The sequence below is a fragment of the Narcine bancroftii genome, chromosome 2, assembly GCF_036971445.1.
Source record: "Narcine bancroftii isolate sNarBan1 chromosome 2, sNarBan1.hap1, whole genome shotgun sequence".
Taxonomy (NCBI): Eukaryota; Metazoa; Chordata; class Chondrichthyes; order Torpediniformes; family Narcinidae; genus Narcine; species Narcine bancroftii.
The window spans coordinates 297,734,200-297,878,378 of record NC_091470.1 but is presented as its reverse complement, the minus strand read 5'-3'; the positions used below and the strand labels follow the sequence as shown (position 1 = coordinate 297,878,378).

The 144,179-nt window shown below is 41.5% G+C and overlaps 1 pseudogene; it reads right to left on the bottom strand.

The window, feature by feature from the left end:
* Positions 1-43,490: 43,490 nt before the first annotated feature.
* LOC138753112 (actin-like protein 7B) lies at positions 43,491-92,551 on the bottom strand (annotated as a pseudogene).
* Between the last annotated feature and the right edge of the window lie 51,628 nt (positions 92,552-144,179).

Here is a 144,179-nt window from a genome sequence, read left to right as displayed (position 1 = left end):
TATTTCACTGTACTCTTCCTCTTCTTCTTCCTCTGGGTTGGCCATCTGTTGTTTCTTTGTTGCCCTTTTCTTCTCTTCTTTCTTGTTTTCATTGTCTTCTGTGGTCTCTTCTTGCTGCAGGTGTTCTGCAGCTGTCGTTGCCGGCTGTGGAGATCGACTCCCCAGCTGGTCCCCCCTCCCGTCGGTGTGTTTTTTTTCATGCGTGTTTGCGCACTTTTACTCGGCTCTGCGAGCCATTTTTGTAGTCCTATTTCTACTGACCTGAGGAAGCGGGCTTTTCTCTCCACAGCGGGCCTCTTCGGACAGGTAAGGCCTTCTCCTTCTTCCTCCGTTGTCTTCTCTTCCTCTCTTCTTACCGTTGATTTTGATTTTTCTTTTTTTGTCGCCATCTTCTTTCCACCTTTATACTCACTTTTCTTTAACTTTTATTTCTGTGCCTTTGTATTTTCTCTTGTTTTTCCCGACTTTTCTGGAGAGGGCTGGAGTTCACTGTCCGGCCACTACTCCATCACGTGACTCCTCTCGAGTGGCACATTTTCAAGGTTCTAATTATGTTGTCTGGTCTTGCTGACCACCCTCCTAAAATTGGGATCAATTGGGGTTGTATATTGTAACTGGGGAGGCTTAGATTTGGTAATGCAGCAACGAATCCGAGATTAATCTTTGCTTAGGGACCACTTGTGTTGGATTCAGGATAGGTTTGTCTCACTAGAACAGGGAAAAGATGGTAGCATACATTAGATATAGGAAGCAAGAGCCAGGAAGGGATAATGAGAAGTATATGGTAGCCAGAAAAGACTTAGGAGAGCTCAAAGGGGACATGAGAAAGCCTTAGCATGTAGGATTAAGGAGAACACCAAGGAGTTCTTTGTGTATATGAAGTGCAGAAGGATGATGAAAATGAAGATGGGACCACTAAAGGATAAAGGAGAAGGAGGAGGTTGGGGAGGCCCTAAATAAATACTTTGGTTCAGCATTCACAAGAGCAAAGGACCTTGATCATGGTGGGGTTGTAATAGCACAGGCTTTTGAGCTGGTCAGTGTGGAGATTAATGAAGAGGGAGTGTTGGAACTTCTTAAAAACATCAAGATTGATAGGTTCCTGGGCTGGATGCAATATACCCCAGGTTGCTGTGGGAAGTGAGGAAAGAGATAGCTGGGGCAGTAGCTATGATCTTTGAGTCCTCTTTGGCCACAGGGAAGGTGCTGGAGGATTGGAGAATGGCAATTAACTTAATAAAGTTAATAGGGAGAATGTTGGGAATTATGGACTGGCGAGTCTTACGTCAGTGGTGCGCAAACTATTGGAGAAGATTGTTAAGGGTAGGATCTATGAGCATTTGGAGAAGTCCCATCTACTCAAGGATAGTCTGCATGGCTTTGTGAAGGGAAGGTTGTGCCTCATGAGCCTAATTGAGTTTTTTGAGGAGGTAACAAAATAAATTGATGACGGAAGGGTGGTAGATGTAGTTTACATGGACTTTAGCAAGGCATTTGATAAGGTACCCAATGAGAGACTCATCCAGAAAGTCATGAGTGACAGGATCAGTGGAAAATTAGCTGTATGGATAAAAAATTGGTAGGAAGAAAACAGTAAGAGTTGAAGGAAAGTAGATGGGTGACTAGTGAAGTGCCACAGGATCTGTTCTGGGACCCCTGCTCTTTGTGATTTTTATAAATGACCTGGATAAAGAGCCAGAAGGATGGGTCAGTAAGTTTGTGAATGATGCCAAGGTAGGAGGAGTTGTGAATTGGGCTGAAAGTTGTCTAAGCTTACAAGAGGATATAGACAGGATACAATGTTCAGCAGAGAAGTGGCAGATGGAGTTCAATCTGGATGGATGAGGTGATGCATTTTGGAAGGACAAACCAGAAGGCTAGTACAGGGTTAATGGTCAGTTACTTAATAGTGTGGATGATCAGAGGGACCTTGGGGTCCAAATCCATACATCCCTCAAGGTTGATAGGATAGTTAAGAAGGCCTATGGAATGTTGGACTTCATTAATAGGGTGATTGAGTTCAAGAGTAGAGAGGAAATGTTGCAATGCTACAAATCTCTGGTGAGATGTAGAGTACCTAGAGTATTGTGTTAATTTTGGTCATTTCATTATGGAAAGATATGGAAGCTGTGGAGAGGGTGCAGAGGAGATTTCCCAGGATGTTGCCTGGATTGGAAAGTAAGTCTTATGAGGCAAGGTTAGCAGAGTCTGGACTTTTCTCTTTGGAGGTAGAAGGATGAGAGTAGACTTAATAGAGGTCTATAAGATTATGAGAGGCATAGATAGGATGGACAGCCAGGGCAGGAATAGCAAACACCAGAGGTCATGTGTACAAAATGAAGGGGGGGAGGAGTTTAGAGGAGACATCAGGGGTAGATTTTTTACAGAGAGTTGTGGGTGCCTGCAATCCCTTGCCAGGGATGGTGGTGGAGGCTGAAACATTAGGAGCATTTAAGAGAGTCTTAAACAGACACATGGATGGAAGAAAAAATAGAGGGTTATGGGGTAGGGAGGGTTTAGTAGTTTTTTTAGGAATATACAGGTCAACACAATATTGAGGGTCAAAGAGTCTGAACTGTGCTGTTCTATTAACAAAATTTCACATGGTTAAAAGTTCTTCACATTGCAATTTATTCTCATGTTTCACTTCTTTGAATTTCCTATTTTTAGCCACATATCAGTGTCATTTTTTAATCCAAGTCACTAATATTATTAATGATAAACTGAGATGTCTGTGCAGAACTCACTGTCCATTAAAATGTTGTTTTCTGCTACTAAGCCAATTTTTAATCTAACTGGTCACTCCCACGGATTCCATATTCCCTTAATTAACCTGCCATATGAAATATTGCCAAGGATCTTGCAAACAATCATGCACACCATGGCAAAAGTTATAATTTCATTAGTTCTCCTTATTACCTCTGCGGAGAGTTGCAAAATAAAATAGGCATCACAGACGAAGAAAATCTAGACTCAGATTACAGTTTCCTATCTTCATTTCACTAGAAACTAAGTTTGTGTTTTTCCTCTATTTTGCTTCCTTTAGCTATCGTGGCTCTGCATCTATATAAAAATCTACTTCTGCTTATTTGAGGCAGCAAATTTGTAATAGTTTGATTTGATTTCAGATTAGGCATTTTAATATTCATTTTCACTTTTCCTTAAACAGTCATGTTTTAAACCCTGAACTGATATTTTTTTGTATATAAATGAACAAATTGATTGCTCTGAGAATGTGTACTGACTTAAATACTCATGGATCAGAACACCACCCTTTAAAATATTAAGAATTCTGTGTATTAAGTGTAAATCATTTAAAGCTTGATCTTTCATCACCATCATACTCCTGCTGATTTTGAAAACCATGGTCGATTTGAAAAGCATCTAGAATATCTCTTGCTGCCTTTATCTAATGAATAATGCACAGGTAGAGCAGAGATTAGACAAGTGATCTAAGACTCCTACTGGCTGTAGAGAAAAGTAACTTTAATGAGCTTGAATGTACCAGTATGCAAATGTCAGAGTGTGATAATGTACCATGCAAAGACTCAAGCTAAAGTGGAACATGACAAGCCGTTTCCTAACTGTCTAAAACAAATTTCAAATTCATAAGGCATTTGCTGCTTTTCATTCGCTTGACATTAAAAGTCAGTAAATAGATTTGTCAAAGGGGCACCAGTTTAATGAGGAAATCGTTAGCAAACTTATTTTATGTGTAAACCATATAATATTATGCAGAACCATTGAAATGTGATGTACATTCTGATTAGTGAAACCCAAAAAGAAGCAGAGTTGCTCAGGTTTAGTGGACTTGGTTGGTAAGGGTTAGCAACAGCATTTTAATCACAGGCATTTTGATGTTGAGATTTAAGTTAGTACCAAACTTGCTGAATCTCCCTCCCTCCCTGGACATTAATGGAAATATTCGCATAAAGAGACTGATTTTGTAACAGTGAAGAATATCCAAAAAAAATCTCCCAAAAATAATGTGAATAAATAACATTGAGCTTTGTCCAATGGCCCATTGTCAGGAGAGCCATTTTGGCTTGAAATTATGCCATTAATTATGCTGTTTCAGTTTCTGCACAGAATGTGGCTTCTAATTAGTCTGCTTTAGCTGATTAAATTCCAATGTTCTAATTGTTCCAATTTAATTTGTATGGGATGGGGCTCGATGGAGTGGTGTTGGGAAATGTCCACAATTGCAATATGAAGTTAACTCATCGCATTTGGAAACAATTCAGGACTAGCGAATAATTAGTACTCTGGGGTGAAGCACAAAAGTCTGCAGATTGTAGTAAAAGCACAGAAATCTGAAGGAACTTAGTAGGTCTTGTAGCATATACATAAAGATATATAATTGACATTTCTAGCCGGAGCCCTTCTTCAAGGTAATTGACCTTGTTGCATGATTTCAATGACCAGCTAACATTCACTATGCAGTTTATTTCCTTTTGGATAACTGCAGGGCTCATTTTTTTTGAGTGATTTGCATCCATTCAAACTATTTCTGATTGAATCCACACTAAACTTCTTAAAAAGGATATGATTTATGGATGAAACTGGTGATAGAAGCCACTAGACATGTTAGTAGCTGGCTGAAGAGATGGTCAACCAGGGAGAGGGAGGTTGCCCTGGTTTAAACTACAGCTCTAGAAGTTTGAGTGGCTAAGACTACATGGAAGAAGGAAGTGCTCTAACCACTGAAGTGTAAGAAGACTTCCAGGAACACAAAGCAGTAGCAGTGGAGAAGAGAGCAGTCAAGGTCCATTTAAGGAATCAAACTCCAAGTCCATGACATAAAGCTACAAGGAGTTTAATAAACTCATACATTACAAATGCTTAAATTCCAACTCCTACTAACTACATTACTGGCTCCAAAAATACTATACATTGCCATCATTCACCAAACATTCTAATACTCTACCACATCATCACACACAATCATCATGTCAGACTTCACACCACATATCTCTGTATGGATACACTATCAGCCATTTAACTCATTCATCCACACTTCCTTCCTGTAGGTTGTGGAGGATTGGTATTGATACCTCGTCTAGGTTCTGGGGTTGAGATCTTAATCAGCAATCTACTCTCCTAAGGAATGAAAGACCCTTACTTGTTTTATTCAACCAATTCTCTTGATTTGATACACAAGCTTGTGGGACGTCCATCACATTCAGAGATAATGGAAGAGCTCCCTGAACATACAAATGCATGATTGTACATTCTCCAAAGATATCTGATGTTAACCAATCACAAAAGTCTCTTCCTATGTGGCAAACATTATCCAACTGCATTAAGCTACAGAATATCCATTTATATGTTGCATCATCCCCCTCAATTGGCAGCTTAAAAAAATAAAAGTTATTTAGTTTTAAATCAGGTGACACCAATTCCTATGTCAACAGGTAAGGTATTTGACAGGTAAGATAGATTCAATATTCTATTTGACAGAAATCTGAAGATACAGGTATAATTGATGAATTTTGTGGCTGTCATGTAAGCTGAAATGCATTAAAAACACACCAACATGCTGGAGAAACTCAGACAGTCTTCTCAGTGTCCATAGGAGACAAAGATAAATTGCAGATGTTTCAAACCTGAGCCTTTCTTCAAGGAAAGAGCAGAATGTGGCAGAAGCAGGAAATTCCTGAAAGTCTCTGAATTCAGACAATGCTGGCTGGGGGAGGAATCCAGACCAACCAAAGGTGTTAATTGGAAATGATAAGGGACAAGATAAGAGTATATCATATTTGTGCAAAAGGAGTTGGAAAGGAGAGACAGAGCTGGGAGAAGATGATGGGGAAGGAAGTGGTGGGGGGGGGCGAGATTTAATGAAAGCCAGAGAAGTTGATATTAATGCCATCCAGTTGGAGGGTGCCCACTTGGAAGTTGAGGTGTGGTTCCTCCAACTTGTGGGCGGTTTCAGTCTGCCATTGCTCAAATGTATCCACAATACTATCTTATAATAAACTCTTAAGTAGTAAAGTACCTAATTGTAAATAATACTTGCCCTCTTCATCCATATCATGCATAAATCTGTCTGATTACATTAAGATGGATAACTAGAAGATATACTTTAGACTGCAGATGCTGGAACCTGGAGCATTAAACAAACTGCTGGAGGAACTCAGTTGATCAAGCAGCATCAATAGGAAATAAAAGAATGGTCGAAAAATTGGGTCAGAACTCTCATCGAGACTGAATGCACAGAGTGGAGGTAGCCAGAATTATGAGAACAGTGAGAAGGACTATTAGGATTGATGAACCAGACTGGGGTGAAGGATGACAGGCAGATGGGAACTAGAATATGAAGCTATCTCCAAAAATCTGACATCCTCTAAGTCAAGGGAAGGGAGAAAAATGGACAGGAAATGGTCTGCAAAAGGGAGCTCAAACAGACCAATCCATTCTGATAGTTGTTGGTTCTGTTCTAATTTTGGAAAATTATTTCTTTCTCAAAGTAAAATAGTGGTACAATTGTGCATTCTAACACATTCAGAGATAACTGTGTTGTTTTGTTTCTGGCTCTAGGATTTTCTGTGGCAAGAAATGAGAGCCAAAAATTCAGTACAAAAATAATAAGAAAACATTGCATATAAATTAGACCCTGTTGTAAAAACAGATTGCTGGAAGAATATTGCTTCAGATTCCAGAATCTGCAGTCTTTTGTGTTTCCATTCACTCTTATGGTGTCTATTTTACAAATATAAAATCCATTCATGTCTAGCGAGCAGCACTGTGCACCAAAGAGCACAGAGAAGGCAACCCAAATGAAAATGAACTGGATAGTTCTTCAAATGACCCATAACTCTCCAAGGCAACTTAAGTAGATTGAGCAAATGGGCAATAATATGGCAAAAGCAATATAACTATGTGAATGTTTAATCCTGTTGATATATTTCAAGTTTCCTATTGTACTTTATAATAGCCTTTACCATTTCCACCATTTGGGAGATTAGGTTAAAATTCTATGGTATCTTTATTTGCAATCTCCCTCTCTTTATAATGAGTGGCTTGAATCCACTACCTTCCAATCCTCAGGAACCATTTCATAATCTATGGAGTTCTGGAAAATGATAATCAATGCATCCATGACTTGCTCCTCTTTTAGCACTCTGCCATATACTGAAAGCCTTCTCCAGGAGTTTTTTTTTTACTGATAATAATTTTTCTTTCCTTCCTCATCTTCTTTACATTCTTGAATATTTCTGGAAGGCTACTTGTGACCATTGTACAGATAGACTCAAGTGCTTTTTACTTGGTCTGCTTTTTCCATTGGCGACAAAAGCTAATACCGGAGACATTTGTTAAAGGTGAGAGGTGAAAAGTTTTGGGGAGATGTCAGAGGTAAGTTTTTTTTATACAGAGAGTAATTGGTGGAGGTTGGTACTAAAAGGGTAATTTAAATGACTCTTAGATGTACATAGATGTAAAAAAAGAGGGTTATGGATGTGAGGGAGGGAAGGATCAGATTGTTGTGGAGGCGGTTTACGTAGGTATATTGTGGGTCAAAGTGCCTGTACTGTGATATAATGTTCTATTTCCTTGATCTCATTATGAAACCTACCCCATTTGGGACAGCCTAATTGTGACCTTATTATTCATATTTAATTATTTTTAGATGCATGTAAAATCTTTTACAGCCCATTTTTTTCTTGCAAGCTTACTATCTCACTCTATTTTATTTTCTAAATCAATTGTTTTGACCTCGTTTGCTCTATTGTAAACTGCTCTTAAACCTTAGATTTTCTTATTTGTTTGGCAACCTTATATAAACATCTTAAGTTCTGATCCTTCCCTTATGTTTGCCATGAAATGGTCATTTTCCCCTTTCATTTTATATGTTAGACAAGAATGTATAACTATCACAATTACTGCCTTTGTTTCTTAAATGTTTGGAACTGACTTTATATCATCTTGCATTAAGTTGCCAACCTAATCCTCATAGTTTGTTTAGATTTGGATATAATTACTTCCCTTTCCCTCTTTTTTTTAATTTTTTTAAATTTTTTATTTTTCACACCATAAATCACATTAGCCATGATACACACTTTTTCTTTTTCACACATATAGTGACTTTTTCTCCCCCCCACCTCCCTCCTCCCAAGCCACCCCCCCACCCCCCCCTCCCATCCATTTTAGGTATACAATCTAGGTTACATTAAACCAGTCAGACAATGTTGTCATTCAACAAAAATACACCAGAAATTCTACTGAGTCCATTCTTTTCTTTCCTTCACCATCCATCAACTTAGGTAATGTTTGTCCCCGGTAGGTTTTCGCTATTGTATTTAATGTAAGGCTCCCATATTTGTTCGAATATTTCAATATTATTTCTTAAACTATATGTTATTTTTTCTAATGGAATACATTTATTCCCTTTCCCTCTTAATGTGAAATGCAATCACATAATTTATTTTAAAGTTTTCCTTGTATCTTGCATGATGCCATGTTCGATAGATCATCTGATCATTTTTTTGTTAAAATTTCTAAGACAATGAGTCATATTTGTAGACTGCTCAAATGATATCTTTCTAAGTAGCCTCCACAGGCTTACAGACATGGTTGCATGGAAACAATGACATGGTCGCATGGAAACAATCAGGAGGCCACGAGAAGAGATTTTGATTCATCTTGTCCTCTTATGTTGCACAGTGGCAAGATAAATAGGAATGTATTTCCAATAAAATCACACATTTTAAAAAGAGAGACTTATAGTGTTAAATCCTGATCTGGATGATACCAGATAGCACAAAAACAGGATACCATAGGAGACTGAATCTTGCTGCCTTATATTCTGTTAGTCACTGGTGAGATGATGTGAACATTGGTTAGAAAATTACAAACTGTCAGCTTGATTACTTTATATTCACTCTGAATTAATTGCTTGTCAGTAGTTAGAAAAAATTATTGTATTTGTAAGTCAAAATAATTGTTAAAACATCCATTTTTTCATTGTCCCTTCCACAACACATTTATTCTACTCATCTCATTCATTTCAGAGACCAATAAAAATGAGGCCAGGTTCTTATGAGGAGAAAATTCTCCACTTTCATTTCCTGTCATGATATTTTAAAACTATGTGGTTCATAATCAGTACTGTCTTTTCATTTGATGACATTGATCAGGATAAAGGATAACAAAGAATGGAGTTTGGTGATGTTATCTGGCCTCTCATGCAGCCCGAAGGTGTTGCTAATATGCCATAGATTACATTCACTGAACTGCGGCAATGATTATAGAGTGCTGCCTTTGTAAGTTTGAGGTCAGAAGGAGAGTAGTTTCATCCTTCACTGAAGCTCACTATTCATCTGGCAGTATTGGTGATTACAGAATGTAACCTTCGAGCCTGAAGGCATTATAATATGAATTGAAAACAAATGGATTTGGAGATCGTTGCACACATATTTTCTTTAAATTTAGACGTGCAGTTTCCCCCAGAAACCAGACTCCATTGGTTCTTGAGTTTCCATTTGAGCTTTAGCTGAGCTAAAATGATCAGTACTAAAATTTTGGAAAAACATGTCTTATTAAATGTACCGGATCTCAAAATATCAGTAAAGGCTGCATTAGTGTTCCTGGTATAAAGGGAACCCACGGCAACATTCTATACTAACCACAAGACCTCCAACCTTCGTATCATCTGCAAACTAACTGACCCACCCCTCCACTTAGTTGTCCAAGTCATTGATAAAAATCACATGGTTTCCTTTTTTTTCTGTTGAATTTTACATTTTGAAAGTACACAATATGAAGGAACTGCTCCTTTGCTTGTGTATGAGACAAGTGGACCTTTATTTTCAAGTTGTAGAGTATTGTACATAGCAAGAAGAGTAGCAAAACATCCATTTCAACTTAATGAACCTAGACCCTTTGAGAAACATTTCTGAGAGACGCAAGCTTGAAGGAGGAGGAGAAGAGGCTCTTGCTACTGAAAACTCTGGCTCTGGGTAGCTGAAAACAGTTTGTCAAAAACAAATCTCAGATTAATTTTTACTTTTCTAGATGAACTGATATGTGAAAACTGTTCTGTGGTTTGTGCTGGTTACTTACTGTCCAACAGGTAATTTCAGTTAAATCTTTCTACAGATGTGCTGTATATTTTTATATATCAATATCTATATTGAATGTAAATACTAAGCATAATGAAACCAAATATCAATTTTATATTTACGGATTCAATATTTTCTAGAAACTATCACAGCAATAGGAAATGTTCAATATAATAGGGACAATATACTTTAAAATAATTTTTATTGTTTCATATTTCCTTTCCTTCTCAATAAATATAAAATAAATGAAAGAATTTTTATTATTCTCTAAAATGTTCAGTTAAATGAAATAAAATATTGGAGCTCCTACTTCTTTCCTTTTTCATTTAAAGGTAATGTTATTGTTATTTGCCGTTTATGCACAATTTTGAAATACAAGGTCATTCCATTGATTGGAATAAAAAAGCTAAAGGGCTAAAATAATTTTAAGCTACTGTTCTCGGCAATTATTTGCAATTGGAATTAATGTTATTTTTACAAAGCAGCATTAATTATAAGACGTTTTATTCCCTTTATATACAGATTACGTTTTGTTCATCAAGTGGAAAGAAAGGTATATTTCACTCAGTAATTTTCTGGCCTTATCTCTTTCCCTTGTTTTTCTTTATTTGTCAAAGTGTGTAAAATATTTCTGTTTCCCTGAAGAGGCAAGATTTTATGTGATTTGTATTGAGACTGGAGTGAAATATCTTGCTTTCCTATGACCATCTTATTGACTGTCTATATTATCTATGTGGCTTAAAATTTTATAAACTCCTGTTAAATCTTGCCTCTGCTTCTGATGGTCCAGAGAAATCAAGCCAAGTCCGTCCAGTTTCTACTCATAACTCATACTCTCTAATCCAGGCAACATCCTGGTAAATCTCTTCTGTACCCATCCCAAGCTCTCTGCCTCCTTTCTGTAATGGGGTGATCTGAACTGCACACAGTACTCTAGTGCAGCCAGTACTCAATGTTGCACCCAATAAAGGCAAGCTTTCTTTACCACTCTATCTATTTGTGGGGCTATTTTCAGGGAGTAATTTTTTCAAGTTTCAGTCAATGATCAGCTCTTGAAGCTTGATGACAATGAAGGAGAGGTTGTTGTCCTTGCACCAAGCCACTAGTCCATCAGTCTCCCTTCTATATTATTCTACCTAAAACAGTGGTATTGTCCATGAACTTATAGATGGAGTTGGAGTGATGTTCAGTTGTGGGCATACAGGGAGTATAGTAGGAGACCGCACATTGTGGGCCCCCAATGCTGAGGAAGATCATGGAGTTGACACCAATCCTCACTGATTGTAGCCTGTGGGACAGAAAGTCTCAGATCGAATTACAGAAGGGGGAGGGGTGTTGAGGATAAAGTTACACAATTTGGAGAAGAGGTTAGTTGGCATGATTGTGTTGAAGGAAGTGCCACAGTCAATGAATAGTAGTCTAATGTAGGTGTCATGTTGTCTGGGTGATATAGGGATTAGTGTTTAGCCAGAGAGATGGCACTGGAAGCAAATTGGAGGGTGTCAAGGTGGGCTGGTAGACTAGAGTTAATGTGCCCATGACCAGCTCCTTGGAGCATTTCATGGTGAATGTCAGAGCTACTGGCCAGTAGTCATTTAGAACCATCACTTTGGCACCAGGATGATAGTGGCTTTCTTGTGTACTTTAGCCTGCAGAAGAGAGGATGAAGATATTTGTGAATAATGTCACGATCTGACCTGCGCAGGTTTTGAGGATCCATTTAGGCTGGTTGCTTTCTGAAGGTTCACTCTCTTGGAGGATGATCTGATATCTGTGGCATTGACCACATATGCAGGCCTCCTGCTTGAAAAGAATGTAGAATGCATTGAGCTTATTGGGGAGGAATGCATTAATGCTTGCTATTCTTTTCAATTTTTAGTTGATAGCCTGTGATGGCATGTGCATCCTGACACAAGCACTTGGTGTCTGAGAGGTTCATCTGGGGCTCATCTGAAGAGGTACTGCCTCTTAGCATGACTGCTGGCCTTTTGGAGTCTTGCCTGGATTTTGTGCACAGGACAAGATTGCCTGACTTGAACTCCTTAGTCCTGGCCTTCAGTACTGAATGGACCATTCATAGTTTCCAGATGGGGAAACACAGTTTGTTCTTTTTGGCACCCAGTCCACAAACTTGCTGATGAGGTCAGTGACAGTGGATGTATTCATTAAGGTTGGTGCTGAGCTTTTTTTTAGAAGACACAATAACATCAAAAATAATTGACCACTAAATATCTAATGAATGTGTATAAGCAAATAACATGATTTTTGTTTTACATTTTGTATTCTAATGACAATAAGGTAAAAAAAAATTTGGCAAGTCCCCCAGTCTGGATTATCTCTACTGCTTCCTATTCGTCTTGGTCAGACATGCTAGGGCCCACTCTTCACCTCTCTCTGAGGTTAGATGCTAAAAGGACCCCCCTCTTCTCTGAGTTCATTGCAAGGAACACCAGCCCAGAAGTTGTACATTGTTGAGTATCCTCTCTCTATTCACTCCCTTCCCCATCAATGCTTTCTTCCCCTCATACCTGAGGTTTAATATTGACATGGAAGTAAAAGATAAACTTATTTAAGCCTGACTTACTGACATCCAAGACAATAGGAAATAACCTCATCTTCAACTGCTATGAGAATCATTGGGATAGCAGTGGAGACAGAAAAGGGAAAAATGAGGACAGAAAAGTGGTGGGACAGGATAAGAGATGAAGTGAGAGAGAGGTGGAGCAGAGAGAGAGAGATGGAGCAAGAGGGGAAAGAGACAGGAATGAGAAAAAGAGAAGGGAGATAGAAAAAGGTGCTATATATGTTGCCAAAATAGAGACTATTATTAAAAATCAATATACCATTTTATACTTGTACCATTATTATTCACCAGTGCACTCTTATTTGAACTGAATCTAAATTCACTGTAGCAAACTGCAAGACTGTGATGGAAATGGAATTAATATAGATTAGTACCTAATGTCCAGCAAGATAAAGTGAGTCAAAAGGATGTTTTTCTGTTCTAAAATTTTTATTAAATTTAGACATACAACATGGTGACAAGCCCTTCCGGCCCTCAAACCCATGCTACCAAAATATCTCCATGCATTTTAAAGGGTGGGAGGAAACCGGAGTGCCTTGAGACACGGGGAGAATGTACAAACTCCTTGCAGACAGCACCGGATTCGAACCCAGGTCACTGGCGCTGTAATAGAATTGTGCTAACTGCTCTCCTAGCCGTGCCACCCTTGCTTCCATGCTGCATGAATCTCTTACCCTCTGCAGTATTTTTTCATCACACTGTTGACTTTGCTTCCAAATATTTCATTATTTTTAAACTCTAGAACTGTCTGAAGAATATTTTAATTCAATAATTCCCTTCCTATATGTGGATATATTTTTTTCTTATTTCCTAATCAATGTTGCAATAATTTTTTTTGAAATGCAATTTTTTTCAAAAATCATATAGTCATACAATTCCATTTTTATCTAGACATTGAAACGTTGAGCAAAGGCAAGGTTTGAATTGAAGTTCAGAGCATTTGCAAGGCAAATCTAGCAATTCATGATCCTTTGAAGATTAAAATAGTTTCACAAAATATCGATATTGGATCAGGAACACATTTTCTAATTCTAAATAGCCATTAAGAGCCCAGATTTCTCAAAGTGCACACCAAAATAAAAATTCAATTTGGATTAGAATAGAATCACCATTGCTTGTTTAATATAATTTGTAAATACAGAGCTCTCTGCTTTTATCTTTCAGGTTCTGCCTATCTAACAATTGCATGATATAATTACATTATCTATTTACATATTTGTGATAGTACAAATCTATCACCAATGTACATAGTGTATATAGTTACTGTATCTAGACTGTGCTTACAGCGATTGGCTGAGAGCTAAGCTACGCCTATTTTCTGGGCCTTAAAGGGTTGTGTCCCTAGCCAGGTTGGATCATTCCGGACTGGTCGGCCACCTGTGAAGAGCTCCTGTCTTTTGCTAATAAAAGCCTTGGTTTGGATCAACAAGTCTTTGATTCTTTCGACGAGCTCTACAATATTGTATGAAAATAGTTTCATTTATTGTTTATATATTTAAAATAAAAATTTAATTAAAATTCTTCAATTTAAATAACTATCAGATTAAACATGAAAAGTTCACACAAATCAGTTCACCACAAATAGCTGAAATTAGCTGTATGAAAGCAAACTGAACCTTTCCACTGCAGCTTGGTTTCATGATCCTCCCCTGGGATTAATCAGCATTTTCAGTACTCCTGGGTTGTAATCTCTATTAAAAGAGGTCATTGTCATTTTGAAAAAAATAGTTTGTCATAACAGTCAGAACATCCTCAGGTTAGATGGAAGATCTCTAAAGTGAATATTTTGTTAGAACCAAATCAAATTAACTGAACTCCAAATCAAAGTTTAAAACATGGAATCTTTGCTTTGTCTGCAACAGTGGAATTCCTTGCAATTCATCTTGCTCAATAGAAATATCAACAGGGACCATTGGAGAACATTTTCACTTGCTCATAATTCATAATTACTCTGTTAATGGATCAGTGTGCAGCATGAAGCGAATGCTGACCAACATGTAATGAGTTTTAATAAATGATGCCATCTAAATATGATGAATATTTAAACAGCTGGAGTCCAGTCGTATGATCAAACTGACAAACAAGGGATTCTCACTTAATATCAAATATGAAGTACAGAACTGCCCATAATCCAAAATAATTTATGGCATCTTGTTAACTTCCAGTTAAGGCAATTTATAAGAGATGTAATTGAACCAATGTATTTTGATTCAGGAAAAGGTAAGGCTAATAAATTCTATCTATCTGGATCACTCTCATGATGCAGGAAGGATGTAAAGCAATGGTTTTCAATGTTTTTCTTTCCACTCACATCTCACTTTAAGTAATCCCTATGCCATCGGCACTCTATGAGGGATTGGGATTGCCTTAGTAAGGGATTGCTTAAGGTGGTGTGTGAGTGGAAAGGGAAGGTTGAGAATCACTGCTCTAGACCCAATTGTTACTGAAATATTTTGCTTGAGAAAAATTGTCATTGGTCCACTTCCTTTAGTTATGAAACCATGCACATAATGAGTCAATTAGGTACGATTAAAATACTGGTTTTCAAACTTTTTCTTTCCACCCACGTACCACCTTAAGCAATCCCTTACTAATCACAGTGCACCTGTGGCATAGGGAATAGTTAAAGTGGTATGTGAGTGGAAAGAAAAAATTGAGAACCACTGATGTAAAGCATATTTTTGCTTTAACTATGTGCAATCTCTCAGAAGACCAACTTCACTCTCAACGTAGATTTAAAGCCACTGGCAATGAAGGCCTCCAGGTCCAAGGTAGTAGCAGTATATATTTAGTTTAATAATGAAAGTCAGAGCTTCATAACAACACTCACATCTCAGATGGCTTCTACTTGTGAAGCAATGGAAGTGGAAACACCAGGCATCAGATGGTGGGTCTATAAATGCAAGCATGGCAACTACTTCCACGATGAAGAATGGGCTCAGGGCTCCAGGCAAAGCAACATTAGACTCCATTTTCCGAGGTTGCTGCTTTGTACACTCTCTCTTTCTCCAAGAAACCAGCACATAACCTCCCTTCTTCCTCTTAGTTGATTTCATTCCAGCATACTTGATCCATCAGGTTCAGATCCTTCCATATTAATGCATGGATAGCGCTGAAACCTAAACTGGGGATGGATGTGAAGGTGGGAGGGAGTGACACAATGGGTTTTTCTGCCTGACTCTGAAGGTTCAAAACCTGTGGCTTGTGCCACTAATAGGTTTTAGTAAAGGGAAAGGGTGAAATCACCTGCACTTTACATAGCCAAAGAGGTTGCACAATGAGGTAGAAGTTGGATGCATACCATCATCTTCAGTAAGCTATTTCTCACAATCCACAATGTCAGGGGGTACCAATAGAATGATGGCTAATTCATGGTGACTTCATGAGGCCCCATTAAACTACCTCCTACTTTTCCACCACTCACCCACCTCCAACTGCCTACTGCTGTGTTCCACACCTCCACCTTATCTACTTTGAAGAGGAGAATATACAATAGAACTAAAAACACAAAGCGCTGGAGAAACTCAGCTGGCCAAACAGTGTACTTTATGTAGCAAAGGTAAAAATACTTAGCCTACATTTCGAGCTTGAGCCTTTCATCGAGCCATGAAAGAGCGTCAGCAGGCGACCGAACAATAGGATGAGGGGGGGTAGGGGAAGTGGGTGGTTGACAAAGGCAGGAGATGATAGGTGGAGAAGTGAGGGAAGGAACAGCAGCGATCAGGGGAAGGAGGGGTGATTAGGTGGGTGGAGGTGGAAGAGAGAGGAGAACTGGAAAAACTGGAAAGGGGGAGAGGAAAAATAAGGCCAGCTGGTTAGCAGAGAAGTCAATGTTAACGCTATGTGGCTGGAGAGTGCCCAGATGGATAATAAGGTGTTCTTCCTCCAATCTACAGATGGTCAGGGTGGGACAGATATGTGAGTGCAGGAGTGTGGCTCAGAATTGAAACGGTTGGCTACTGGGAGGTCTTTGTTGTGGTGGAGGGAGTGGAGGCGCTCAGTGAAGTGATCTGCCAATCTGTGACCAGTCTCTCCAATGTAGAGAAGGACACAAAGGGTAAATCAGTCCTGTGTATATACAAGTGAAGCGCTGCTTCACTTGAAAAGCATTTTTGGGGCCCCGGACTGTGGTGAGGAAGGAGGTCTGGGCACAAGTGTTGCACGTCCTGCGGCCACAGGAAATCACTTATCATAATTTAGAAGACTGATGCATATCCTACTGAACAATGATGTTGCTGTTGAATAGGATTGGGTGAATAACCTAGATAAATCTCTGATGTATGTTTATAAAATTGTTTTTCATAACAATCTTGAACTAAATGAGAATCAGAGTTCTCCCTGTGAGATTTTATACTGCTTTCCTTTATTATGCTTCAGAGTGATTGATTAACTCTAATTACATGCAACACGTTTACTCTGATACATATCCGCAACAAAACTGAGCACTGAGATGAAGCAACATATTTTTGCAGCCCAAACAGATTTTATGAACAGTTAAATCGTGGTAAATAGAAAATAACTTCCCCCAAATAGGTGTATGCTGCAAAGTAGTGGTTTATGACAATGTGGCATAATGTAATCATTTTTTCCTTTGGTGTGATTCCTTTCATTTACTCACTATGTAGAAGGAATTAAAAACTCCCAGACTACTGCAGCCTAAATTGTCATGAGAACTGAATAGCAACAAGCTACAGATGCTGGAAGTGAAAGGAGGGAATGTTGGGATCTTGTACCAGATTATGTTGCATCCATAGACAGAAAACCAAGGTGAATGTTACAGGTCAATGACATTTTACTGAAAAAGGTGTTTCATAGAGAGAGAAGGGGTGAAAAGGTCCAAGAGTGGAGTTCAAGGTTGCCCTGGTGACGTCCAATTTTTAAAAATTGCCCTCTGATAGAAGGATCAATCTGGAGGAGAAGCTTGAGAAAAAGAAATTAAAACCGAACATGGAACTGAAATTCCTTTCTCTGCATCTGCATCGGGTCTAAATCCTGGAGTTTCCTCCCCCAACAATATATTTACCTGCAGTGGTTACAGAAGGCTGCTCACCCACTGCATTCTCAAGGGTAACTATGGATGAGTAACGATTTTTGTCCGTGCAGATGAATAATTAATACAATTCTGAATTCCTGTTTGTTTTCCAGGTTCATTAATAGATGCATGAGTCTATTTTAACACTTTTTCCTCTTCTTGCGCACACTTGCCTTGTGGGCCACATTGAGATTTTCAGTCTTAATTTGTGCATCAGGGATAGTTTCTCAGAGGTATGAATGAGGCCATCTGAACAATTTTTTAAAATTTTGTCCTCCCTCTGTGTGAAATTATAAATGATAGCAATCTCTTCACTCGCCACATTCAACCTGCATTTAAAATTACAAAGAACAGGATCAATTTATATCACTCAATCAGTAAGCAGGATCAATTCGTACCACTCTCAATAAATGACCCAGAGCTCACTTCATTTAAATTATGATATCACCATGCTTTCTTTTGTCTGAAATACAAGACCTCGATTTTGTGTGAAATATTATGTAATGCTGTTACTAAAGGCTTTGGTATTGGCTGCTTTTCAAAATAGAGAATATTGTAACAATTTTCTGGGATTTTTTTTTCTTTTTGCCGAGCCTTATAACTGTCAGTAATACGTTCTCTTGCCATTTGCAGTCAAAAAGATGGAACAGAATAAATGGCTGGTTGTAGATTGATGTGCAGGCTAAAGAAACATAAAGTAGAAAGTCGTATTTGGCACTGGGGGATTGATCTTTGGGAAGCAGTTGCCACAATGCGTAGGTATCTAATTGTTGGTGTGAATTTGCAAAGGTTTAGATCTGAGTTTGCTCTTCTGATACCGCTTATTCAAGAAACAGTCTTTTTTTCTGTTTCACATTCATTTTCATAATTTCACTTCATTGTTTCTTCCCACAGGGAGCCTTACATCAAACTGTTCATTGACTACAGCTTGATATTCAACATCATCATACCAGCAAAACCTATGACCAAACTAAATGTCCATCCCTCTGCAACTGGATCCTCAACTTCCTCATCGTTAGATTCCAATCAGTGTGAATCACAACATCACATCCTCCACATTGACCAACAGCACAGGGCCACCCAAAAGCTGTGTGCTTAGTCCCTCACCCTATTCCCTGTATGCTCATTACTGCAGAGCCAAGTTTCCAACTCAATCTATAAATTCCACTGTTATTAGCTGAATAACTGGAGTCAGAATACAGGATGGAGATTGAGAATCTGAGTGGGTGATGCTATAACAACAACCTTGCTCTCAACATCAACAAGAACATTATGCTTACGATCAATTTCAGGACAGGGAGGCTGAGGGAGCACGCACCTGTCTGCATTGATGGGCTGGAGGTGAAGAGGGTTAAAGCCTTCCAGTTCCCTGGAATTCACATTTTATAAGAGCTCTTTTGGAGCCAGTTCATAGAGGCAACCATGAAGAAGGCACACTGACACCCCTACTTTCTAAAGAGTCAAAGGAGATTTGATATGTGGTCGGGTACTCTATCAAACTTCTCCAGATGCACTGTGGAAAGTATACTGACTGGTTGCATTACTGCCCGGTTTGCGAAGTCAAATGCCCAAGAATGCAGAAATCTACAGAAAATAGCAAACATAGCCAGATTCATCACAAGCTCTGACCTCCCATCCATTGAAGACTTCTATGTGAGAAGTCAAGAAGGCAGGCAACATCATAAAGAACCCCTTCACCCTGTTCACAGCCACTTCTCACTGTTACCTTTGGTCAGAAGGTACAGGTGCCTTCAGTCCATCATCTCTGGATTCAAGAAAAGTTTCTTTCCAAAAGCTATCAGGCTCTTAAATCTCCCCTTGTGACGTTATTGTTGGTCTTCTCTGAAACCACAAAAGGACTGCATACACTATTGCAAAGTCTTTTTTTTTGCATATGGATAGCTGTGAATATTTATTATTTATGTGTCTTTTGTATTTAATGTCTCTTTTTAATTCAATTGAGTAAACTATTGTTGTTTTAATGCAAAGTAGCTGTTTGGCGACACCAAGTAAGAATGTTGGTGTATATGTACATTGTATAATTGATAAGGCAGTAAACACATTATCATTATTCTTCTGTTCTAGCGATGTCCATTTTTGAGAAATGACTCCAAGGGACAGTTCTTTTTCTTTCTTTGGCTTGGCTTCGTGGACGAAGATTTATGGAGGGGGTAAATGTCCACGTCAGCTGCAGGCTCGTTTGTGGCTGACAAGTCCGATGCGGGACAGGCAAACACGGTTGCAGCGGTTGCAGGGGAAAATTGGTTGGTTGGGGTTGGGTGTTGGGTTTTTCCTCCTTTGCCTTTTGTCAGTGAGGTGGGCTCTGCGAGTCTGTTGTCTATCTCGTTGTCGATCCTTGCATCTGATGAAATGGTGCAGCCGAGATAGGTAAACTGGTTGACCGTTTTGAGTTTTGTGTGCCCGATGGAGATGTAGGGGGGCTGGTAGTCATGGTGGGGAGCTGGCTGATGGAGGACCTCAGTTTTCTTCAGGCTGACTTCCAGGCCAAACATTTTGGCAGTTTCCGCAAAGCAGGACGTCAAGCGCTGAAGAGCTGGCTCTGAATGGGCAACTAAAGCGGCATCATCTGCAAAGAGTAGTTCACGGACAAGTTTTTCTTGTGTCTTGGTGTGAGCTTGTAGGCGCCTCAGATTGAAGAGACTGCCATCCGTGCGGTACCGGATGTAAACAGCGTCTTCATTGTTGAGGTCTTTCATGGCTTGGTTCAGCACACCCAGCCCATTTGACATCAATGTATTCAGGCAGTGAATGCTCGATTCTTCTATTGTGCAAATATAGTACATGACAATCCACTGCAGATTTTCACAGGTTTTTATCCAAACACACTTTCACATCAGATAGTCTGTCAGTGTCTAAACAAAGACATCACAGGAAGAAGTTTAGCTCTTGAAACATGTAACCAGAAATTGCAGTACAAATTTCAGGACCTGACACTTGATTTCATTCTTAGAAGCCATTCACCATCTGTAATGCTGAAGTTATTTTATCTTTCTTGATGTTTGCAAAATTAGATTGTCGATCCTCAACATTCCACTTTAAAAGATATGCAAAGCTGTTTAATTTGAATGGAGTAAATCATGTATTATTTCAAATATTAGAGTATTACAGTATAGAAACAGACCCTTTGGCCTAACTGCCTATGCTAACACTAGTGCACCCATACTAGTTCCACCTGCCTGCCTTTGGCCAATAACCTTAATTATGAGCTCATGTTTTGGTAAAATGGGATTATCACAGTAAGGGATAGTATAGACAGGAGGGACTGAATGGTTGCAGTTAATATTTAACATTTCATGCATGCTCAACACAAGTAACCGCCCAGTGACAATTCGATACATTGGAAGAACTGAGAGAAGGTTTGTCACAGAATTCAATACATTTGCAAAGACATTGTGATTTTGCAAGAGAGAACCATGCTGACTACTGGAGATAAAACAGCTTTTTGAAAGCAGCTCTTGTGGCCAGCCATATTGTGGAATTCAGAGCAAAGCATGCACTGTGAATGACTGGGCCTTTTCAGTGGATTGACCTGTGCCAGGAGGGTCTTTTTGGGAAGCAAAGTGCTTCATTTTGATTGTGACTAACAGTGGAGGTCACTTGGAGACACTGCTTAATTTTAAGTGTGACTAGCAGTGAATTTACTTGGAGAGACCAGTGCTAGGGTCTTGGAAGCTTTGTGGAGGCCTACCATTTTGAGTCTTGCCTGTAAAAGGACCAGGAGTGTTATGAGCACAGCTTGTGTGGATGGACATTTCTACAAAGGCTATGCAAGGAGAATTTGTGAGTCTAGCAGCCATAACTCCAGTCTTCCAATCAGTACAACATTAATTCAGGACATAAAATTTCAAAGGCCTACTCTTCAACGCAGAATTTGAAAGACTGAACTGGCCCGGACTTTATAGATTTTGGTTTGGCGCACACACACACACACACACACACACACACACACACACACACACACACACACACACACACACACACACACACACACACACACACACACACACACACACACACACACACACACACACACTAGACACCTGCGCATAGCTGGAATTAGATTTAGTGTTGAGGAGAGTGTTATAAGCCCAGAGGACCCCAAAATCCAGCAGCAATAAATATTCACCAAGTCAAATGGTTACTTCAACAGAAGTTGCTTTTAATTATTTTAAACATAAAAACAGAATCACACTTTAACATCACTATTGACTTAACTAACCTAATTAACCCCGTTCTCATTCTAAGCAGATGTGTATGTAATGTATGTAAGTTTAGAAAAGTTATTTGACTCACAATCCAATCTCATTTCTTATTCTTCCAAGTTCACTGGTTCCAGGCAATTCTTATACTGTGCACAGAATCTAACATTTATAAAGTTCACCAGGCTTTGGTGCTTGAAGAGTAAATGGTTACTGCTCAGGAAGGTTCTTGTCAGTTTTCAGAGAGAGATTTGTTATTCCCTGAACAGCCACAACCAATTCATTTTTAATCAGCCACTTCAGTGTCTTGCCAACAAAACTTGCCCCTTCAGGGTTCTCCAGGTGATAACCTCTTTCTTTCAGATCATCACAGAGTTCCTTTTTGTTTCCCTTATTTGAAGTGAAACATTACACAGCCAGTCCTCTCCTCTTGCATGAACCTCTAGGGTTTTGACCAAGCTGAACTAAGCACTCACAACCCATCTTCCAAATGGGCTTTTCCCACAAGCTTGCCAGCTTGTCCTGATTCAGTCCCAGCTGTTGCTGCTGATTGTAAAACTGCAGAACTGAATTCCCCCCCTCTCTCTCTCAGAGCGAAACCCTGTTTGACTCTCTCTGCTTGCAAAACCACATGACACACCTATACCAGAACAAAGTGTGTGCTGGATGGTGAGGGTCTTTGATGATTGCTGCTACTCTCCGACAGCAGCATTCCCTGTAGCAAGTTCCATGCCAGACAGTCTGCAGCTCCGACAAGTTCTTTCATCTGTTGTCTTTTGTAAACAACAATCCATCAGTGAAGTCTCTTGGGCACTCTCCAAAGCTTTTGCAAAGGCTCTTGGCGCTGACAGGTCTAGCATTTGCAAAGCTCCAGTATTTTAAATAAGATCTGTTTTAAAGTGACCTACACTTAAAAAAAACCTGCCCCAATTTATCTCCCAAAAACATATACAAAAACAATACAAACACAACATAATCTGTCACAAGAGTTTAAGAGTTAAGACTATAGTTTAAGAGTAAGAAATAAAATTAGTGTTTAAAAATCAAACACTGTCTGCTTTATTGTCTATTATTATTACTCTTTATGTGTGGTTCATAACACCTTCTCAACTTATATTGTTATGTATCCATCTAACTGTTTTTTAAACATTGCTTGGGTTCCTGCCTCAACTACTCCACTCACAGCTTGTTCTATGCACCCATCATACTCTGTAAAACAAGTTACCTTCAGTGTTTGATGACTCTGGGCCTATACTCATTGGAGTTTAGAAGGATGAGAGGGATTTCCTCAAAACATTCCAAATATTGAAAAGGCTATATAGAGTGGAGAAGATGTTTCCAACAGTGGGAGAGCCTAGAACCAAAAGTTACAGATTCAAAATAAAAGGATATCTCTTTAGAACAGAGATGAGGAGAAGTTTCTACAGTCAGAGGGTGATGAATCAGTGGAATTCACCAAAGGTTAAGGGGAGAAGGCAAGAGAATCCTCCGGATGCTCCAGTTCCCTCCCACCATTCAAAGCATACCAGGGTTGTAGGTCAATTGGATGGCACGGGTTAGTGGGCTGAAGGAGCCTGTAACTGTGCTCATGTTTAAATTTAAAATAATGAAAGGAAAAAAAAACATCTGTTATGATGTTAATGGTGGAGCAGAGTCGATGGATAGCTTGATTCTTCTCCTAGGTCTTATGGTTTCTTTTCAGCTCTATCCACCATTGGACAGCCTTGATGGGATTAGTAATTGTAAATCAGTGATGAAAATGGCCAAAACAGGAAGCTTGAAAACCAGGGCCTCTAAGGTAAATCTAGAGCACTTCAGCCTCAGACCTATCACCTTTATTCATCTTTAATGTGATGTCTCACTGACACCATTATGAAAACATTTACCTTTTAACATCTATGTTCTCAGGGAAAAAAATTATATTTTATGCATAGTAAGGTCACAACATGTTGAGAGCTGAGTATAATTAATCCATCTTCTACAACATCACTTATATTGCTTTTTTTGGAAAGGTTGTAGTGATAGAAAAATTATCATATTGATCAATTTCCCTTAACAATCATCTCAGAATAAATCTTTGCTTCATTGTATGATTATTTATTGGCGGAAAGTTGAATGTGAAGTAAATTGGTTGCCATGGTTAGTGTAGTGGTTAGCACAATGTTATTATAGTATCGGTAAACTGGGTTTGAATCTGGTGCTGTCTGTAAGGAGTTTGTATGTTCTTCCTGTGTTCTGCATGGGTTTTCTCTGGGTGCTCCAGTTTCCTCCCACATTCAATTGTGTATAATTGGGCAGCAAGAGCTCATGGGCTGAAAGGGCCTGTTACCGTGCTGTATGCTTAAATTTAAAATTTAATTAAAAGAATCCCATTGCTAAAGCAGGTCAGAGGCTGGTGATCTGGGGTGAGTGACTTATAGCTTGAGTCATGAAAGCCTCTTACAGCTTTGACTCAATAGAGCGATGAGATGTTTTCCACCTGCCTGAAGGAATGTTGCTGTAGCAATATTAAAACCATACAACACATTTGGAGCAAAGCTGTCCACTTGATCAGGAGCTTGCCATTAATGCTAAACATTCACCCCCTCTACCACATAGCTTGTGACGATGCCCTCTCCACTGCAACAATCAAAAGAAGACATTTTCAAAAAAATCTCCTAAATGAGTGATCTCAACTGCCAAAGGTGTATGGAAAAAAAAAAATCACTTCAAAATTCATATCCTGACCTGGCCACAAATTATTGCTTTGTCACCATTCTCATACTTCCTAGCCAATAGAAACAAATGTGTAGCTTGATGTACAATGGGATTTGAAGGTCCAGGTCCATAGATCCCTAAAAGTGACCACACAAGTAAATAAGGTCATAAAGAATGTGCATAGTACATTTGCTTTTATTGGGTTCAGCATTGAGTATTAGAGTAAGGAAGGCAATCTTGCTATATAAAACTTTAGTTAGGGTTATGCGAGATTGGACAAGTAGGCTGTTTCCTCAGACATGTCAGAAGTTGTGGAGAGGCCAAATAGAAGTTTATAAAATTATGAGAGGCATTGATAAGGTAGAGAGACAGAATCATTTTCCCAGGTAAAAAATGTCAAATATGAGTGGACATGCTTTTAAGGTGAGAAGTGTCTGGAATATGCTGACAGGGATAGTGGTGGAATCAGACACAATAGTACCATTTAAGAGGTTTATAGATACACTCATGAATATGGAGAGATATGAATCAAGTGCAGGCAGAAGATATTTAGTTTAATTTTGCATCATATTCAACACTGACAGGGCTGAGTGGTTAAAAAAGTAGCTCCCTGCATTCTCAAGAGCAATAAAAGGTAGGCAAAATCCAAAGGTTGAGGATAAATTTAATTAGGATTTAATAAACCGATTTTGTATAAAATATCTTCAGCATTTGGAAAAAGACCTGTTAACATCAATCAATCAATTTTGCAAAAGAGATATTCTTAAAATGACAGTATAAGATACAATGAATAAATGAATAATTTGCGCAAGCCAGAGACTTACAATGGGGCAGCATCCTTGCTGGGTTCAGTGGTTCAAACTGGAACTGCAAGCTCCGAGTTGCTGAAACTTTAGTAATTATTGGGCATTTGCAGCAAAACTGTTATTCCGTCCCTGCTTGCCATCTGACTTGAAGGTGCAAAGGTTCAAAAAATTCAGCTCCTTGTATCAAGCCCAGGTTATCTTTTACTTCAGCACCATTCTCCTGCATGAACTCGATATCCCTTGATTCTATGGATAGCTAAGGATCTATTGCTGTCATTGCTCCAACAAAGGGCTTGTTTGCAGCTGTCTGCAATGAAAATGGTGGGGTGTTGGGAAAGAGATTGTGGGGTTACTTGAATTTTTTGTATTTGCAAAGTGAAAGTGCCTGAAAAACCACTTGAAAGCCTTTTGCTGAGATAGACATAGTCTCCAGAAGATTTTAATGATAGACAAATCTTTAATTATTGCTTAACAAATTATCTGTATGTCTAACCATAAAAAACTAATTGCAAATGTGTTGTGTACAAAGATTTCCTCTTTGTGAGAATTCTTTAATGTGATTAGGTGACAGATAGACTAATATGATTTTGGCTTCTGCAGTGATCATATTGAATTGGCTTGGTACAGCAGCTATTGCCAACATTCAGGATGGAGATTGAGAACTTGGCTGAATGGTGCAACAACAATCTTGCACTCAATGTCAGAGCTGATTGTTGACTTCAGGAAAGGAAAGCCAGAGGTATGCAATCCAGTGATCATTGGGGGAATTAGAGATGGAGAGGGTGAGCAGATTTAAGTTCTTGGGAGTTACAATCTCAGAGGCTCTTTCCTGGACCCAACACACCAAAGGCATTGTGAAGAAGACAGGTCAGCACCTGTAATTCCTTAAGAGTTTGGTATGAAACCAGAAACCCTGGCAAATTTCTACAGAGGTGTGGTAGAAAGTGTCCTGACCAGCTGCTTCATGGTCTGGTATAGAAACACCAATACCCCTGAGCACAAAGCCCTCCAAAATGTAGTGGACACAAGACATCACAGGCAAAACCCTCCCTGCTATTAAGTACACCTACAGGGAATGCTGCCGTCGGAGAGTAGCAGCAATCATCAAAGACCCTCACCACCCAGCACACACTTTGTTCTGGTATAGGTGTGTCACAAGACTTGCACCACCAGGTTCAGGGACAGCTGCTACCCCTCCACCATCAGAGTCCTCAACGACAAACTCAATCAGAGACTCATTCAAGGACTCTTGTGCACTTTATTGATTTTTTTTTGTTTCTCTGTATTGGACAGTCAGTTTGTTTACAGTTCTTTATTTCTTTACATGTTTTACATGTATACAGTTTATTTTTTGCATGACCAATTAGTGGTAATTCTATTGCCCCTGCAGGAAAAAGGAATCTCAGGGTTGCATGTGATGTCATGTATGTACTCTGACAATAAATCTGAAATTTAGAAATCTCTTGTTAGAAATAGGAAAACCTTTTAACCATAGTTAACTGTAGACCATCATTTGAAGCCTTGAGATTAGTAGCTCATGTTATTGATTTATTATTTGGCTCATTGTACCTTTTGACCTGCAGCATTCATTTTAAGTAGTGCATAATTTATATAGCCATGATACTTTATGGCGGAATCACAGATATACAGCATGGTAACAGGCCATTTCGCCCCACAAGTATGATTTACATATTTATTTAACAATTGTCATCTTGCAAAGCAGAAACTTACAAATGCTCTGTTCAGTTTATACAAATTAGAACTAAGATAATATCTTTAAAATAAAGTCCAGGCAAAGATCATTTGTAGCTTCTAATGACCTAATATTACTGAGTGTGCTTATTGCTTTTATTTTCCATTCAGTAAGCTCTGTGTTAACAATGAGTGAGAGCTGGTTTGGACTCACTTGGCTTAAGGAAATATGACAATAAATTATAGTTCAGTAAAGTCATCCTTTATATAAAGTTTTTTTTACCAATTTGTCACACTGCACCATCTTTTTCAGATATGCTCAGATAATAATGTACAATGATGAAATGGTTTCAGCCATTACTTGAAAGATACACCTTCCTTTGAAAATTAGTAAACCAGTTGATCAGATCAACAACTTCCTTTTACATCGCACCTCAAACAAGAAAAATCTAAGTGTCCTATGGAAGCATAAGGAGAAAAACAATGAATGTAAGTGAGAAAATAAATAATTCCAGTTTGTTCTATTCCAAGATGGTGGAAGATTTTTTTTCAGACTGGAGTTCTGTAGCTAGTGGTGTGTCCCAGAGTTTGGTGCTGTGACCATTGCTCTTTGTCATCTACAGAATATCAATGATTCAGTTGAAAACATACTTGGCGTGTTCAACAAGTTTGCGGATGACTCTAAAATATCTGGTGTTGTACATAGTGAAGATGGTTGCCAAATTTTGCAGCAAGATCTTGATCAGCAGAGGAATGGTTGATGGAATGTAATACAGAGAAATGTGAGATGTTACACTCTGGAAAATCTAATGTGGGTAGGTTCTATGCAGTGATTGGTATGGTTCAGAGGACTTTTGTAGACCAGAGGAATTGAGGAATACACGTACATAGTACGTTGAAAGTGGCATCACAGGAAGAGTGGGTGGTAAAAAAGGTGATCATCAAGGAGTATTGAGTATAGAAGTTGGGAGGTCATGCTGTAGTTGTATAAGATGTTGGTGAGGCTCCATTTGGAGAATTGTGTTCAGTTTGGGTTCCATGTTTTACGAAAGAAGTTGTCAAGCTGAAGAGGACACAGAGATTTTTGGGGATGTTGCCAGAACCTGGGGCCTGAGATGTAGGGATAGTATGAGCAGGTAGGGCTTTATGTTTGGAGCTCAGAAGGATGAGGGGGTGATCTTATAATGGGATGCAAAATCATAATAGATCAGGTGAACACACATACTGTTTTTGGAGTATGGGAATCGGTAACCAGAGGATATAGGTTGAAGGTTGGGGGAGAGATTTAATAGGAAGTTGAGGATAAAATTTATGCACAGAAGGTGGTGGTTGTATAGTGTGGGGCCACAGGAGGTGTTTAAAAATAACTGGATGGATGCATGGATAGGACGGGTTTAGAGGGATATAGTCTAAATACAGTGTGACAGAATATAGATATGTTTTTGAGAGATAAATTGAAGCAATATTTGTTAGTGTAGGTCACATACAAACACTTTAAAACAGATCTTATTTGAAATACTGGAGCTCTGCTAATGCTAGACATATCGGCTCCACAGCCTTTGCAAGAGCTTTGGAGAGTGTCTAAGAGACTTTACTAATGGTTTGCTGTTTACAAAAAGGCAACAGATGAAATAGTGGAGCCGCCTTCTGTCTGCAGTGGAACATGCTGTTCCAGGAGGGTCATGTGGTTTTGCAAGAGAGAGTTAAGTAGGTTTTCTTTTTCTGTCAGAGAGAGAAAGAGAGAGAGAGAGAGAGAGAGAGAGAGATGGAGATCAGTTCTGCAGTTTTACAATCAGCAACAGCAGCTGGGACTGTAACAGGACAAGCTGGCAAGCTTGTGGAAAACCCCATTTGGAAGATGGATTGTGAGTTCTTAGTTCAGCCTGGTCAAAGTCCTTGTGGTTGATGCAAGAGGAGAAGACTGGCTGTCTAATGTTTGACTTGAAATAAGAGAAATTTTAAAAAACGTTGTGGTGACCTGAAAGAAAGAGGTTATCATCTGGAGAACCCTGAGGGGGCAAGATTCGTCAGCAAGACACTGGAGTGGCTGATTAGAAAGGAATCAATTGCGGATGTCCTGGAACAATAAATCTCTCTCTGAAAACCGACAAGAACCTTCCTGAGTGGTAACCATGTACCTTTCAAGCACCAAAGCCAAGTGAACTTCATAAATGTTAGATTCTGTGCTCAGTATAAGAATTGCCTGCAACCAGTGAACTTGGAGGAATAAGAAGTGAGATTGGACTGTGAACCAAAGAACTTTCCTGAACTTGCACACATATTACACACAACTGTGCTTAGAATTAGAAGGGGGTTAAGTTAAGTTAGTTAAGTCAATAATGATAAGTTAAAGTGTTTTCATGTTTAAAGATAATTAAAAGCAACTTTTGTTTAAGAAACCATTTGTCTTGGTGAATATCTATTGCTGCTGAGTTTTGCGGTCCTCTGGGACCAACAGTCAGGTGGGACTAGTGTGGGTAGAAAATTTTGGTTAGTGTGGGCATTGGCTGAAGGACCTGCTTCCATGCTATATGACTCTTAGACTCAGTGTGAAACACCTGTCAAAGGACTTCTACAAATCCAAGTAAACACCATCCATTAAGGCTTCTTTGTCTATCGTGCTCCCACATATTTGTTAGGCAAGATCTCCCCTGAAGGAAACCATACTAACTTCAGTATATTTTAACTTGTGGTTTCTGGTAATTCATTCTTAATAATGGACTCCAGAATCTGTCCAACCACTGAAGCTAAGTTAATCTGCCTAGAATTTCCTGTGTTTTGCCTCTCTTCCTTTTTAAAGAGTGAAGTGACATTTACAATTTTCCACTCCTCGGGAACTGTTCCAGATTCTAGAGATACCTGGAAGATTACTACTTGCGCGTTTAACAATCTCATCAGCTACATCTTTCAGAATCTTGGGGTGAAGCCCATCCAGACCAAGTAATGTATCCACCTTTCGTCCGTTCAGCTTTCCAAGCACTTTCTCCTTCATAATAGTGATTGCACTTACTTCAATTCCTGACTCGCTCAAATTTCTGGCATGCCGCAGTAAACACTAATCCACCCTATCTATTCAGTTCATCTGTATTTCTTGGTTCTCCAGCAAAGGATTTTCAGCAAAGAGGGCGGTTGCTTGCCTTGTTGTGGGCATCCCATTCTGAAAAGGATGCAGAAGTAGTTGTTGAGACATTACCACATGTGAAGATTTACAGCTTTGAAAAAAAGCTTGGGAATTTAACATAATACTAAAATTTGGTAGAGGAACTTGCCAGGACACGCAGCATCCATAGGAAGTTTAGGGAATTAAGCAATTTTGTTTTACTCAGAAACCTGAAGATTGACAAAATATCTTTTTTTTCCCAAAAATATGTAATGTACTATATTGTAAATTGTTAAATGTACTTTTCATTAGTTTAACCATTATCACAAATATTTAAGGATATGGGTATGATGAAAAAATAGGACTTAACTGGATTATTCTAATGTTGAAAAAATACTTATGTAGAATTAATGCATGAAATGGCTTGGTTCTGTGATGTGATTCTGTAATTTTATGAATTTCTATTTAAAATTCCCCATATAAGGAGTTAATAATTAAGCTCAGTTACTTTGGAAAACCATTGTACAATTTATAATGAAAGCTTTTGAACAAGGTAAGCAAAACATGGACATTGGTGTGCAGACCAAAACCCAGTTTTGGGTTTCAATTTTTTGGGTCAAATTTGGGGGTCGAATTTTACATGGATACTATTGACTGCGATAAGTACCTGCATCGTTCAAGGCCGAGGGAGCTTGGATGACCAGGTCAGAGTTGAAAGTCCTCACTTGAGCTCAGATGGGTGGGCAGCCCAGGCGAAGACCCACGATCATGGCGTCAGAAGCTCGGATGGGTGGGCAGTCAGGGCCAAAAATAGGGGGGGGGGTTTGACCCTTACACGCAATATATTGAAAATACACTATTTTTTGGGCCATAAAGGGCGGGGGGTCGACTTTTTGACTTTTACATGGGATTGATTGATTATTACACAAGTATATATTGTATTTTGCCATATTTTTGATGATTTCTATCATTTTAAACCTTGTGATTTTTATTTTATTTGTTAATTATGTTATGAATTCTATTTGGAGATTAAATGTGAAACATGAACCTTCATGGAAAAAAAAATTGTAGTTTATTGCAACCTTCCAGAAATAAATCCTTCCAGAAATAAGGTTAACAGATGGGTAGGAATTCAGTTTCTGTGTGAAACAATGATCTATAATTTATATGAGGAACAGAAGCCAAGGCTTGGGGCAAAATTACTGAAGATGAAAACATTGACAAGCTTCCATTGTTCAAAGTTGTGCTGATGCCTGAGTTCTATTATGTTGCAATGGCCCCCAATGGGTATTTTGAATTGAAATGTCTTATAGTATGATAAATATTTCAAGTAACTATTTCTTAGATTGGTCTCACCACGATACATTTTTCTTGAATTTAGCCATGACAATATCATCAGTTTTCAACGCAATTAGAGGAACTTTATCAGTTTCTATCTGTTGCACCAGCCCCAGTTTCGGCTAATACTGCAATTGAAACAACTTTGAGATGATTTTTTTTTCACTTGGATTAATTTGACATTTTATTCAAATTATGAATGCCCTTGTGATCAAAACAAATACGATTTTAATTTTTTTTTCCAGATTATTTACATTCAATGTCATAATTGCTTTTCAAATGCAAAATAATTTGAAATTTTGGCTTTTGCAGCAGTTAATGTAAAAAGTCAACATGCAGCATTCATTATTAATAATGTTTACTGGATTCTGATTAGAACATCTTCCTTGACATTTATTCCCAATTGAGCTTTACTTCGGCTGGAAACAAGTTGGTTGATCAGGCAAATCAGTGGAGAGAAAAGCAGAGCTAACTTTTTAAGGTTGATGACATTTTAATTTCCAATTTCCAGCAGCTGCTGAACTTTTACTATTTCCCACTATATTCATCATAGTTTTGGATCAACTTTTATTTCTGCTGTGCACAGCATTTTCAGTGTTTATTGTTTTCTTTAGTGCAAATCAATAGGATCTTTAAAATAACTCCCAAAATACAAAATCCATGAAGAAACAAATTTCACTTACATTATACCCTTCATGTATGGAAGATGTCCCATGAAGAATAAATTTTGTTTTAATGCATATTGAAGATTATAGTGCAGGAAAACCTACATACAACCTATCTACCAAGATCTAAAAAAAATACCTAAATTACATAAGCTGCTAATGAACTTGATCTACTGGCTGCTTTTGGTTGAAGAAGGAAATCTTTGTCAGGAACTGGGAGTTCCTCCATGTTTTCCCTGGTGAATGTTATGCGGTCCCTACATCAGAAGGTTAAATCTCTTAATCTCTTGATTTTGGAATGAAAGCAGTATTTTCTCCACTACGTTTTGTTCTGTTTCATCTCTAAATCAGGTTAACTGACAGCAAAGAATCCAGACAGGGGAACCAGGATTCTTCAGAAGATAAGCACCCAGCCCTCAGTAAAGATTTTAAGGATACGTTAGGCTAATGCAATCGTTTCAGGAACAGGAAAAATCTTGTATTTTGACAAAAGAACAAAAATTTCATAGGAATTACCAAAAAAATCTTCATCATAAAGTTGTAACTTTTCACCAGTTTATTATATTGGAAAATATTGGAAACATGGATGAAACCCCCATGAATTTTGACATGATGGGCAATAGACCAGTGGAATGGGAAGGTGTTAAAACTGTGCAAATCAGAAGTACAGGCCATGAAAGGACCAGGTTTACTGTGGTGTTATTGTGCATGGCTGATAGGACGAAGTTAAGACCCATGGTGATGTTCAAATGCAAATTTAAGCCCAAAACAAAATTCCCTATAGATATTTTTGTATACTCTCAAGAAAAAGGATGGATGGATGAAAATGGTGTAACACTATGGATAGACAATGTGTGGAACAGGCGGCCAGGTGGTTTATGCCAAGAATGGAGATTGCTGGTCTGGAATATATTTTGTAGCCATCTAACTGAGAACACTAAAAGTGAATTAGCACTACATAATACTTATATGGCAGTTTTCCCAGTAGTTTGATGTCTATATTGCAACCTTTTGATGTCTGCTTGAACAAGCCATTCAAAGACCATGTGAGCGAGGTATAGAATACATGGATGTTGAGTGCAGAAGAGTTGTTTACAAATGATGGGGCAATGTGTGCTGCATCACTTGATGCGCTGTGTCACTTGTTGCTCAAGGCATGGGACAAAGTTAAATATAGACTGTGATAAAATCATTTAAAAAGTGCAGTATCTCTTGTGCAATTGATGGGACGGAAAGTGATTTGTTATGGGACACTGACAATGAAGCTGAAACCACCTCATCAGATACAGATTGGGACCCATATCATGACTGTTTAAACAGTGAGTATGGATGTGCTTGCTGCCGTCTTTGATTCAGTCAATGATAGCAAGAGTGATTTTGAAGGGTTCTAAATGTGTTGTTTTCAATAAAAAATCGCAATGAAACTGGTTTGACTTATACACTGAATCATTTTTTCAAGGGTCGACTAATACGACAAATCTGATTTTCATGAGTCAACTTATACACCAAATAGATATTTTTCATGGGTTGACTTGTATGCTGGATCAGCATGGATTAGATTTTGAGCTGAATTTAAGGTCTCAAAAGTTTGTCGACCCATATTTTTGAGAGTTTTTTTGGGTTTCACCACTCGATTTATATGCTGAAATATACGGTAACCGATAATTGAAATTACTCAATAAAATTAAGTCACTGAAGGCTGGATGTTCTATACAAGTTCTGAAGCATCAATGCTACAATTAGCACCAGCTAAATATCTTGGACCAGCATTTTAAATTGTCAAGAAAATGTGCCGATTTGATATTTAAATATGGAATCAATTGAAAAAAGAAGGCACTAGATACTAAACCAGGGGCAGTCAACCTTTTTAAAAAACTCACATAACATTTAATATTCCCTATGCCATAAACGCTCTGTGATTAATAAGGGATTACTTAAGGTGGTATGTGAAGACTGAGAATCACTGCTCTAGACCAAATTGTTACTGAAATATTTTGCTTGAGAAAAATTGTCATTGACTCATTTCCTTTGGAGTTAAGGAACCATGAACATGAGTTAATTAGGTACGATTAAAACAGTGGTTTTCAAACATTTTTATTTCCACTCACAAACCACCTTAAGCAATCCCTTACTAAACACAGAGCATCTGTGTCATAGGGAATACTTAAGATGGAAAGTATCTTTTTTTAAAGTTACCCACCCCTGTGCTAAACCCTACCATTAAAGAAGGCTTTAAGCTTAAACATCTATCTGCATGAAGCTGAATAATCTTGCTCAGAATTTAGTAGATTAAATTAAAATTTGAAGAACGAGGCGATATTTGATGGAGGTTTTTAAAATTATGAGAGATCTAGACAGAGCAAATGTAGGTAGGCTTTTTCCACTGAGGGTAGGTGAAATACAAAACAGAGGACATGTGTTAAGGTGAAAGGGGAAAGGTTTAGAGGGAACATTAGGGGAACTTCTACATACAAAGAGTGGTGGGAGTGTGGAACGAGCTGCCAGCTGGAGTGGTGAATATGGGTTCAATTTTAATTTTTAAGAAGAATTTGGACAGGTACATGGATTGAAGAGGTATGGAAGACTATGGTCGGGGTGCAAGTCAGTGTGAGTAGATAAAATAATAATTCAGCATGAACTAGAGGGCTGAAGGGCCTGTTTCTCTGCTGTATTGTTTTATGGTTCTATGGTTATAACTTGCTTTAATGAAAATTAATTTTGCCATCTAATAGTTTATCTGTGGTATTAATGTTCTAACAATATGACTTGGACATCTAGTAAGCCTATAAACAGGCAATCCAAAGAACAGTGGACTGTCCCCAAGTAAACCAGCATAGAGTATTCATTAACATCAAATTGACCAATGGAGCAGCCTAAAAACGAAGCTTGCTGAGGAAGAGGACAGAAAAAGGATAACCCTCAGACAAGACACTAGAGAAAACCAAGAAGCACTTTGGGTACATGACCACCTGGCAGTCTGTGAGAATAAATTGGTCGAGAACGTGGCATTGGAAGCATCTGAGAGAAGGGATGCTTCAATTAATAAGACTAAACAAATCCACAATCCATACTGGGTTTCAACCTGAAAGATAAGCAATTACTTTTCCTACTGATTCTGCTGAATTCCCCCAACTGTTTGTTTTTTTTTGCTCCAGATTTACAAGATCCTCAGTCTCTTTTGTTTCCACAATTAATAATACAGCGGCTTATTTCCATTTGTTTTGTTGCTTATTGTTTAAAACCTCACAACTCCTGTTTTTTCCAATTCTTTGCTATTGGCTCTCTCATTATATTCTCACTCTTAAATACAACCCATGTAAGGAGTCGGTTCAACACTGCCGACCTTCCAAATGAGAGCAAATGATATCAGCCCATAAAAAATGGGGCATGCTGTGTTCACCCAATACACACCCAAGCCAAATTCATGGCACAGGAAGAACATTAAATAGGAACATTACTTTTTCTAATTTACTTCATTTTTGATTTACAATTCTTTTCTTTGTCATTCATAAAGGTTATATAGTAATTTAATTTTTTACATTAATTTAAATTTAGAGATACAGGATAGTAACAGGTCCCTATTGCTGATGTTAATAATGGATTTGGCTTGTCTGCTTCTGGGCATTTGTGTGAAGTGGATTGTGGTGACCTCACTACAGGCTGGCCCGCCTCCGTAAGATTCCTAATAAAGGATAATAGACCAAGTTGCCATCCTCCATACCAGCCTTGGATCCAGGCCAGTAGCATGTGAAGAAATGCCTGATGTTTCAGGTTATTAAAGTCTTTAATCACTCGCTTCAAGTCTGCTTGTGGTTATTGATCGCATTACACAGATTCCTCAATCATCTTTGAAAAACATAGGGCTATTACTGAATCTGATCAATATTGTCTAAATAATTATTGAGATCAAAGAAGAGGTGGATTATAAATGCTCTGGACTGCAGAGACTACTATCATAAGAGAAGATGAAATCTGTGTGTGATAGGAAACAAACAGAAAAAGAGTCTTCACTTCATTCAAACAGATAGGGATGGCCAACCTTATAATTTTTAATTTAGACATACTGCACAGTAATTGACCATTTCAGTCCAGGATTCTGTGCCACCCAATACTTATTCATGGGCCAAAATGGCTTGTTACCATGCTGTATGTCTAAATTAAAAATAAAAAATTAAAAAGTTGGCCACCCTTGAATCAGAATTGATGGTCACCAGGTTGTTTTGCATCTTGCTCTGTGGTTCCCAGTAGCTATGATTCATTGTACATTAAGCTGTTCTATCTACTGATTTTGTTTTAGGTGGTAATAAAATATAGTCAACAAAATATAGTCTTTTTAAGACATTTTAAAAAGAATACATTGGCAATTGCTCAGTCAAATTTGCATGAGAACTTTATCAAAGCAGCAGTTTATCAAATAATAGCTTCTAAGAAACATCCTAACTTGGAATGAGCAATGTGTTTTGTGGGTATGAGATAAAGAAACCTGCCTGTAGTCAATCATTATATAACCATGTTTAAATTTGTTGAACTGATGGCATCGATTTAAAAGTAGACCAAAATGCCATTGAATGCAATTATAAAAGCCCTACACCCCCTTCCAAAATGCCATTGAATGCAATTATAAAAGCCTTACACCCCCTTCCAAAATGCCATTGAATGCAATTATAAAAGCCTTACACCCCCTTCCAAAATGCCATTTGAATGCAATTATAAATGCCTTACACCCCCTTCCAAAAGGGATTCAAGATTCAATTTGGGATGGGGTTCCGTTCCAGCACCCCATCGTAAGATGTAAAATGGGACTGGGATCAGTGTGGGGATTACGTTGGGATGTCGGGAGAGCATGGGGCAGTGGGATCAGTGTGTGAAGTGATAGCTGGCTGTCAGGAGAAAGTAGGGAAGTGGGATCAGTTTGCGGACATAGCAGTCTGTTGGGAGAAAGTGGGGAAGTGAGATCAGTGTGGGGACTGATAGCAGGCTGTTGGGAGAGAGCAGGGCAGTGGGATCAATGTGGGGCCATAGGACTTGTGTCTGTGCTCTAATATTCTAGGGTTCTATGGTTCTATGTAATGATAACTGCCTTGGAACTACTCTGAAAGAAAACTCTTGCTTCTTCAGAATGGAAACTCACAGATATATTCCCTTACACATTTTTAAAAATATCCAAACCCCTGTCAAATGCTAATGCACAAAGTTGAGCTTTTTTACCAAAAATTTCCAGGATATAGTTTTCTATTATCATAACTCTATTTGATTCTTTGTGTGGAAATTTTCAATCTTTCATTCTACCTTTTTAGAAAGATCAATAATGCTCACACCTATTTTCTTTTAACCAAACAATATAGTTGTTCTCACATTTCGTCTCCTCCACAATCAATTCAACACTCTTTGCAGTTTCCTATTTCAGTTTTGTTCCTGCTAAGTTCAGAACTCTACAATCTCTGAAATGATCTTCCACAGCATTAGCAGATGACTGTTTACCTCCTCCATCCCTCAGTTCCTGCATTTTCTTCCCCCCACCCCTGACACAAACACCTTTCAATCCCAGTCCTTCCCTCTCCCATTGCTTTCCTTCAGGATTGCTGTTAGGAATCTAGCAGAGCTGATCGCTTCATCATAGAACAGGCATGCTAACCAGATGCTTGATCAGTGCCTGTCTCTCACTGGTGGAATGTTGATGGCTTAAGAGCCATGATCCAAATGGACCTCTGGACAGCAAACCCAAAGCTGAGTTAAAACAAATACCCCACTCCATAACCCAAATGGACCATCACTGATTTCGAATTGTATGATCGTCATAATAATGGTGACACAGATTTCCCTTTAAGAATGTATCTGCAGGCTAAAATATTGCAAGTCAGTGATATCCAAAATCTGTGTCCTCCTGCAGTTAGAACTACACCTGTCTCTGGAATGATATGTCTGTGGACAGAATGATAAGCAGTACATATTGGCATAAAGAATATGGAGTTCACAAAATTCTTGGAAAATATGATGGGGAGGAATAGAGAGAGATGGAATACAGGCAGACATCAGTAAAACTTGTGAAAAATGTTTAATATATCCATAAAGAGCAAAGAAAACATTGTTCATTTCCAGTGGGACAGGGGAAGAAATGAGATTATAAATTTCCATAGAATCTGATCAAATCACACTTGGTTGACTGTGATTGGTTCTGGACTTAATTTTAGAAAATAGCCTTATAGGATCTAAAGAAGATGAGGGAGAAACACATTGTTTGAATGATAACCTACCTGGAACAGGCTGGGCCATATTTTAGCTTAGCCATATGGAAGGGGAACCTGGGTCAGCAGACATGAGAAAAGGTTACAGACGGGGAAACAACATTAGGTATAATCTCTTATATAAATCTATTGCTGTTAGGATGTAAAGGGCAGCAACCTGCTGCCAGTAATAGCTTATCACACACTGTTGACACACATGCCAATCACAGAATTGGCTTTTTAAGTTCTGTGAATATTGTTGTCTGGTCAATATGATCTGAAGCAGCAGCAGGACCTAATAGGGTGGAGTATGTATGATATGTGGCTGATGGGTAGTCTGATCCTTCAGAATCAGAATTAGAATTTATTGTCATAAATATGTCATGAAATTTATTGTTTGGCAGCAGTATTACAGGTGAAACACTGGTATAAATTACAAAAGAAGAATAAACTGGTGAAAAGTCTCTGTGGTTCATTGTTAATTCAGAAATCTCATGGCAGAGGGGAAGAAGCTGTTTTTGTTCCACTGGGTATTCACGTTCAGGTTCCTGCACCTCCTTCCTGATCGTAGCAGTGAGAAGAGGGCATAACCTGGCTGGTGAGGTCCTGGAGGATAGAGGCTGCTTTCTTGAGACACCACCTCTTATTAGTGTCCTCGATAGAGTGAAGGCTAATGCCTATGATAGTGTTGGCCAAGTTAATGACACTGTGGACTTTTCCTATCTTGGACATTGGCACCTCCATACCAGAGAGTGATGTCATCAGCCAGAATGCTCTCCAGGATATGCCTGTAGAAATTTGCAAGACTCTTTGGTGACTTTCCAAATCTTTGCAAACTTCTCACAAAGTATAGCCACTGGTGAGCCTTCTTCATGAGTACATCGTCATGGAAGGCCACAGGATAGATCTTCAGAGATGTTGACACCCAGGAATTTTAAGTTCTTATTCCTCTCCACTGCTGACCCCTTGATGATTGTGATGCGCTGAGGCAACAGAAAGCAAGCACAAACTCAGAAGACTGTACAACAGGCTTTATTCCAGTAAAAGTCTGAACACCAGTTCAAGCCTTGGTGGCTCCCCATGTGACTAGCTCAGGAGGGGCCGGCTCAGGTTTATATTCAAGTCAGCTGATTGACAGTTGGCCAGGTTGAGTCAGCCCTTATGTGGTCTTCCTGCAGGTACAGAGATCGCCCCCTGCAGTAGGCTGGTGGTCGTATCATCATAATGAGGAGTAGTTTGTGTTCTTCTAATTTCTCCTGAAGTCCACAGTTTTGCTAACGTTGAATGCAAGTTTGTTGTTGTGACACCATGGCACCAGCTGATCTATCTCACACCTCTATGCTTCCTCATTGCCCTCTGTGATTCTGCCAAGGTGATGTCATCAGCAGATTTGTAGAGGGCATTTGAATTGTGCCTAGCTACACTGTCATGGGTGTGGAGAGAGTCGTACAGTTGCCAGGATCCTTGAGGTGTGCCCGTGTAGACTGTCAGTGAGAAGGAGACATGTCATACTGACTCTAGTCTTCTGATAAGGAAATCAAGGATCCAGTTGCAGAGGGATGTGCAGAGCCCCAGGTTTTGAAGCTTTCTGACCAGTACTGAGGATATGATGGCATTAAAAGCTGAGCTGTACTCAATGAAAAGTAGTATGATGTATGTGTTGCTGTTGTCTAGGTGGCGAGTCAGTGAGATTGCATCTGCTGTGGCGTGATTGTGGCAGTAGGTGAATTGCAGTGGGTCCAGATCTTTACATAGGTACGTATTTATTCTGGCCATGACCAACCTCTCAAACCATTTCATCACAGTCGATGTGAATGCTATTGGGTGATAGTTGTTGAGGCGGTTCACTCTGCCATGTCTATGAAACAGTTTAAAAAAATATTTTGACAGCTCGCTGACCACACTCAAGGCTTAGTAAATGTCAAAGATATTAAGGAATATTTAATAACAAATAATTATCATTAGATTATAATAACAATTAAACACAATATACAGATGCACAGTTGCTTGATGCAACTGCACAGGTATGTGAAATGCAATAAGTTTAAATTAAATTAATGCACGAGATAAAAAATACAATAAATGTAAAATGATAAATAAATATTCATAGTTGCAGTTTGTGTGAAGAAATATGATGTTACATTAGTGTAAACCAGCCTAAAGCCTCCCTGGGGACTACAGCACATTTAATAAAAACCTTGTTTTCTTTTCATCTCACGCAGCATAAATATTTTTGATGTTGTTTGTGCAGTCAGTAGGAGAGCAGTCCGGAAGAAACTGGAACTTGACTGCTTCAGAGGGAAGGGGGCACATAAACTTTGAGGCCATAGCCATAAAAAGGTTGAGAATGATTGGGACAGATATTTGGAGAGGGGCTATGGTTACAAAATTCAGAGAATCTCAAGATCCTAATAGATAATGGAATAAAAACTTTCCTGGAATCTAGAGGTGCCATACTTCAGGATTCTGTGCCTTCTGTCTGAAGGTAGGAGCAAGAAGAGAGTGTGATAAAGCTGATGGGAATACTTTTTGATGTTGGAGACACATAGGAGATCTCTGGCTCAACCTTTTGATGTAGCACCTTTATGCATATATCTTCAATAGATAGGAGGTACCTGTGATGGACTTGGCTGGGTTTGCATTTCCCAACCAAAAGTCAGTGTTCTTTCTACAGTACATGTGCAGTTATTCTATATTCAACAACATGCTGAATTTCCTCAGACTTCTTAGGAAGTAGTGGTGCGAGTGTGACTTCCTCACAGCTGTCTGAATCTGCTGGCTCCAGAAGAGATCCTCGCATATGTGAACTCCAGGGACTTGACCTCCTCCACCATTAAATCCATCAAACAAAAATTAAACATCATAAAAATTTACTTCTTCAAAAATGATAAAAATATATATCAATTAAAATATTTTAAATTTTTTGAAAATTGTAATAAATTCAAAATAATACAGATGACCTTGAATTTTGTCTACTCCCTCACAGTCGCTCCCCTCCATTTAATGAACAGAATGTGCTGCAAGCTAGTGTTCCACCACAGGAGGCTGGGGTTAAATCTCAGCTGGGAAATTGGCTATGAAGTTCAACCAGCAAATTCACAATGTGATTTGTCTCTCCAATGCTTTCTGTTGTAGATCACAAAAATGCACAGATCAACAAAAACGTTGTGATTTTGGCTCTTTACGTTCTATGTCTGTTGTAATCAATCATGGCATTTCTTATTTTTTTTTAAATCTGTTCAATTGATCTTAGACATTGCATTTAGAATGCTATAAATCTTTTCATCAGTCTTCCTGACTCATTTGCTTATCTGGCTTCACATGACCATCATCTTTGCTGTTCACTTCAACCATTCTATCACTTGCCTGATAAAGAAAAAAAATATTGATAAACTTCTTATATTTGTGTTTCCTAGTTTGGAACTCCACCATAGTGAAAACGTTTTCCCGTATCAAGCCTTCTCATAGTCTAAAGATTCATAGCATGTTCCTTCTCTCCTGGTGGATATAAACCTTGATGTTCCCACCCCCCTTCCTCTGAACACCATCCCCTCTCCTCCTCAACCCCACCATTTTTTTCCTCGATTCCTTCCCCTGTGTTTGAAACTTGAATGATCTCTTTTTCCAGCCTGATGAAAGATTTATTACTTATACTTTTATCTCCACAATTGTTGCCTGACTTGCTGAATATACCTACTACCTCTGTTCCAGGCAAGTGATCTTGCTCATTTTCCATTGTGTTTCCCCCAATTTAAAAAAAAACTGAAATTGTGACAAAGAAGTTTTTGTTTTCATCATTTGAATGGTTGCTGATGTGTTGTGTTATCTGGGTAAATCTCTACATCCTGGCAAAGATCATGGCAATCTTTTGCAAGTTGTATTATTTTCTTCCTACCATCATATTCTAAATGGAGGCACTCACTCTGTTTCAAGACCATTTAATACTTTCTAACTTTATAACTTTTTCAGATTGTTTTACACTATGTTACAAACATGTATTGCAAATGATCTCTAATTACAAAGTGCAGATTGCAGCTGTGCTGAGGGCTGTATTTAATAATGGTAAAGTATATATATAATTGGATGTCATGCAGAGAGCAAGACTGCAGTTATAATTTAATGGCAAAATCAGTGGCAGATTAACCATTAGGCTGATTAGGCTGAAGCGTAGGTACCTGGAGGGAAAGGGGGCCCAAGCCCCTAGACTTCAGCCTACTCAGTAAACATGTAGAAACATAAATTTGACCTTCTAACTGTGCCATTTTATTAAAGGAATGTCCATAAACCCCAGGGAGACTACAGTGCCAGCGATGGGACTAGGGGTTCAAATCCCATGCTGTCTATAAGGATTTTGTACATTCTCCTTGTGTCTCCGTTGCTCTGCCAGGATTTCTCCACTATTTATTTGTTAAACCTGCCAGATTGTGAGAGACCCCCAAACTGCACCTGAGCTAGCGGCAGCGCTGTTGCTGGCCTCTCTTTGTCTGGTTGCACTGGGTGTTGAAGAATTTTAAAAACATATTTGCGGTGCAGTTCATTATAATAATGCCAGTGTGTCTGTGAGTCATTAGGCCCGCATACAACTAGCAACTTGCACTCACTGCTTTCTTTGCCCACAACTCCTGGGTGAAACTATGTAAAATCCATAAGCTACGACTATGCTCGGGCCCAGACCCGGACCCAGCCATATTCCCCTTTCCCTGCGGTCAAATTGTGCTCAGCTGGTGTCATCCAGGCAGGGGTGTAAATTGACAGGGGGAAGTGGGGGTGGGGGGGGGGATTGACCGCTCCCACCACCTTTTCAGCCTAGCAGTTCCCCCGACCCCACGGCCCTCTCCCACACCGCATATTTTTGAACTGTAAGACCACGGCATCTGTGGTTTCACAGTTCAAAAACAGATGCCACTGAATCTCTTGGCTACACCAGAGCTCACAATGCCCATCCAGTGTGTGTGTGTGTGTGTGTGTGTGTGTGTGTGTGTGTGTGTGTGTGTGTGTGTGTGTGTGTGTGTGTGTGTGTGTGTGTGTGTGTGTGTGTGTGTGTGTGGTAGGTCAAGGGGAAGGTTCAGAGTCAGAGTTGGGCATTGGGAACTCTGGTGTAAGATGAGGGGAGTATTCGGACTGAGAGCCTCCGGCCAGCAGAAAGCTCATACTCCACCAGATGCTTGTTCACGTCCAGGCCAAAATTCTCCTCAAAGTTAACTGAGGTGTAGCAGCATTTCATGATGAGGAGACTGCCCTTGGTGAACTGGTGACCTGCCCCATTGAGCATCTTCAGAAGATAGTCATTGAGGTTGGCGCCACTGTAGTCGGCACTGGCCATCACTAGTCATATTGGGCATGATGTGGCCTTCGTGCACAGGTACCAGGTGAGTGACTTCGTGGCCACACCACCACACAGCCGTAGGAGAAGAGTGAGAGGATGGACTGGTAGGCGATGTGCATGGCAGGGGTGCTGAAAGTCTCGAAGAGGATCTCAGCCATTTTCCCTCTGTTGCTGGCTGGGCTGAAGAGAATGTCAGCCACCACTATGGCATGCTCCTTGGGGAGGATCCTCATGGCTCTGTGGAAGGTGTCAGCCAAGAGAACTTTCACTCCATCTCAGTTCACCACGATGTCAAGCCTCAGTGGGCTGACCAGCTTCAGTGTGGGCTCTGGCGTGGCTAGGTCTTTGCCCACAAAGTTCTCCTGGCAGTTTTCGTCTGATATTGTGCTCATCTGCATGGATCTGCCCACCACTGATGGCAGCATCAAGGGCAGAGAGAGCCCAGTGTAGTGTAGCTGGCCTTGCAGTATCACGTGCCCAAGTCAATCATCACTGCCCTGATCTTCTTTATCACCCTTCCTGCCTTCACTTTACGCTCTATGACAGCCTGAAGTTGGATTTCTGGGCTTTAGAGGGCAGCAGAAGTGGTGTGCCCTCCTTCCTGGGTGGATCTCCACCCTGTATGCTTCTGAGTTGTCAGAGCCCTGATAATTCTATTTATCATAGTCATTTAACATAACAACATCATTTTATTCTATTCAACAAGGAGTGGGGCAGTTGGGCAAGAACAGGGGGTGAGTCTTACTAAAGCTCAGACTAGGGTCCTGGGTGGTAGTTAATCCACCACTGGGCAACATAAATTGATTCCAAAAGAAGATGTTATTCAGTATATTACTGTATAGAAAGAATGAAACAGAAATTAAAACATTTACCATATATTTTGGCATATGTTGACCGGCATATAAGTCGACCCCTATTTTTCAACCTAATTTTAAGGGTTTTCTGGTATATCTGGTGTTTAAATCAACCTCAATTTTCTGGATTCCTGAATTGGCTTATTGATCAATGTATAAGTCGACCCCAAAGATCACAATACGTGAGATGGGCCGTTGACCATTGACTATCAAAGATCCAATCTGCATATTGATCTGCTGGGTGTTGGCTAGACGTTCTTGCTATCATGGAGGGTCCATCAACACAACACAACACAACTCACAACAAATGTATGAAATGAGGTTTAAGTTGAAAGGAATAGAAACGGCCAAGAAAACCATCAACTGGGCTGCTGCAACATGGCCATGGGCAGCAATTGCCTCTACTGCCAGGCCTGGACGTTTCCCGGCTGCCATTTGTAGATGTCTCGAGTTGGCTGACAGGACCAGGTGGCAGCACCAAATCTCCAATGCTTCCAACAAATAAGCATCCTGTCACCTCTACCACTTCCTCGACCACCACGATTCCAACTAGATCGATGGAAGGAATTCCGTGACATGCCCAAAGCTTGGACCTGCATAGTCAATGCTGTCATTTGTTGCTTCAGCTCAGTTATTGTTGATTGATAAGGTGTTGGTGTTGCACAAGGTGCAGTCAGCAGTTGTTGCAGTTCCATTTGCTCCTGTTGACTAGGGGAAGAAGCCAATCCTTCTATCTTCATGCAGAGGTTGTGGACATAATGAACTTGGCATGATCCACTAACTGATCAAGGGTGGACATTTGAAAGACACTTACCAATTACTCTTGAATCTCTGTTTCCAAAAATTGTCTTTGACAGGGTCTTTTCCAGTTAGCCTGCGCCACCTCCTCAACATCTATAAGAGTTGCCTATCACCTAGTCTGTCATCAGCTAGTAATCTGGCAATACGAGTCTCCATAGATGGCTGAGTATGCCACAGAATAACCCATTTAAGCACGTCGTATGGGAGATTACCATCCGCATCCACTAAGACGTCCTCCACTTCACAGGCAATCTGCTCTGGAAGATGCTCAACAGGTAAACTGTACTTCATCTTCTGACTTGTCACACTGAGGGTAGAAAAATGCACTTCAAGGATCATAAACCATGCTGGATGCATTATTAATAAAAAGAGGGGGAATCTTTAATCCTATAAGGGGTTTATCCTCATCACAATAATGGTGACTTGACTCGACTATCCATTTTAAATTAGAAGGTGCTGGTCACCACTTGTAATGGCACTGATTTAACACAGCTTACAACCAAACAAAGAATACACTCACTAGTTTCTTTCAGCACACCATGAGGTTGGCTTTCTTTTATTATTCACTAGACTTAACATTGCATTCTTCAGCTCCCATAACACCATGCAGCTAAACTCCTCTGACTCTCTCATTGGCTCACTGCAACACAGGTGATCCTGACATTCTCACTCTCCTCCTCCCGATAAAGGTAAGTATGCGACCACGACAGATTTCCTGGAATCTAATGTAAACTTGCTTAAATAATCATCTAGTCAAATTAAGGATAAGCTCTGAAGTGGTTGAAAGCAAAGTTCCTTAGATTCAATTATCAGTATATCACACTCATGGCTCTTCTATTGCCGAATGGAGGTAAACAAGAAGTTTACGAATGCTGTAAATCTGGAGCAACACACAAAGTGCTGGAGGAGCTGAGCTTCTCCATGGAAAAAGATAAGAGAGTTGATGTTTAGGGTGAAAACCCTTTATTGGGAAGAGCACGAACTGGGTGGACACCCAGATAAAAGAGTGGGGAGGAGGGGAAGAGGGAGGGCACAGGCTAGCAGGTGCTAATAAGTGGGAGAGACAGAAAAGAGCAAAGCTAATGGGGGAAGGTGCAGAAGGCTGAGAAAGGAGTACTTTCTGAGCACACTGACAGGAGGAAGGGAGGGAAGGAGAGGACCTCTGCCCCTTCACCCTATCTGCTCTGAGCTCCTTTCTTTTCTTCCCCCTCCCACCTGAAATCTCCCATCACCTGCCCACCTGTGCTACTCCCCTCTTTTCAGGAATCTGCCCAGCTCTCGTTATTCCTAATGAAGGATTTTTGGCCCAAAACCATCGTTTTGGTTTAAATTTGGTTATTCCCTTCTGCAGGGGAACATTCAAATCTCAGAAGGACTGATACTGTCATAGACTCATTAAGCTATAAAATCATTCAAGTCAGAAACAATCCCTTCAGCCCACCATGTCTATGTTAATGATCAGTAACCTATTATACTAATAACACTTACCAGTAGTAGGTCCATAGCCTTCGATGGGTAAGCAGATCACATTCTTGCCTGATACTTCTTAACTGCTGTTAGATTATGTTTCTACTACTCATTCAGGCAGTGTGGTCCAGAATCTAGTACTATCAGGGTGTAAAAAATATTTCTCAGATCCCTTTAATCCTTTCAACCCTTTCCTCTAAGCCTAGGCTTGTTCATTTCAGGTACTTCTTCCATGGAGGAACAGTTTCCAACTACCTACCCTATATATGCCCTGCAAAGTTTTACCTGCTTTAACTCATAGGTCCTTCCTCTGCTTTGTGGAAGACTAACCCACCCTATCTATTTTCTCCTCAGAAATGAAACACTCTATCCCATGCATCCCATACCAACATCCTGTTGAATAGTCTTCTCCCTTACCTAACACATATCATACCAAGGATTAACCATTGGTAACATTGGTTTATATTGTATTACCTTGCAGCGAGTAAAATTGGGTTGTTAAATAGCTTTCTGGTCAAGTTCTACCTGGTTCTTCTAATGCTGTTGGATGAAAATCCCTTCGTATTTTTCATGGAACACATTGGAGAAGAAAATGCATAAAGATTCATAACTCGAGGTCATGTAAGACAATCAGATTAGCTTTATTACTCAAAATCATCCAAATATAAAAATGCCCCTTTATATTAATTATGTGGCTCAACATGCCATTAAATATTTGAAGAGTAATATAACAGCTTCTGGTAACATGATGGATTCTGTATTAATACAAAGGATGTACAGATCTTTTATTTGAAACTGTTCCTGTGGATTCCATTTCTCATGGTTATTCTTTTTCACATGTTAAAGTCAAGTTTTCTGTGGTTACTTAGAGATACAAAACAATTGAAATGCGTAAGAAAATGTGAACAAAATGCTGAAGAGTAATTAAAGGAACAATCTAATTTTAATAATATTTAATAATATTTCAAATATTAACTTGCAACATTTGTGCCAATCAATAAATAGACTGATAAAAGGAATCTTTAATGTAGAAAAAGACAAAGGATGACATTATATTTCAATTAAATTGTATTGTACATGTGTAAAATTTTCTGAAGTACTTTCAAGTGATGTGAAATTCTGCAAGGTTTTTATGGAAATGATATTAATTTCTGAATATGCCCTGGAGAGTTTGCTTTCATGTTATTTTGAATTGCAGAGCTGAAGCATTTTTTTTACATTTAAGGGTTGTGTTTGATGTAAACAGGCTGCAGCCAAGCACCTAAATGAGTAAATTTCCAAAGCAGAGTACAATGTGATAATGCTGCAATAGAGGATATTTAATGCTGACCATGGATTAATTTCTACATATTCCTTCTGTAATCTTCCTCATGTGACACAAGAGGAGATTCTTTTATAAAGAAATGAATATAATAATGAAATAAAATGAATATAAAGAAATTTGTGGTGCAGAACTCTTGACAATATACCTGTTAATCCTTACAGTACTCCGCCTGTTTTCAGTTTTGAACAGAAATTAGTCTTTTTAGTGCTGTTGGCCTGCTTCAACTGCCAGGAAAATTAATCTGCAAATGCTTTGGGCAAAAACTAAATGACAGTCAGCAGCCACTTTGTTTCATTGAACTCTATGCATACTTACCACGTATTTAATGTTCTTAGCACAATGCATTTTATTCAGCACTCAAAAGCAATTCTAGATGACACTGGTATGTGTTTAGGAATCTTACATTAGGTTCCTCTTTTGAAACTAAAGAGAATTTGGATTTTTGTTAAAGAAGGTTATCTTTCATGTTACTAATAAAATATTTAACTGGGGACAGTTAAAAAGATAACAAAGATCACAAAGATAAGCGTATACAGAGCCGTTGTCATACCCACACTCCTGTTCAGCTCCGAATCATGGGTCCTCTACCGGCACCACCTACGGCTCCTAGAACGCTTCCACCAGCGTTGTCTCCGCTCCATCCTCAACATCCATTGGAGCGCTCACACCCCTAACGTCGAGGTACTCGAGATGGCAGAGGTCGACAGCATCGAGTCCACGCTGCTGAAGATCCAGCTGCGCTGGATGGGTCACGTCTCCAGAATGGAGGACCATCGCCTTCCCAAGATTGTATTATATGGCGAGCTCTCCACTGGCCACCGTGACAGAGGTGCACCAAAGAAAAGGTACAAGGACTGCCTAAAGAAATCTCTTGGTGCCTGCCACATTGACCACCGCCAGTGGGCTGATAACGCCTCAAACCGTGCATCTTGGCGCCTCACAGTTTGGCGGGCAGCAGCCTCCTTTGAAGAAGACCGCAGAGCCCACCTCACTGACAAAAGGCAAAGGAGGAAAAACCCAACACCCAACCCCAACCAACCAATTTTCCCTTGCAACCGCTGCAATCGTGTCTGCCTGTCCCGCATCGGACTGGTCAGCCACAAACGAGCCTGCAGCTGACGTGGACTTTTTTACCCCCTCCATAAATCTTCGTCCGCGAAGCCAAGCCAAAGAAAAAAAATTTAACTGGGGAATGTTTTCTGTTCATGTTTACATAGTGGGAGAGTGCTCATGTTACTTGAGATGATGAATATAAAATTCTTTATCAGAAAGGAGGAAATATTCCAACCTAACCTCATTTGAAGATTTATTGTTAATTTCAGTATCTGATAATCACTGTACCAAGGTTGGTTAATACATTTTTGGAGATTTTCTAGCTACCTCTGTGAAATTCCCAAAGGAGCAAGTTAAGGAATAACCACATGAAAGCACACAATATTCAGTATATTTTTTCTACAATTAAATAACATGTGATACACCAGGGTGAGTCATATGATTTTCTGTAGCACCTTAGTTGTATAATAATGCCCCTAAAATGAATAAACAGCAGATTCTGGAATTTCCTTGCAACAGCAAAGACCGCCAGCTGTTTTATTTCAACACACAATTCCCTCACCAACAAATCTGTCCATGGCCTCATGCACTGCCAAACTGAGAACTACCATGGAGGGAAGGGAGGGGGAAAAAGGGGAGAAAATGACACTGTGTATATTCAAGAGGGAAATGCTTGTGTGTATTTTGGTCAGTATGGTTCATAGTGTGAAAAATAAATTTTAAAAAACTGAGAACGACCTGCAAATTGGAGGAAGAATATCTAATATTCCATCTGCACACTCTCCAACCAGATGATATTAACAAAGAATTTTCCAATTTCCATTAATTTCCTCCCCCGAGTCTCTCTCTTTCCCTATCCTGTCTCTTTTCTTCCAGTTCCCCACTCCTTCTTTCCCCTCTCCTATCAGAGAGCTTCTCTCTCCCCCCATCACTTCTGAGCTTTTTTTCTCTTCTACCCTCCTACCTGCTTCCACCAATGACCTCTTATCTGTTAGCCTGAGTTCGACTCCTGCACCTTCCTCATTTCTCTCCTTTCCTCCTCTCCCTCTCCCACCTATTTATTTAGGTACTTGCCTGTTTTTGCTTGTACCTGATGTCAGTTACCTTTTCCTTCCTATGGACACTGTATGACTTGCTGAGTTTCTCCAGCACATTTTTGTATCAGAGTGTGAGTCACTTTCACTGGTTTACAAAAGAACATAGAATAATCTGGCCTGTTGAGCCTGCTCCACAATTTAATATGACCTGCCTATGGACTCAACTTGACTTCCCTGACCTTTAATTCCCTAATATGCAACAATATACCTCTCTTTGGCTTGGCTTCGCGGACGAAGATTTATGGAGGGGGTAAAAGTCCACGTCAGCTGCAGGCTCGTTTGTGGCTGACAAGTCCGATGCGGGACAGGCAGACACGGTTGCAGCGGCTGCAGGGGAAAATTGGTTGGTTGGGGTTGGGTGTTGGGTTTTTCCTCCTTTGCCTTTTGTACACCAGTCAGAGAATTCCACAGATTCACTACTCATTGGGAATAGCAGTTCCTCCTCATATTCACATCCTAAATCCACTCCCCTGAATCTTGAGGCTATGTCCCTTACTTCTAGTCTCACCAACAGTGAAAACAACTTTCCTGCCTCTATCTTAATTATCCTTCTTAATATATCTATAGTATATCCTCTCATTCCTCTGAATTCCAGTGAGTATAATCTCTCCTCAAAAGCTAACCTCCTCATCTCTGGAATGAACCCAATGAACTTCCTCTGCACAACATCCAATGCCAATATGTCTTTTCTCAACTAAGGAGAACAGAGCTGCATGCAGTCCTCCAGGTGTGGTCTCACAGTTGATCTAAAATTCAATTCAATCCCTCTGGCTATAAAGGCCATCAAACATACATTCCATTTACCTTCTTGATCACCTGCTGCACCTACAAGTCATGCACAAGCACTCCCAAGTCCCTCTGCACAGCAGCATGCTGCAGTATTTCATTAGTTAAAACATTAGCTGATCTTTACTTTGTTCTTCTTAAATTGATGATCTTGCACAATCAAAAAGTTTACTCCATCTGCCAAACCCCTGTCACACATTTAACCTATCTATATTCCTTTGCAGATTCTCCACATCCTCTGGACAATTTGCTTTGCCATTCAATTTAGTATCATTTGCAAATTGAGATCTGTTATATTCTGTCCCCTCTTCCAATTTATTAATTTATATTGTGAACAGTTACAGGCCCAGCACTGACCATTGACTGCCAACCAGAGTAAAACCCATTTATTCAAATTCTCTGTCTTCAGTTGGTTAGCCAATCTGCTATCCATGCCAACACATTACCCTCAACTCCATGCATCCTTGTCTTATGGATGGCTTTTATGCGGCACTTTATCATACACCATCAGGAAATTCAAGTAAACAACATTATCCAAGGCATTCAGTATATCCTCAAAGGACTCCAGAAAATTTGTTAAACATGACCTGCTTTCATGAATCCATACTGTGTCTACCTGATGTCTCATTATTTCTTCCTTCATTCCTTCAAGCATTTTCCCTACTACAGACATTAAAGTAACTGGCCTATATCTGCTGCAGACTATATGCTGTTTGCCTATATCCTTTTAGAACAGTGGCATGACATTTACTGTCTTCCAATCTGACAGGATCCTAGAGTCCAGATCATTTTGCTAAATTATTACAAACATCTTGACAATAACTTCCACCATTTCTTTCAGATCCCTGGGATGTGTTCCATCAGGGCCTTGGGACTTATTTACTTTTAGACCCACTAGTTTACTCAGCATTACCTCTTTAAGGATAGTGTTTATATTGAGGTCTTCACTTCCTATTGCATCCTTAACTTCATTATTTGGCACATCAGACCTGTCCTCCACCAAGAAGAGCAGCACAAAATAGTCATTCAAGGTCTGGCCATTTATGCATTACCCAATATTAAATCTCCCTTCTCCTTTTCCAAGGGACCTACATTCACGTTAGTTATGCTTTTCTGCTTTTTATCATTATAAATATTTTTTGATTTGTTTTTATATTTTGTGCTCGTTTACTTTCAAAATCTATTTTTCCTTTTTTTTCTTGCTTACTTAGTGGTTCCTCTTTAGTTTTCCAATCTTCCCATTTCCTGGACCCAACACACAATGAAGAAAACACGTCAGTGCCTCTACTTCCTCAGGAGTTTGTGGAGGTTTCAGTATGACATCAGAAACCCTGGCAAATTTCTACAGAGATGTAGTGGAAAGTGTGCTGAACAGCTGCATCATGGTCTGGTATGAGGACACCAATACTCCTGAGCATAAAGCCCTCCAAAATGTAGTGGACACAGCCCAGGACATCACAGACAAAACCCTTCCCACCATCAAGAACATCTACAAGAGGACACTGCGGTCAGAAAGCAGCAGCAATCATCAAGGATCCACACCACCCAGCATATGTGCTGTTCTCGCTGCTACAATCAGGAAAGAGGTACAGATGCTACAAGACTCACACCACCAGGTTCAGGAACAGCTGCTACCCCTCTACCATCAGACTTCTCAACAACAAACTCAATCAGGGACTCATTTAAGGATTCTTTTGCACTTTATTGATTTTTTAAAAATTCTCTCTGTATTGCACAGTTAGTTTACATCCATTATCAGATTAAAGTTCTCTATTTATTTGCATGTGTACGTTTTGCACATTTTTTTTGCACTACCGATAAGTGATAGTTTTGCCTTGCTGAAGGAAAAAGAATCTCAGGTTTGTATGTGATGTCATGTATGTACTCCAACAATAAATCTGAAATCTGAATAAAGTCATGTTTAAATAAAATGGCATTGCACAGGATGAAGAGCTGGTTGATGCCGCTTGTCTTTGAAGTAAAACACAAAAGTCTGCAGAAACTGGGACTCTCTTAAAGTGTCTCCTTATCCCTGTTTAGTAAGAGCCTTTCTCTTTATTAGTGGATTATTAAGTATATTAGTAAGTCTTTATATGTAAACTTAGGTTGGGGGGGGTAATTTTTATGTGATTGTTCAACTCTTGGGCAGGTCCATGAAGGGAACCTGCAGCTGAAGCAACAGTTAAATGTTTTCAAAGATTGTGGCTGAAAATAAAGTAAAATGCTTTAAGGTTTATGTATTCACCCAAGTGAAGTTTGTTCCGTGTAAGTACAGTATAGTACTTTTGTCTTTTAAACAGTTTATTCTTAATGCAGGTGTAGTCGTTAGGCATTGTAAGAATGAGTCTCAAGCAACCTGAAAACTCGCTTATCCAACATTTCCCTGTAGGCACCAGATATCAGGGATTTTACTATAAATACAATTTGACTGCATTATTGTTATCCACTCCAATTGTGTTTTTTTTAGTCTTTTTAAGGCAGTTGTTTGTCTCGATTAATTTAGGAATATTAGGTGCTTAGTATCCATCACATTGGTCTAATTCTCCTGCAATGAAAACAACAATAGTGGAAGGAAATTATTAAATAACTGTGTTCTGCTGCAGCAGTTAATTAAATTTAAACCTGGAAAGAGCAGTTGATAGTGCTAACATTTATCCCAAGGTAGAAATAAAAATAAATGGTGTACAATGATTATAAAATTATAAATATGAAAAAAGAGTTCCTATGAATAGATGAAAGCATCTTACTTGATTTTTGTTCAAAAGCATAATAATGCTCATCACAGACTCATTCATAGGTCATAGCACAAATGTGAAAGTAGAATAAAACACTGGCTCCTTCTATTCTTCGCCTCAGGAAGATGGTGGGACTGCTTGGGCTGCTGAGGCAGCAGTTCTGCTGCTGGTGCAGAGAGTGATAGATGCAGCGCTCCCACGGGGTCCAGCCACTCGGACTACTGCTGTCTACTCCGCACAGGCTTTGAGGGACCCGATGGGTTTTTATTTGGAATCGCACGACCGCGGGTCTGCTGCGGGTCTGCACCCAAGATGGCGGCGCCTATTAATTGGCAGTAGCCGCTAGGGGCTGCAGACTCCGGGGAAGTGGAGCACTGGAGCAGAGCACCAGAGGATGGGAAGATCACACATCATCTGAAAGGGAGAAGCAGAGGAGAAGGCCCGTGGAGTCGGTGACCACGGTGGTGGACTAGCGAGGGGATTTGCAGCTGAGGGACCAGAACATGTGGTGGGATGCTGGCTACTTGAGATGATGAACCCGCGGAAGCTGTAGGCTGCTGGAGACTGCCGATGGGAGATTTGCAGTGGGCCGCGGACTACTGGAGACTGGCCTTGGCTGGCTGGAGGGGTGCCAGGTATCAGAAGTGGGATGCGATGAGTTGCCAAGGGAGTTGAAGGGTTCCTGACTGTGTTGGAGATTTGGATCTTGAGCATGAGTTGTCAATGGTTTGGACTGGATTCTGTGTGGCTGTGGGGGCTGTGGAAGGAAATCTATGGACACTTGGTGACTCTGGGGGTCTTTCGTTTGCTTCTCTCTCTCTCTCTGACTATGTCTGACTGTAAGTCTGACTGTAAGAGGCACTTAGATAATTCCTGCCGGTGGCAAATCTGTCTGCCTTGAAGCAGGTAAAAAGGAATTTCATGTAATATGACACTGTTTTATGACTTTGACAATAAATTTAAATTTGAATGAAATTGATTGATTTACACACAATTAGATCTGCACTATGGGGGCAATCACTGCAGCGCTATCAAGTAAGGGACCCTCTACTACTTGCTGGTAACATTGATCAATCTGATGCTGAACTCATGGTATTTGACAAAATGAAACAATGCAGTAGCCGAAATTTGATAAATGAAATTAATGAATCCTTCATTCAGGTAGCTTTCTGTTGAACCCAGTGTTTTCATCTTTATAGTCAACTGAGTCAATGCTTCATCTCAGTCACATTGACTCAGTTATTTCCCTGTAATTTGTTTATCTTTCACATGTCCATCAACTCCACCCTAAGTTCACCTATGAACCTCCAGTTTCAATCAAGGGTAATTTACAGTGGCCAATTAAATTAACAACCACTGGAATGTGGGAGGAAATTGCAACACTAAGAGGAAACCCAAATGGTCTCAGCAACAGGTGAGTGTCAGGAGCTGGGCTTTGTGTCAGGAGAGTTTAAAAGGTAAGTGGAGTGATGATTGGTTGAGGTCTGGGTTAGAGATGGAGCCTGCAGCTTAATAAAAAGAAGGGAAGCTCAGGTTGAGCGGTCAGTGTGAGAGTGGCCCAGTGTAGGAGTGGTGAATTAGAAACTTTGGCTCAAGCAGTTTCAGCAAGCAGAGTCTGAGGATGTGCTGCTACAGATAAGGTGAAGTAAGGTCTTTGCATAGAAACAAAGAAGGGGTAGTGGAGATGGCGGCTAAGGCAATAGAATGCTTTAATTGCAGGATGTGGGAAATCTGGGAGAGCACATTTGTCACTGATTACAATACCTGCAAGAGGTGAATCCAGCTGGAGCTCCTTACAAACGTGTTTTGGAACTGGAGCCCGAGCTCGATGAACTCCAGATCATTTGGGAGGCAGAGGAGATAATGGACAAAAGCTATAAGGAGACAGTCACACCCAAAATGCATGAGGCAGGTAATTGGGTGACTGTTAGGAGGGGCAAAGGAAATTGGCAGACAGGACATAGCACCTTGTAGCTGTTCCGCTCAACAATGAGTATAATGTTTACCAGGGACAGACCTCTGTTATGGAGTCTTGGCCTTTGGCTAAGAAGGGAAGGGGAAAAAGAAGAGAGCTGTAATGATTGGAAATTCAACAGTTTTTAGATGTAGACAAATACAGCATGTTAACAGGCCATTTCGGCACATTAGTCCATGCCACCTCATATACACCCAATTAGCTGATACATTTTGAATAGTGGGAGGGCACCAGAGCCCCCAGGGAAAACCCATGCAGACACAGGGAGAACATACAAACTCCTTACAGAGAGCGTGGGATTTGAACCCTGATCCCAATCTCTGGTGCTGTCACAGCATTACGTTAACTGGTACACCAACCATGCCAGACCACACCAACCATGCCACCCCATGCCAACTGCGTCATCACACGTAGTTAGGATAAGTGAATATAAAGGAGGTTCTGTGAACAACATTGAGACTCCCGGATAGTATGTTCCCTCCCAGGGGTCAGGGTCAGGAATATCTCAGATTGAGTCCACAGCATTCAGAAACAGGAGGATGAGCAGCCAGATACCAATGACATAGATAGGATTAGGGATGAGGTCATGAAGAGGGAAAATAGAGAGTTAAGAAGAGAAGCTGAAAAGCGGGACTTCAAGGGTGGTAATCTTGGGATTGCTGTCTATCCCTGTGTAGGAATAGGAAATGGTGCCAGATGAATGTGTGGCTGAAGAGTTGGTGCAGAGGGCAGGGGTTCATATTTGTGAATCATTGAGATCTCTTCTGGAGAAGTCATGATGTTCAAAACCTGAACTGAAGAGGGACCAATATCCTGATCAGCAGGTTTGCCAGAGCTGGGGGGAGATCTTAAACTAATTTGGCAGGGGGATGGGAACCAAAATGTGAGTGCAGAAAATAGAGCATATATTTGAAAGGATGATGCAATGCTCAAGCAGGGGAGGAAACATAAATGTAGTCAGTTGGAGGGTTTGAAATGAGTCTATTTCAATGCAAGGAGTATTAGGAATAGGGGAGATTAATAGAGCATAGGTCAGTACATGGAATTACGATGTTGTGGCCATTACAGAGATATGGCTGACTCAAGGACAGGATAGGCTGATGCAAGTTCTGGGGTTTATATGTTTTAAAAGGGATAGGATGGGAGGTAAAAGTGGGGTGGGGGTGGGAGAGAAGCAGAGGTAGTATCACAGCTGCAAAAAGGGATGACACTGTGGAGGGACACTGCTGAGTTGGTGTGGGTGGAAGTAAGAAACAGGAAATAAGCAATCATTGTATTGGGAGTAGTCTATATGCCCCAAATAGCCCTCAGGACACAGAGGAATAGATAAATCGACAGACTTTGGAATGGTGCAGAAATAACAGGGTTGCTGTTTTGGGAGACTTCAACTTCCCAAAAATTGACTGGCACCTCCTGACCGCAAGATGTACAGATGGGGCAGAATTTTTCATGCATGGTCCACGAAGGATTCCTGACATAGTACGTGGACCACTGACTACAGGAAAGCCTTACAGGATAATAAACCTGGTCAGGTGACAGACCCCTCAGTGGGGAAGCATTTCAGTGATAGTGACCACAACTTCTTGAGCTTTAGCATAACTATGCACAAGGGTAGAAGCAGACAAAATAGTACCGCGTTTAATTGGGGAAGGGCTAATTATGATGGGATGAGGGAGGGCCTAGGGACAGTAAATTCAGTACAGATATTTTTGGGGAAAAGCACAGAAGTCATGTAGAGAAAGTTTAGAGATCACTTGTGTGGGCTACTGGACAGGTTTTCCATCTGAGACAGGGAAAAGATGGTAGGAAAAGGGAGTCATGGTTGACAAAAGAGGTGAGGCAGCTAGTTAAGACAAGAAGGAAGCATTCATTAGATTTAGGAAGCAAAAAACAAGAAGGGCTCATGAGAATAATATGGTAGCTAGGAAGGAACAAGAAAGAACTTAGGAGAGCTAGAAGGGGGCATGAGAAGGCCTTGGTAAGTAGGATTAAGGAAAGGTCAAAGACATTCTGTGCATATGTGAAGAACAGAAGGATGATGAGAATGCTTAACAATAAAGGAGGCAGAGGAGGATGGGGAGGACCTAAATGAATACTTTTCTTCAGTATTCACCAAAGAAAAGGACATAGATCAAGATGAGGTCAGAAGAAAAAAAGCTAATGTGCTGGACTACATTGAGATTAAGGAAGATGAAGTACTGGATCTTCCTGAAAACATGAAGATAGTTAAGTTATTTTCTTTTTAATTTAGATGTACAGCACGGTAACAAGCCATTTCAGCCCATGAGTCCGTGCTTTCAGATTTACCCCCAATTAACTAACACCCCCGGTATGTTTCAAATAGTGGTAGGATATTAGAGCCCCCAGGGAAAATCCGCGCAGAACATACAAACACCTTACAGAATGGAATTTGAACCCTGGTCCCAATCGTTGGCACTGTAAAGGCTTTGCGCTAACCGCTACACCAACTGTGCCGAGGTGTACCCCAGGTTCCTATGGGAAGGGAGGGCAGATATTGCTGGGGTATTGGCAATTATCTTTGTATCGTCCTTGACTACAGGAGAGGTGCTGGAGGATTGGAGAATGGCAAATGTGATATCTCTTGTTTAAAAAAGGTAATAGGGAGAATCTGAGAATTATAGATCAATGAATCTTACTTACATCAAATTATTGGAGAGAATTTTTAATGACCAAATTTATGAGCAACTAGACAAGTGCAGACTTCTCACGGATAGTCACGTGACTCTGGAGGGGAAAGTCATGCTTCATGAGCATAATTGCACTTTTTGAGTAGGTGACAAAAGAAATTGATGAAAGTAGGGGAGCTATTGTGGTGTACAGGGAAATGGATTTTAGTAAGGCATTTGACAAGGTCCCCATGGGTGACTCATTCAGGAAGTCATGAGGCATGGGATCAAGGAACCTTGGCTGTGTAGATTCAGAACTGACATCCTGTTAAAAGCAGACAGTATTTATGGACAAGAAATATTCTGCCTGGAGGACAGTGACTAGTTGAGTTCCGTAGGGATCTCTTGTGAGACCTCCCCTTACTCTTTGTAATTTTTATAAATGACCTGATCGAAGAAATAGAGGGATGGATCAGTAACTTTTCAGATGATACAAAGATTGGATGTGTTGTGGATAGTGTTGAAGGTTGTCATAGGTTACAACAGGGTATAGACAGGTCGCAGAGTGGGGCAGAAAAGTTACAGATGGAGTTCAATCTGGATAAGTGTGAGGTGATGCATTTTGATAAGTTAAACCTGAAGACAGAGTTCATGGTTAATGGTAGGATATTTAGCAGTGTGAAAGAACAGATCTCTCAGGGTTGCCACACAGGTTCATAGGATAGTTAAGAAAGCCAATGGCATGCTGGGCTTCATTAGTCAGGGGATTGAATTCAGGAGTCGTGAAGTAATGCATCTTTATAAATCTCTGCTTAGACCACACTTGGAATATTGTGTACAGTTCTGGTCACCTCATTACAGGAAGGATGTGGAGGCTATGGAAAGATTTACCAGAATATTGCCAGGATTGCAAAATATGTCTTATGTGGCAAGGTTAGCAGAGCTAGAGCTTTTCTCTTTAGAGTGAAGAAGGATGAGAGGTGACTTAATATTGGTCTAAAAGATTATGAGAGTAGATAAGGTTGACAGCCAGCACATTTTTCCCAGGGTGGGATTAGCAAACACCACCAAACACCAGAGCACATCTCTACAAAGTGAAGGGAGGAACATTTAGGGGAGACATCAGGGGTAAGGTTTTTATACAGAGAGTTGGGTGCCTGGAATGCATTGCTAGGGGTGGTGGAGGTGGTTGGAACAATAGGGGCATTGAAGAGACTCTTAGATAGGCACATGGATGAAAGGAAAATAGAGGGTTTGAGGTTAGGAGTGTTTAGTTTTTTTGGAGGTAGGTATATATAGGTTAGCACAACATCATGGGCTAAATGATCTCTAATGTTCTATGTTCTATGTCAAAAGGAGAATGTGAAAACTCCACACAGATGGCACCAGAGATTAAGAAACAAACCACAGTCATCAAGGATAGTCAAATCTTATCTCACCACAGGTCAAATGAAGAGAGGCAGAAGGACTTAAACCAGGAAGGACACTTCCCTGAGAACCTTCTAAGATCTGGGGTCCTACTTCTAACTGTTTGAGATGCACCTTACCTGGAGGTGAAGACTCCAATGGTTGTACTGACACAGACCAATATATTTTCACTCCTTTGTGCGTGGACTACTTCAAAACTGAAGTTCACTCTCAGTAGCTGATGCAGGCCAGATAATATAGTTTGCTGTTGACTACAGCATAGGTTCATTCTCTTGTATCTGTTGTAAAAAAGACCAGCTGATATCACAGGTACCATCATTTGACACATTACAGCCAGTTTGGAGGTTGATGTGTAGAACATGTAATCCTGATGGCTACAGGAAAACATAGAGTGCCTCAGCAATAATCATTATTAGACCCTGAACATGCAGATTGTATATGAAAACACATTTTTTTAAAACCCTCAGCAAGCTCCTATATGCATTCAGCGATGGTTCAGGTGCCACATAAAATGAGCAGATAGCTCTTGGGAGGTAAATACTATTACCTTTACCATTGTTCTTCACTCCGTTATGGGCACTTAGTGGTGCTACAACTTTAGACACAGATGCTCTGCCACTTCCCCACATCAAGGCTCCAGGGGGACAGATTACTTGTGGTTAAGAGTAGATTATTATTAATAGTTATTATTATATGAATTAAGTATGCATAAACGAAATGGCTCCTGCCCAGTGTCAGCTGTGATCCCGCCCACTGATGACAATGGCAGACCCTGTGATGATGATTTCAGTGTTTCTGACTGTTCAGAATGAGATACGGCAGATCCTTGGTAAGGCTATTTGTGCTGTTGAAGTTCTTCAATCGTCCTTGAAATCTGAAATTGCATGGGTGCAATCAGGAGAAGGTTCCTGCAAAGGTTGAAGGCAAGAAGACAGTAGTTAGCGGTCGAAAAGCGGATGGAGTGTAAGCACCACAGACGAAGGCGAATGCTGCTGGTCAGTCAATTAGCTATGGTGACACATCAGTCTCTCTGGAGCTTGAACCGACCGCAGGTGTTGGGTTCTGGAGTCATGTCCTCACCAAATTTGATGATGCTGAGTGGAGGAGACACTTTCGTATGTCACGTGGCACCTTTCACTTCGTGCTGGAACTCATAGAACCTCACCTGAAGGCACATAGACCAAACTTGCAGCGACCATTGGAGCCCGGACTTCAATTAGCTGTGGCCTTGTGATGGTATGCCACCCCTTGTGAGTATCGATCTATCAGTACCATCTTTGGAATAGGCGTCAGCACCATGTGCATGGTGGTGCAGGAGGTGATTGCCGCCTTGAGGAAGTTCCTCGGTAAATGTTTAATCTCCCTGCCAAGTGGAACACTCTCCAGGAGACCATTGATGGCTTTGCCCAAAGGGGATACCCAATGTGTGCTGGTGCCATTGATGGGTCACACATTCCCATTATCATACCCAGCGTGGATGCTGCAGCCTACTAAAATAGCAAAGGGTGGCATTTGGTGGTTCTGCAAGCGGCGGTTGACCACAGATTCTGGTGAGTTAACTCTCTATTGATGTACATCACATCACATTTCCAATGACTATAACTTCACTGTGTGATTTCCACTGTGATTTCCATTCATGTTACAGCTTCTCAGATGTGTTTGCGTGGTGGCCGAGCTGCACGCATGATGCCCGAGTGCTTGCCAACTCTCCTCTGTATAGAAAAGCAGAGGATCAGGGCGGATACCTCTTCCCACGTGACGTGAGTGTTCACCCTTCAAAGCTTCGTGTTTCAATATGTTATGAACGCTTGCTGTGTCGATGTTCAGGTGCATGAATTAACTACATTTCTGCATTGTTGTGCCTGCAGGAGTCCAAGGATGATGAGGGAGTGGAGGTTCCAGCGCATCTTGTGGGTGATGCGGCATATCCCCTATGAAGCTGGCTGATGAAGGGGTTCACACAGCACCGAGTACAGTTTCAGGATCATCGAAGATTTAACAAAGCCCTTAATTTAGCAAGGATAGTGGTGGAACTTGCATTTGGCTGTCTAAAAGGCCGCTGGCAGTGCCTGTCCAAGCGTTTAGATATCTCTACCACCTTAGTCCCAGATGTTGTGTTTGCCTGCTGTGTACTGCACAATATACGTGAGATTAACAAGGACGACTTCCCTTCAGAGTGAACATTGGTTGAAGCAGATGGTCCTGCACCCAGTAGCGCAGATTGTGCTGATCAGCAGGCCATGGGCACCAGGCCATCCATTGTACTATCGTGTCTATCCTGTAAGGGTATGTCCCTGCTACCCAGCTCCCCATTTTCCACGACGTACCCCCTCCACCCTCCCCACCCAATGTGCTGACATGAGCTTGCTGCCTGGCATGTTATGTGCTCTCGCGAATGAACGGGTGCATATAAATGAAACTTGTGACTTGTGTGCTTGTCAAAAATTTAATAAAATTTTATAAAAGATGTTCTTTGAGAAATCACACTGCTTCATAAATATCTGAGGTAGATATCGCAACGTTAACATTTCACATCATTCTTAAATTTGAAGGAAACCATGGAATGGACAAATAACAGTGCAAATCCACTCCACACTTGAACACAGCAGATCAAACACTAAAACAGTAAATGCAACAAACACAACCACCCGGTACCATAGCATCTCACTGCTGAATGTTTCCATCCTTAAAGTGTCACACAGAACATTGCACTTATGAGGGGTTTCATGAACAACAAAAGAGAACAGTGAGTTAGCAGTTTAGTCCAACACAAACCTCATTCCAGCATCGAGAGGAACGAGTTGGGGGGGTGGGGGGGGAGGATGAGGAACCGGTCCCGGACCCCAGCATCTCAGTCATGCCAAAGCGTCCACTACTGTGTTGTACTGGTGTGGAATGAAATGGCATGCTGGATGGAGGGGCCAGGTACATGGGATGAGGCTGACCATATGACTGTGGGAATGGGGATGGGGAGGCCTCCAATCGCGTGACCAATCTATTGAAGATGACTGACTGCCTGTCCATTGGGGCACTCAGTCCCCACAGGGAAGCTGCAAACTCAGACGTCTATCGACTGGGCATGTTTCTCCACTTCAGAGCGGCACGTTGCTTCCTTGTCCTCCCTCTGATCGGCGAGCATGACTCTCTCGTGATCCAGCGCCTCCTCTGCACGCTAGCGGTCTCTCTCACTGTCCTCCCTGTCAAGTGCCAACATCATCGCCTGCAGCTCCTTCGCGAGGACCTTCCCCTTTATCAGTCGCTGGCACTTGCGTCTGGGACCAGAGGCAGGAAAAATGCATCAGCATTGGACTTAAGTGCTTCTTTATAAACACAACCTCAATGCTACTGTACCTGTGTTCTCTATTGAGAGTGCCACCTCGCCACTTCCAGGGACAGTGACCTCTGCGCTTCATCTCTCGAAGGCATCCAAATCCATGGCTGCCAGGTCCTCTGCGGAGGCCTCCTCCTCCTGGACCTGCATGTCTACTCCATTGCCATTGGGTGATCCCTGAGATCCCTCAGGTTTGAGCTCTGGGGAATTAGGGCTCTCCAGAGCGCTGGCTACATTCAAGGGAGTAGCGGAGCAGCTAGGCCCCCCCAGAGAGTGTGGCACTGGTCGAAGTACTGCCACTCCTTGCGCCCATTGCCGCTCCTCCTGTTGTGGTCCAGGACTGCGTGGAATTTCTTACTCATGCTCTTCAGCTTCGTGACCACCTGATTTTTGCTGCACTGGTGCCCTTGTGCTGCAAGCACTTCAGACAGCCACTCAAGAGTAGGACCATCCCTAACTGTCACATTGAGCTTCTTTTCCTGGGATTCCTGAGTCAGATGGTCTAGAAGCCTTTTCTTCAGACCAGTTACAAGCCTTTCTTGGAGCCATTGTTCAAATGCACTGTTTCCCTTCTCTGCTAAACAAAACAACTGAATCTGCACTAGCCTGCCTGCGCAATGTGCTTCAAGATTCGCGCCAGGTGTCTCAGGCTGACAACGTCACTGCCACGTCAGCAGCCTGACCCTTTAACATCCGCTTTCAGCCAGCTGTGTTCAGGTGGCTGGGAAAGCCACTGAGCTGAGCTGATTATCCCTCTCGGAGGAGGGTTACGTAGCTCGCCTCAAGAGCACCTCCTGCACATTCAGATGGCCTCAAAACAGCTGCATATTGCCTAAACATGTGGCTTTACATGCAGGGCAATTGGCCACCTGAAAGTGCCTACTGACTGGCCAGATGTAGACAGATAGGCCACTTTCCATATTCTGTAGTTACTGTCCAATAAGGATAGGGCTAACTGCATCTCTACCCAACTCTCTCATTCACCACTAATCACTAATTTGTCTGCTGTTCAAATTTGCATTTGCAGTTAAGAATGTCAGTGCAATATGTTGGAATTTGCATGATGTATTTACCTAGATTGAATTGCTGGAACTATATGGAAAATGTAAGGTGTGTGTGTGTGTGTGTGTGTGTGTGTGTGTGTGTGTGTGTGTGTGTGTGTGTGTGTGTGTGTGTGTGTGTGTGTGTGTGTGTGTGTGTGTGTGTGTGTGTGTGTGTGTGTGTGTGTGTGTGTGTGCATGCGCATCCAATCAAGTTGTTGAAAGATGAGTTGCTACTTCACAGCTCCAGTAATATGTTCAATGCTGACCTTTGATACTGTCTGGGTGAAAATTGTTCATTCTCCCAATGATTGTTTGAGCTTTGTCCAGTTGTTTTGGTTTCCTCACACAGCTAATTTCATAAAGGTTTGGAGGTTAATTGGCCACTGTTAATTACTATTAGTTTGTAGATGAATGTTAGAAACTTGGGTTAAGAAGAGTTGATGAGAACATGTGGGAAATAAAATGGGATTAGTGCAGGAATGGTTCTTGAACTTTGCCATGAACCTGGTGGGCCAATGGGCCTGTTTCCATGCAGCATAATTATGAAATGGGATTCATGTTGCATCTGATAATCTCAATTACATACATGAGCGAACTTCTTGCCCCACTAATGCCACGTCCTTAAATCGTCACCGTGAACACTAATCTTTCTGGCCACTTCCTCCCATTAATGCAGTGGTTCTCAACTTTTATCTTTCCACTCACATACCACTTTAAGCGTTCCCTATGCCAAAGATGCTCTGTGATCAGTAAAGGATTGCTTAAAGTGGTATGTGGGTGGAAAGAAAAAGGTTGAGAACCACTGCGTTCATGTTTTATTTCAGCCCCTTGTGAGCTCTTGGATTACCAGTGCATCAGATTCTCTGGATGTCCTCCCAGTGACACTGTTCCTGTGTTCCATGCTCTCTTCATTGAAGTTAGGCAGTGGTTGAGTTCAGCAGTCTCTTCTCCTTTATGAATCAGCAGTGATTAGTTCCAGCATTTGTACAGGTTTCCCAAAATATCTCAACTAGTGTCATAGAGAAAAGGAGCACAGAAACAGGCCCTAGAGCAGGGGTGTCAAACTCAAATTCACAGAGGGCCAAAATTAAAAACTTGGACTAAGTCGTGGGCCAAACTAAATATTTATTGAAAATTTTCAACAACATCTGCATGTTTTCTCTTCTTTCAACATATGTAATGTTAAACTTTTTCTTATTAAAATAAATGTTTAATAATAGTTTTGGTTAAACTCTTTCCAGAAGAAGCATTAACAAATGAGAAATAAAATATTCAATAAATAATATTTCTCTATAGCCTTTAAGCTCCTTTTAAATGTATTATTTTTCACAAGTCAACAAGTCAAAAAAATAACAACTTGCTTCCATGAAAATCCAATCTTTCAACTATGAACAGTCCAAAGTTAACCAAAGAAAATATGAATCCAAGCTTAGCTTGCTACACTGTGATTTACTCTGATGCACCTGGGTCTAAACCAGATACTTGGCATCTCTTCTTAGATGCAAGTTCATCAAACTCTGGGGTCAGAGTTTGCCTCCCACCTGTCTTGAAAGGTCCTGTTTTCTGTCTTTCGATTGGCCATTTTTCGTAAGGGGTTTATCACATGTGAGTTGGGCGACAGGTCACAGATGCTAATGAAAGTAAAGAGAAGAGGTGGGGGCGATTAGCGGGCTGACGCCAACGCATTTGCAAAGCATTCTGGGATTTGTAGTATTAGCTGTGCATGCCCTATACTGGCGCGGCGGCCAGCGGGCCAGCTCTAATACATCTTTGATATGATCTTGCGGGCCAAATATAATTATATCACGGGCCAGATTTGGCCCGCGGGCCTGAGTTTGACATGTGTGCCCTATAGCCCACTCAGGCTACACTGACCATCAAGCACCTATTTTTCATTTACCTACCTGAACAATGTATTTTTTATCGCATTCCCATCAACATCCTCCAACCCCAGATTGTACCAATCTTCAACTCACGAGCGGCAATGAGCCTAATAAGCAGCATGTCTTTCTGATGTGGGATGATAATTTATCCCAGCCACTTTTAAAAGAGATTGTAGGAACTTGTTGACTGCTTGCAAGATGGGAGTGCATGAAAACCTCATACTAACAGCCCTGGACCACACTGGCATGGATCCCCCATGCAGTAATATTTTAATGCAAGATTTTACAATTGAAGAATTTTCAGGCATAAATCTGAAACCTAACACTTAGTCCTCAGTAGAGGCCTCACGCTTGTCACTCCCCTCAATGAGTTCCGCGCACTCTTCTTCTGCTGCCTCCAACTCTAGGCCGACTTCCATGACTGCAACTCTCCACCCCTCACCCAAGACCCTTTCTCCCGCTTCAAGCCTTCTTCCTCCTCCTGGACACCTCATCCTGGCCAGCTGCCTGCTTTGGACCTTTTTATTTCCAACTGTCCCTGAGACATCAACCATCTCAACCTTACAGCCCATCCTCCCGTATTCCAACCTCACTTCCTCAGAATGCTCTGCCTCCACTCTCTCTGCAACAATTCCAATCTCGCCATTAAATCCGCAGACGAGCGGTACAGTTGTGGTCTGGCGCACTGATCTCTAACTTGCTGAGGCTAGTCAACAACTCTCAAACATCTCCTTCTATCGACCCTTCCCATAGGACCCCACCACCACACATCAAGCCACTGCCTCCAAAATCACCTCCAACCTCATCTACTCTGGTCACCTCCCTTCCTTGGCTACAAACCTCATTCTCTCCCACTCCCAGACTGCCCATTTCTACCTCCTACCCAAGATGCACAAACCCAACCATTTGGGTAGACGCATTGTTTCTGCCCTCTCCTGTCCCACTGAATTACCTTGACTCTATCCTTTATCCCCTGGTCCAATCTCTCCCCACCTACATCTGCAACACCTCACATGCCCTCCATCTCCTCAATGACTTCAGATTCCCCAAACTGGCCCACCTCATCTTTACGATGGATGTACAATCCCTTTATACCTCTGTCCCCATACAAAAGGTCTGAAAACACTTTTCCTCTTCTTGGTCCAAAGAGCCAACCAGTCACCCTCTACCACCACCCTCTTCCACCTGGCAGAACTTGTCCTCACTCTAAATAACTTCTTCAACTCATCCCACTTCCTCCAATCAAAGGAGTAGCCATGGTACACACATGGGTCCCAGCTATGCCTGCTGTTTGTGGGCTTTGCGGAGCAATCCATGCTACAAGACCTATACAGGCAAGACCCTTCAACTCTTCCTCTGGAATAGTGATGACTACATTGGGGCTGCCTCATGCACCCAGGATAAGCTTGTCAACTTTTTCCACTTTGCATCCAACTTCCACCCTGACTTCAAATTCACCTGATCCATCTCCAATAACACTCTCCCCTTACTGGATCTTTGTCTCCATCTCGGGAGGCAAACTTTCCACCGGCATATAATACAAACCCTCTAACTCCTACATCTATCTTGACTACACTTCCTCACACACTGCAAGGATTCCATCCCCTTCATCTCCACCATATCTGTTCCCAGAATGAGTTCTTCCAGTCTAGATTTCTAAATGTCTGCCTTCTTCCACAAACATGGCTTCTCCTCCACCACTATCAACTCAGCCCTCACCTGAATCTCCTCTATTTCCCATTCATCTGCCCTGGACCCCTCTGTCCCCAGACACAGCAAACATAGAATTCCCCTCATCTTCACCTACCACCCCACCAGTATCTAACACATCATCTGTCAGGATTTCTGGCATTTACTACAGGATGTTTCCCCTTCACCACCAGAGACATTTTTCCTTCTCCTTCCCTCGCAGCCTTCCACCGACACCTCTCCCTCTATGATTCCCTCATGCACCCCTGGCACCTTCCCCTCTGGCCGCAGGAGGTCTAACACTTGAACCCACACCTCCTCCCTCACCACGGTCTGGGTTCTCAAACAGGCCTTTCATGTGAAGCAACACTTCACTTGTACATCCACAGGACTTATTTACTGCACCCTTTGTAGAATTTTCTACATCGGAGAGACCGGTCGCAGACTGAGAGATCACTTCGCTCAGGACCTCCGCTCCATTCATAATCACAGCAAACTCCCAGTGGCCAACTATTTCAATTCTGGGTCACACTCCCATGCTCACATGTTTGTCTTATGTACTGTCCCACCCTGACCACACGCAGATTGGAGGAACAACACCTTATTTTCCGTCTGGGCACTCGCCAGCCACATGGCATGAACATTGACTTTACTGCTTTCCATTAAACCAACTTGCCTTTTCTTTCCCCTTCCCCTTTCCTGTCCTTCTAGTTCATTCACCAACACACCCCAGCCATCCCCCATCCCCCTCATTGCTGCTGTGTCCTCCCTCCTTTCTCCACATATCATCTGCCTTTACCACACCCCCACTCTTTTGTTCGGATGCTTGCTGGCATTGATGAAGGGCTCAAGCCCAAATTGTCAGTTATGAATCTTTGCCTTTGCTTCATAAAGGACTCTATTTGACCTGTTGAGCTTCTCCACCATTTTGTATTTTTACAATTTTCAGGCCATTGTATTTGATGCAAAAATTAACATTAAATTCAAAGGTTATTTATGGTGATCTTTTCGTATAAAGCTTTATCACCTTATATTAAATTTCGCTTTCCACTATCTCATGATAGACATTGACTGGAGAGAATTAATACCTCCATCAATATAATAGAACTTGGCATAAACTCCATATACATCTGACATCTGCGTAATAATATCATCAATGGTAATCTATGCACAATGATCTCTGCACAAATGATTCTACTGCATTCAATGTTATTGAATCCCTGCAGAATCTTTTAATATTTTACTAAGAAATGGTTTCAGCTTCTGAATATGTTGGAATGGAGAACAAAATTGAGCTCGATTATCAGTGTGAAGCTTTTTTGAACACCAAATTGCAAGTATTCCTAAGGGAGTAAATTAGGACAATTTTGATCAATCTCACATATAGATGCGATGAGCTGAGAGCACGTTGCCAAGTTAATCCCTTCAAATTTCCACAGTTAAGGAAATCCATATTTGTGATTAATTAAAAAGATAGCTATGAATAAAATGTCTATTTTTCGGTCATAAATGCTTCACAAAATGATCATGTAGATTGTTCACCTTTATAATTACAATCATTTGTAAACTGCAGAATTGACATTGTAAGGTGATTTTCTAATCTATGTAAAATGCTGACATCAAAAGGGAAAAAAAAGGGAAAAATACTTCTATTGATTGTTATATTGACAGACTATTAATACCAGAAACAAGTTTATTGAAATTTTTTTTCTTATTTTAAGAAGCAATGGAAAAGTAAACATGCACCTGAATGTATTAAAACATTTTACAGCCAACTAGAAGTTTTTGGGATGTAGTCACTGTAATAATATGCATGCAAGTGAAGATCACACAAAACAGCCATGTTATAATAACTGAATCATCTCTTTCTATGTGACTTTGTTAAGAAGCAAATGGACATGAAGGAGAATTATTTACTCCTCTTCAAAAGAAATTGATATCTACCTGAAAGTGCAGACAGTCCTTCAGTTTTATTGAAAAAACATCACCTCTAACAGTCTGTAAAGTGTAATTTATAAGAAATAGATTATGAGGGATTGTGTGCCAAAACAAACTGGATTCTGCCCGCCAACCAAACCTACCAGCTGTAGGCCCTGACATCTCCATCCAGATGATAAGTTAATCTGCATGGAGCAATGAGGCCTTAAATGTCTGTGCTCAGAATCACTGAAAAGCTATGAAGATTTATTTAAGTAAATAAAAGTAAAGGAAAGCCTTTCAGATGAATGGAATCAATGCTCCTGCACTAGCATCTATCATTCAAAATACCCAGACTAGGGTGGCACGGTTAGTGTGGCAGTTAGCACAAAGCTATTACAGTGCCAGAGACCCGGTGCTGTCTGTAAGGAGTTTGTCTTTTCTCCGCGTGTCCACGTTGGTTTCTTCCAGATGCTCTGGTTTCCTCCCACTCTTCAAAAAGTAGGGGGGGTTGTATGTTAATAGGGATAATTGGGCAGCACTGGCTTGGTGGACTGGAAGGGAATGTTACTGTACTGTATGTCTAAATTAAATTAATGTTCATTTGTGTATTTGGAACTTATCTGAAAGATATTAGTCATGGCCAGCTTGATTTGGCCAAATATTGTACCTGGTGTTGAGAAGTTTGCAAAATAATATAAGCATTATTTTAAGCAAATACTTACTAAAAATATATCTAATCATATAAGTAAGGGAATATACTGCATAACTTTAAATCTAATGGTGCCACTCAATCTGAAGGTAGGATGTCTGTACTAATGTGTCTGTGCAAATGTCAGTTCCCACATGACTCCTACACAAACAGGTGATCCATGTGGCAAGTCATGACTTTCATGCATAAACTGATACAAGGCAATCAAAATACTGCATACACTGGAAATCTAAAATAAAAAGCGCAAGAATTAAAAGTTCAGACAGTGTCCGTGTAATGATAAACAGAATTTAAGCTCCCACAGATAATTTCCAAGGGAATTATTGGTATCATTTCATCATATTTGCTCATGGGAATATAATGTATGCATTTTTAAATTTCAAAAGAATTGGTGGCACTGCCAGAGCTGCCAATGACAGTGATGCTGCTGGTGTGCACCCAGGAGAGCAGAGATTGAAGACACAGCACTGCTCCAAAGGGTTCGACCACCCATTCCTAATACCAGCTGTGATGTTTCTTTCATAATAATAAAGAAACTTGGGTTCTTTTAAAACAACTATACTTTATTAGCTACAGAACTCATTCACGACCGTGTGGAGGCATCCATCTTGAATCCAATCGAGCTGCCACAAACTAGTCTCCGACTCCCTTTAGTGGTCAGGATCACTAGCACTCTATCACTACATCCCTTTTCCTTGAGATGTTTAATCTAACCACATGACTCATGAATACAGTATTCATTTCAATTTAAAGTTCAACACAAATGTAAACACAAACATCAGCAGCACAAACATTTGAAGTGTGCATTTCCATTTCTTTTAGAGATTCAGTCTGTCAGGTGCTTTGATAACACATGTAGATCTTTTCAACACAAGTGCTTGTGTCGGCTCTGCTCGTTCACTATTGTCTAGCACTGATAGTGTTTCCTCTGTTGCTGTGCAGGCTGGATTGTCTGCATTTGTCTGTTCCTGCAGTGTCATTTGTATTTTCAGCAGGCTCTTTCGATTCCTCCTCAGTATTTGACCATCCTCTGCTCTGACAGTGTAGGATCTTGGATTTACTTCCTCCAGAACAGTGGCCTTCATGCCCCAAGTTCTGGAATCTCTGAGTCTCACAGTGTCATGTAGTGCCAGTGGCTTTAAGTTTCTCGCTGTCTTGTCATTGTTTGCTTTTTATCTCCATTGCAGACACTTTAGTTTTCATTTGACATCATCAACATCTGTTCTTGTTTGGGTCTGCAGTGTAGGGAAGTGTGGTGCATAGTCTATGTCCCATCAGAAGCTCAGTGGATGACGTGCCATGTTCAAGTGGCAAAGCTCTGTATCTGTAGAGCTAGATAGAGATATGAGCAACTGTTTAACTAGGTGCACTCCTTTCTCTGCTTTATCATTTGACTGTGGATGCAGAGGACTTAGAAGTCACATGTCAAAAATCATACTCTTCTGCAAAGTTTTGGAATCTCTACAACTGTAGCATGGCCCATTGCCACTGAAGACAATTTGAAGAATTCCATGTCTTGCAAAGATTGATTTATTATATTTGATCACACAAGCAGCAGATATATTAGGAAGCAGCACAATCTCCAGATAGTTTGGTAGATGGTCAATAAACAGCAAGTAATTATTTCTATCCATGTGGAACAGATCAATCCCAACTTTCTGCCATGGCTCTGCTTGTACATCAGTTATTATAGGTTTTGTTGCCTGCTTTGTGTGAAGTTTCAAACAGGTCTCACAGCTTGAAACCATCCTGTCAATGTCAGCATTTATCCCTGGCCAATAAACAGCAGTTCTGGCCCTCCTCTTGCATTTTTCTATTCCTCTCATGCACACATTTCAGCATCTCTTGTCACAGTGATTGAGGAATGATAATTCTGCCCTGAGTAGAAGCCCATTGACGACACTCAGCTCAGCTCTGATGTTGTAGTATGACTGATATTCACCTCTGGGCCATCCTTCAGTGAGATTCTTGATGAGCTTCTATAGAACTGTGTCCTTTTCAGTTTCAGCTGTGCTCTGCTTGGATTTTATGTCAGCTATTGGAAGAGATTCAGTGATTAGGTTCATTTGGGCATTCACATCTGTCTCTGTGCAACTGTCATTGTTTATTTTGCTCTGTGTCATTGCCCTAGATACTCCATCAGCTAACACAATAGGTCTCCCTGGTGTGTACACCTCCTTGACTAGGCTTAAGTTTTCACATGCTTTGTCACCAAGCAGTGATTCGTGTCCATTTGTGACTACTGCTGACTTGAGGTGGTGTTCTTTAACTTTCACCTTGATTTTACATGTACCTTTCATGTTGATGCTCTGTCCATTGTAGGCTTTGGGCTGTACAGAATTTGAATGGATGTACGGCTTTATCTTTATTCCTCTGATTTTGTGCTAACAGAGCAAATTGACATTTGCCCCTAAGTCCAGATTAAAAGGATTATTTGTTCCATTTGAATGCAATGACACAGTCCACTTGTCCTGCTTGACTCTGTTCACACTTGGCTGTTCAGTGTCTGTTGGTTTAGAATCTTTCTGCACTACCATGCCTATGAAAAGTGTGTCAATAAGAGCAGTTTCTTCTATAGTGTCTACAGTGTGCATGGTTCCACTTCTACTTTGTTTCCCTTTGGAAAAGCATTGCTTTACATATTGATTCTACCTTTTGTATTTCCAGACTTTTCCATAAACTGGTCATTGTTTTGGTGCATGTTGAGTGCCCCATCATTTGCAATTGAATGTCTCTCCATCTTTTTGTTGTTTCCTATATCTCATTTTTTACTTGTGTGTGTGTGTGTGTGTGTGTGTGTGTGTGTGTGTGTGTGTGTGTGTGTGTGTGTGTGTGTGTGTGTGTGTGTGTGTGTGTGTGCTGACAATGTGGCTGTGAATATTATTTCATTTTCACTGATTTTTGCACTATTACCCAACTTTTTTGCCTGCTGCAGAGCTAATTCACTGGTGTGACATATCTTGAGCATTCCAGTTATGTTAATCTCTGTCTTTTGCAGAAACCTCTCTCTTACTTTCGTATCAATAATTCCAAGCACAATTTGATCACGATCATTGAATCTTGCAACAGTCCAAAATTGTATGTCCTCCTTTTTAATTTCAAGTCTGTTAATAAAGTATCAAAGCTCTCTCCCTGCAGCTAATTGTGAAAGTGAAAAACATACCTCCAGAACAGTTAATTTTTCTTTGGTAAAAAAAAGATATATTGAAAACCCTTGGTGCTTGAGATCCTGCCATGGTAAGTTGCAGTGCAATCTTCTGAGCATCAGGTTTTCTGTCGTCCAATGGCCTGCAGGTAGAGCATGAATCTTTGTTTGTAAAACCTCCACTCGTGGTCGACTTTTCCAGTCCAATTTACAGTGTCAGGAGTCTTTACACTCTCCATATCTCTGCTGATAACAACTGTTATACACTCTGCATACTCCTGGTGTTTCTTCCACTCCTGGTATCATGTGATGTTTCTTTTATAGTAATAAAGAAACTTGGGTTATTTTAAAACTTGGGTTATTATAGAACTCATTCATAACCATGTGGAAGCATCCATCTTGAATCCAATAGAGCTGTCACAAACTAGTTTCCGACTCCCTCTAGTGATCAGGAGGATCATTAGCACTCTATCACTACACCAGTGGCTCTATCCAGAGTTTAAATGGCTTGTTAAAGGAGCTGATGGTGTTTGTAAGTGAAATCCTTCAATTGTGGAGGTGTGTGCTCAAGATGGTGGTACATGCGCTCAGCAGCTGCCACGAGGGTTTACAGACTCTTGGGGACCAGAAAGAGAAAGAACATCCCCTGTTGAGAAGGAGAAACAGAAGAGATGATCCTACAGGATGGTGACCACAATAGTGAGGGACTCAGTGGCTGAGGGACCCACACAGGCTGTGGGTGACTTGTTATCGGGGCTCCTGAATGGAGTGCATGCTGCTGGACACTGGTTTATGGGAACAAGGTATCAGAGCTGGGACTCAAGAGAGCAAGAAGGACTGCCGAAGAGCTCCTGCTGCCAAAAGCTACCTGATCACATCAGAGGTTTGGATCTGCCAATGGATCGAACAGGAGTCTGTACAGCTGCAGTGGCTGCGAGAGCACCGGAGGCAACTCTGCAGACACAAAGAGTCTCTGAAGGGACTCTCTTTTGCTAGTTTTTCTCTCTTACTGTAAGCAGTGCCAGGGAACACTAATGGTAGCTCTTTGTCTGTCTTATGCCAGGCAGAAGGCAATTTCATGTAATATTACATCTTGGGTACTATTACATAACAATAAAGGAATTTTGAATCTTGAGTGCATTGTACTAAGGATGATACAGACATAAGGAGCAAAAGTCAGCTGGAGTTATGATCTCAAAATGGAGTTTGAACCATTTAGTCTTCAGGATGATTGGAAGCTGATATACTCCCATGATACCTTTAATGATATACACCCTGGATTGTGCATCCTCCAGAAGCAAAGTTTACCTTGAGTTTCCTAAGTTGCTGATCACATATGATGATAAAATAAACACTGTTTGTTATAAAGCTTGAGTGTATTCAACTCTGAAATCTTACCACACATCGAGCCCCGCTAAAAAAGTTCAGGGGGTTTGATTCTTTATAGTGCAAGTAACTGAAATGGTGATCTTCACGTGTGATTCAAATAGCAGTGACCTTGACTTTTCATTATACAGAAGTCCAATTAGGAACAAGTCACTTATGTTGGTCAAGCTCTTCCTTGCACACTTAGTCTTAAATTTAAATTTTAGACATAAAATTTTAGACAGTAACAGACCATTCTGGCCCATGAGCCTACACCACCCAATTACACCCAAATCACCTACAACCCCCATGTGTTTTTGAAAGGTGGGAGGAAATTGGAGCACCCAAGGAGACCCGCGCAGTCATGGGAGAACATACAAACTCCTTACAGACAGTGCAGAATCGGACTCCTGATTGCTGGGGCTGTAACAGTATTGCGCTAACCATTACGCTAACTTTACCACCTCTTACTTATAACTATTGGAAGATCTGTACATTATATTCACTCTAGTATCAAATATCCTTGGCGGGCAGGATTAAAAAAGAATCCCATAATGATTTATAATTATATTAAAAACATGAAAAGTTGGAAGAGGATAAGACCACTCATGGACAAAGGAAGGAAATAATGCTTGGAGTCAGACAAAGTAGGTGAAGTACTAAGTGAAGACTTTGCATTTGTGTTTTACCCACAGAGAAGGACAGGGACAGGGGAGAAAATTCATGTGTTAGTGCATTGTAGATCAAGAAAGAGATGACGTTTGGTCTTTTGAGGAGCATTAGGGTGGATAAGTCCCTTAGGCCTGATGGGATATATTTTCAGGTTATCAAAGGGGTAAATGAAAGGATTTCTGGGGACATGACAAAGATCTCAGCATTCTTACTAGCAACAGGAGAGTTCCCAGAGGACTGGAGAGTGGCTAATGTTGTACCTTTGACCAAGAAGGGAACATGGGAAATTGTAGGCCAGTAAGCTTCATCTGAGTGGCACAAAAACAAATGGAAAGAATATTTAAGGATAGGATAAATGTCCATTTGGAAAATCATGGTTGATTAGAGAAAGTCAATGTGGCTTTTTGAGTGTCAGGCCATGTTTTCTGAGCAAGTGCCAAAGTTGGTTGGAGAAGGTATGGTACTGGATGTTCTTCACATAGACGTTAGTAAATGTTTGATGAGATCCTTCATGGCAGGCTGATTCAGAAGCTTCAGATACATGGGATCCTTGGTGAGTGGATGATTTGGATATGGAACTGGCTAGTCCACAGAGGGTAGAGGTGGAATGCTGTTATTTGGGCTGGAGGCCTGTGACCAGTAGTATTCTCTGGGATTCAGTGTTGGGGGATTTAACAATTTAAAGGTTTTTCAAAGAATATAACAGAATATAGATAGAGAAATTGCAGATGGAATTTTATCCGGACAAGTGTGTGATGTTGCAATTTTGGGGGGGTCAAATGTAAGGGGAACATGTACAATTAATGGCAAGGCTCTTAATAGCATTGATATGCAGAGTAAAGGTCCATAGCTCATCGAAAGTGGCAACACAAATAAACAGGGTGGTAAAGAAGGTATGCGATATGCTTGGCTTCATTGGCTAGGGCATTGAGTATAAAAGTTAAGAGGTCATGTTCCAGCAAGATAAAACTTTAGTTAAGCATATTGAGAATACTAACTGCAAATCTAATGGCCCTATTACAGGTAGGATGTGAAGGCTTTGGAAAGGGTACAGGAAAGGTTTACCAGGTTGTTGCTTTGATTAAGCGACATGAGTTATGGGGAAAGATTGGATAAACTTGGGTTGTTTGGTCTGGAGAATGGGAGACTGAAAGGAGACCTGATCGAAGTTTTAAAATCAGGATAGATATTGGACAGTCAGAATCTTTTACCCTGATTTTAAATGTCCGACACTAGAAAAGGTGTTTAAGAGAGAGAAAGTTTAAGGGTGACATGGAGGGCAAATGTTTTACACAGAGTGGTAGGTGCCTGGAACAGGTTGCCAGGAGTAATGATGGAAGCAGATACAACTATAGCATTTAAGGGGCTCCAGATACACACATGAAAATGAAGGAGATGCAAGTGCCAGCAGCGGAGTTGTAGTTGTGGCACAGACTTGGGGCCAAAGGGTAGGAGGTGTGCTGGTCTATGTTCTCTATTGGGGCATCAAGAAATCAGGCAGATTTCTTGTTAGTGCTGTAGTGCAGCTAGTTGAGCTATTACTTTTGTCTCCATGGACATTAACCCTTCTTCCTCATACCATATGAGTTTCCCCAGGTATTCCGGTTTCCTCTCATATCCCAACAATATGCATGTTGGGAGGTTAATTTGCCATCCATGGTAAATTGCGCCCGGTGTGTGATTGAGTGGTAGAGTCTGGGAATGTGAAGAGAATAAAAAGGGTTATAGTGGGGGTTCAATGAGCAGTGAGACTTGGTCAGCCAATGTGTTCATTTCTGGGATGTACCTACCTCGGACTTTACAATTCTCTGTGAAATGCATAATTGAAGCAAAACCATGACATTTGCTTTGAGTGATATGAAGCAACTAAATTGAGTGGAAAAATAAATTATGCCAAAGATGGGGAGAGTCTACAGAGAGGTATAGGTATAGTGGGCGGCACGTTTAGTGTAGTGGTTAGCGCAACGCTATTACAGTGCCAATGACCCGGGCTCAAATCCAGCACCGTCTGTAAAGCGGTTGTACATCCTCCCCATTTCCACGTCGGTTTCCTCTGGCCCATCAGCTTCCTTCCTCCTTTCAAAACAGATGGAGCTGTAGGTTAATCGGTTGTATTTGAGCGGCACAGGCTCATGGACTGGAAGGGCCTGTGCGGTATGTCCACATGAAATTAAGTTAAATTGAATAAGTTCAATGAATGGAAAAAAATCTGGCAAATGGTGAATAATGTTGATAAATGTGAAATGGAAGGAAAAATAGAAGATCAGATTATTATTTAAATGGTGAAAGATTGCAGCAAGCAGAGGGATTTGGGAAAGCTTGTGCATGAATCATAAAAGGTTGTTTTGCAGGTGCAGCAGGGAATGAATAAGACAAAGGGAATGTTGACCTTCATTGCTAGAGATTGAATTCAAGAGCAGGGTACGAGCTATAGGGGAATGCCACACCTGAAGTTCTACATGCAGTTCTGGTTTTCTTACTTGACAAAACATGTACTTGCTTGAGAAGCAGTGCAAAGAAGGTCCACCAGGTTGATTCTGCAGATGAAGCGATAAACCCATGAGGAGAGATTGAGCCACCTTGGATTATATTTGCTGGAATTCAGAAGAATGAGAGCTGATCTTCTAGTAACATCTACATTTATAAAAAGGATAGCAATTAATGCAATGTCTTTAGTGTCAGCAGTCGGGACTGGACCAGGATTCAAATTCCGCGTTGTCTGTAAGGAGTTTGTACATTCTTCCTGTTTCTGCATTGGTTTTCTCTGGGGGTTCCAGTTTCCTTCCCCCATTCAAAAATGTACCAGTGAGTTGGTTAATGGGGTGTGAATTGGGTAGCACAAACTTATAGGGCTGAATTGGCCTGTTACAGCGCTGTATGTCTAAATTTAAAAACAATTAAAATAACATACAGGTAGAAGAGTTGTTCCATTGGTAAGTGAGACTAGAAAAAGGAGACATAGCCTTTAGATTCAGGGAAGTAGATTTAAGTCAGAGATGAGTGGGAACTACTTTTCCCAGAGACGAGAGAATCTGTGGAGTTCTTTTCCCATTGAAGTTGCAGAGACTTTCTTATTAAATATCTTTAAGACAGAGTTCAATAGATTTTTGGATAGTAGGGGAATTAAAAATTATAGAGGAAAAGGCAGGAAGGTGAAGTTGAGTCCAAGGCCAGAAAAATAATTAGCTTCTTTGTTTAGTCCACTAGATAGCTTCACATCTTTCTGCACAATATTCGGTTTTGGATCATTACCAATTTTGAAAAAGTGCTACATGATTCTCTCATTGATTTTAATGCCCCTATATCCCAGCAAATAACAATTTTGAATACAGATGAGTGTTTTGATGTGAGTGGATAGGTAACCAAAGAGGGATAAGATTAAAGTTCATTCAGTCAAAATATATAATATAATATATTGCTTTTCAATATGTTGAAACAGCTTAAATGCTGTAAATACAGGAGCTATAACAATTAAGGTAAATATGAGCACGGAGGAAGCTGTTTGTAGTGTGGGAACTGTTTATCCTTATTTAACGATAGTTATTTGTAATGCGACAAGTTATGTTATATTTTATATTGTATATACATATGTTTTAAAGGAGATAGATTGTGGGTTTTTTTTAAATTTAGGTCACAAAAAGATATAAACACTTCTCAACACAGATCTCATTTAAAATGCCAGAACTCTGCTCAAGCTAGACAGTCCAGGCTCCCAGTGCCTTTGTAAGGACAATGGAAACTGCTTTGCAGAAGGACTTCACAAGTAGGTGTTAATTGGACATGCTGTGGAGTAATGGATTATTATTTTTGAAAGCAACAGATGAATGGATCTGGATCTAGTGCCGCAATCTATCGGAAGGCAGTGTGCTCTTCAAAGAAGATCATGTGGTTTTTCAAGCAGAGAGAGTCAAACAGGTTTTTCTCTAAGTGAGACAGAGAGAGAGAAAGAGAGGGAGAGAGAGAGAGAGAGAGAGAGAGAGAGAGAGAGAGAGAGAGAGAGAGAGAGAGAGAGAGAGAGAGAGTACTGGTTTTCTGCAGTGGCTTTTGGAAGCTTGTTTGAAACCCCATTTCGAAGATGGGTTCTGAGTTCTGAGTTCAGCCTGTTCAAAGCCCTTGTGGTCCATACAAGAGGAGATGGCTGGCTGTATAATGTTTCACTTGAAATAAAGGAAACAGAAAAGGAACTCTGTGGTGACCTGAAAGAAAGTTTATCATCTGGAAAATCCTGATCGGGCAAGTTTCTTCGGCAAGGCACTGAAGTGGCTGATCAGAAGGAATCAGTTTGCGTCGTCCAATGAGCAACAAATCTCTCTCTGAAAACCAACAAGAACCTTCCTGAGTGGTTACCATTTACCTTTCAAGCACCAAAGCTTGGTGAAGATTCATAAATGTTAAATGTTAAATTCAGTATAAGAATTGCCTGATACCGATGAACATTGGAGGAGTGAGAAATGAGATTGGACTGTGAATCAAAGAACTTTTCTGAACTTGCATACACATGCACTTAAAATTAGAAGGAGGTTAATTTAGGTTAAGTTAAGTTAATAGTAATAAGTAAAAGTTTTATCCAGTTTTTATGTTTAAAGAAATTTAAAAGTAACTTCTGTTTAAGTAACCATTTGTCTTGGTGAATTTCTATAGATGCTGAGTTTTGGGGTCCTCTGATTAGTAAACTGCATGCTCACAACATAGCTTTATGACTTGTTTTTAACATCAGGCACAGTTAATGCTGGGGGCTGGCATGGTACTCATTGTACTCACTGACCATTGAACTTGTAGTCAAAGGGAAATTCCTGGTGAGGGTAAAGCTGAGGAGCCAAAAGAAAGCAGCTTACAGCATATCCAAATGAGGTGATGAAAGAGAGAATCAGCCATATATGTATTTTAGTTTCTATATCCGATTTATTGTCAGAGTACATGTGTGATATCACACACAACCCTGAGATTCTTTTTCCGGCAGGTGAGGCAGAATTATCACATTGATTGTGCAAAAAACTGATGGGGGAACAGACATGAGGGGATGTGTCTCAATTCTCTTTCTATTTTCTATATTTCTAGACCATTGGATCCAAGGCACTTTCAACATAAGGGGAAATTAGTGGCAAGTGCTGGTTAATTGGCCAGGATGTGTTTAGTGCTCCAATTCAGGTACAATCTTATTTGTCAGCAAAAAATAAACCATTGAGGAACTCCATGGGTCAGGCAGCATCTGGGCAGGGAAATGAACAGTTGACACTTGGGGTTGAAACTCTTCAACTGGACTGAATGGAGGATCGAGCACTGTCACATTGATTACTAGCACACCTCAGGGCTGTGTGTTCAGCCTGCTCCTGTTCATGTTACTGGCCCATGAATGCATCACCAAATCCAGCTCCAACAGTGTCATAGAATTTGCAGATGACAAAACAGTAATTGGCTTCAACAGCAACAAAGATGAGTCACACTGCAGAGAAAAAGTGGAAAATCTGGTAATCGAGAGTAATAACCTGAGTCTCAACATGGAAAAGACAAAGGAGATGATTATGGACCAGGAATGACCACCTTGCGCAACACATCAATAACTCCGTACTGGAGATAGTAGAGAGCACCAATTTCCTTGGAATCCATTTAAAAAATCACCTATTGTGGACAAACATCTCTTTATTGTCAGGAAAGTGCAACAGTGACTGCACTTCCTGAAAAGACTGAAGTGGACAGGGCTATTGGCCACCATCATGTTAATCTGCTATATGAGCTCTATCGAGACTGTCCTGCATGGCTGCATCACAGAGTGGTACGGTTGCTGCAGTGAAATGGATTGGAGGACAAACCACAGGACCATTAGAGTGGCAGAGAAGATCACTAGAGTTTCCTCCTCCTCACCAATCGACGTGATCTATCAGGATCGTTCTCTGAAGAAGGCGTGCAAAATCGTTGACGACCCCTTCCACCCTGCACACAGCATCTTTCCACTACTCCCGTTGGGAAAGAGAGACAGGAATATCTGAGACAGCAACACTAGACTGAGAAACAGCTTCTTTCCATGAGCAGTGAGAATGCTGAATGACCAAAGGAAATGCTCACACTTACCATCCAAAGCTCTCATATTCACAAAATAATATTTATATTTGTATCTATCTATCTATCTATCTAGCTATTTATTTGTTTGTTTGTTTGTTTGTATTTATGATTTCTTGTCCTGCATATTTATTGTTGTCTGGGTGTATGTTATGTCTGGTTGTGTGTCTGCATGTTTTACTCCAAAGACCAGAGAACATTGTTTTGTCACGTTATACTTGTACAATCAGATGATAATAAACTGACAATCCCAGATGAATGATCTGAACCCAGTACATTGACTGTCTATTTCACTCCACAGATACTGTTGTTATTTGCTCCAAACTCCACCATCTGCAGTCTCTTGATTCTCCTTATATCGCTGCAGTTCTTAATAGATTTTTTCAATGACTGCACATTTACCTGTGAGTTCAAAATGAATATAAAATATCTGCAATTGCTTTACTTGGCATCATGTTTATACAACAAGTACAAAGAAAGCTAGTTGCTGATAAGTAATCTCACGTTAACTTCAAAGCTCCAGTCATCTCCTTGTTTTCCTTTTGACAAATGTTATTCATATTATTAAGGTCATTGTTCATATTTTAATTTTAAAGCTTCAGATACATAATTCCTTATTCTGTATACATAACTCTATTGGGATTTATATTTTTTTGCAAAATCTCCTCCTCTTTTACATTCTTTTTTGACCTTAAAATTAATGGAATTCTTCATCATCTTTAGTATTTCTATCATGCTAATTCATTCACTTTTAAAACTCAAGGTCAGGGTTAACAAATCATAATTTATCAATTTTTATTCTTTACAATTATTTTGAATAATCTCCATAATAGCCCTTCATGATTTTAGAACTTACAATTTTTATAAGCAAATTGTTGCTTGAATAAAGAAATGTTTTTATTTCTATTTTGCCCTCTTGGTCTTTCAACACAACCTAACATGAGTAATTAGGCAGTGTAATGGCTAAGTTAATAGGACTGAATTTTCAAAGCTTTTAACTCATTCGACAGATACAATCTGTATCTAGCAACAACAGGAGTTCAGCAGTAAATATTTTGGCTTGCAGCACCATCATGCACACAGTAGATCTTCCCAAAATGGATAAGCATGTAATGTACAGGAGCAGTTTGCAAGATGGAGTCATAAAACTTATTTCTGAGCTGCAATAAATTCCATCACCTAAGTGGAATTGGAATTGCTTCGACATTTTGCAGAAGGATTATATTTTAGTGAGTCACCCTTCTTTAACAAATTCCTTCAACAAATATTCAAAGGAAAGAGCAATTACTAGAGGTCCTCCTGATGTGTCAACAGTCTCCATTCTGATCATTTTTGTCTGCAAGTTCTATATTAGTGGATTTTGTAACAACAATCTTAGAGTCAGCAGATTGTTCAAAGACATCATAAAGATTATCATAATAAACCAGTTAATCTGTTTTAACTGAATATGAATGTGGGCCATTAGGAATAGGTAGAAGTCCTCTGACTTTTGAATAATGGCAAAAGGCTTTGCAACACTTGTACCCAAGGACAAGTAGAAGGTAGGCTAGAAACTCTAATGCATTCTGCATATTCTTTAGGTGCTACATGATTAAATTTCATCCATGCTATTTTATTAAATAGGACCAGGCACTCTATGTGGCCATTGGACGTATCTGGAAATTCAATTACAGTTGTGTAGCTGTATGATACAATTTGTCATGCCCTGCTCCCAATTTTCTACTACAACCACCCATGTGTTTATGGCATAAGTTTTACCCTGGGAGAGAGCAAGTGTACCATTTTTTCTAAAAAATAGACATTATTCCCAATAAATTATTTTCAAAAGGAATACTGTTCAAAGTGTCTTTATGTCTTTTCCTTTGGGCTCAGCCCTTCAATACCCAGTAACTAAAGGACTCTAGACTGTGATCCTTCCCCAAAATGCCCTCACGATGACTGTGCCAAGGCTCAGTGCATCCCTCACTATGTATTCCTGCAGACTGGAATGCGCCAGCCAGCAACATTCTCTCAGCAACATCTCCATGTGGTAGAAGACAAACAGGTTTCGGGCATATGAAAGGGGTTTTTCCACTGAGTTGATAGTCTTCCAGTGGTCTGGATGTCTGTCTCTGTGTGCATCCCCCCGGAATAGCCCATAAATCAGAGAGTCCTCTGTCATGCTACTGATGAGGATGAACTGTAACAAGGACCCTTGCATCCTTCTCCACGCACTCTCAGCAAATCTGCATTCTGCAAAGAGGCTGGTGACTGTCTTCATTCAACTGGAGTAATCTCATGGACAACATGCATGGTGGGTAATGTTCCGGATATACAAGAAGGATCTGAACGAGTGGGTTTTTCTCACCAGGTCATATCCATGAGTACTACTAGATGACCTAGACAGTCTGCTCTGGAAACTACCCCACTGTATTCATTAAGTGTTTGTCTCTTAGTGTCTGCAGGATATTCATGCTGACCTCTACCTGATGGCTTTGTTGTCAAAGGTGTTTGGAAAAACTTTTCCACAAAGTGTGGCAAAATTCAACTGACTGGGACATTGCTTGGTAACAGTGCCAGGCCCATCCTTTGCAACATCTGGGATAGGTAGAAACCTCAACATGTAGTGGCACTTCATGTCTTTGCTGTTTGGTTCCATGCACAGCCAGATGCAGCCACACACAAAAGTAGTCATCTGGATGAGGGCCACATTGGGTACCTCCTCGCCCCTGTTGTCTGGTGACTTATACATGGTGACCCTTCAGATTCTTTCCATCTTGTAACCCCATATGAATTGAAAGATTGCTCTGGTGACCACCTGGGCAATTGTGTGAGGGGCCACACCTGTACAGCAGTCCAGAGAACACCTCACATCTGATGATCATGTTCTTCCTTGTTATTGAGAGGGAGTACTGAACCTACAGAGTCAACTTCTGATGGACCTTTGCAATCTGAGCCAAACAATTTTTGCTGCATACTTTGGCTCCTCCAAACCAGATCCCAACACTTTCAGGTAGTTAGATATGACTATGAAGGGGATGGTGGACTGGTTGGATCAGTTGCTAAAGAGCATTGCTCTTCTTCCTGTTTACCCTGACACTTGATGCAGACTCAAACTGATCAGAAGATTACCACATGGACCTTGTACGGGGATGCCTTGACCTGATTGTCTCCATTGCCTGGCAACATCACTCCACATGATCTCATCCTTCCTGGATGGATTCGGCAAAGGGCTCTATGCAGCGTTCAAATTAGACTGGAGTGAGGGGGCAACCTTGATTGACTCTAGACTTGATGGAGAAGCTATATGTTTCCCACTCATTAATTTGGACTGTGCTATGGAAGTCCCACCCTAGAGCCCATCATATGTGTGTGCAGTATATGGTCAAAAGCCTTCTCCTGATCTAAGCTGACCAGGCAGGTGTCCACCCCTGTCTTGCATGTAGGTGATGGTAGATCTGAACAGTACGAAGCTGTCAGAGATTTTCCTGCCTGGAGCCATACAGGTTTGGTCTGGTGGATAACCTGCCCCAGGGCAGACTTGACTTGATTGAAGATGGCTCTGGACAGGATTTTGTCGTCAGCTTTTAACAATGATATGGGTTTCCAATTCCTGATATCCTTCTTCTTCCCCTTTTTTTTGAAGATGGGGGCATTGATGCCCTTCCTCATGGAGTCTGATATACTGTGTGCCTGGAGCATAGTGATGTATACTTCCAGCAGGTCTGGACCCACTCATTCCCACTGAGTTGTGTAAAACTCAGCTGATAAGTTAACGCTTCTGGGGGTCTTACCTGACAAAATGGAATGGCCGGAGTCCATTAGCTCCCCCAGAGTATCATTGGCTGGACCAGGCTCTCATGCTTGCTTTTGCCTAAGATCTCCATGATAGAGGACAAGAAGTTTTGGGAAGCCATTCTGTATGTAGCTTTAGTGTCCTATAGATCAGCATAATAGGATCTACAAATACTCTGTGTGCCCATTTGCAAAGATATGACTCAGCTGGCCTCTTCCTTAAGTTTCCCCGTGTCATTTATTGTCTCTGAACTTGCCTAAGCTCCTCTGAAATGTCCAGTTGCGAAGATTCCCCAAGAAAAATCTACCTTGCTTCAGGTATGTTCATATTTTCTCTTTTATGGGTTTCTGGTGGCTCTAACCATCTCTAACCTGGCTGCCAACTTCCATACGTAACATAACATCCTGCAAACAATCTAAACATCTCATACTGTTGCTCATATCCTATCCTCCCTCTTTGCCACTCAGACAAATTGTATGCATGTTGCCTCGATTAAATACCTTTAGGTATTGATATTAACCAATCACCATCTTCTTTGTCAACAAAGGCACTGGAGTGATGAGCGGGGTAAGGTCCCATCTCCAGAGTTCAGGATTGCACCAATAACCCACCCTATACTTCAGGTCCCAGAATGAAAAATGCACAACATTCATGCAAGGTTTCACGTAATTTCTTATCCACCTTTCAGGTTTACCTTGTGACAGTGGCTGATTTCTTGCTGAGTCTCTCAAACAACATCAATGACCTTGTGGCAATTCTGCCTTTATGTTAATTGACAATTTTGAGGCCAAAATAATGAAATAATATAATTATCAATTCAAGGGCTAATGATTTTTATGAGATTATTTGGAAATTATTTCAGTTGCAGATGAAATATTGTAAACGAAAGTTTTGCAAGCAAGATGCTGTAGTGTGGATTATTGAGGGGCATGTAACCCTCCATCTGGAATCTGTTGGGAGTGTGGATTACAGAGGGGCATGTGACCTCTCCGTCTGGAACCTGAACGGAAGTCACCTCACTTGCCGATTAAGGTCAAGCTTTGCCCACAGGTCAGTGCACACTTGATCATTAGCCCCTTTAATTGCCTCATTGATACCTGGGCCGACTCTTCAGCTGATGGCACTATAAAGCCCACCACATGTGAGCCATCTTCCTCTTTCTCTTCTGGGACAAACCAGAACTCCACTCCAGAATGGGCAATGCTGGAGAATCGTTGGTAAGTTGTGAGCAGACAAAGAGTTTGGAGCTGTAGTATTGCATGCCTAGTGCCCCTAGTTTAGTGATATCAAGGGGTGGCGGGTATCATATGTTGTAATTTAATTGAAAAGCCTTCTTCTTCAGTGTATCGTTTAATCCAGCACGTGTGTATATGTGTGTGTCTTTTTCCCCTGTTGCGACTCCCCTCCATGTGTAAATAAAACACTACTGTTCAATCAGCTGCGTTCAGACTCATTACCCTTAGGACCCGTTGAACTGGTTTTATATGCACAAGAATTGACACTGCAGGCAGAGTCCTTAGAGTTCTGATTGAACACAGCTGCAGGGGAAATGGTTTGGAATTGGTGCAGGAGAGTTAGTGCAGGCAGCGAGGATAGGATCCCAGGGATTGGGAGCTTGGCAAGCAACCTGGCAGACCACAAGCAACCCAATAGACTGGTCCAAGCACCTCAACCCATGTGGTGAAAAAAATGGGTCACCACGCAGGGTCCCTCCTCAAGAAGTCAGGGTTCCCAAAAACGAAGGGGAATCAGAGGGGTACCTTTTGGCTGCTAGCGACTCCCCTGAGAAACGAATGTGAGATAATAGATTTGGAGAGTGCCCAGATAAATAAGGAGATGGAGGTCCTCTAGCAGTGCTGCTGTTCACTGCAGGAGGTAGCATACATTACTCAATCCCGAGCCACCAATCTCGAGGGGAGAGGGACAGAGGTAGCTTAAAATGTAGCAGCCGTGCGCAGTCACCGCTCTGGCTGACAGATAGACTCGGTTAAGCTGGAGGGAGGGTGGGTGAGGGAGATGATTCCGATAGACAGAGTAAAGTGAGGGGAATCAAGATAATAAACTGAGTGAATGGCAGAAATTAAAGGGTGAGAATGTCAATGAAAGAACCTCAACAAAGAATTTTGGGAGATGTGGAAGTGCAGATATCCTCCACTCACAGAGAAGAAAGAAAAGCAAGCAAAGAAAACCAAGGTGAGCTATTATTATAGATGGACAACTGATAAACACCAAAAAAGAAACAAGTTACCTAAATTTGTCAAATTCAGCAGAGTCCAGAAGGCGCCAATGTACTAAGGCAGAAAATAGGCTGCTGTTCCTTGAATTTAGTTTTGGGTTTTACCATGATGAGGAATTTTTCCATTCTTTTTCACTCTTACCTGGTTGAGTTAGCATACACATAAAAGTTTTGGTTTACTCTGATTTTAATTTTTCAAAAAATATTTAAAAGGTCCATTGGACTAATTATGCCTACCTACCCATAATGCTTTACTTACACATTTTAATTTTACACCAACATAAAACTAAAGATTATTGCTTATGGTCATAAAATTATGAAAGCATAGCATGTCATGGTTCCTTACATGAAGGTCTATAGGCTCAATTTTACATCATTTTTATTCATGGAATCCCTAGTGAATCACGAGAGATTTAAAAAAGGCAATAATTTTATATTAAAATGCTATGTTATGCATTTTAAAGACATCAGAATAAAATTAGTTTGGCACTAAATTAGTTTGATCCAAATAGCCCTCGGGACACCAAGGAGCAGATAAGCAGGCAGATCGTGGAATGGTGCGGGAAATACAGGGTTGAGTTATGGGAGACTTCAACTTCCCTACTGTTGACTGGCACTGCCTGTCTGCAAGAGGGATAGATGGGGTTGAATTTGTCAGGTGTGTTCAAGAAGGATTCCTGACACAGTGTGTGGATCAGCTGACGAGAGGAGATGCCATATTGGATCTAATTCTGGGTAATGAGCCTGGTCAGATGGTGGGGGAGCACGTTGGTGTAGTGCAAATAAAAGCTCTCACGACTGGAGGGAGAGCAAATGCTTACAGTAGTCTTCAGAAGGGTTCTGGGTTTAGGTGGGAAACCAGGGTTATACGTGAGCAGATGGGGGTGGAGCCAGGATGCGGGGCCAGCCATCAGCACAACACCTTACCAGGGAATCCCATTTCACTGCATTCACCCATTCCTACAGAATGAAGACAGAGAACATAGGTTCAGAAAAAAAGTTGAAAAATATACAGTTATTTACAAATTTACAGATTTAAGCTGTCTGGGGGTCTGGAGATCCTGGTGGAGCACCTTAGAATCTGGAGGCCTTGGACTCCTTGGGTCTACTGGTCCCCTTGTGAGTGAGGAGAGGCGGGCTGGATCTCCGACTTAATGGTGGAGGGCGATGCACTTTCCTCCTGAACCTGATCCCCTGAGTCTCTAATTGGGAGCGGTGAGGGCATCTGAGGTAATGGACCTTCTGTTCTGGTGGAGACAATGTCCTCCCTGCCATCTGGGTTCTCCACATAGGCGTACATGGGATTGGCATGGAGCAGTTTTACCTTTTCCACCAGGGGGTTGATCTTGCTTCTCCTCACATGTTTCCTGAGAAGGACTGGACCAGGAGTGGTGAACCAAAGTGGGAGTGTAGTTCCTGATGCCGACCTTCTTTCAAAAGTGAATAGGAGCTCGTGAGGAGCAGTGTTGGACGCGGTACATAGTAGCGATCGGATGGAATGGAGCACCCTACGGAGGACTTCCTGCCAGCGTGGGTCTGGAAGGGCTCAACTTCAGGGCCAGTTTGAAGCCTTTCAGACCGTGGTGTTCTCCTTTTCAACTTGCTCATTTCCCCGGGGTTTGTAACTAGTAGTCGTGCTGGATGCGATGCCCTTTACCAGTAGGTACTGACATAGCTTGTCACTCATAAAGGATAGATGGGGTTGAATTTGTCAGGTGTGTTCAAGAAGGATTCCTGACACAGTGTGTGGATCAGCTGACGAGAGGAGATGCCATATTGGATCTAATTCTGGGTAATGAGCCTGGTCAGATGGTGGGGGAGCACGTTGGTGTAGTGCAAATAAAAGCTCTCACGACTGGAGGGAGAGCAAATGCTTACAGTAGTCTTCAGAAGGGTTCTGGGTTTAGGTGGGAAACCAGGGTTATACGTGAGCAGATGGGGGTGGAGCCAGGATGCGGGACCAGTCGCTATGAATATAGCTGGGATACCCAAACAGGGTGAAAATGGAGTCTAGGGCCTTTATGACTGACGAAGTGGATGTATCTGGGCATGGAATGGTGAACGGGAAGTGGGAGTACTCATCAATGATAGAGAGGAAGAAGGTGTTCCAGTTCATGGAGGGGAAAGGTCCCTTAAAATCAACACTGAGCCACTCAAAGGGCCTAGATGACTTGATCAGATGTGCCTTTGTGGGGTGGTAGAAGAGTGGCTTGCACTCCATGCAGACCTGGCAAGACCTGGTCATTTCCTTGATGTCTCAATGGAGCATGGCAGATTGTGCGCCTTGACAAAATGAGCTATGCAGGTGACCCCTGGATGGCAGAGCTCATTATGCAGAGACTGCAGTTGACCGGTATGTGGAGAGGTACAGCTTCCTCCGGATAAGACATCTGGAGGGTCATTAAGAGCTCCTGGTCGAGAGACAATGTCATAATTATAGGTGAAGAGCCCAATTTTCCACCTAGCAATTTTGTCATTTTTAATTTTGCCCCTCTTGACATTATTAAACATGAATGCGACCGAGTGCTGGTCAGTGAGGAGTGTAAATTTCCTACCAGCCAGGTAGAGCCTCCAGTGGCTCATGGCTTCTACAATGGCTTTTCTTTTTCCACCGTTGGGTTCTGAAGCACGTGGCCTTGTAATGCCCAAGAAAAAAAATGCAACCGGCCTGCCCGCCTGGTTGAGGGTAGTGGCCAGGGCTATGTCTGAAGCATCGCTTTCCACTTGAAAAGGTACATTCTCATCCATTGCATGCATGGCGGCTTTAGCAATGTGATTCTGGAGGTAGTTAAAAGCTGCTTGGGCTTCAACTGAGAGGGGAAAATTATGGTTTTTAAGAGAGGGTGAACCTTATCAGCGTATTGAAGGATCCACTGGGCATAATATGAGAAAAGCCCAGGTATCTCCTCAAAGCCATTGTGGTCCTGGGAATGGTGGGCTTTAATAGGGGGTGCATCCTATCAGGATTGGGGCCAAAGATGCCACTCTCCACCACAAAGCAAAGGATAGCCAGACATTTAGACCTGGTCAGAGTTATAAGTGAAGTTCAGGGCTTTTGTCACGTGAAGAAATCTCTGGAGGTTGGCGTCATGGTCTTCCAAGATATGTCCACAGATGGTGATGTTATTGAGGTAGGGGAAGGTAGCCTTCAACCCATAAACATCCACCATTCTGTCCATTTGCTTCTGGAAGATATAAATCTCATTAGTGGTACTGAAGGGGACCCTTTGGAATTGATAGAGAAGACCATTAGCCTCAAATGCTGTATATGGATTGTCCTTGGAACGGATTGGCAGCTAGTGATGAGCAGCTTTCAGGTCGATCGTCAAATAGACCCGATACTGCACAATATCATTCACTATGTCCGAAATTTGAGGGGGGTTATGCATCCAGGAGTGTGTATCGATTTGTTATAGCCAATTACTAGCCTGGACTTGTTTTCCCCTTTTACCATTACCACTTGCACTCTCCATGGGCTGGTGCTAGGTTTGATGATCCCTTCGTTGAGCAGGCATGGTGTCTCAGACTTTATGAAATCTCTGTCTGCTGTGCTGTACCTCCTGCTCTTGGTAGCAATAGGTTTGCAGTCTGAGGTCAGATTCGGGAAGAGAGGTGGGGGGGGGGGTGGGGGGTCGATATTCAGTGTGGAGAGGTAGCATGCGGGTTCTGATTTTAGGGGCCCTCTGTTCCAAACCATTACGGGGGTGGGGGGTGAGGACCAGAATATTCCAAAGTCATATTTTTAAGGTGATAAAGGAAGTCCAGACCCAATAACACCAGAGCACACAATTCATCAAGTACATATAGGTGAATCTTACAGAATTCCCCCCTACAAACGACAGATGTACCATACAATGTTGTTGAACGTGGATAGAATGCGAATGAGACACAAGGAATATGTACTCTTGCACAGTCTGTGAGTCTATAGCCGCTTTCAGGTAGCCAGAATACCCCAAAATAAAGTTGCCTAAAATATCTGAATGCGGCTGTTGGGAGGCCACCTGAAAGTGGGGAATCCTGACCTGAGGAGTACTTACCCAACCCATCTCGGGTAAATGTATTCTCCATTTCTGAGGGCTCACCCTAGGCACCTGAAAGTGGGCAGGACTACGGCCACAGTCGACAGGAGCCAGCATTTGCTCTGTGGTGCCTAACCCCGCTGGGGACCTTTCAGGTGCCAAAACAGCACCGCCGGTGCTGCCACCTGAATTTCATTTCGCACACACCCGCAGCCGGCTCCGGAGCCACATTCTCCCAGCTATTCCACCTGACAGTGGCTTATGAAGCTTTCAGTAGAGCTCATGTCAATTAGGTATTTAGTGGAATGTCCATTTACCTTCACAGTCACAATGGAGTTGCTGAGATGGTGAGGTCTGTTCTGAGCTAGGAACATCGAGGCTAGGACCCCGGAGACTCCATACTCCACACTCCTGGGTTTCCCTACATAGATAAGATGGCCGTTGACCTTGTGGCATGGCAAGATGGCCGCCCTCCTTTCTCCTCTGATGATGATGGTGCTAAGTTTGAATTTGAGTTGCGACAGGATGGCCACTGAGCCTTTTTGCGCTGTTTCCTCAATGCCATGCTCCATCATCATGCAACTCAGCAAATGGGTTTGGGTGAATTCGGGGCAGATGGCTTGGGGCTGGAATCGGATGTGGGAGCGGTGCAGGCTGTGGACTTCCCCAGGCTTCCCCTCATGCAGAAAACCATTATCCAATGCCCTTTCTTGCCACACTGGAACACATTGAGTCTTTAGCCAGGCAACGAGATTGGGAAAGCTGGCTCTTGCCACAGAAAAAGCACTCCCTAGCTTGGGAGCACTCCCTAGCATGGGATGTGGCAGCCGTTAAGAGATGGGGTAGCGGGACCAGCTGGACCTTGGAAGGGGTCACCTGGGTGAGCAAGCTCGCTGGCTCTGAGGTTGTCACTCTCGTGCTCAGCCTGTTCCAATGATTTGTCTAATTCAACGTGGCTAGCCAGGCCTTTATTTCCCAACTCAAGTAGTCACTGCCTCATGTACCTCAAGCAGACCTCCACGACTAGAGTGTCCCGGATCTGTTCTTCCTCACGAACGTGGCCCGAAGCTGCTTCATAACTGCACTTCTTGGCAAGCATCCACAGATCCAGCAGGTAGTCATTGATGGTCTCTCCTGTACCATTTGCAACGTAGAGCGAGTCGGTGCCTTGCTAGGACCTCATTTTGTGACTTCAGGTACTGAGCCTTCAATGCTTCAATGGCAGAGTCATACGTAGAACAGTCCTTGATGACTGCATACCCTTTTGTTTCTACCCTCGAAGCGAGTGCAGACCTCCTGGGTTCATTGGTGTGGAAGAAGTCTTTGGTTGCATTCAGGTAGGCCTGGAAGCAGCCTAGCTGGTACGTGAACTCCTCGGCTGCGTCGGGAGACAGAGGGTCTATCAGCAACATACCAGGCTTGAGTAGCGTTTCCATCGTTTAGGGAATAAGCTAATAAAATTGTAGTGCGAATAAAAGTTCTCACGACTGGAGAAAGAACGCCTTTATTAGCAAATAACTATGGGTAGGGTCTAACAGTAGTCTTCAGAAGGGTTCTGGGTTTAGGTGGGAAACCAGGGATACGTGCGAGCAGATGGGGGCGGAGCTGGGAGATGCAGGCAGTCACCAGCACCACATCGTACCAGTAAATCCCAGTTCACTGCAGTTGGTGAGAGTAACCACAACTCCCTGAGCTTCAGCATAGCAATGGAAAAGGATAAAAAAGACATTATGGGAAGTGTTTAACTGGGGATAATTACAATGGTATGAGGCAGAAACAAGCAAGAGTAAATTGGAAACAGATGTTCACAGGTGAAAATACAGCAGTAATGTGGAAGAAATTTAGGGACCACTTGTGCTATGCCAGAGGATTGGAGAATAGCAGATATAGCCCCCTTGTTTATAAAAGGTAATCGGGAGAATCCTTGGAATTACAGACAATTGAGTCTTACATCAGTGGTGTGCAAACTATTGAAGAGGATTCTTAAGGACAGAGTCTATGAGCATTTGGAACAGTGCAGTCTACTTAGGAATAATCAGAATGGCTTTGTGAAGGGAAGCTTCTGACTCAAAGTCTAATTGAGTTTTCTGAGGAGGCAACAAAAGTAGGGCAATAGATGTGGTCTATATGGATTTTCATAAGGCATTTGACAAGGTCTCCCATGTTCAGAAAGTCATGAGGCATGGGATCCATGGAACCTTGGCTGTGTGGATAAAAAATGGCTTACATATAGAAAGCAAAGAGTGGTGGTGGAAGGACAGTACTTGGCTTGGAGGTAAGAGTAGAGTTCTGCAAGGATCTGTACAGGGACCCTTACACTTTGTGATCTTTATAAATGACCCAGATGAAGAAATGGAAGGATGGATCAATAAGTTTGTGGATGATACGAAGATTGGAGGAGTTGTGATGTTGCTGAAGGTGTCGTAGGTTATAAATGGGTATAGATAGGATGTAGAGTTGGGTTGAAAAGTGGCAGATTGAATTCCATTCAGATAAGTGTGAGGTGATGCATTTTGAATGGAGAGACCGGAAGGCTGAGTACAGGCTTAATGGTTGGTTACTTAGGAGTGTGGATGAACAGAGGGAACTTGGGGTCCAAATCCATACATCCCTCAAGGTTGCTGTGCAGGTTGATAGGATCATTAAGAAGACCTATTGGATGTTTGGCTTCATTAATAGGAGGATTGAGTTCAGGATTTGAGAGGTCATGTTGAAATTCTACAAATCTCTAGTGAGATCACACTTGGAGTATTGTGTTCACTTTTGGTCACCTCATTATAGGAAGGATATGGATGCTATGGAGAGGGTGCAAAGGAGATTTACCAGGATGTTGCCTGGATTGGAAAATGTCATTTAAGGCAAGGTTAGCAGAGCCTGGACTTTCTCTTAGGAGCGTAGAAAGCTGAAAGTTTTACAAGATTATGAGGGGCATATATAGAGTGAACAGCCAGCACCTTTTTTTTCCAGGTCAGGAATAATGAACACCAGAGGCCATATGTACAAAATGAAGGGAGGAAAATTTAGGGGAGACATCAAGGGTAAGCTTTTTGCACAGAGAGGTGTGGGTACCTGGAATGCCTTGCCAGGGATGGTGGTGGAGGCTGAAACATTAGGGTCATTTAAGAGAATCTTAGACAGATACATGGATGGCAGAAAAATAGAGGGTTACAGGGTAGGGAGGATTTAGCACTTTTTGTAAGGAATATATAGGTCTGCACAACATTGAGGGCCAAAGGGCCTGTACTGTGCTCTAATGTTCTATGTTCTAATCTTATTAGCCTTCAAAATATCATTGAAAACAGCTGGCAGGCAATTTGAGTGGTATTAGCAAAAAAAATATAGAAAATGGAATTTTCTAAATTATTGTTAAGCAAATAGTAAAGAATGTTGCCCATGTATATGGCAGTAACTTTTCTTTCTTTGGCTTGACTTCGCGGACGAAGATTTATGGAGGGGGTAAAAAGTCCACGTCAGCTGCAGGCTCGTTTGTGGCTGACCAGTCCGATGCGGGACAGGCAGACACGATTGCAGCGGTTGCAAGGGAAAATTGGTTGGTTGGGGTTGGGTGTTGGGTTTTTCCTCCTTTGCCTTTTGTCAGTGAGGTGGGCTCTGCGGTCTTCTTCAAAGGAGGCTGCTGCCCGCCAAACTGTGAGGCGCCAAGATGCACGGTTTGAGGCGTTATCAGCCCACTGGCGGTGGTCAATGTGGCAGGCACCAAGAGATTTCTTTAGGCAGTCCTTGTACCTTTTCTTTGGTGCACCTCTGTCACGGTGGCCAGTGGAGAGCTCGCCATATAATACGATCTTGGGAAGGCGATGGTCCTCCATTCTGGAGACGTGACCCATCCAGCGCAGCTGGATCTTCAGCAGCGTGGACTCGATGCAGTAACTGAACTTGTATGAAAACTGCATGTGTATGAAAACAGGGGAACTTATTGCACAGGGAGCCATTCAACCTATCATACCTGTATTAGAACTTGAGAATGTGTACCTCAGAATTCCTTCATCACATTTTGTTCACAAATCTGTAAATATCTAATTCCCAAGTACCTCTTCAATTCCCTTTTAAAGCTACTTCTTAATCCTGACAGCAGATTCTACTTCTCGGGAGACAAACTCTCAACGCACTCTGTTTCCATCTTGGGAAACAAACTCTGAATTACAAATTCACCAACTCCCACAGCTACTTTGACTACACTTCTTCATACCCAATCCCCTGAAGGGTTCCTTTCCCTCAATTCCTCCATCACATCTGCTCCCAGGATGAGGTCTTCCATGCCAGATCATCAAAAATGTCCTCCTTTTTCAAACAACATGACTTCTCTACCATCATCACCTCAGCCCTCACCTGCAATTCCTCCTTTACCCCCACATCTCCTCTGACCCCCTCCTCATTCACACGCAACAAGGACAGGATTCCCCTTGTCCTCACCTACCACGTGATCCCTCCACTAGACATGTCATGTCTAGTCATGTCATGTCATGTCTTGTCCACTCCTCTTTTCCCACCATTTCCCCTTTGGCACCTACCCCTGTGACTGGAGGAGATACTCCACTTTTGCCCATGCCACCTCCTCACTGCATTCAGGGCCTGAAACAGTGCTTCTAAATGAATCAGCAGGTGTCATCTACTGCATTTGGTGCTCCTGTAGTGATCTCCTCTACATCAGAGAGATTGGACACAGACTGGGAGATCACTTAATTGAGAACCTCAGCTCTGTCCACTGCAATGGTAGGGATTTTCCAGTGGTCATCCATTTCAATTCCCCCAGCCCATTCCAGTGACGACATGTCTCTCTATGGTCTCAAGTTACCGCCAGACTGAGACTACCAGCAAATTGGAAGAACAACACCACATATTCTGTTTGGGCACCCTCCAATCGGATGGCATTAACATTAACTTCTATGGTTTCCATTAGCCACCCCAAGCCCCCCCTCCCCACCCCCACCATGTCTCCTTTCCTCTTGCTCTGTTTCTCTCTGTTCCATTTTCTCCTTTAACCCCAGTACTGTATTCACAGAGCCAAACCCCTTTCCTCTATCTTGATTTCCTCTCCATATCTAATTAACACCTTTTCTCTGTTGGTCTGTACTCCTCCCCCTGCCCTTTTTTTAAATTCAGATGCCTACCTGCTTTTAGCTCATACCTTTAAGGCCCAGAACATCGGTTATATATCTTTACCTCTTATGGACCCTGTGGGAGCTGCTGAATTTGTCAAGCATTTCTGTGTTTTTACCAGATTCTACTTCTGTTTCTATATTTTTAATTTATACATGTAGCACAGTAACCAGCACTTCGGACCCATGAGCCCATGCCATCTCATGACCTCAATTAACCTAGAGCCCCTGTACGTTTTGATGGGAGGAAACTGGAGCGCCCAGAGGAAACCCACACAGACATGGGGAGAAAATACAAGCTGCTTACAGACAGCACCAGATTCAAACATGGGTCATTGATGCTGTCATAAGGTTGCCACCTGAATTTAGTATTCTGGAAGTATTTCTGAGTGAAAACAGTTTTATCTGTTCTCTGTGCCAGATTGCTTGCCAATGGTTTTTAATTTGTGATCTCAGATTATGAAAGACTCACTGGAGATGACCGATTCTTTTAAATCTACATCTATTACATCATATTTTAATCATCCCTGTTCCATGGAGAACTGTCTAAATTTTTCCAAACTTAGTTCAAACAAAATCACTCATTTCTGTAAGAAACTGGTAACACTCACTTGCCTGTAAGGCTTTTAAGTTATTTAAACAACATATCAGCGCACTAGCTCCGTTAATACACAGCACCTGAAAGTGCCATTGTGTTTGGAAACATAGGCACCAGAATGGATTTCAAGTAAAAGTGAAAAATCGAGGATCTATGCGCCCCACGGCATCCTTTCAACCAATGTACAGAATCTGGAGAACAACATTGAGAACCTAAGAGTAAGATTGTTATACTGAAGAGACTTGAGGAATTGTTGTATACTTTACTGAGATAGGGCAGAATTCTTCAGACTCAGCCCTTCAGCTCAAAAGCTTCTTCCTACTTCATGTGGATTGGACATCCTCATTGGAAGATGCAGCAAAGTTTTCTTCTTAGTTAATTCTTTGTGGTGCTCAGAAATGGCAACCCTGTCCCACAGCTGCTCCCCTCATCTGAAACATCTGGCACTGAGGTGCCGACTTTTCTACCTCCGGAGGGAGTTCACCACCATTGTCCAGCATGCAGCCAGATGTTAAGATGGCATTAGCGGATCCACATATATGATCAACAAACATTGAACTGTGTATCCTGATGCTTTCTCAGTCATCGCCAGAGACTTCAACCAGGCCAACTTAAAGAAGGTACTACCAAATTACCACCAGTATATCTCCAGCAACATGAGGGGATTGAACACTTTTTACCATTGTCACACTACCATCAAAGATGACTACCATTCCATTCCTCCCACTTTAGAAACTCAGGCCACCTGGCTGTGCTCCTCCTTCCTCCACACAGACTGAAACTGAACAGCATGGAACTGGTAATGAAGACTGTGCAGAGATGGTTCAGGGAGTTAGGAGAGCAGCTTAATGACTGTCTCGAGTGAGTAGATTGGGCCATGTTTAAGGACATGGGGATGGATTGAAATGAATATGCCTCAGTGGTTACCGACTTTATCAGAAAATACGTGGATGAGTGTGTTCCTACTAAGACTAACTGGGTATATTCTAATCAGAAGCGATAGATGGACCAAGAAGTCTATAAACTGTTGAAGTCCAGATCTGCATTTGGGTAGGAGATTCAGAGATATATGGAAAGACCATGTACAATATCCAGACATCTATTACAAATACAAAGAGACAATTCCTGAACAAACTGGACTCTCAGATAGACGCTTCACAGCTGTGCAGGGCTTGCATGCCATTACATAACCATGGCAGTATCATTAACCGTGATACATCTCTTCTGGATTAGCTCAATGCCTTCTATGCAAAGTTCAAAAGGAAAAACATTAAGAATGATTAGGAATGTGATTTAAATATATAATTTCCAGATAAAGATTGGGACATCACTCTTAATTTGATTAATGACTCCTCATTTTGTGCATGACATTGTTTGTTGCAATTTAAGGTGGTGAATAGAATACACATGTCCAAAGTCAAATGATCTCGTTTCTATTCTGATGTTGATCCATTATGTGAAAAGTGTAAAATCTTTGAAGCTTTGTTTTGGGAGTGCCAAATTTAGAAAAATTTTGGAAAAATCTTTTCCAAACTTTATCAGATACCCTTAAGATCAAATTAGAACCATGCCCTTTAATTGCCTTATTTCTTTTTTCTTTAGAAAAGGACATATCCTTGACTTCAACTCAAAACAGAATTTTAGGTTTTACTTCGCTGATAGCCAGACGAGCAATTCTAATGAAATGGAAGGATAATTCTTCACCTACACATATTCAGTGGTTTCATGATACTATGTCTTATTTATGTTTGAAAAATCAGATATAACATTAAAGAATTTGATAAAATTTAGGGCATTCATGCATTATTATCACAATTTGAATACTTAGGGGTATGGAGATTTCCTGTCTGCTATTTAAAGGTTATTACTCAATTCAGATCTTTATAATTTATACAAATTAACCTTGTTTAGAGGGAGGGGGTAGTTTATCTAGGGCTTTTTTCTTTTTCACTCTTTCTTTTTCCTTTTTCATGTTTTTTTTTAGTAGATCATTAAAAAAAGAAAAAACAATGAAGAATCCTTGAAAGTCCCTACAGCCCCCAGTGCTCCAAGTCTCTGAGGCTGTCATGAACAGAGCCTTCAGAAGGGTAAATCGTCATAAAGCATCTGGCCCAGGTGGCATACCTGATCGTGTCCTTAAAACCTGTCCTTAAATTGCAATGTCTGGATTTAGCAATGTATCGAGATTCACACCATCTAAGGCAAACCAATGTTTAATTATTCTTCTCAAATGTACAGTGCATTCTAACTCTTTGGGTAACAGAAATTAAACATTATGATATTCACAAATCAGTACCAATAATTTTGAGTATGGAATAAAAATTAATCTTACAGTATTTATGAGAGGAAATAAAATGAAATAAACACACAAATTTTATCCATTTTGCAGAGGGGTTCATGTGACTAAAAATTGCAATTATGGATAGTTTTCTAGGAATGCATCCTTTCTCTTATCCAAGTGTGCCCATATATCTTACATCTCTCTGTTATATAGTTGCCTACTTCACTATCTTGTAAACTACAAAATCTGCAATGACTCATGCTACCCTTAAATCTGATCCAATGCAAAGTATGAAATATTTCTGTCAGTGAGATTAGATAGCCAATCAATCATCCACTAAATATTTATTACCACAAAGGACAGAAATGAAATACCTGACTTCAATTAAGTAAAGTAGAAATCATAAATCAATAGCAGGAAGGAAGTGTAAAGTACAAATGGAGTCTCAGGAGCTGAATTGTTTATTTGTGATGAAATGTCAGGATGTGTTTTGGGGGTGAGGCCCTATTGCTTGACAGAAAGGGAAAATGAATTGATGTATCCTCCTGATGGGGAAATGGAGGAAGGAAGTCAAGATTTCCTACAAATGTTCTGTAGCATAAAGTGTATCAGAGTTGCCTCCACTTCCTGCCGAGGATATCACTGATGAAATAGTCCCAAGGAGACCTTAGAAGCTCTGGGGCAGCCTTCTATTCACTCAATGGAATTCATGAAGGAACTGAGAAGAGCCTGAGAAGGCTTCTCTGAGCATATAAATTCTTCTGGTCTCTTTCCCTTTTACTTGCTAATATTTGCACAGCAGCATTAATAATAGATTTAAAAAAAAAAGGTTTGTACTTGTACGTGGCAATGAACATTAGTATCATACAATAGCCAGGCAATAGTTAGTCTTTGATAAGGTAAAACATAATTACTTCTCTATGATATCAATGGCAATATTACAACTATCCTATCGCCCCCTCCCCATTCAGACTATCTACATCATTGGTGATTCCACTAATTAGAAATCCAACTGAGTTCCAAATAAAGGTCATAGCAATAACTTCAGTCAAGGAATCGAGGGAGTAGTCATATTCAGAGTGGGCTGAGCCAGAGTGGTAAGGCTTTGGCTCACAGGCATTGGTAAAAGGCAAGGAATAGTCGGAGTTGAACTCAAAAAGGGCCACCCTATTCGAGGAACAAAAAGGATTCAGCAGGTAGGCACAGGTAAGGGCAAGATTTTTAGATATCATACATTTTATTCATCTAGTCATAGATAGTGGTAATGGCAGCCAATGCAGGGGAACGTCCCTCTTGCAAAATGTGGGTCATCATGGAAGTCAGTAGTATCCCTGATGACTTCATCTGCAATACAAGCCGAGTTAAGAAACTGGAGCTGGAGTTGGATCATTCAGGAGACAGAGAGGGTGATAGCTAGAAGTTATGGGGACATTATCACACCTAAGAGGCAGGAAGAGGGTAAATGGTGGATAGTCAGGTGAGGGAAAGAAGCAGGCAGGTACTGCAGGGCACCCCTGTGGTCATTCCCCTCAATTACAAGTGTATCATTTTGGATACTGTTGGGGGTACAACCTACCAGAGACAAGCCAATGGGAGATTGGGTCTATGGCACAGAGTCTGGTTCTGTGGCTAAGAAGGGAAGGGAGGAGTAAAGGTGAGCTGTAGTGATAGGGGATTCCATAGTTAATGGGACAGATAAGAGGTTCAGTGGAAGAGATCAAGTATCTCAGATGGTATTTTGTCTCCCTAGTGCCAGGGTCTGAGACACCTCAAATCGAGTTCACAGCATTCTTAGGAGGGAGGGTGAGCAGCCAGATGTTGTGGTTCATGAAGGGACAAATAACATGGACAGGAAAGGTGAGGAGGTCTTGCAAGGAGAGTTCAGGGCATTAGGCACTAGATCTCTTGGATAGTGATCTCAGGATTGCTACCTGTGTCACATGCTGGTGAGGTTAGAATTTGGAGGATAATGCAGCTTAACATATGGCTAAAGACACAGTGCAGGAGGGAGGGCTTCAGGTTTCTGAATCATTGGGATCCTACCAGTGAAGGTTGGCCCTGTTCCAATGGGACTGGAAGGGGATTAATAGCCTTTGCTACTGCTGCTCTCGTGGGTTTCAACTAGATTTGTAGTGGGAAGGGAACTAGAGTGCCAGAGCAGGTGGAGGAGTGAAAAAATCATGTTAAAACTGCATTCACCATTAGAAGTCTACAGGTTGAACGCGGTGGAAATGTTCTCAGGTGCATTTATATCACTTCAAGGGGTATTGTAGGAAAGGCAGATGAGCTCAGAGTGTGGATAGGCACATGGAATTAGGACATTTTGTCCATTAGTGAAACTTGGTTTCAGGAAGAGCCTGGCTGGCAGCTCAATATTCTTGGATTCCGTTGCTTTAGACGTAATAGAAATGATTGGGGTGGGGGGGTGGGTGGGAGGTGGATGTGAAAGGGGGAAGAGCGGCATTGCTCATCAAGGTCAATATCACAGCTGTGCTTAGTCAGGACAGACCAGAGGGCTTGTCTACTGAGGTATATGGGTGGAGCTAAGGAACAGGAAAGGTATGACCACACTTATGGAGTCATATTATAGACTGCCCAATAGACAGTAAGAATTGGAGGAGCAAATCTGTGGAGAGATGGTAGACAGTTGCAGGAAACAAAGTTGTGATAGGAGGAGATTTTAACTTTCCACATATTGACTGGGATTCCCATACTGTAAAAGGGCTGGATGGCTTGGAGTTTGTCAAATGTGTTCAGGAAAGTTTTCTAAACTAATATATAGAGGTACCAACTAGAGAGAATGCAATACTGGATCTACTATTCTACTATTAGGGAACAAAACAGGGCAGGTGAAAGAAATATGTGTCGGGGAACATTTTGGGTCCAGTCATCATAATGCCAATAGTTTCAAGTTAATTATAGAGAAGGATCGGTCTGGGCCTTGGGTTGAGATATTAAATTGGAGGAAGGCCAATTTTGAGGAAATGAGAAATGATATAGAATGCATAGAATGGAATAAATTGTTTTTGGGCAAAGATATGCAAGGTAAGTGGAGGACTTTCAAAGGTGAAATTTTGAGAGTACAGAGTTTGTAAGTTCTTGTTAGGATCAAAGGCAAGGTTAAAAGGCATATGGAAACATGGTTTTCATGGAATATTGGGGATCTGGTTCGGAAGAAGAGAGAGGTGTATAACAGGCATAGGCAACAAGGAGCAAATGAGGTACTTGAGGAGTATAAAAAATGCAAGAAAAACTTCAAGAAAGAAATCAGGAAGGCTAGAAAAGACATGAAGTTGCTTTGGCAGACAATATGAAGGAAAATCCTAAGGGTTTCTACATGTATATTAAGAGCAAAAGGATAGTAAGGGACAAAATTGGTCCCCTTGAAGATCAGATTGGTCGGCTTTGTATGGAGCCAAAAGAGATCGGGGAGATCTTAAATGTTTTTTTTCCCGTTAGTATTCACTCAAGAGAAGGGCATAGAGTCATGGGAAGAAAGGAAAACAAGCAGTAAGGTCATGGAATTTATACAGATTAAAGAGGAGGAAGTACTTGCTGTTTTAAAGTAAATAAAGGTGGAAAATGCCCAGGGCATTTTATTCCCTTGGACTTTGAGGGAGGCTAGTGTAGAAATTGCAGGAGCTCTGGTGGAAATATTTAAAATGTCCTTAGCCACAGGTGTGGTGCCAGAGGATTGGTGGGTAGCTCACATTGTCCATTGTTTAAAAACGGTTCCAAAAGTAACCCTGGAAAATATAGAGTGGTGAGGCTGGCATCAGTAGTAGGTAAATTATTGGAAGGTGTTCTAAGAAATAGGATATACAATTATTTGGATAGCCAAGGACTAGTTAGTGATAGACCACATGACTTTGTGCGTGTCAGGCCATGTTTAACCAATCTTATAGAGTTTTTCGAGGAGGTTTCCGGAAAGTTGATGAAGGAAAAGCTGTGGATGTGGTCTACATGACTAGGTCCCGCATGGGAGGTTAGTTAGGAAGGTTCAGACACGAGGTATTTACAGTGAAGTAGTGAACTGGATTCAACAAAGGCTGGAAAGGAGAAGCCAGTGAGTAATGGTGGATGATTGCTTCTCAGACTAGAGGCCTGTGACTGGGGGTGTGCCTTAGGGATCAATGCTGGGAGCATTGTTTTTTTTTAAATCATCCCTATCAGTGATCTGGATGATAATGTGGTAAATTAAATCAGCAAATGTGTAGATGACACAAAGATTGTGGACATCGAAGAAGGTTTTCAAAGCTTGCAAAGGGATCTGAACCAGCTGGAAAAATGGGATGAAATATGGCAGATGGAATTTAATGCAGACAAGTGTGAGATGTTGCATTTTGAAAGGACAAACACAGTAAATGATAGGGCACTGAGGAGTGTGGTAGAACACTGGAATATAGATACATAATTCACAGAAAGTGGTGTCACAGGTGGATAGGGTTGTAAAGAGAGCTTTTGGCATATTAGGCTTCATAAATCAAAGTTTTGGGTATAGGAGTTGGGATGTTATGATAAAGTTGTATAAGACATTGGTGAGGCCAAATTTGGAGTATTGTGTGCAGTTTTGGTTGCCTAACCACAGGAAAAATATCAATAAGATTAAAAAGAGTGCAGAGAAGATTTACTAGGATGTTGCCCAGACTTGAGGAACTGAGTTACAGGGAAAGATTAAACAGGTTAGACTTTATTCCCTAGAGTGTATAATAAGGGGAAATTTGACAGAAGCATTTAAAATTATGAGGAGGTTAGACAGAGTAAATGTAAATAGATTTTTCCCACTGAGGGTAGGTGAGAAACAAACCAGAGGTCATGGTTAATTCTGAAAGGGAAAAGGTTTAGGGTGTGAGTGGTAGGAGTGCAGTGTAGAACGAGCTTCCAGCTGAAGTGGTGAATGTGAGCCCCACCTTCATTCTCATCATCCTTCTGTTCACCACATATGCATAGAACACCTTGGGGGTTTTCCTTAATCCTACATGCCAAGGCCTTCTCATTCCCCCTTCAAGCTCTTTTAAGTCCTTTCTTAAACTCCTTCCTGGCTATCATATACTTCTAATAAGCCTTTTCTATTTCCTGTTTCCCATATGTAACATATGCTTCCTTCTTCATCTTGCCTAGTTGCCTGACCTGTTTTGTCAGCCACAGTTCCCTTATCCAGTGGGACAAACCTATCTTGAACCCTGCACAAGTGGTCCCTAAACCTCCTCCACATTACTCCTGTGCTTTTATTAGCAAACAGGCTAATCCAATTTAACTAACACTAGTTCCTGTCTCATCCCTTCATAATTAGCACTTTCCCATTTTGTCTGTTTTTATCCTTTTCCATTGCTGTGCTAAAGCTAAGGGAGTTGTGGTCACTCTCACCAAAATGGTCTCCCACCAAGAGGTCCACCACCTGACCAAGTTCATGACTCAGAACCAAATCCAGTGTGGCCTCACCTCTCATCAGCCAGTCCATATTACTGCATTAGGAATCCTTCTTGAACACACCTGACAAATTCAGCCCCATCTATCCCTCTTGCTGTCAGGAGGTGCCAGTCAATATTAGAAAAGTTGAAATCACCCATAACAACAACCCTGTATTTCCTGCAGCATTCCAAAATCCACCTGCTTATCTGCTCCTCAGTGCCCCGAGGGCCATTTGGGAGCCTATAGACTACTCCCAGCACAGTGAAAGCTTCCTTTCTATTTCTAATTTCCACCCACACCCACTCAGTGGACACACCCGCTGCAGCATCCTCCCTTTCTATAACCGTGATACTATCCCTGTTCCCCCTCCACCCTTTTCTACCTCCTATTCTATTCTTTTTAAAACACCTAAGCCCAGGTACCTGCATCAGCCAATCCTGCCTTTCCTCCAGCCATGTTTCAGTAACTTCAGGGAGAGGTTATGAACTGGGTGCAGACCAGTGGGACTCTGCCACAAAAAAAAAGGTATGGCACAGTCTAGAAGGGCTGAAGAGGCCTGTTTCAGTGCTGTAATGCTCTATGGAATCAGAATCAGGTTTATTTTCATGAACATGTTCACGAGATTTGCTGTTTTGTAGCAGCAGCAGCATTATGCATTACTGCTGTAAAAATGGCTATAAATTACATTTACATTAATACACTATTTCAAAATAATTTAGCGGAAAAGTAGAGGTAGTGTTTTTTGTTCATTGTCTATTCAGAAATCTGATGGTGAAGGGGAAGAAGCTGATTTTGTATCGTTGGCTCCTATACCTCCTTTGTGATGGTAGAAGTGAGAAGAGGGCATGGCCTGGGTGGTGAGGTCCTTGATGACGGAGGCTGCTTTCTTGAGACACTGCCTCTTTGGTATTCTCTGAAAGAAGTCTCACTTACTGACTCCCTCAAGGCTCTCCATTAGCAAACAGGCTTATCTGCATTGCACAACTGATATAATACTCTTCAGTTGCCTGAATGGTAGCACCACTCTTCATCAGCTTTTGGTTAGCAATTAGTGTGTAAACCCAGTTAAACATGCTTTTGCCATCAACTTACCATTCACAATGGACCATCAGCAGGATGTATGGCTCCTACTTCCCATTGCTTCCTCAGCAATGTCAGAACGAAAAAGTCAGACCATGAATGAAAATGACCTTTGAAAGCAATCTTTAGAGATGTCCCCTATTTGGTGGGTTTCTCTAAATCTTTTGGAAAGTGAAACCCATGTCCTACTCTTTTGATCTAGTCCAAGATTTCTCTCGCTAATTGTTCCTCCCTCTCTCCAATTCCCCTTATTAAGCTGTTAACCAAATGATTTCATATACAGCTAATTTTGATTGTTATGAACATTGTATGATTTAAACATAATAATGCAAAGATCATTCTCTCACTTTCTTTCAATAATACCCTGTGTTGACCATGCATTTATCACGCAACATTTATTTCAATCCGTCATTTAACATTATGTAACTCAAATGTCTATCACAAGGGGAAAAAAAAGTTCACCAAGTGAAAGGATTCCTAAAGAGCAAGGTCAACGAGAGATTTTATGATGTAAGAAAAGTGAGGAAGCAAGAGGATAGGCCTCATGGGATTAACTACTTATGCCATGACTGCCATTGCTAGTTAAAGAAGAGGAAGAAATGCAAAACATCAGCGTTACAGGCAATTCGTGCATAAGCCAAGCTTGAATGGCAGCTATCAACAAAACTGAGCAGTTCTGGTCTGGTGGTCAAAGATGTCAACTTTCTGGCAGGACTATTGAAAAGTTAGGGAGGCTCCAGAACTCCAGAGGATTCCTCCTCATCCTATTCTGCAGCAAAACTCAAGCATTTCTGATATGCGAGTGGTCATCGGTCATGCCTACTTCTGTCTGAACCTATGTTGAGAGGGTGAACCTAGTCAAGGTTCATTGAACAACACCACCTGGAATTCCTTTATAACTTTATTCAAGCAAAATAAAGGTGGCAAGTATAAGCAAAGCAAATAATGTAACAAAACTATAATGATTGTACTGTAGCGGCAGCTACACTGCTACTGAAAGAACACACAACCAGACGGGTTGAGCTCAGTGAGCAGAAAAACTGGTTTATTGCTGGCTGCCAGGCTGGACTTACACTCCCAGCCCGGATCTGGCTGAGAACCGTGCTGGGGGGCGCCGACATCACTCGGGTGTCACGTGGTCCCCTAGCGCAGGCTTCTGAGCCATTTTGGCTGGCTGCCCTGCCGCGTGGATTACTAGCGGGGGCTAGTGGCATGCCGCCACAGTACCAAAGATTGCATGGTGTAACATGCTACAAGATATCACGATCTTGGTTCTCCAACAATCTTACACAACCTTAACTCTTGACTCCAGCTTGCATACACTTCTGTCTAACTCTGGCTTTATAAACTGCTCATCCTGATGACCACTCAGAGGAGTTTATTCCCATTTGTACAAGGAACCATCCACCCACCAGCCCACCATACACCTGTTTAATAATATAAAAATTACACTAGTAATCGATATAAACATCTGACATTTGGTTACACCATTGGTGTTCCCCTCCCCCCACCATGCCTTTTAAGACTAATTTAATTAAACCTTGACATCAATTTTGACAAAAAAAAGTTATGTTGACATGGAAGAACTCTACATCCACAAATTGACAAATTCTCATTCTAATCAATAGATTCTAGAGCATCCAAGAGTTCAATGAGGAGAGCAGACGCTATCATGTTCTTTGGTTAGTTTTATTTTTGTCTGCACATGATTGATTCTATTTGCTGTCAGATTTAGTTTTTAATTTTAAGTCCCATGGTTCCGTGAAAAGTGTTGATGTAGAAAACATAATCAATGTTACTTGTAAGGGCCACAGCAGCTGTTCTGTTTTGAGTGCAACTGAGAAAATAGGGATTGAAACCAAAGCTTATCCAATCTGTACAGGATAGTGTCAAAATCAACTAAATATGAAAGGATCCAAATGTAACATGTCAGCTGACACTGTGATTGTAGTAAAAAAAAAACACATAGAGTTGGAGGAACCCAGCAAGTCTCACAGCATCCTTATACAGACTAAACAATATTTCAGACCTGGGCCTTTCTTCATGAAAGAATTCAATTTTTTTTTTCCAGATTGAATGTTTCCACATTATAACATGTTTAACCTTCTACAACAATTTCTGTTCAATATTAGTAGTTGTATAGATAGGTCACAGTACTTAAAGAGTTTGAGCAGTCCATGACCAATAGATTAAATGCCCAGTCAAGTCATGCCAAGTTTATTGTCATCTGATCTGATTGTACAAAACAGCATTCTCTGGTCCTCAGTGCAAAATGTGCAGACACACAACCAGATATTTCACACACACAGACAAACAGCACATATGCAGGACAAATATTCATAGATACAAATAAATAAATTGATATCGTTCAGGAATATGAGAGCCTCGAATAGTTAGTGTGAGCAGTTACTTTGGTAGTTCAGGATTCTCACTGCCATAGGAAGAAGCTGTTCCTCACCCTTGTGCTGGCTCTGATACTCAAGTATCTCTTTCCCAACTGCAGCAGCTGAAAGATGCTGTGTGCAAGGTGGAAAGGATCCTCAATGATTTGCGCTCCCTCTTCAGAATTATCCCAGTTGATCATGTTAATGGTGGGAGGTGGGGAGGGGGGGTTGGAAGGAAGACTCTAATAATCATCTCTGCCACTCTTATGGACCTGTGGATTGACTTACCACATTGAGATGCAGTCGGCCAGGATGCTCTCGCTTGAGCTCCTGTAGAAGGTCGACATGATAGTGGCTGGTAGTCTTGTCCACTTCAGTCTTCGCAGGGTGCAGTCGCTGTTGTGCCTTCCTGACAAGTGAGGAGACATGTGTGTCCACAATAGGTCACTCTTTATGTTCCTCACCAAATAAATTGATGCTCTTTACTCTCTCCACTACAGAGTTATTGATGTGTAGTGGAGGGTAGTCATTCCTGATGTCCTGAAGTCCACAATCATTTCCTTCGTCTTGTCCACGTTGAGAATCAGGTTATTTCTCTCGCACCATTTCACGAGATTTTCCACCCCTTCTTTATAGTGCAACTCATTTTTGTTGCTGATGAGGCCAACTACTGTTTTGTAATCTGGAAATGATGGCACAGTTGAAGCTGTATTTGGCGATGCAGTCTTGGATCAGTAGTGTGAAAAGGAGCGAACTGAGATGCACCAGAGCTTAGTGTGATGGTGCTCAATATTCTGCTACCAACCCAGAGAGACTGTGATATTTCTGTTAGGAAGTCCAGAATTCAGTAACTGAAAGGGATGTTGAGTCCCAGTGAGGACAGCTTCTCCACCAGCCTCTGGGGAATTATCTATTGTATTAAATGTCAAGTTGAAGTTAATGAATAGCAGCCTGGCATATAAGACATTGTTCTCTTGGTGGGTCAGGCCAGAGTGAATTGACAAGACAATTGACATTGTCTGTGAAATGGTTACTTCTGCAGTCAAATTGAAATGGGTCCAGTGTCTCTGGGAGGTGCACTTTGACGTGTTCTGTCATCAGGATCTTGAAGCATTTCATAATGGTGGAAGCCAGTGCCACAGGGCGGTAGTCATTGAGGCCTATTATTGTTGCCCTCTTGTGGATGATGGTTGCTGTCTTGAACCCTATGGAAACAATGGACTGCTGCAGTGAAGTGTTGAAGATTTCCATGAAGACCTCCATCAACTGGTCAATGCAAAAATATCCCTCATTTTCTGTCTATTCAGTAGTGTAAAGTAAAAAAATTGTTTGGGGACATTTATAAGCAGATGTTAATGTTTCACAGGAATAATAAAATAATTTCATTTATGTTTTATTTTCATATTTCTCTCTTTGTGACAATGCAAGACATTTCATGTCAAGGAAGCTCCAGGCAATCAATTATATCCAACAATTGCCTATCAAAATGTTTATGCTATATTATAACATTGACATTAATTTGCTTTCAGTAAACATGGTTATCAGCTTTAACATTGCCAAATACTACATCTCAATAGATTAATAGATAGATTGGCATCTTTTTTTTTCTTTTCCTTTAAAAAAAGTCTAATTTCTGAGTCCCATTCAAGAGACGTGGTGATGAAATCTAGCTTGAAACATTAATTCAGTCCTCAGGATGGATCACACTATTGGAGGAACTGAATATTGGATGAAATATTAACCTGTTTTTGAAGGACAGTAAATTCTTGCCATATGCCCAGTCCAGCCAATTGCAACACAAAAATGCAGATTTTTTTCCAGCAATATTTCATTGCTGCCTGTTTATCCTTTTGTGACAAATTAGCTGCAGTTTTTACTGCGTGACAACAGCCCCAATATTTCTAAAGCAGTTCTTTACCTGTCAGGTAAAGTTTTATTTGATGATCTTGAATTCAAGGAAGATGCCACATACATGCTTCTCTCATTTATTTGTCCAAATAAGTTTAGAAAAAGTGAGCATGGTGCCAACATTATTTCTCCAAATGGAGGGACAAAATAATTGCAATCATGGCCTTAAACTAATAACTAAACATTTAGCAGTATAATTGTGGTGGAAAAAGTGGTTGGAAGGAAATTTAATCCTTGCACCACCACTACACACTTCCCCATAAATTTTGGGCATGCTATCAAGCTATTGAACTAAGTAACACAAAAACATGATTGGAAAATGCTGTTAACCAGTGGCTTCTTTAGGTTCCAAAATGATCAAATCAGATCAGATACTATTTATTGACAAGTAATAAAACAAAAATGTAATATTACACAAAATTGCTTTTAGTCCACCATAAGGCAGACAAAGACTCACTATTAACATTGCCCGGTGACCCTTACATTTAGAGAAAAGAAGCAAAAGAGAGTCACCTCAGAATCACTGAGTGTGCGTAGATTTGCCTCCAGCGCTCCCATTGCCTCTGCAGCCACACAAAACTCCTGTTCAGTTCAAAGCATCGGGAATCCAAATCCAGATGCAAACTCTGATGCAATGAGGAACCCTTCAGTGCCCAAGGCTTTTTGGGAGCCCTTCTTGCACTCAGCAGCCTCTCGGATCCTGGTTCTGATACCTGGTTCTCATGAGCCAGTTTCCAGCAGCCGGCAGCCTGATGTAAGTCCCTTGACCTAAAGTTGCCAACAACCCGCAGCCTGTGTGGGTTCCTTGGCTGCAGCTTGCCAACAGCTGTGCATGCCCTTTAGGCACAGATCCCTTCGCTGGACTACCACCATAGTCATTGTCATCAAGTTAATCTCCTCCTTAATGGGGGCTGTTCTTCCCATTACTGATGCACTGTGCAAGTCCGCTGCTCCCCTGGCGTCTGTAACCCTCATGACTGCTGCCGATCACAGGTGACATCATATTAGGCCCAGATCCCACGGTTGCAAGATTTTAAATAAAATATCATTGGCTCCTTTTACATGGCATTTAAATCCTGTATGGAGCCATCAGTTGTTGGACTGGGCAGTAGGACCCCTCTGGGGAGTACTGTGTCTCTGCTCCCTGCTCACCCCAGGTCCACTGCCTAGACAACTTTCTCTGGCAGTTCATTACACATCACCCTCTGTGTTAAAACATTTACCCTCTTTTCTCTTTTAAATATTTTCCATCTCACCTGAAATCTTTATATTTACATTCTTATATTAGATCTGTCACAGAACTGAGAGAGGTTATCTACAATATATAATTCAGCTTGCCTTTGAATATGAGGTGTTATCAATTCCAGATAAACAATCAGAACAATGTAAATTTGTTGATTTAATAAAGAGTTAAGTTGAAATCTGAAAATATATGGCTTTCATCAGTTCATTTAGAATGTTCTTATTTTATATTTGCACTTCTATGAATTTGAGGCCGTAGGTTAGGTCGAAATGTACTACTTTGCAATTCAGTTTGCAGAGCCTGACAATATCTTTCTAAAGCTGAAGCCAGAATGATAATCTATCTATTAAGTATACATTTTTAGACTGATTTTATATTACTCCTTAAAATGAATAAGAAATTTTAACTTACATGGGATTATTTTTATTTTTAATCCACTTGAAGGTTATACACCGGAGGCATAGAAGTAAATTAGCATGACAATCAAACCTCTCGACAGCACCCACGAGAAATCATACCAAACTATCAATTTTATTTGTAACTGAAATGTTATGGCTCCCACATAAGGCTATCATAAATGACTCATCAAATGTAATGTTAACATTCTTATTGAAAACATGTATGAGTCCCTCCATTATATTAAATTACAAATGCAGATTTAAGATTTTGAAATCATAATTAAAATAAAATGGTTATGTCTGTTTAACAAATGTGAGAAGGAATATTATAAATGGCAGAAGAAACAGTGCATTTTTCTAAACAAATTAAATTCAGTTGTACTTAGTGTGAGATGTTGAGAAATCCTTAGGATAAAATGGAAGCATGAGCTTGAACAGGAATTTTGCCAAAGAATTAGAAAACAGAACATGTTACACTGTGGGGAAAAAAAAAAGAGAGAAAAGGATATACCAAGATGTTTTAATCCTGTTATTCAGTGAGATCTCCAGCAACAACAATGAAAACTGAAGAAAAGACTCACACACTTTCTTGATTAATATAAGATAAATATTCCCACCAGAAAGAAAGAATGGGCTTCTCTTTGTGTAGGAAATCCAAGTATACAACGGTAAGGTGCTTTGGTGAAAACCCAGAACCAAGTTGTGACTGTGGCATTCAGAAGGGAAATCTGCTAGTGAGCTTGCCGTACATCGTTGAAAGGAGTGGGATGGAATGAAAACCAATTCTGGGAGATAGAATTCCAAAGAATGTGGCAAACCTTTGGTAGGCTTCAACTCTCAATTTTTCCATCATCTCCAGTTTGATCAGGAGCTGGGGTATCTCTACACCACTCGAATATTGACAGTTTTTTGTCATCTACGCTGGATATTAAGCAAAATACAATTTGGGAATATAGGAAATCATCTAAATAGCCAAAGAAAGAATAACTGAATGTAACCTGGGTGAAATCATAATGCTGTTACCTGAGCAGAATTTACCACCACCTTTTCATATGAGAAAACATTGACTGGCTCTTGCTTGGAGGAATTCTGCTGCAGTAACTATTTTCTGCCAAGCACTTTAGAAAGCTTAAGAATAGGTGCCAATTTCACCATGATCCTTAAAAAATGATAAGCAGACTGTACCCAAGCAACATTGCCAGATTACTATCAGTTTTACAAATAGTAAAGAAAACAATCACATTTGAGCCAGTGACACGCAAAAACAAAATTTATATCAGATATTTTGTGGTGGCACACCACTAGGCAGGCGAACCGGCCCCACTTGTTATCCACGCAGTGGGGCAGCCGGCCAAAATGGCACCGTCGGGCATTTCCCCTTCTTTTCAGCACAGGGCACAGAAGTCCGCGCTGGGGGACCGCATGACGCCAGAGTGACGTCAGCGCCCCCCTCCAGCGCGGTTCTCAGCCAGGTCCGGACTGGGAGTATAAGCCCAGCCCGGCAGCCTGCAATAAACCAGTTCTGCTCACTGAGCTCAACCCGTCTGGTTGTGTGTGTTCTTTCAGTAGCAGTGTAGCTGCCGCGACAATTGGTGACTCCGACTGGTTCAAACATCTTTGAACCCATCATGAGTGAACCTGGGATCAGTGCTATAGCCGTCAAGCTGCCTGAATTCTGGGATCAGGAGCCGGAGACCTGGTTCGGCCATGCGGAGGCTCAGTTTCACCTCCACCTGGTTTCATCTGACACGACCAAATTCTACAATGTGGTCACCGCCCTGGACCAGGCCACTGCCAAATGCGTGCTGCACTTTATTCAGCACCCACCCTCCGAAGACAAATATAAGACCATCAAGCGAATGCTCACCGGATCCCTCGGACTATCCAGGTGCCAGCGTGCCACTCGGATGCAGCACCTCGATGCCCTGGGGGACAGGTCCCCAATGGAGCTGATGGACGAGATGCTTGCACTCATGGGTGATTACACCAGCTGCCCACTTTTCGTGCGCATTTTCCTCGACCATCTGCCCAAGGACATCCGGCCGTTACTGGCCCAAGAGAGCTTCACCAACCCAAGGAAGGTCTCTCAGAAGGCCCAAGAGCTATGGCTCGAGTGATTCCTGGAGGGCTCGGCGGTCCAGCAGGCACGAGGCACAGGCATGACCATGCCAAGCCCGCCCCTAGCGCAGCAGTAGAGCATCTGGCCCCTGCAGGAGCCACCCAGAGCATAACCAGGGGCACGGCATCTGCTCCAGGCCTCTGCTTCTACCACCAGTGCTGGGGAGCCAAGGCTCGGAAGTGTCATCAGCCCTGCTCATTCCAGGGAAACGAGCAGGCCGGCTGCTGTTTATGGCTGCGGCGGCTGGCCAAGGACACAGCCTCCTCTACCTGCAGGACTCAGTCAGTGGCCGGTGGTTCTTCATCGACACTGGAGCCCAGATCAGCATCATCCCGGCCATGGCGATTGAGTCCAGGAACCGACCTCGAGGACCTCCCCTCCGTGCAGCCAATGCAACGGAGATCCGGACATATGGAGACAAGACAGTTCACTTCCAGATCAGCTGGCGAAAGTTCTTGTGGAGGTTCACCGCCTTGTCCCTTCCAACCGCCATCTTGGGTGCCGACTTCCTCCTCACCCACGGGCTTCTGGTGGACATTCGGGGTAGGTGCCTGGTGGACATCTGTACTTTCCAGGCCATTCGCCTCGACGCCTCCCGCACAGAGCTGCCAGAGATGGCCATGATCAGCACACCCAGAGACAAGTTCCAGCGAATCCTGGAAGAGTTTCAGACCCTCCTCAAGCCACAGTTCTCCACTGCCGTGCCAAGGGGGTGTTCCACCACATCCCCACCCAAGGTCCACCGGTACACGCCAAAGCACGCCGGCTCCCGCCTGACAAGCTCCAGGTGGCGAAGGAGGAGTTTTTGCATCTGTTGGAGCTGGGGATCATTCGGTAGTCCGACAGCCCATGGGCCTTGCTGCTCCACCTGGTCCCAAAAGCCCCTGGAGCCTATTGATGGCTCAATGAGGTGGCAGTTCCTGACCGTTACCCCATCCCTCGCATCTAGGACTTTATGGCCAACCTGCATGGTTCGAGGGTTTTCTCCAGGTTGACCTGGTGCACAGGAATCACCAAATCCCGTGCACCCTGAGAACATACCCAAGATGGCCATCATCATCCCCTTCGGCTTGTTCAAATTCCTTCACATGCCATTCAGGCTCAAGAGCACCGCTCAGACCTTCCAGCACCTCATAGACTCAGTGGGCAGGGACCTGGATTTTGTTTTCATTTATTTAGACCACATCCTCGTTGCCAGCAGGGATCGGTGCAACACAAGGCCCACCTGCGCACCCTCTTCTCCTGGCTGGCCGACTTTGGCCTCACCATCAACCCAGCCAAGTGCCAGTTTGGGTAAGAGTCCATGCAGTTCCTGGGCCATACCATCACGGCTGAGGGAGCCACGCCCGCTGCTATGACGGTCACTGCTATCAAGGAGTTCCCACGTCTGGACAATCTCAAGGGGCTGCAGGAGTTTGTGGGTATGGTCAACTTCTACAACCGATTCATCCTGGGAGCTGTGCGCATCATGCAGCTGCTATTCGCCTTCATCGCAGCTAAGCACAAAATGCTCATCTGGACCCCAGAGGCCAGCGGTGCATTTGAGGCCACAAGGATGCCCTCGCGAAGGCTACCATGCTCGCCCACCCGCACACCGACCTGCATATGGCACTCTCTGTCGATGCCTCTGCCACAGCCATCGGCACCGTCCTAGAGCTGCAGGTGAATGGACAATGGAAGCCACTGGCCTTCTTCAGCCGGCTTTTCCGCCCATCAGAGTGCAAGTATAGTGCCTTCGACCATGAGTTACTGGGCATGTACCTGGCAGTGCAGCATTTCTGCTATTTCTTGGAGGGGAGGACTTTTACTATCTTTATTGACCACAAACCCCTCACCCAAGCACTCGCAATGGTGAAGGACCCCTGGTCGGCCAACCAGCAGCGTCACCTCTCCTTCATGTGGAGTTTACCACTGACATTTGGCACAAGGCAGGGAAGGACAACATGGTTGCTGATGCACTCCCGCAACCGGCCATTTGCACGCTGATGCCTGGCCTTGACTTCGATCAGCTCGCCCGGGACCAGAATTCCGACAAGGAGACGCGAGCCTTCAGGACTGCCATCATGGGCCTAAGGTTCCGAGACCTCCCGACTCTGAGCGGTAGAAGCACCATCCTGTGCGATGTCTCCATGGGCACCCCGCGACCAATGGTTCCCCAGCAGTGGCGTCGGCAAATCTTCCATCACATCCACAACCTTTTGCACCCGCCCATCAGGTCCATGGTCTGGGTGGTGGCAGAGTGGTTCGTCTGGCACAGGCTCCGGAAGTAGATCATGGGCTAGGCCAGAACATGCACCCATTGCCAAATGTCCAAGGTACACAGGCACACCAGGGCGCCCTTGCAAGAGTTTGAGCACGTCTGGGAATGGTTCAGCCACATTCACGTGGACATAGTCAGATCCTTATTCGTTTCCCGGGGCAACCGTTACCTGTTCATGGTGGTGGACCGCACTACCCGTTGGCCTGAGGTGATCCCAATGCCAGACGCATCCTCAGACTCCAGCTCCCAAGCGCTGTTGCACGGTTGGGTCGCCTGGTTCGGCGTTCTGAATCACCTCACCAGCGATCGGGGTGCGCAGTTCACCTCTGTGCTCTGGGCACAGCTCACCAACAGGTTGGGGATTGAGCTACACCACACCACGGCCTATCACTACAGGCCAATTGACTGGTTGAGCGTCTGCACCGCCACCTTAAGTCAGCACTTATGGCCCACCTCACTGGTCCCGACTGGGTGGACGAACTGCATCGGGGCTCCTAGACATCCGCTCCACGCCCAAGGAGGATCTGCAGCCATCATCAACTGAGCTGGTCTACAACGCACTGCTGTCACTTCCTGGTGAGTTCATCAACATGCCTCACAACCCCCAGCGGTCGCTGCACGAGCTGTTTCCCCACCTCCGGCCCCGCTTGGACTCCTTCACACCCCCACCACTGCCCAGACATGGCATACAGCCATCTCACATCCCCAGCGAGCTGCTTTCCGCAGGGTATGTAGCATCTCTGCAGAGACCTTACAAGGGGCCATACAATGTTGTCCAGTGTTCAGGGTCTACATTCACGCTGGACATCTGAGGCAGGTGGGAACTGTTTACTGTGGACAGGCTGAAGCCAGCCCACCTCGACCCCACTGAACCAGTGATTGTGGCCCAGCCCAAGAAGCGAGGCTGCCCAGCTAAAAAGGACATTGGCGCCGGTTCTGATGGGGGGGGGGGTACAGGCGAACTGGCCCCGCTTATAATCCACGCGCGGGGCAGCCGGCCAAAATGGCACTGTCAGGGGTTTCCCCTTCTTCTCAGCACCGGGCTCAGAAGCCCGCGCTGGGGGACCACGTGATGCCTGGATGACGTCAGCGCCCCTCAGTGCATTTCTCAGCCAGGGAGTATAAATCCAGCCCAGCAACCTGCAATAAACCAGTTCTGCTCACTGAGCTCAACCCGTCTGGTTGTGTGTTCTTTCAGTAGCAGTGTAGCTGCCGCTACAATTTATTAGATAATTATATATTTGAGTGTTCAGAAGCCACAAGAGTATTGAACATTTTCATACTCTAATTTAAAATAAGAAAATACTACACATGTTGAGCATTTATTTTGTTCATTAATCTGGTCGGGAAAGAGGCCAAGATCCAGACACCCTAAAAATACTAATACTGAACCAGAGGCAAGGGTTGACCAATATTAATATGAGCAAAATAACAGTACTAAAAACCAGATTGGCATTAAAGTGTGACAAATCCCCAGAATGAGATTGCTTGCTTGCCACTCTTAAAACATTGCAGGTAGGATCTGCGTAATCTTCCAATGTCCTCTCAATTTGGAATCATTCCTTGATGGGGGATTTGTTCATGTTACCCCATTATTTATGAAAGTTGGGAAAGGAAAGCCAAGGAATTAGAGACCAGCTACCTGAACAGATATTGTCAGAAAATTAATAGAGTCTAGAAATATGAGGAGCATAATTTAACAGTTTGAAATTTTCAGTTGTGAGAGAAACAAACTTATCCTGAATTGTAGCTTTATAATATGACTAAATTAGTGGTTGGAATATTGACTATTTGTTTGCATGAACTTGCAAAGGCTTTTTATCAAATCCCTCAAGAGGGATGGTTTGCCTAAGGCAAATTTATTACTGTAACTTTGCTGGGAAACCAGCTGTTGATCAAGTGACAGAAACCAGCTGTTGATCAAGTGACAGAAAATACAAATTATGGATAGGTATTGAACTTGGCAGAGAGGAATTAGGATCATGCAGAATCTATTTTAAGAATGCATTATCACCATAATACTTTTCAATAGCAAAGATAAATGGAATAGAAAGACAAATATCCAAATTTATCAGATAATTGCCATAAAACTGAATCAGGTGAACAGTAAAGCCATCCCTGTGAAATCTGCTAATCAGTTTTGTGGAAACAATGAGAAGCTGGAGGAACTCAACGAGTCAGGCAATCCATGGTTAGAAACATGTAGGAAACTTTTCAGGTTGGAACACTTTGATAGAAGGGCCTGACCTGAAATGTTGATTAACCATTTCTACTCATGGATGCTGCCTGACACATTGAGTTCATAGAACATTAGTACAGGCTCTTCATCCTACAATGCTGTGCTGACTTGATGCTTTATACTAAATATTTTTTGTATCTTTGTATATGTTGTAGGCATACTCAGGAATGTGCCCATCTAGTTTCATAAGCAGGAACCAGTGCTCAACAAAGTCCTAAATGATTTTATTGTCATATACATAAATACAATGTACATATGCACCAATTTTTTTTAACTTGCTGCAGCCAAACTCATACTTAAGATATACAATTACAATAATATACATTAAAATGGAAAGAGATTATAAATATAAAGGCTAGAATGACAGATAGATAGACAGTCAGACAGACAGAGACAGACAGAAAGAAAGATAGATAGATAGATAGATAGATAGATATTCAGTTATAGTCATAGTGCAAGAAAATTAACTGGTATTTTAACAGTGCGGTTAGGTCTTTTTGTGGCCCCAGTACAGTTTATGGTTAAGGTACTAAGGGGAGGTTCAAGAATCTGATAGCCATTGGGAAAAAAAAACATCTGTTTTGGTGCTGGTTTTCATTCTTCTATATCTTCTTCCCAAAGGGAACAGCTAGAAAAGTTTGGGACCAGGGTGATTGGGGTTCTTTATGATGTTGGTGGCCTTCTTGAGACAGCATCTCATCAATGGATGTGAGATTGATGCCCATGATGGCAGGTTTTGTGACTTTCTGCCGCTTTCTATATTCCTGGGCCATTGAGTTAGCAAATCTGACTGTGATGCAACCAATAAGTATACTTCTAACAGAGCACCTGTGGATGTTTCATAGAGTTTTTGATGGCATTCTAAATCCCCTCAGACTTCTTAGTAAGTAACATCGTTGGTGTGCCTTCTTCACAGTTCCTCTATGTGCTTGCTCCAGAAAAAGTTTGAACTCCCAGGAACTTGAAGGTTCTAATCCTCTCTACCTCCCATCAATGCAGGCAGGTGTGTGGTTCTTCACCTTCCTTTTCCTAAAATCCACATGGCCAACTCCTTGCTCATGTTGACATTGAGAGCAAGATTGTTGTTTGAGCAAAGCTATGAATAAAAAAATAAGATGAATATCAAAATTCCAATAACAAATTTTACATGCTTAAACTGAATTCTATTGCTATGAAGGATTCAATACATTAGATTATATTGGATTCCTGCATTCGATTTTTGGTTAAATACCTACAGGTTTATCATTTATCTTCTTAAATTTGTTCACAGAATTTTAGTTGATGGAGACATTTATCTCATAAATTGCCATTCTGCCTTACAGTGCAACAAATATTATAATTTTAAGATATAATTCTTGATTTTATTTTGGTTCCTGTGACAGGAATTACAATATGTTCTCATTTTAATAGATTTTTCAGTAATAGAATATAAATGAAGGATTCAGATTCAGTTCAAATTTTTATTAGTAATCTTTAATGCAGTTGCTTTGATTTTTTAAAATTTCTATGTGTTTGCCAATATAGATTACTCAATTCCTTTCTATCACGATCAGGTTTCACACCTAATTATTTATTTTTGCTGTATGGTGATATCTTAACAGGAAGATTAATTGTGCAATAATGACTGGGGAATTGCCAACATTTAATCTGCTGAGGACTGCTTGCAAAGCATGTGCTCTCTCTATTATCATTATTTAATTACCCAGTCCTGACATAAAACATTTGTCTTTTGAGTCAAAATTTAAAAGTTTTATATTTTACTTTAATTGGTTGATGACTTGCTTGTTGAATGTTTGTGCATTACATTAGGGGTAGGCAGAACACCCTCAATGAACTAAACAAGCAGTTCACATTCTAACTTCTATTAATCCATACTCTTGTCTTGATGACTAAAAGAAAGAATGAGGTAACTAAATATCAGTCAACACAAATTCCGGTGCAGTTTGCTTTCTGATATGAGCTCATATTTCTGCAACATATTAGTTTCTTGTAGCATTTATTTGTTCCCTGTATCATCAGGAGAGTGTATTTGCTACCAATATCCCTTTGAATTTGGAGGAAAGGGCACTGAGATACGTCAGTCTGAAGGATCCTCTGGATCAGGGTTAGGGCACACTCTCATATCTCCAAAGCCCATTAGAAAACCTGAATCTGAGGGGAACTTCTGCCAAAAGCTGATTTTAAAAATGATGTTGGTTCCAATGAATCACAGTGAAAAATAAAAATCTGTTTAAGTGTAATGCCTGAGGACACCTTTGAAATACTGAATGCAGGGCAGAAATACAGGCCAATTGCCACTATTGTCACTGAACCATTGAACCTTAGAACACTAGAGCCCAGAAACAGGCCCTTTAGCCCATCTTGTCTGTGGCAAACTATTATTCTGCTTAGTACCAATGAGCTGTACCCAGACCATAGCCCTCCAAACCTATCCACGTCCCTATCCAGATTTTCTTAAATGTCTGCATTCACCATTTGAGCTAGCAGCTTGTCCCACACTCTCACCACTCTCTGTGGGAAGAAGTTCCCTCTGATGTTCCATTTAAACATTTGCTCTCACTGATCAAGATGTATTGCTAACCATTTCTGGACTCTTTGGCGGACCCATGTGGAAAAAAATTGATGCAAATTCAGAATTTGAGGGGAAATATATCATGCAACTTGGAAGCTGCAAATGTGCTGGATTATAATAGTCAGTTGTGGTCTGAATCTTAGTTGCAGACAAACGCATGGGATGAGACTGTTGGGTGAAACACAGGAAAGCCCTCCTTGCAAGCATTTATTGGAACGTTTCTGATCCCAGTAACATTCAAAGTGAAGGCCAGAGGTTGAGCTGTACAATAAGTTCTCTGCACATTTACAGCTGTATCATCAGATTATTGCACCTTGCTGCCATTTAATGCTTGGATGTTGACTGCCTGTGAATCTATTTATTGCTCTCCAGAATGTTAGGAATGGATGAGGGAGCTCTTGCCACACCAGTGAATGATGAGTTGCAATTTTAACTGTAAATTTCATTTCATATAATAAATTTTTATAAAATGGTGTCATTGAATCTGTCCTAGAGACCTTAACTGAATCCATTGAATGCATCGATATCCACACAAAATTTTAACAAACTGTAAAATGGACTTGTGCAAGATAAAAATGATGAATGCTATATAATAAAAAAGGAATATGCTTCTTCCATCAATAGTCATCTCACTTTCAAGCATGTGTGACTATCCACATAATGTCTTCTCAGGTTTCCAGGACACAGTTTTTAAAAAATTTTTCACAACATCCTCTTACTTAATCCACACCCATTTTTCTTATGGTTTTATAATCGAGCAAAAGAACAAAGTGTTTTTGCTTATTCACTGAGTAAGAGGGTGAAAATCTCTATTTGGACAAAATACAGCTCTTGTCTGGGTACAAATTCTGAGAAAATAAATTATGACTGAGAATTTCTCTAGTAGTACATTAAAAGTTTGATAGCTTGGAAAATTACTTAGCCCTTCGGCCATTGCAGAACATGCAAAACATTTCCAATTTATAGCCAGATTCAGGAGATGGCAGGAGTCTGAGGGAGCAGGGTGATGAGACAGTAGAAAACTGTGCTCGCTGATTAACGAGGTGGGAGAAAATCAAATGTGCAGTGAATGGGATTCTTATGGTCTGTGGATGGGTACAGTAAGGATCATGAGCTGGGGTGAAGAGAATCCTTCTACAAGAGCGACAAGATCACACAGTGCCCAAAGACAAAATACAATCTGAAGGAAATTTTAGGCATGCTTTTGAAAGTCAGGCTGAAAAGTGTCTCATTTTGTAATTCCTTAGTGATGGAATGGTCAAAGCTGCACAATCGAACAATGTATTGTCAAAATGATTACTACTTTAATTTTAGCAGCAACAATGAACTTTCCTTATTCTGTTAAATTATAATATTAATTGCTTAATTTATCATTCATTTGTCACAATGCTAATAAATTATTTATTAAGCATATGATTATCGCTCATTTTTTCCTCCATCGCTCTAATGTCCTTCTTAGCAACCCAACTGCCGCCTGCTGAAACTGCAGCCTTATATTCAGCTCTCCTTCACCAGCGCCTAACATCAGGGCTGTCAAATTCCACTCTGTTCTCAGATTGGTCCAACCTTCCAATCTGGTCTGCTTTGGTCCTCTGCTGCATAGCAAATTCTAACCCCATATACTGATTGAAAAAGCTTTCAGATAAATCCTAAAGTTAGTTCTTTATCTGCATATGTGTATTTTCGCCTTGTATACAATTTTATTTATCTGAGTGCCATCATTTGGCATCTACTTATTGATTTTCAAGATATGATTTTTACTGATGATTGGCATTGACATCACTAGGTTCTTACGAAGCCATTGTCTGCTCTTATCATTTTTTTGTAAAATTGACCACATATGAAGGGCATATGCTCCACACATGTGCTTTGGTTATGATAAAGTGCCCTCTTGCTGGTTGCACAAACCAGTTTTGCCATGGTGACTGAAATACAGGTGCTAAAGTGAAGTGCCACAGAATGTCAGTGTGGTGGTACACCACCGGCCTACTGCAGGGGGAAACCTCTGTACCTGCAGGAGTGTAAGGGGACAGGACCACACCTGGCTGGCTGTCAATCAGTTGGCATGAATGGATCAAGCCCCACCCAGTCAGGTGTCAATCACCCTCCGGGATATAAGCCTGCGCCAGCCTCCCGAGGCCTCACAATGAGTTGCTGCAGCCACAGCCAGCCTGGCTCTGTGGAGGTCTTTGTGGGATAAAGCCTGTTGTTCACTCTTTACCTTGTGTGTGTCTGATTCTGTCTAACAGAACACCACAGTCAGCTTGGTCAATGAAGGCAGGAGAATGTACACTGACCTTCATAATGGAAAGCTGATGATCAGGTAATTGGATATTATGAATGAAGAACCTTTTTCCAATTTTATACAGTCGGAGTAGATATGCAGCACTGACAAAGCAATGGCATCTTGGACAATAAGAAACCTTTCGCACCTTGCAAGTTCAAGTTCATTGCCACATGTATCAAAAATGCACTGATGGAGATGATAGGCAAAACCTCTTGTGCTCTTTCTGTTTGTTACAGGCAGGAGAAATGAATTTGCCATCTTTGAATAGGAAGTTTCGATGTGAACCTTGATTGAAACATGAGCAACATCTCCAACATTAATCTGCTGTATCCGTTTTTGGTTTCACCCACCTACTTAGCCATTGGCAATACTTTGGGTTGATAGAGCTGGGAACATAGAACAGCACAGCAGTGTACAGGCCCTTCAACCTACTGTGCTGTGTCCTGGCTACAAGTGTTGGCAAATTTCACTGGGAGGATCTTTCATGAAGACCCCTTTCCTCTCTACCTCATTACTTTTCTTCCAGCAACTTGCCACCTGTACCTTTTCCCTGTCACCCTCTTTTCCAATTGGTTTGTGCAACAGCCTAAAAGTCAACAGGAAATGGTAAAATATCTGCATTCTATCCCCACTAGACTTCTGAAATTTGAGTCAAATTACACAAGTCATGAAATATATGTAGGTATCCAGCATCACAAATCAACTAGGAAAGCACTGTTGAAGTAACATTATAGAGGTATCTCCTCCTGCTAATTTGTATTATACAACGGAAGCTTAATGGTTGTATTGAAGAGCTCTAAAATTATCACAATATTGAGTCAATAATTGGGTGCCAGCACAAATATTGGCACCAACACGTCAAATGGCACCACACTACAACTGTCAACCAGTCACATACACAAGTGTGCAAAACATGAAAGTCTTCAGACACTTTGATTGTAGTAAAGACACCAAAATGCTGGAGAAACTCAGCTGGTCTTTTCAGCATCTACAGGAGACAAAGGTATAGAGACTGGATTCAGACTGGGAGCTCACTTTGTTGAGCTCCTCAGCTCTGTCTGCCACAGTAGCGTGAATCTCCCAGTGGCCACCATTTCAATTCCCCATCCTTGCTGACATGCCTGTCTGTGGCCTCATGCACTGCCAAACTGAGACCACGCACAAAATGAAGAAATAACACCTCATCTTCCGACTCGGCACTCTCCATCTGGATGGCATTAATAATGACTAAGCTGGCTTTTGTTTAATGCCCCCCCCCCTCACTTCTTCTCCTGTTGACTTTCCTCAGCTCTGTCTCTCCCTTTTGTCTCCTTTTACACAAACATGATAAATTCTTACCTCCTCCCTTATCATTACCCAATTAACATCTGTTGTTGCTCTGGATTCTTCCTCCAGTTAGCAGAGTCTGAATTCTGAGCCTATCTGAGATTTCCTGCTTCTGGCTCATACTGCTTAGATTAGATTTAGATTTCAGATTTATTGTCAGAGTACATACATGACATCACATACCACCCTGAGATTCTTTTTCTGTGGGCGAGGCAGGATTACCACTTATTATAATGCAAAAAAAAACCTGTATACAGATATACATATATATATATATAAAACAAATAAAAAACTTTAAAAAGATAACTAATGTAAAAACCCCACTGTGCAATACAATAATAAAAAATCAATAAAGTGCACAAGTAAGTCCTTAAATGAGTCCCTGATTGAGTTTGTTGTTGAGGAGTCTGATGGTGGAGGGATAGCAGCTGTTCCTGAACCTGGTGGTGCAAGTCCTATAGCACCTATACCTCTTTCCTGATGGCAGCAGAGAGAACAGAGCGTGTGCGGGTGGTGTGGATTCTTGATGATTGCTGATGTTCTCTGAAAGCAGTGTTTTCTCTGGATGCTCTTGATAGTAGGGAGGATTTTGCAGGGATTTATGCTCAGGGGTATTGGTGTCCTCATACCAGACCATGATGCAGCCAATCAACACACTTTCCACCACACCTCTGTAGGAATTTTCCACGGTTTCTGGTGTCATACCAAACCTCTGCAAACTCCTGAGGAGGAAGATGCACTGACGTGGTTTCTTCATGATACCTTTAGCGTGTTCAGCCCAGGAAAGATCCTTTGAGAAAAGGACTCCCAAGAACTTATATGTGCTCACCCTCTCCACCTCTGATCCCACAATGATCACTGGATTATATACCTATGGTTTTCTCTTCCTGAAGTCTATAATCAGCTCCTTAGTTTTGGTGACATTAAGTGCAAGGTTGTTGTTGGTGCACCATTCAGCCAAGTTTTCAGTCTCCATCCTGTAGGCCGACTCATCATCTTTCTTTATATAATCCACTACTGTGGTATCATTGCCAAATTTGTACATGGTGTTATTGATGTACTGAGCCACACAGTCATAGGGTAAAGTGAGTAGAGCAGGAGGCTAAGAACACAGGCCTGTGATTCTCCAGTACTGGTGGAGATTGTGGAGGAGAAGTACTTACCAATCCTCACTGATTGTGGTTTGGAGGTGAGGAAATCCATGATTCAATTACACAGTGGGATGTCGAGTCCCAGAACTTGAAGTTTGATTATCAGTTTTGAGGGGATGATGGTGTTAAATGCTGAAATGCAGTCGATAAAGAGCATCCTGATGAATTCATTTTACTGTCTAGGTGTCCAGTGAGATGGCATCCGTCGTAGACCTGTTGCTATGATAGGTGAACTGGAATGTATCCATGTCACCATGCAAACAGGAGCTGATATGCTGCAACACCAGCCTTTCAAAACACTTCATTACTGTTGATAGTCATTAAGGCAGATTACTGCACTTTCCTTGAGCACTGGAATGATTGACACCTATTTGACACAGAAGGGTACTATGCCCTGCTGGTGTTAGATATTGAAGGGATCCATGAATATCGTTGGTAAGTTGCTCAGTGCAGATATTTAATACTCGGCCAGGTACTCCATCAGGCTGGATGGTTTCCTCAGATACACTCTCCTGAAGACAGCACGTAAGTCACCCTCAGACACGGACAGGATGTGATCATCAGGGGTCGTGGGGTTGCGGAGGGGTGTTCGTTTGCAGTTACTGTCATCAAATTCAACACAGAATGTATTGAGTTCCTTTGGGAATGGAGCTTTGCTACTTCACCGGATTTGGTTTTGTAACAAGTTATGGAATTTAGGCCCTGACACAGCTGTCGGGTGTTGTGCTGATGTCTGACTGTACCTCCCAGCTCCGCCCCCATCTGCTCACACATAACCCTGGTTTCCCGCCTAAACCCAGAACCCTTCTGAAGACTACTGTTAGACCCTACCCATAGTTATTTGCTAATAAAAGCATTTGTTCTCCCTCCAGTCGTGAGAGCTTTTATTCACGCTACAATTTTATTAGCTTATTCCCTAAAATATGGAAGTACTACTCAAGTCTGGTATGTTGCTGATAGACCCTCTGTCCCCTGACACAGCTGAGGAGTTCATGTACTGGCTAGGCTGCTTCCACGCTACCTGAACACGACCAAAGACTTCTTCCACACCGATGAACTCAGGAGGTCTGCACTCATTTCGAGGGTAGGAACGAAAGGCTATGCAGTCATCAGGGACTGCACTACATATGATGCTGCCATTGAGGCATTGAAGGTTCAGTACCTGAGGTCGCAAAACGAGGTCCTAGCCAATGGTCGGGAGAGACCATTGATGACTACCTGCTGGATCTATGGACGCTTGCCAAGAAATGCAGTTGCGAAGCGGCTACAGGCCGCGTTTGTGAGGAAGAACAGATCCAGGACACTCTAGTCACAGGGGTCCACTCGAGGAACATCAGGCAGTAACTATTCAATTCGGGTAAGAAGGACCTGGCTAGCCACGTTGAACTGGCCAAATTGTTGGAACAGGCCAAGCTCAAGAATGATGAACTCGAAGCCAGTGAGCTCTCTCACCCAGGTGACCCCTTCGAAGGACCAGCTGCTCCCGCTACCCCAGGCCTAACAGCTGCCGCTTCCCGTGCTAGGGAGTGCTTTTTCTGTGGCAAGAGCTAACATCCCCAATCTCATTGCTTGGCTAAAAACTTGGTCTGTTCCAGCTGGGCAAGAAAGGACATTGGGCAGAGGTTTTCCACATGAGGGAAAACCCGGGGAAGTCCACGGCTTGTACCACTCCCAGATCCAATTCCAGCCCCAAGCCATCTGCCCCAAATTCACCCAAACCCACTTGCTGCGCTACCCGCTGATGGAGGGTGGCAGTGAGGAAATGACGCAAAAAGTCTCAGCGGCCATCTTGCCGCGACTCAAATTCAAACTCGACGCCATCATCATCTGAGGAGGAAGGAGGCCAGGTATCTTGCCACGCCACAAGGTCGATGCCATCTTACCCACGCAGGGCAACCCATGATGGGTGGGGGCCACTAGAGTGAGGAGTATGGAGTCTCCGGAGTCTTAGCCTCGATGGTCCTAGATCAGGACAGGCATCACCAGGTCCACAACTCCATACTGACTGTGAAGGTAAATGGACATTCCACTAAATGCCTAATCGACACGGGTTCTATTGAAAGCTTCATAGACTCACGGACTGTGCAAGAGTATTCCTTGTGTCTCATTCGTATTCTATGTGTGTTCAACCACATTGTATAGTACATCTGTCGTTTGAAGGAAGTGATTCTGTAAATTGCGCCTGTATATATGTGATGAATTGTGTGCTCTGGTGTTGTTTGGTCTGGACTTCCTGTGCCATCTTAAAAGCATGACTTTGAAGTATTCTGGTCCCCTCCCCTCTGTAACAGTTTGGAACAGAGGGCCCCTAAAATCAGAACCCACATGCAGCCTCTCCATACTGAATATCGAACCCCCCCCCCCGCCACCTCTCTTCCATAAACTGTCCTCAGACTGCCAACCAATTGCTACTAAGAGCAGGAGATACAGCACAGCAGACCAAGATTCCATAAAGTCTGAGACAAAACGTTTGCTTGACAAAGGGATCATCGAACCTAGCACCAGCCCATGGAGAGCGCAAGTGGTAGTGGTGAAAGGGGAAAACAAGTCCAGGCTAGTAATTGACTATAGCCAAACTATTAATCAGTACACACACCTGGACGCTTAACCCCTCCCTCGTACTTCAGACATGGTGAATGATATTGTACAGTATCGGGTCTATTCAACCATCATACTGAAAACTGCTTATCACCAGCTGCCAATCCATTCCAAGGACCATCCATATATGGCATTTGAGACTAATGGTCATCTCTATCAATTCCAGAGGGTCCCTTTCAGTATCACTAACGGGGTTTCTATCTTCCAGAGTCAAATGGACAGAATGGTGGATGAGTATGGGTTGAAGGCTACTTTCCTGTACCTCAATAATGTCACCATCTGTGAACATACATTGGAAGTCCATGACATCAACTTCTAGGAGCACAAAGGCTTTGAGGAAATCCCAGGGGTCCCTCCATACACCGATAAGGTTTGCCTTCTCCTAAAAGCCACTAATTTCCCCCTTTCGACTGAAACCCAAATGGCTTTTAACTACTGTGACAGAGTATATAGATATGTTTTTGGGAGATAAATTGGGAAAGGTTTGTTAGAGTAGGTTACATACAAACACTTTAAAACAGATCTTATTTGAAATACTGAAGCTCTGCTAATGCTAGACATATCGCCCCATTGCCTTTTCAAGAGCTTTGGAGGGTGCCCAATCACTAATGGATTGTTGTTTACAAAAAGGCAACAGATGGAAGAGCTGTCGGAGCCACCTTCTGCCTGGAAGGGAAACTTGCTGTTCTATGAGGGTCATGTGGTTTTGCAAGCAGAGAGAGACAAACAGGCCTTTTCTTTGTGTAAGAGAGAGAGACACACACATCCACACCCACCCACCCACACACACAGATCACTTCTACAGTGTTGCAGACACTAACAGCAGCTGGGACTGGAACAGGATGTTCTGGAACAACAAATTTCTCTCTGAAAACCGACAAGAACCTTCCTTCAGTAACCATTAACCGTTCAAGCACCAAAGCCTGGTGAACTTTATAAATGTTAAATTCTGTGCACAGTATAAGAATTGCCTGCAACCAATGAACTTGGAGGAATGAGGAGTGAGATTGGACTGTGAACCAAAGATCTTTTCTGAACTCACACATACATTACATACACATGTGCTTAGAATTAGAAGGGGGTTAAGTTAGGTGAGTTAAGTCAATAGTGATAAGTTAAATTGTGATTCTGTTTTCATGTTTAAAGATAATTAAAAACAACTTTTGTTTAAGTAACCATTTGCCTTGGTGAATATCTTTGCTGCTGGGTTTATGTGTCCTCTGGGCTTGTAACACTACCTCCAGAATCACATTGTGAAAGCCGCCATGCACGTGGTGGATGAGAATGTACCTTTCCAAGTGGAAAGCGACGCTTCGGATGTAGCTCTGGCCACTACCCTCAATCAGGTGGGCAAGCCGGTTGCATTTTTTTCACTGACATTACAAGGCCATGTGCTCTGGAACCCATCAGTGGAAAAGGAGGCTCAAGTCATTGTAGAAGCTGTGAGGCACTGGAGACACTATCTGCCTGGTAGGAAATTTACACTCCTCACATTCACATTCATGTTTAATAACGTCAAGAGGGGCAAAATCAAAAATGACAATATTACTAGGTGGAGGATCGAGCTCTCCACCTACAATTATGACATTGCCTATCAGCCAGGAGCTCTTAATGACCCTCCAGATGCCTTACCAGAGGAAGCTGTGCCTCTGCACACATCGGCCAACTGCAGACTCTGCATATTCAGCTCTACCACCAGGAGTCACCTCCATGGCTCATTTTGTCAGGCACACAATCTGTCCTACTCCATGGAAGACTCCAGGGAAATGACCAGGTCTTGCCAGGTCTGTGCGGAGTGCAAGCCACTCTTCTACCGCTCCACAAAGGCACAACTGATCAAATCATCCAGGCCCTTCGAACAGCTCAGTGTCAATTTTAAGTGACCTCGCCCCTCCACAAATGGGAATCCCTTCTTCCTCTCAATCATTGATGAGTACTCCTACTCCCATTTGCCATTCCATGTCCAGACACGTCCACTTCGTCAGTCATAAAGGACCTAGATTCCATTTTCACCCTGTTTGGGTATCCCAGCTATATTCATAGTGACCGGTGCTCATCCTTTATGAGTGATGAGCTATGTCAGTACCTACTGGTAAAGGGCATCGCATCCAGCACGACTACTAGTTACAACCCCTGGGGAACAGGTAGTTTGAAAAGGAGAATGCCACCATCTGGAAAGCTGTCAAATTGGCCCTGAAGTCAAAAGGCCTTCCAGACTCACACTGGCAGGAAATCCTCCCTATGGCGCTCCATTCCATCCAGTCACTACTATGTACCATGACCAACGCTACTCCTCACAAGCTCCTATTCAATTTTGATAGAAGGTCAGCATCGGGAACTACACACTCAACCTGGCTCACCACTCCTGGTCCAAACTTTCTCAGTAAGCACGAGGAGAAGCAAGAATGACCCCTAGTGGAAAGGTTGAAACTGCTCCATGCCAATCCCACACATGTCTATGTGGAGTACCTGGATGGCAGGAAGGACACTGTCTCTATTAGCGACCTGGAACCCACTGGAACTGAGGGTCCATTGCCTCAAGTGCCCTGCAAGTCATGGTGCTCATTCTCACCACCTCCAGTCAGGGCCTCAGAGGATCTGGTTCAGGAGAAAAGTGCATTCTCCCCCCAACACCATTGAGCCAGAGACCAAGCCCACCTCTCCTCTCTCATAAGGGGACCAGGAGACCCAAGGAGCACAAGGCCCCCTGGTGCCTAGGCTCTCCAGACCGCCAGACCACTTAAATCTGTAAGTTTGTAAATAACTGTATATTTTTCAACTTTTTTCCTGAATCCATGTTCTCTGACCCTAAATTCTAATGCAGTGAACTGAGATTCACTGGTGGGTATTGTGCTGATGGCTGGCCCCACCCCCATCTGCCCACATATAACCTTGGTTTCCTGCCTAAAACCAGAACCCTTCCAAAGACTACTGTGAAACCCTACCCATAGTTATAAGCTAATAAAAGTGTTTGTTCTCCCTCTAATCGTAAGAGCTTTTATTCGCACTGCACCCTTAATGTTCCCATTTTTGCCTGGAATCTCCACTTTACCCGGGAGATAGCTTTTTGCAGGTTATACCTGCTCCTTCTTTTTTGATTTGGATCTCTGGACTTAAATGCCTGTGATCTGGCTCTCAGCAGATTCCAGGTTTCATTATTTATGCAGGGCTTCTGGTTAGGTAAAATTTGGTGGAGATACACTCATCCACAGCTGATTTGATAAAGTCTGTGACAGCTCTGATGTAATCATTCAGATCCTCAGCTGAGTCCTTGAACACTGCCCAATCCGTTGACTCAAGGAAGTCCTGTAACCATTCTTCAGCCTCCTGCGACTATATTCTAGCTATCCTGATCTCTGGAGCCTCTCTGTCTATATGAAGGCAGAAGGAGCAAAGTCGATGATCCAACTTGCCAAAATGTGATCTCAGGAAAGAAGCCTTCCTTATCTGGGGTAGCAGTGATCGAGTGTGCTTGGACCTTTGGTACAGAAGGTTACATGTTGGTGGCTGTTGGGTAGGGTTTTCTTGACCCAGGCCTGATTAAAGTCGCCAAGTAAGATTTGTAGTGTGTGGCGCTGGGCTGTCCTAGTTTACTGACCACATCATGCCTGTTTGTAATCAGCATTGGGAGGAATATAAACTCCAGTGAAAATCACTGATTAGAACTCTAAGGGTAGATAGAAGGGTCTGTATTTAATTGAGGTTTTCTCTAAGGCATTAGATGAGGAGGTTGACATAATCACAATGTCCATGCACTACTCAGTATTAACAAAAGAGCACACACCACCCCCTCTCCCTTTTCCAGAATCCAAATTCCAATCCAGTCTGTGAATGGTGAAACTCTCTGGTCATATAGCAATATCCGGTGTGTTCTCCGTTAACCAGGTCTCAGTGCAGCAAACAACTGAGAGTTGTCTTACCTGCCTCTCATAAAGCAGCCTTACCCTCAGGTTGTCATTTTTTATTCTCCAGTGACTGGAAATTCACCAGTAACATGGATGGTAGTGGAGGTCTTAGACCCCAGCACTTCAGTCTTGGTTTGGATCCCAGCCCTCATGTTTCCTACCTTGACCTTGGTGGTGGCCTGTCCCTTTAAGGTTCTCTGCCTTCCAGCTGGCCTATTCCTGATTCAGCCATTACCTGGGAGATGTGAAGATCGTTAACAGTGTTCAGTAGCTGGTCGGTCATGAAAGAAAAACTGCATGCAATGATTGTAACGAAAGTAGCTGGAAAGATGAGTATTTTTAAAGTAGTATTTAACAGGGGTTCTGCAGTCAACAGAAAGTCGCTATGGAGTGCCGGTGCCATCTTTTCCCTTGATGAAGGGCTCAGGCATGAAACATTGGCAATATATCTTTGTCACCTATGGTTGCTGAAAAGACTGGGTGAGTTCCTCCAGCTTTTCAGTGTGTTTTTATATACACAAGTGTGTCATGCTCTAACACCTGTGCACATCTGGTTGATAATAATTGCACACATAATATCTGAAGATATTACAAATTCACTTGCAAATTGTGTCAGTGTGCCAAGGATGCAATGCTGCAACCCTAATTTGCAAAAACAGACTCTACCCTTTCTGCCATCAGAAAATAAACAGGATATTTTGAAAGAATTGGAAAGAAATGAGAATGCAGATGAAATATGGAAGTATGAAAGGAAATGGCCTGCCCTGATTAAATCTTAACAAATTGATTAAATTATTAAAGAAGTCAAAAAATACAATTTGACAGTGGCCTATTATGAGATAAAATTAATAACTTTGTCAAATAAGTGAATTTTGTGAAATACAGCTTTGGTTCAAGATGTTATGCTGTTGATGCAGAGATTGAGCCAAGCTGTTGAGTTTGCCAGAAGTGTCAGGTGCATGTTAATATAATTTTCCAGTAACTGAATGGGCTCAGACAAAGAAATATTACAAGCCCTTTCTGTTTGGATGCTGTAAATATATTTCAGACAGTGCCTGAAAAAAAAATGATGAACCTAAGTATTATGGCATTCACAATGATGTGATTTGTAACCTTTCACAAGTGAGGGACAATATTTTTCCATCTAAAAATAGGTTGGTAATGCAGAGAATGTAAAACAAAAATGTGCAAAAACCATAAATTCTCCATGCTAAAAAGGCAGATTCTTCACTATGCATTATCTGTCAGTTAATTTTGTCAAATACTTGGATGAATTTAGTGTAAGGTAAGTTAACCTTACAGAGGTTGATTACTGCTGATCTCCACTAAACCTGCTGTCATCAGGCTGCTGGATTTTTTTAATCTCAGGAATTCGAGGAAAATTAGGAAGTTTGGGCTGAGCAAAATGCCTAATTTGGAGGTATCTAAAAAAAATCCCTATAATGAAGGGTGAATTTAACTGTTAGTTGTTCAAAGGAAGCAAAATGACCTTGAATGTACAGATCCCCAAAACCTTTTATACCCAATTTAACCCATTCCTTGAAACTTGAATCCAAGATCAAGAATTGAAAAAGATGATTCTTTATAATAGGGCTAGCAAGGGAAAATTCTAAATTGTGCCCATATTCTCAGCCTATGTCTCATTATCAGATTGTCTGTCAGTGTCGAAAAGGAAAAAGGTAAAGAAGAACCTAAAACTGACAACACAGCTAAATTTTTAGAAAAATTCAGTTCCATATCTACACAAACTTTCTAATTTTCCTGGAATTCCCGAAACTAATATCCTTGATTTATTTTTTGATTTGAAGTTTTCTCATGGCAGATTGAGAGCATGGCAGATATATAATAACTTGATGGATCTAAGAATATGTTTAGGGAGGGGAATCAAGAATGAATGGGAATGAGATTTGAATACATCAATTCCAGATGAAGACTGGTTTAACATGTTTGATCTGATTAGTAATAGTTCATACTTTGCACGACATTATTTAATACAATTTAAAGTGGTATATCATTTAACTTTGGACATATGTATTTTATTTCATTTTTATTCTGATGTTGATCCATTATGTGATAAATGTAAAATCTTTGAGGCCTCTCTGGTTCATATGCTTTGGGAATATCCAAAATTAAAAGAATTTTGGGAACAATTCTTCCAAACTTTATCACAGTTTCTTAAGATTAAATTGGAACTGTGCCCTTTTATTGCATTGTTTGGTTATTCACAAGAGGAGACTATTTCCTTTTTGTTTGAAATTTTTACTTTTCATTTGCATCAATTACAGACAATTAATCATTTATCTAACAATATATTACAATAAAAATCGACAAGACAAAAAAAATTCCTTTTTCCCTCCCCCTCCCACCCCCTCCCCTGAATTTATATATTGATCACTATTCGTATTAATTTAACATGATTATTTTATCCTCTGGATATTGGTTGGGAGAAGTGGGGGATGTGGACAATGTAGATGGACTTTTACCGATGAAATCCATATACGGTTTCCAATCATATAAAAATTCTCAAGTTGATTCCTTAAAATATAAGGAATCCTTTCCAATGGTATACAGTTTTGTATTTCTGTCTGCCATCTATCCAATGTTATAAAATTGTCTGATTTCCATTTTACTGCCACATATTTCTTTGCTACCACTATTACTACACTCAAAAACTTTTTTGATATTTACCTAACTTTAATTTGGTATCTGCTTCAAATAAATTACCAAGTAAAAATATTCTCAGGTCTTTTGGTATTTTTATCATCATAATTTGTCCCAATAATATACCCAAATCTTTCCAAAATGTTTCCACTTTTACACAAGGCCAATCTGAGTGTAATAAAGTCCATATTTCTTTATTACATCTAAAATATTTGTCAGAACAATTTGAATTGAGTCTATGTAACTTCTATGGAGTAAAATATAATTGGTGCAGAAAATTAGATTGTACCATTTGATATCTAACATTGATTGTATTTGTTACACTTTCTTGGCCAGCCTTGAATTTGTATATTTAAATCTTTCTCCCATCTTTGTTTCGATTAATATAATTCCTTATTCTTAATAATGTCTTGCAATTTTATAAACATATTTTTAATAAATTTCTTAATAAATGTGTCCATAATTAAATATTCAAATTGACTGTTCCGAAAGTCTTAAATTCATGCCTAGTTTCTTTTTTAAATATGATTTAAGTTGATAATATGAAAAAAAATGTATTATTTGGCATGTTATACTTCTCTTTCATTTGTTCAAAATTCAAAAAAGAACCTAAAAAACAATCTTTTACTGTTCCAAATGTCAAAGGAAGAATTGTTTAAAGTAAAAGGAATAAGTTGATTCTGCTTTAACATCATCTTAGCTATTTGATAATTATTAATTCCTCTTTTCATATGAATTCCATTCCATCCCTTAAGTAGAATTGTGTTAAAATGGTACTTCTATTTTTCTTTTCAAAATTTAATCATTTCATTTGATTTTATAAACTGGATAAGAGCTTTGTATAATCAACCAAAAGCTAAAGTGGTCATAAACAAGCAAATATCTCAGACTTTTTTATTAGAAAGATCATCTAGACAAGGATGTATATTATCACCATTTTTATTTGCTTTGGCTGTAGAACCTTTGGCGGAGGTAATAAGAAGGGATAATTTAATTAAAGGTTTTGAGATAGGCGATAAAGAACATAAAATTAGTTTATTTGTGGATGATGTGAAATTAAATGTAACAAAACCAGGAATATCATTGAAGAAAATAACTAAGATTAGCAGAATATGGTCTGGTATCATAAAGTAAATGTAGAAAAGAGTGAAATAATGCCTATGAATGAAAGGAATTATAAACAAAATAAACAAATGTCAGAATTTAAGTGGCAAAAAGAAACAATTAAAATTTGAACAAGGAGGACTAAAATTACCAAAATTTTAAAAATCATTATAAAGCAGTTTAGCTAAGATTTTTATCCTCCTGTTATCAAATTGGAGAGAAAACAGCATGAAATGAAATGAACAAAATAGGAGAAACTAACCCAGATTTTTTTTTGTACACAAGGAGAATATTTCCTTGAACTTAATTCAAAAAAGAATAGTAGCTTTTACTTGATTGATAGCCAGATGAGCAATTTTGATGAAGTGGAAAGATAGTTGATCACCTACTCATATGCAATGGGTGCAGGATATTATGTCTTACTTCAGTTTGGAGAAAATTAGATATAATATTAAAGAGATCAAGATTGAAATTGACAAGATATGGGGCCGATTTATGGACTTCTATCATAATTTGAATACATAGGCGGGGTTGCTCTGGGTGCTCTGATGTCCGGGAGCAGAGACTTGAATTCTTTATATATTATTCGCTGGTGACCGTGTTTAATGGGAGGGGTGGGATTAGAATTGGAGCAGGTTCTTTTTTTTCTATTTTCCTTCATAAATATAACAGATTAGTCCAATTAGATAACCAACAATGAATATGGTTCAAAATTAGACTATGAGGTGAGGTTTCAAGCATTGTGTACAAGACAATTATACATCAATTATAATTCATATTCTGCATTGCATTATCTAACAGTTGTGTAACTAATATGTAGACCATATATAACACATAATATTTCTCTCTACCAAATCAATAAAAAATATTTCAAAAATAATATTTTTTTCTCAACTTTTTAAATACAAGGTTCTCACTCTATGTTTAAACTCCTCTGTGTTCTGGCTCTCTCTCACTTTATAATTTTTTTTCAGAGGTATTTCCACTCAGTTCTCTCCATTCTTCAAGCTTGAGCCACTGATGTAGGTTCCCTCCCTGTTAATGCTTCAGTCCACTGGTCCTAGACTTAGAAACTCCCCCTTCCTATCTCTTCAGCTCTCTTTAGCTTTCGGATTTTGGTCTAATTTCATTCTTTCAATGAGCTTTTTGTATTATCTCTTAAATTGTATTATTTTGGAGCATAGTTTCTTTATTTTAATTAAGTGATAATGAAGTGATTTTAGACCTAATATACAATGAAGGGGAACTATAAAAGCTATTTATGGTAATATTGTTTGAGAAGTTATTATTACACTTTTGAATATTTATATCAGTGTATAAACACAATGCTGGAGAAATTTAGCAGGTCAAACTGTGTACTTTATATAGCAAAGATAAAGATGCTTAACCAATGTTTTGGGCTTGAGCCCTTCATCAAGGGTTAACAAAACGTAGGCAGGCACCCAGACTGATGAAAAGCTCAAGCCTGAAATGTTGGTTATGTATCTTCATCTTTTCCCTGTTTGATCTGCTGAGATTCTCCAGCATTGTGTTTTCACTTCAACCACGGTGTCTGCATCTTCTCATGTTTTACTCCTCTCATTTATATCAGTGTTACTTTTTACAGTAAGTGTGCTGTTCCGTCTCAGAATACTGAAGTAGATTCTTCTTAATTAGTGAATCATGATCTGTTAAAACCAGCACTGCTTAATAATAAAGAAAAGGCTCAGCTGGAAACTGGAACAACAAACATTTAATTTCTATCTCTTACACACCAAAGAAGCCTAAGGCCCTAATTTGCTCATCTACTCCCTCTGCAGTCTTGCTAATGACTTTGGAACATGCTGTCTTACCAGATGCTCAGAGAAAACCCCTGTCTTCATTTTATTTTATGGTTTCTTTGAACATTTTTATATGTAATGATGCTGATTAAAATCAAACATAGAATATGACAGCTCCGTACAGGCCCTTTCGCCTGTCCTGATTGAAGTAAAACCACAATGCCAATCTAAATTAACCAACTCAACAATCTCAATCTTCCCTTCCGCAAAACCTTAACTTTCTATTGTTCTTGCATCCATGTGCCTGTCTAAGAGTCTATTAATTGATCCCATTATATCAGCCTCCACCACCATCCCTGGAAATGCATTCCAGGCACCCACCACTCACTGTGTAAAAAGTTACCCCTGGGGTCTCTCCTAAACTTTCCTCCCCTCATCTTGTATAGATGTCCTCATTTCTTTACTACTCTCACCCCAGGAAAAAAAGTGTTGGCTGTCCTCCCTATCTATGCCTCTCATAATCCTGTAGACCTCAATGAAGTCACCCTTCCCTCCAAAGAGAAAAACCCTAGCTCTTCCCTTTCTGCCTGCCTTACTGCTTCCCGTTCGGCTTTCCTTTCTATCTCTCTTTTTTCCTCTAACTCTCGTTTTCTCAAAGCCAACTTTACTTCCTCTGAAGTTTTCTCCTTTGGAAATTATTATAATGCAGCTGCTTCAAATACCCCCTTTCCTACATAGTGCTTAACAATTTTTCAGGCAATTTCCTTTTTTTCATCCAAGTTCTTACTGTAAGAAGTTTTAACTTGCCAACCATAACCTTCAGTTTTGACTTTTTAGCCATGTTTAAATTAACCACTGAAGGGTTCGCTATGAACTGGTCAATATTCATAGTTGCTGATTTTTCTGCTGGTGATTTATACACTCACCGTTTATTGGAGGTGAGTCAAACTCAGACGACTGATAACTAAGCACAAGTCAATCACCCCTAAAGCTTCCAAATTGGTTTGATCCCGGATGATTTCCCCAAATTATGTTACAAGATCAAACAAGCAACACAAAGAAGGCATATCACACAGGGGTAAAGATGAACAATTACTTTATGAACAAAAATTCACCTTCAAACTTTAATTCAAAAATCCCCTCTTTTATAACAATGCCCACTGGTTACTATACAAATTTATATAACAGTGTAAAACTAAGAAATTCCCCAGCCTAAATATAACATATGTAATTAAAGTCTAAGTTATATTTCCAACCAGTCCACAGAAAAACTTAGACACAAAAACAAACACAAAAACACACTGTGGTGAATGTCTGCCAAGTGCCTGTTCCCCTCTGGTGAGCCTTGCTGTACTAACAATGGCTGTGCATTATCTCTACTGTTAAGGACACTGCCCTTGGGCATAACTGTGTATTGTCTTTCATTATTGTACCATGAGTTTCTGCTAATAAAAGGCATGATTATTGTTTGACCATATCGTCTTTGTCCACTTCATCAACTGGCACTTCAATTTTATTAGCAGAAATGGATGCCGCACTCAAGGCAGAGCGGCTGATAATCGACCAGTCTGCCCCAAGGGCCAGAGAAATTTTCAACCACTGGATTGCTTATTTCGATTACTACATGGCTCAAAACAACGTGGTCGATGAGGCGATACAGTGGGGCCACCTGAACTCTGCACTGGGTGAGGTCCCTTTTGCCGTAACGCAAGGAGCTACCACTCTGGCTATAGCCCGGGAACGTCTGACTGCTTACTATGCAGGGCCACGGAATGTGGTGCTTGCGCCACACCAGTTGCTGACTAGACACCAGAAACCCGGGGAAAGTGATGCTGCCTGTGCACTGGCCCTCGACTCGCTGGCAAACAAATGTGATGTCAGGGCAGTCAATGTGCAACAACACCGCAATGCCTTAAAGCTGGATGCTTTTGTCAAAGGGATTGACTCCAGTTACATCCGACAGAGGCTGCTGGAGACGGAGCCCTTAATCTACGACCAGCAGTCACCCAAAACACTGAGAAGTGCCATGCGGTCCAGTGAAAAGCTAGAAACCAGAAAGGAAACATCCAGGAGTGCTGGAACCTCGCAGGAAAGAAAAGGGTGAACTCCTGAAAAATGCTACTTCTGTGATAAGAGCTGGCACCCCAGACAGAAGTGCCCGGCTCGATTTGCTACCTGCAGTTATTGTGGGAAACTTGGCCACTTCGCTAAAGCGTGTAAGGTGAAAAGTACTCCCGCTGATAAGAAGGAAAATAGAAGCACCAAAAAAATGCATCCTGGAGCTGCAGGAATGGAAGACAACTGTGAAAAGGAGGAATCTTCAGATGAGCAGGCTGAATCGACTTCAAGTGACGGCGAGGTGAGATCCCCTGTGATAGCTCAATTGATTGTAAAGCTTGGGGGATGTTACTGACTGGAACGGTTGACTTTGAAGGGGGAGGTGAATGGTGAGATTCTTGATTGTCTAATAGACTCGGGGAGTACTGACAGCTACATCCACGAGAAAGTTGATAGAGCCTTAAATTTGCAGAGATATCCAAGGAACCAAAAGATATCGATGGCTTGCAGTGAACTTACAAAAACTGTATGGGACAAGTGTAAAGTTACTTTAAATTTGCCGGGACATTGCCTTGCTGATGTGTGGCTCTTTATTATGCCGGTGCTCTGCGCCTCTGTGTTACTGGGGTTAGATATTCAATCTCAGATGAACAGTGTAGTGTTAAATTTTGGCGGGCCACTACCCACACTTGCCATCCCCCCGCGGTAGTTACTGCGATCTGTCCGCATTAAAGATCAAAGCTCCTTCCCTTCTCAGTGATTTATCCTGAGTGTCAGCCGATTGCCACCAAGAGCTGTTCATACAGCAAAGAGGATTGTGAGTTTATCAAAGTGGAGACCCAGAGACTGCTCAAAGAGGGAGTAATTGAACCTAGTAAGAGTCCATGGCGGTCCCAAGTGGTAGTCATGAAAAATCACACTAAGAGACGACTGGCTATTGACTACAACCAGACAATCAACCATTACACTAACCTGGATGCCTACCCCCTGCCACGCATCAATGAAATGATTAATCAGATAGCGCAATACAAAGTGTACTCCACTATTGACCTCAAAGCAGCTTATCACCAAATCCCCATTCAGAAAAGGGAATGGCCCTATATGGCTTTTGAGGCTGATGGGGGGTTATACCAATTTAAAAGGGTATCTTTTGGGGTCACTAATGGTGTGTCCGTGTTTCAGAGGGAAATGGATAAGATTGTTAGGACATATGAGTTACAGGGTACATTTCCCTATCTGGATAATGTCACTATCTGTAGGAAAACACAGGCTGAGCATGACAACAACTTAAAGAAATTTTTAGCAACAGCTAAAGAACTCAACCTTACATTTACCTTACCCATTCTGGGCTACATTGTCCGCAGGGGTGAAATCCGCCCCGACCCGGAAAGAATGGCCCCCCTTAAGAAGTTACCACCCCCAGACTCAGCAAAAGCCCTTAAAAGGTGTATGGGATTCTTTTCCTACTACTGTAAATGGGTTCGGGGCTACACCACAAAGGCACACCCTCTGTTTGACACTAAATCTTTTCCTCTCTCTCCAATGGCCTTGAAGGCTTTTGAGAGAATTAAAACTGATATTGCCAAAGCTGCACTCTCGTCCATTCACGAGGAGACCCATTCCAAGTGGAAACTGATGCCTCAGATTGTGCCTTGGCAGGAACCCTTAATCAAAAGGGCAGACCTGTGGCATTCTTCTCCCGCACATTACGCGGACCTGAACTTAAACATCCTGCCATTGAAAAAGAAGCCCAGGCTATTATTGAAACTGTTCGCTACTGGAGACACTTTCTAGCCGGCAGAAAATTTACTCTTGTCATTGATCAGAAATCTGTAGCCTACATGTTCAGTACTAAACACAAAAGTAAAATCAAGAACGATAAGATGCCACGCTGGCGAATAGAACTCTCAACTTATAATTATGAGATCCAGTACAGACCGGGCAGGTTAAATGATCCCTCTGACACATTGTCACAATCTGCTGCTGGTGCTCAGCTGGAGGGGCCAAAAGAGATCCATAGCAGACTGTGCCACCCAGGAGTCATGAGGTTCTTCCACTACGTAAGGGCTAACAACCTTCCTTACTCTCTGGAAGAAGTCAGGAAACTGACTAAAAGCTGTCCCCTTTGTGCAGAATGCAAACTGCAATACTTCAAAGTTCCGGAGGCCACTCTCATCAAGGCAACCCGACCTTTTGAGAGGATTAGCTTAGATTTTAAAGGACCGTTACCTTCAAACAATAAAAATGTATATTTCCTTACTGTAATTGATGAATATTCCAGGTTTCCCATTGCGATACCCTGCTCTGACGTCTTGTCAACGTCTGTCATTAAGTCACTTGACAGAATTTTCAGCATTTTTGGTTTTCCCAGTTACATACATACCGAGAGGGGCTCAGCATTCATGAGCACTGAACTGTGGCAAGCCCTGCTACAGAGGGGGATTGCCACCAGCCGTATCACGAGCTACAACACGCAGAGCAATGGGCAGGTCGAAAGGGCTAATGCAACAGTCTGGAAGATTGTTAATCTTGCTTTAAAAACACATGGTTACCCTGTTACCCAGTGGCAGGAGGTGCTGCCTGAGGCCCTACATTCTATTCGGTCATTATTGTGTACTGCAACAAATCAAACACCTCATGAACGAATGTTTGCCTTTCCTAGGAAATAAAGGAACTGTGATGGACTGGCCAACCTGTTTATCTGAGCCTGGAACCGTGCTGCTGAAGAGCCATGCTCGGGCGCGTAAAACAGACCCCCTAGTCCAACCAATTCAGCTACTGCATACCAACCTCAACTACGCTCATGTTAAATTCTCAGACGGGAGTACTGACATTGTACCCCTAAGAGATCTGACCTCACCTGGTTCGCCCCTTCCTCACACCCCTACTCAGAGTGAGCTTGAGAGATTAGGCTCACCGGCCCGGCCAGTGACCCCTAGTAAGCTTTCAGATGGCCATGCTGAGGCTCCACTGCCTCATGCTGACGATTTTGGAGCAGGTCCAGAAGTCAGTCCTTCCCACACTACAGACCCAGGAACAGTACCAGTTCCCAAGGTTGCAAAGGAGCCACCTGTTTTGAGAAGAAGCACCAGAATTCATAACAACCTGATAGGCTGACATATTCATAAAACATCTCATTATATTTCAATTGCCTGCTAGATACTGCCATATTTTGGCTGTTAGAGTATTCTCAATGCCAAACATGGTATCCATGTATCGCTTGCTTCAGTCTTTCCTAGCAGCTGTCTTTTTGACTTTAACTATTCTTCTGCTGGGGGAGACTGTGGTGAATGTCTGCCAAGCTGCCTGTCTCCCCTCTGGCGAGCTTTGCTGTACCAACATTGGCTGTGCATTATCTCTACTGTTAAGGACACTCCCCTTGGGTATAACTGTGTATGCATCTATTGTCTTTCATTATTGTTCCATGAGTTTCTGCTAATAAAAGCGATGATTATTGTTTGACCACATTGTCTTTGTCTACTTCATCAACTGGCACTTCACACACAAGACTCACAAAACTTTGATCTCAACTGAAGCAAAGATCATAAACAAAATTCAGTTTGTTTGGTAAACTGAAGCCAAAAGATCTTTGAGAGAGAGAGAGAGCACAAAATTCGAAGTTGTCTTCTTGTGTTGCTTGAAGAGAGAGGTTTGGTCCGGATCTTTCTGGCTATCTTCGGAATGTTCATCCTTTTTGAAATCCCAACATTCTAAACTCATGCTCTGGGCCTTCTTCCACTCCACAGCACCCCCAGTGGTGGTTTATCATCCAAGTCCAGAAATTTTTAGATCATTTTTCTGCACATGCTCAGTCCATCTCCCACTCTCTCAGCAGTCCACCTTCACCTTGGCTCTCTCAGGCAAACTGTCACTTTTAAGCGTAAAACCACACAACACATGGAACTCTGTAACACTATCAAATGTACTGCATTTACATTGTATACAATGATTTACAGCCCCCTCCATAATGTTTGGGACAAAA